We start from the raw sequence: 144,179 nt of genomic DNA, 5'->3' as shown, positions 1-144,179 counted from the left end.
CTTCCCTTTGCTTTCAAAAATGGCTCCATCAAGTTCTATTTCTATCACCAATTTAAAATCAGATCTGTTTATCATTCACGCAGGTCCGAAACAAGACAGCAATGGCATCTGTGTGTGTGTGTGTGTGTGTGTGTGTGTGTGTCAAAAAAGTCAAGATGTAATCCAAGCCCCACCCTTTTTGTACATGCAGGCAATGTACTGTGTGTATCACCATCTAATCTTCTTTGCCCTACTTCTTTGCATACTAATTGGCTACCCTCACCAATACTAATGCTAATATTAATACTAATGCTGATACTAAATTTGCAAGTAAGTGGATCCTTTAGCAATTTAATTTATTGGAGTAAGTCCTATTGAAGATATGAATGCTTATTTCTGAGTACACGTCCTTTATACCCTGTCATTAGATAGATCTCTAACAACACTGCCCAGATATCTGCTGCATTACAAATCGTACCTGTTTAGAGACAAAGGTGTGAAATTAATTTATTTTATGCTGCAAAATTAAAACAGCTCCTAAGAGAAGAAGATACTATATCTGAAAAGAAGGGATCTAATGTATTGTGAGCAAATGATTATATTATAAAATGTGTGACATTGCATTGTATTATTGTATAAATGTGACAGAATAAAAAATATTAACAATCAGGAAGAGGAAGATTACTAAATAATGAAGTCTTGCAAATGTACATCTGTACTGTTTGGCTGATAGGATAATGAGTTTTACTAATTTGCTACAATAATCAAATACATTAAACAAGTGATGTATCTGCTTATATCTATAATCCTGACATCAGATGAGAAGATCTTTTCTAAAGTTTGATTTGTCCTGTTCCATATGGAGTTAGTCTTAAGATGAACCCATTGACAATAGTGTGGATGCATGAAAGCTGATGTCAGACCCAGCCCAAGAACAACAGGGAAACAGTCCAACCAAGTTCAGTTCTTTTATTGCTTATACCATATAAACAAAACCTTGCCAGACTAAATCTGTACTATGCTAACCTAATAGATATATCGGGGCAAATTCTAAGGAGTGGCTCTCTTAAGCTTCTTCCCACGTTCCTGCTCTGGACTGTGTTGTCTCTTGTCCCACCCTCATTCCTGGGAACCTAGATCTCTACTGCATTCCATGAGCTTGGATGGTGGGGTATGTTTGGGGAACATTCTTAATCTCAGCTTTTTTTCTTTTATTGATAACAATTTCTAACTTGCTTTCATTAAAAGTAAATTGCAAAGCTAGGCACAATAAGCCAAATTAATAAAGCTGTGCAAAATTATAAAAATGCAAACTATAAAACAGGACCATGACAAGAGTGATAGAAAAATTCTAAATGACCCAATAGCATATGAACTCAGTCAATAGCCTGGACAATCAGGTCCTATGTTGATGCTGAATGATAACAGGAGTAGGCACTGGGCATAATTGTCAATGGATGGAATTCCATTGCTGATAACCTGTTCTGAGAACACTCTCGCTCAGGATCCTGCATATTGAAAATCTAGTGAATGAAGCACCTTCAAGAGGGTCTCTTCACTTGATCATAGTTGCTAGACATATTTAATGGCTTCACTGACTGTGGGAGATGAGCTTGAAGACCAGGAAAAATCTCTGCTAGATCTGCCTGAAAAATGACCAGAACTGCAAAATGGATGACCTGTTGAAAAATTTAGCTGGCACTGTAGTAGTTCTCCCAAGCACAGTGTTGCTTATACAACAATGATCTGCATGCAAACCTTTCCTCTGACCCCATCACAAAAATCATTATCTAAAATATGCAAACGAAAATCAGTGATAACCCTGAAATGCTTTGGAACAAAATGTTTTGGATTGATGAAATAAAAATTGAACTGTTTGACCATAACTACACATGCTCTTTTGGGGGTGAAAAACAATAAAGCATTTGAAGAACAGAAGTTCTTGCCAACCCCCCTCCCCCAGCATAGGGATAGCTCTATGATGCTTTGGGATTGTTGGCAGTCAGTAGCACAGGAAATATTGTGGGGATGGAAGAAAGAATGGATTCAACTAAGTATGAACACATCCTAGAAATTAATGTCCCAGGCAGGGAAGAAACTAAAGATGAAAAGAGGTTGAACGTTTTAGTTAGATGATAATCCTAAATATACTTCCAAATCAACCATGAAGTACTTACAGGGAAAAGTGAGGATGATTTTGGAATGACCTTCATAGATCCCAGATTTGAAATATTATTGAATGAGCCACCTGCAAGGGGACCTAAGCATATTTCTGATCTAGTATAGTTCTGCAAGGAAGAGTGGGAAAAAGATCCAAAGCAAGAATAGAAAGATTTTTTATCAGACAACAGGAAAAGTTTGAATTATGTTATTTCTGCCAAAGGAGGTGTTATGAAGATTGACTGAAAGGGTATCCAAACTTTTGCATTTGCCATATTCAGTTTTCTAACTGAATCTGTAAACAAGTAAATATAAACAGCAAGTATGCATTCATATTTGCAGAAATATGTCATATTTAACTTCACACCATATAGATTTTGTGTCTTTTCACTTAGAGATTCATTGAAACATCATTTGGACAGGACTGCCTCACTTGTGCATCTAACTGTAGCTAGTTTATGCTTAGCAAAGTCCATATGGACTTAAATGCTCTGAGTCATACAATCATCTGAGCAAAATTATGTTTTCTTCAGACATCCAAATTCAGTTTCAAGTTTTTCTTGGTTCAGGCTTTTCACTTTCCACGTTCCACTATGTGCCCTTATAAAGTGTGAAATTCATCTTTCAATATGGGCCGGACATGTTTGCAAGTTTTGTCTCACCACATTATTAGATCTATTCATTAGATTCTTCTCCAGTTACTACAGGAATGCTTCTGTCCTTGGGGGTAGGGTGGTGTCTCAGCAACTTGGATCCAACATTAAAGCCTTCTCCATACTGTGCAGAAAGTATCTCCATCATCATCTTCTGGATTTGCTTTTGGCATCCCTTCTTCCCTCACACCTATAGAGCCCCACTGCCCTCCCCTGACTGTAGATTGTCCTTAGCTTTAACCCTTTCCTTTCCCATTCTCCCAAGAGTGACCCTATCAAGAATCAAACTCCTGCCAGCATCACTCTCAAGGTCATGGGAGGCACTGATCCCTCCCTCCCTCCCTCCCTTGGGAGCACACAGGCAGCTCATAAAACTCCTTCGTAAGAGAATAATAATAATAATAATAATAATAATAATAATAATAATAATAATAATAGTTTGTGTTAAGTTACACCTTTCTCTAACCTAGCCACATTTTAGATTAGTTCCAACTTCTGCACAAACTCCAATGGCTGCCTTATCTAGAGACAGTGTAATAGGGGTCAGCAGTGCAGGAATCACTGGGACCTGGTTATTACTACCCTGAATGGCCATGTTGCAAATCAGCTCGAGTAAGGTAAAGGCATCCCTGGTAAAGAGGCTACTTGGAAACTCTGCTGATAATTCTAGATTTAGGAGTGTACTCAGACTATGTATCTAGTCCACAGGGGAGTGCAAGCTCTTCCTGAGCAGGCAGCTTTTCTATTTGCTATACAAGGGGATTGTGGGTCCACTTTATCCATTTTCAGTAGAAGAGAGTATCTGTAGCTCAGGGTTGAACTGTGGAGTCCTTGGTGCTCTGAGCTTGTTTGTTTGCTTGCAGACATTTCATTACCCAATTAGGTAATATCTTCAGTGCTAGTGAGTGTGGGGTTTATCTATTTTATTGGGATACAGCCTCAATTTACTGGCCCTCTTTACAGCCCACCTCTTACGACCCACTGGGTCATCTCTCAAGTAGGCATTCTTAAGGTGGGGAATACCTGTAGATTGCTCTTTGGAACCTGGAATGCAGGGGGAAAAAATTAAATGATTGAGAAAAACAAGCTGGGGGAGCGGAGGCAGGGAATAAATCTTCCCTACTACCAGCTCTTTCTTCTTCATGGGTCTACATGATAAAGCCAAATATCGCTTTATTAACTTAGTAACTGAAAATTAACTTACTGACTGAATTAATTTATAGATCAAATGGCATCAATTACATATGAGAGGTCCTTCAGTGTGTTTTGTTTTAGTTTCCCAATCTCCAACCTCCAGATACTGTTGAATTAGAAGACCTTCTTTCCCTTCTGTTTAGCTATGCTGGCTAATGATGTTGTAGGCCAAGAACACCTGGAAACCCAAGCCTGATTTGTTGGGTTGCTACAGCTGCCACTTGTGAAGAGGCATTCCTTAAGAAGGGCTCTTTTAGGTAAGACCAAAAGCCTATCTAAGCCAACAGTTGGTTCTTGCTGTGGTCAGCCAGGAAAGCACAGATGAGTAGTAGCATCTTCCTGCCCGTGTTTCTCACCTACCTATATTTAAAAGGGGAAATCTTTCCTAAGGTATCATCTATAGCTTTGTCATCAGTTGTTTCAAAAATAATTTAAAACAAAATCCTCTGTGAACATCTCTTGGATCAATTAAAATCAAATGCCTTAAAAAAAGTAGGCTTAGTGAGGTGGCAGCACCGAATTGATCTTGACTGATTGCAAAAAGCAGTAGTTAAGTTGATTTTTACTCATGTCAAAAAGCATTGGTTAGCACTTGGACGGGAGACCACCAGGGCTATAAACTAGACAGAGAAGTTAAAAAAAAAAAATCCAGAAGATAGCACCAACAAACCACCCTCATACTGCTGTTAAGAAAACAAAATAGGAATGGCCATGAAGTTGCTAACAATTGAGGTCAAATAATTTACCTAAGACAGTGTTGTCCAAACTTGGCCACTTTAAGATGAGTGGACTTCAACTCCCAGAATTTCCCAGCCAGCATGGCTGGCTGGGGAATTCTGGGAGTTGATGTCCACTCATCTTAAAGTGGCCAAGTTTGGACAACACTGACCTAAGAGAACCAGTGTGGGGAGTGACTAATATGTTGGACCAGAATCAGGTTCAAGTTCACCTCCAGCTACGAAAACTGAGAGGGTGAATTTAAGCCAATTGCTCTCTCAATTTATCTCACCAGACTGTTTTGGGGGAAAATTGGAGGAGGGATACTATGTAAATCACCTTGAGTTCCTGAATGGAATACAGGGTTGAAGTCTAACAAAACAGCAGATATGAGATGTTGCTCAGTATTCAGTCCTACTTTAGTAGCCATCTTCTCAACATCCCTGAATGTTAGCACAATAATTTAGTACACTTGCATTTCTGTCTACTCATCCATATCCTCCCTTGTAACATCCAATTTTCAAGCAGCGTGTTCACACAAACAGAACGTGAAATAAAAGAATCCTGCACCGTATTCTTCGTGTATCTCCACAATAGATGGAGGAGACATAGAGAATTTACATGTCATCAAGAAGATTTCTACTTTCAGCCTTTTTCCCTAGTATGCTAATTTTCTGTGTGGGGAGAATGTTTCATTCAGCAACGCTCCACCTTCAGTGTACTTTTGCTGAAGGAGCTTTAGTGGAACCCTGGAGTTGGCACAACTATCTTCTCTGCTAGTCTTATAGTCCTGAATAAGCTTCTGTGGGTCATCCATTTTTCCCAACCATCAGCTGAAACTAGAAGCTCCAACAGCTGTAACTCGATCACCGCAGGAACTCAAGCGACTTCTTTGTGTGATCAAAACTTCAGGCCTGAGAGCAGGTGTTGTGCTGACATCCCCTTAGTGGAATCTGATCACCAGTTTGGTTGCATTTTTTTTTCCAGGGTATTCGATAGGGTGCTTTGGGCAGATGGGGCCAATGGCATAATTTTAACTTCAGACAGCAATCAGGTGTCTTCATTTTCCAGCTAGAAACATTAACCCATTAAAAGAGTTTCTTGCAGAGGGAAAAATTGCTCTTGAGCATCTTTCACAAGAGCTTTCTCTCTGTGAATTTGATTCCTGCATATGCTTTGCAGCCTGTGCCTGAATAGCACATAAAGACCCAGCACGGGAGCCTTACAGTAGAAGGAGGAAAGGAAGAAGAAAGGACTATGAAAGAAGAAGAAATTAAGAAGACAGACAGCTATTTGGATTCACCAAGTTCTCACAAACAGGCTTTTGTTAGGGGAAAAGAGAGAGTCATGGCCAATAGAGCTGGGTTTGGCAGAGTTTTAAAATGTTCAGAGAATGAGGAATGGATTGCTTGGGATCTGCACAATGCCCTGAACGTTTGTGCTGAGCTGTTAATCCCAAGCAAAAACTACTTCTACTGGTTCATTTTGTTTTGGCGCTCAGGAAACCCTAGAAGTGAAATGTGAAATTCTTTTGGAATATAGTTCAGTTAGAAAAGAAAAGGAGTATGACTAATTCAGAGAGGACAGGCCAATTAGTGATGAGAAGATCCTCTGGCAAAAAATGAAGGTGTATTTTCTCATAACTTTGCACTTCCATATAATATTTAAACCAGCCATCCCTGCCCTCTTCCAGACTACTCCAACTTCCTTTTCCTTGCACAGCTTCAATTTTTTTCTCTCTCCGCCCCCCCCCCCCCGCCAGCACTTAATATTCTATGATAATTAAGCATGCTTAGTTGGGCTCTTTTCAATGGAGCTGTCCATTTAGCAGGGCTCTCCTTCTCCTTCTCTAAACTACAAGCAGATTGGTTCTTCCTCAGTGTTATTCTTTCAACACAATGTTTCGTCTCTAGGTCTATTAGCTCCAGTCTCCTGGCCACCACATAAAAGCTGGTGTCATCCCTCCTCAAAATGCACTGCGACTGTCATTGTAAAATCCCAAAGGTCCTTCCACCTGGGACTTCTGGAGATTATAGTTCTAGTATATCTCAAATGTGCCAGATTGAGGAAGAGCACTATATATCGTGGGTGGCTGCAGAGAGGCAAATGACAAAATATATGTTGTGATGCAAACTCCACCCTTTCTGTATTGTGTTGTAGTGCACCAATATATAGGAGGCAGAGTCTGCGTTGTGCACATAAAATCTTGGCTTGTGGATGCTCCTGTTGTGCAAAGAAATAGGAAGCCAGATGATGGAGTCAAAAGAAAAGATGGTTCTTCCTTTCATAACTAGTTGCAAATATAAACAGATTGGACTCTGACTCTTTCACCTTGGTGTGACCTAGCAAGGCCATTCTTTGCCTTGCATTCATCTTGCATTGGGCTCTGATTACCACTCAGCTAATATCATCCTTAGATGATGGTCTCCCTCTTCAATGCATAACAGTTCAGGCAAAGCTGATCTTTGCCTTCCATAACAGGCAGAGGCTGGCTGTTGAAGGGACCTGGCAAGAGACTGTAGAACTGCTTCTCTAACTTTGTTAAGGGCCCCTTTGTATTTCCAATCCAGTGCTGATTGAAGCAGAGCAACATGGAGAAACTCTGGTTCTGTTGGGACTTCTCAGCCGTTGTCCACCGAGTGCCTGAAAGGAAGGAACTACGGACCCCACACCTGGAAAAAGGATTTTGGAAGACAATTAGAGGGATCAGGAAAAAGCCAGGCCCAGCCACAGAAGCTGACTTGGAAAAGAAACCTCATTCTCTTGAAATGAGGAATGCAAACAGGAAGAAGCAAATAGTCCTTTGGAGTGTGCGCAGCTGCCCGGGAGCCTGGCAATAGTTATTCAGTCTGCACGTTACAATAGAGGAGAAACTCTTGCTTTGACACCACATGTGATCGCTGAGCAGAGGTCTTTTCATTCACTGGGAAAAAGGAAGGCAGCTGTGGCTGTCTTCATCTAAAGTTGCTATTCTCTATGCGATAGCATTCATTTTCCTTCTTCCCCCCCCCCCCCCAATACTGGAATGCAGGTGGCTCTTGGGTGTTAATCAGAAAAGCTTAATCCAACCCCAGATATCGAATGCAGCTCCCTATGAATGAATCTCTGGGTTTGACTGGGCAAGACTTTGCTTCTTTGTAGACAATTGTGGGCATATTGTTTGTGACTCTTACGATGGCTTCTTGAGAACAGGAGTTTCCTATGTGAACTGTCATTTTCTACTTCCTTATGTTTATTATTTTTTTAAATGCCTTGGGTTTGAATTTTAGAAGTGAGAAAGGAGGGAGGGAAGGAATGTAATAATATCTTATAATTTAGGTGTCAATCAGCCATTATTCCAAGTATCACATTATGTACACTTAAATTATGCAAATTGAGAAGATACTTCCTGCTAAATTACATTCTCAAACTGGCTAGCTATCTTTCTTAATTTGAATGCCTTTAATGACCTCCCTGAGTTTTCGCCAATTGTTCAGAGACTTACCTTGTGCGGCTTTGTTTCTTGGAACAGATTTTTTAAAAGGGTTACTCTTTTTCACTGAGCTTATTCAGTTTTCCATTTACTCAGACTGTATTAACACATTTTTGAAGCTGTTTGAGATTCTGCCTGAGATGAATAAATAAATCCATATTTTTTTGCTGCACCATCATGTCAACATTTGTTATCACATGGCCTGCAAAATCCAGGGTAATGACATTCAGCTTCCTTGACTAAAGACTGTGTAATTATGTGCATTTGTGTATTTCCTTCATAATGGTAAGGGAAAGAGCCAGGTTTCCATTAGTGTTCTGAAAAAAGCATCCTTATTTTCTCTTCCAGGTTTATTAATTCTGAATGAATGCCCAATGCTGGTTCTGTATTTGCAATCAATAAAGTGGATTGGAATTGTCATTCCAGATCTTACAGCACATTGTCAAGGTCATTTAGGTAGGAAGGACTAGCACAGTAGCCTATTTGGAAGTAAGCCCTATCAAACTCAATGCAACACTATTGATTTAATCATGGAATAGATAAGTCCTGTTAAGTGATGTGTGCATACACACACCCAAATACACCCACAAAAGGAACAATGGTAGAGCAAGGCAAATCAACTAAGTATACAATAGACGCTGGATATATGTGTAGGGAAAAACTGTATATTCAGATACACATTGATTCTCTTTTGTATGTATGAAATTATTGGAGTGCACATATGAACCTCCACAGGTACTGTACATTATGCAATTAAGTGTATACCAAGACCCGTGCACTCCATTCATTTAAGTGACCCACATTTCATAGGCATCCACTGGGGGGCAAAGGGGGAGGGTTGGGGCAAGTGATGAAACTCACATCACAACATCACAATGCAAACTTTGCCTCTGATGTACCTGTGTGAGATATTGCAATATATATAGGAAAGGGTATCATGATGTGACACCACACATTTTTTCCATTTTGGTCTCGTGATTAGGAAAAGATGCATATATTATGTTTTATGCCAGATCAGTAATATTAAATTCTGCCAACTGTTCATGAGAATTGTGCCCTGATGGAAAATGATTTGGGGACCTTTGTTGGAAAGCATTGCTTTAGTGTGAACAAGTGACACAAACTCAAATGGAACTAAGAAGACAGAAGCAAGCTTGATTCAAAATGGATAGGAGTCTCAGTTAAAGTCTCTGAAATATTTATTTTGAATTTCTCTCCTCTCCTAAAATATGTATTTTAATGTGTCATTTGCTCTTTTTAGATTGTGCCATTACATTCACAGAAGTATCAAATCTAGCAGATAGTTACATGCTGTTCAAACAGGTTTGGAACAAGTCAGATTGCAGAGGCATTATTCCTGCAGTCTCCGCTTTTCACAGCGGCCCTGTTCCCACAATACGCTCAACTGAACAGACTGGGGGGAAAGATGGCCAGTGTTTAGTAAAAACACCAAAAAGGAATCAGTTGGCTAGTTAATTAATCCCAGGGGTTTAGGTCTAGCCCTAAACTGACCTAGTAATGTCTACAGTTAAACTAACTCAACCCAGTTAGCCAAGTTAATGGAAGTAATGAAGATAAGATTAACAAGCCTTTTCTTCTTGGTTGACCAAGTCAACCAAGTATCTCATTGGCATCAAATGGTTGGAATTGTAAACTACAAAGTTTACAAAGCCCTAGAGAGTCTGTGAAAGTGACTGATTCTATGGCTACCTGGGCTTTTAATCCCTTGCATGTGGCCACAGGGGTGGTAAAAGCAAGCAGAAACAGGTGGGAGGTTGAAAAGACTCCCTTCTGAGCCTTCCATGATGATGCTAACCCAAACTGCACCACTGTTGGGCTTTGGAGCAAGAAATGACAGTCTCCCAGCTTCCTTTAGAGCATCTGTGTAAAAATGGCTCCTGCCATGCAAGATCTAGCTACAGATACCTCTGTGCACCAGCACCTACGCCCATGAGACAACAGAGTCTCCGAGCCATGTGCTCCTTTGTTGTTCCTTTACAAAGACTCTCAAATGACCCTCATCTACCCCATCCTGAAAAAATTTCCAGGCAGAGTGCACAACTTTTATCTGTTGCTCCTCCTGTCTGATAGGAACTCAAGTATATTCTTCCAAATTGCCCAGTTTTGTTTGATCTGCCTTACTTGTAGCTAAAGGTTTTGACTTTCATCTGCTGACTTGTATTTAATGCTATCTGACTTTACCATTATTGTGCTTTTTATCTTGTGCTTTTATATTTATATTTTTATGTTTTGCCATATATCTTATATTTATATTTACTTTTTGTAGACACATAAACGCACCCTCCCCCACACACATATATACTTTGTAGATTTTATATGGCTATTTTCTGGGTCTATGGCTATCATAAATGATTTGATTTCATCCAACCATTCTTGATCATGAGCTGCTAGCACATGATGAGGCCTCTACTGACCGAAAGAACAGATAACTGGTTCACGCTTGCCATGGGAACAGAGCCGACAGGAACTTCACAGTTGAGCACAAGGTGTCTCGAGGCCAAAAATATACAGCCGTGGACAAAGGACATCATCTGAGAATGCTTGAAGATATACACCCCTTTCAGCCACAGTGAAGCATACTTCAAGAGCGAGATGAATAGCTACGGCAGCAGTTCCCAAGGTTTTTGATGGGTCCGCCACTTGGAATGTTGAGGGTAGACTGTCAGTTCTTGCAAAGCCACTGCTGGGAAAAGGTTTCTCCAGTCACCAAATGACTATCATGGTGAGTTTGGCCACTTGCCCGTACTGATTTCCTGGAAGATGAGCTGTTGAAGCTGAAAGAAAAATAACTTGGCCTACCAAGCAGCAGTGGGGCTGAGGGTCAAATTCAAAACCATTTTCTGAATTCAAAATGGTTTAATCTCCATTTCACCAATGAGAAATCGCAGACACTCAGAGGCTTTCTTGGATAAAAAGAGGGTGTGGAGGTTGATGCTTTAGAGCAGTGTTTTTCAAACTTGGCAACTTTAAGATGTGTGGACATCAACTCCCAGAATTCCCCAGCCAGCATGCTGGCTGGGGAATTCTGGGAGTTGATGTCCACACATCCTAAAATTGCCAAGTTTGAAAAACACTGCTTTATGGCATTCAGCCTCTGAAGATTAGGAGATACTAAGGAGGTACTCTGAACTTCAAGGGTACTAAGGGAAATGTCTAGTTCATTGGTGCTCACGTGGAAAATATGGGGTCCCTGGAGAAGAGGGGACTCTAAGGGAATCTTATGAACAGGTGGTTGGGAAAATCTACTAATCTCTTTGCAAATTTAATAATGGAATTTGTTATCATGCCAGGCATTTTCTAGATCAGTTCGAATATTTAATACATAGAATTGATTCAGACCAATGAATGCATCTGAATTATTCAGATTGAATTGGATTTTTGGGTGCAATTGCACATGCCTTTTAGGGGTCTGAAATTGACTCCAATTTTATCTTATCTGGAGATTCAGTCTGAATTGGTTCAGAAGTCTAAATTCAACTGGATTGCCTTTTTTTATTCTATATGAACATTAACATTGAGTTGGATTTTTTTCTCCCTGATAAGTAAAATTTTAAGCAACAATCCAGCATAAAATGCATGGTCATATAATGTATGCTTTAGTTACATGAACAAAATACTATCAAATTTGCAATCAATTCTGGATTCCTGTGTTATACAGCATTTAGGATAAGGATGGTATATTTAAAAAGCAAACTTTCTGATGTCAATGTGAGTTGACATCATGTTTTGCACAGACAATGTTCTGGTCAGCAAAGAGATTATGGGTGTAAGACATTAATTTTGGCCACCCCATGCTTCAGAAAGGTGGTTGGCCTTTTTGTTTACATGTTCATCATTTCCTTTTTGTAGGGTGAGAATAATTTTTTAAAATGCAGTACACCTCAGAAAGTGAGGAGAGTGTTGAGTTTAACATAGGAATACTACTGGCTGGTGCCTCCTACAAAGCTAATTTTTCCTTGGTTTATACTGTTTTTACTGTGCTTCTAAACCCTTTCCATAACTTTGAAAATGTATTGATCTTCATTTATTGTGTATAATATTACAAGGACAATCAGCTCTGGAAAGTAGAGACAGATCAGAGTTTGAAGTTTTCCAGATATTATTCTGTTTCACGGTGGGATGGGGGCAGGACTGATTATTTTTTAAGCTAGAAAACCCAGATCCACATATTGACTGCATATGTTTTTAAAGTGGGGTTTTTCCTCATCTACATATTTCTGAACATGTGCTTGCTTAAATGCTAATTTCCCCTTGTATTCTTTTTACCCATAATTTCCCGGATTCATGCTTTTCAGCATCAACTTTCCCAAAGCGTATTTTCAAAAAGTAATGTAACTGCCCTTAATGTATGCAGTATTAAATGCAAATACCCTACACATGCTTTTTTTTACATTATTTTTCCAGATATATTTTCTTTTTCTAAACTCATCCTTTACAAGTAAATGCTTCTGCTATGAATGTGTAGCCAAAGAATGATTGTTAGGGTTTTTCTTAATATGGTACAGAACACTGACACAAAGACCGCATTTGGTTTTCCCACACAAAAACTGTTTTATTGTACAAAATTAAACTCCTATTCCTTATTTCTAAACTTAATGCTAATTCTATGCTTGTTTCTATTCTCCTACTGATCTTATTCTACTGTCACCTTTACAGGTTTACAACTATTTCTATTCTTATTTAATCAATACATTTCTATCTCTGTGTTCCTATTTCTATTTTGTAGCACTATGTTTTCTTATCTTAACTATTTCTTAGCTCTTTAAATCTTTCCTTTCCCCCCAGATTTTCAGCTCTTGTAGACAATCTCAGTCCCGCTTCATGTGAAAACCCTTTTCACTCCTTTATAAACTTGCAAATGGGCTTTTCTTTCCCCTCCAGCACTCACAGTCCTCTGTTTGTGGAGTCCTGGGTGCTCTCTGAGCTTAGTTGTTTGTTTACAGACATTTCATTACCCAACTAGGTAACATCTTCAGTGCTAGTGGGTGTGGGGTTTGCTTCCTGTTTATATACAGTAGCTTGCCCTGTCAATGTTGGTGGTTTTCTCCTTGGTAGTTCCTTGATTAGGGTATTGTTTTCTGCTTGATTGTTTATCTGGCTGTAGGCTGCTGAAGAGGATGTTTTCTGGTCTTTTTGTTTCCTTCTTAGCTTCTTTATTGCCTCTTTTGAATGGTGTGTAAATGTGGTTTATCTCTGTGTGTCTATTGCTGGCTGATTTGTGTGAATGCCAAGCTTTCAGGAATTCCCTAGCATTTGGGGATTTAGCTTGGTCTAGGATGCTCAGAGTTTCCCTGTGGAAGCTGTGGACGAGTCCATGTGTTGTGAGATTAAGGAGTTTTCATCATGTCTTCTGACTGCTAGTTGGTGTTCATGGATATGCTCCGCCAGCCTTCTGCCTCTCTGTCCTGCATAGTGGCTGTTACAGTCCTTACACTATATGTTGTAGATGACTCCTGTTTTTTCTTCTTGGGCTACTGAGTCTTTTGGTTTGCTTAAGATGTTTTGGAGGGCTTTAGTTGGTTTGTGTGCTACAGAGATGCCATGTGTAGGTAATAGTCTGGTTGTTTCTGAGATGTTTTTGATATAGGGTAGTGTTATCCTATTCCTCACCAACACTGGCAGGGCAAGCTACTGTATATAAACAAGAAGTAAACCCCACACTCACTAGCACTGCTGATGTTATCTAGTCAGGTAGTGAAACATCTGCAAGCAAACAACTTGGCTCAGAGACCACCAAGGACTCCACAGTTCAACCCTGAGCTATATACGGTATCTTCTCTTCTATGGAGTCCTCTGTTTCTGGAACTGGTTTGTATAGCTCTGCATGGTGGGCTTGGTTTGGTTTGCAGGCTTGTTTGGGTTTGCAAACTCTGGCCGGGGTCTTTTCCTCCCCCATCTCTCAGCTCTCCTTCTCAGCTGTCTTGAAGCTCCAAGAATGGAAGTTTTCTCTTGCTGTCGGAAGACTGCTCCTGAAGTGCTTGCCTTTGGGTTGGAGGTTCCTCTTTCCCACCTCTCTGCTGTCTTCCTGGCTTAACTCCTTTCTTGACACACCCAAGCACCTGCTTGCTTTCCGTTCTTTTTTAATAAAACAGATTCTCCAATTAAGGAGAGGGTGGGGCTGTTTTAACCCTCCTTTCCAGGTAGCGCCAAAACTCTGGATCCCAGGAGGAAAAAAAAAATGCCTATTTCACCTGGGTGGTGAGTTCACTCTTCCACTATGCTAAATGTTCCATTCACTGCTGCCTGCCTGTCCTGTGAAGCAATACTTTGGCACGTGATACCGGTTCACTCCTATATAAATCTATGGCAGATTGCATTTTCAGCCCTACCAGCAAGGACTGGATTGCCCCTACATTGCCCATTCCTAACATCTTTATGCAGATTTAAAATAATAATCCCGTGCCACACTGGGAATTGGAATCCACTACTTACATGCCATAGTGATTATAACTGTCTGTTATTTCCCTCATCTCATTTTTGTGGTTGATCTAGAAATACCTTGGTTTGCAGACAAAGAAGAAGTTCACAGAGGGAAGAAGGCAAATGAAGAGGTGTTCTAAAAGAGACAGTCTGGTAAAACTGGTTGATCAGACATTTAACAGCTGTGGGCTGGCATTGCCAGAAGCCTGCAGTATAAAAAGGTAAGCAGTAAATAGACAAATTAGGAAAAGTAGGGGTATCTGCGATGCACATAAAAAGGGGTGAAGCTCTGATTGTACAGTTGTGCCCACCATCTTGACATTTTGACCTCCGCCTGTAAACGCCCTTGTTTGCAAGCAATAGATGCAGAAATAATTAAGAGAAATTGGACATTGTCAAAGTTACTTGCCATCAAACAAAAGCCATCATCTTATAGTTTTCCCACCCTTTTTTCTTTTTTTTCCTCCAGGCCTCTAGGGTTGCTATGATCTGCTTGTTGTGACAAGGTGGAAATAAAGTCTTGCGCAACAAGTCACCGTTTCAGATATGCCTCCAGTCCAGCCTGTCACTCAAGAGAATTCTAGACTAATACCATCATCCACTGCTCTTTAAACAATCAGGGCTTTGAAAGGCAAGCCCAGAGGCCTGCTGCACAGATGTTGACTCTGCAGACCGTGTGCTTCAAAAATCAGATGCATTTTGAAGATGTTAGAGATGTTGGCCTTTGTAAAATGAACGTGCCCAAATTATGGATCACAGAAAGGAAGGAAGCTCCCTACAATTCATTTCTTTTGCAGTCAGTTTTCTTCTCCTAGGTTTTCACTGACCCTAGATCAGTGTTTCTCAACCTTTGCAACTTTAAGACATGTGGACTTCAACTCCCAGAATTCCCCAGCCAGACATGCTGGCTGGGGAATTCTGGGAGTTGAAGTCCACATGTCTTAAAGTTACAAAGGTTGAGAAACACTGCCCTAGATGCTGAGAACATTCCACTTTGGGCTTTATTTTCTGAATCAGAATATAGCCGTAAGGGATACAAAATGAAGCTTTTTTGAAGGTAAATCTATATGATTGTGCTGAATTATGAAGAAATGAATGATCGTTGGAAAGAATCTGTCAAACAGCTTTCATCGGTCACATTTCTTCCTCCAGGAAATACAGGTCTCTACTGGTATCCATAGCCCTTAAAAAAAAAAAAAAAAAAACTTCTTTGTGGGGCAGTCTTTTTAAAATTTTAAAGCAAAGGAGGTGAATGGAATCTTTAGGCTTTCACCACAGTACTACCACTTTGGGCCATTCTATTTTTATAATGTTTAAAAAATTAACAGGAAGTAGGATAAGATGACACCCATGTATTATCTATTATGCTTCACTGGCATCACAATTGCGTAATTTATTCGGATGGTGACCAGCTGTCTGTGATACTGAAAACATCTGTATCTCCCAGGAATGATACCACTTTTCTCATTTTCTCATTTTGCAGGAGCAAAGCTTGGTAGAGGACCATCCACAAAGAAAAAAGAAAAAGAAAGAACCTGGTCCTTTTAGGGGATTAAAACCCTATCCAGAAAAGGTTTTACACTTAACTCTCAATTAGTTTCTTAACTGATCAACAGTACTGAGGTGCTATCTGAATTAAGTTTTGGCTTGGAGTTTTAGCTTTGGTTAATGGTTGCATTCAAACATTTCTCAGGATTTTCTGGGGCCAAATGTTCCAGGGCAAGGGAGCTGGATGTCATATTGACATTGCACTCTAAATCCCTGGATTTTTTCCCTATGGTTTCATGTAGATGATAAATAATAGAAAGGAGCAGAAGATAAAACTCCACATGACCTGCCCATCAAGGTAGGATTAACATTACTGCAAAAGGAGTGGATGTTAATCTCCTTTAAATCAGAATGCACTGAGACAACCATATAGGTTTCAAACCAGGATCTAGATGGGAAAAATGGAAATAAACGGGATTATCCAGGAAAAACTGGAGTTTAGATGCCACTTTACACATTCAGACTTTACTGAAGAATGATAAATTTGATTCAAGTAATTAGCTAAAAAGCTTCCTAAAATATTTCAGAACAAACTTTACACTGCCCTTACCTTCCTTTAATACAGTTGGTATCACACTCTCTCATAGAAAAGCATTTCCGATTTCTGCTATCAACCAATCAGTCCCATTCTGGCTGCCTTAATTAGCTAGGAAGGCAAGGGCGGTGTTTCATACCTCCAAGCCTCCTAACCACAGTCTCAGGTTTAATAAATCAAATTGCATCCATTCAAATAGGACCAGCAGGTGTCAAAGGGGCATTCATGAGCCTCTTCTCAATAGAATCTTAATTTAGAACCCATTAGAATAACTGTATTAGTGAGTTGTCTAGTAGACCAATCACAGTTGGTCACTGATAGCTCTTCTTACCATTCAACCAAAGCAGCTCTATCAGATAACAGTCCAACAAATGCAGTGGTGGAAGAGAAAAAATTCTGCACTGCACTGCCATCACCATATGGGGAAATGGTTTTTCCTGATGATCCCCAGAGCTGCTGATTTAGTCCTGCATGTTTTGCTCATACCTACTGGTCTACTTGGTTCCATAAATCTTTTTTTTCCCCCAGAACCAGCTATGTAATCCATTTATTTGTTTACTTTCTGAATGTTATATGACAATCTTAATGTAGAAGGTATCCACCACATTTGTTATGAACATCACACATGGACATTTTTATTCATCCGCATAGATCAGGGTTCCTCAATCTTGGCAACTTTTAGAGGGGTGGACTTCAACTCCCAGAATTCCCCAGCCAGCCTTGCTGGCTCGGGAATTCTGGGAGTTGAAGTCCACCCCTCTTAAAGTTGCCAAGGTTGAGGAACCCTGGCATAGATGATAAAGTGGCTGATGTTAAGTGCCAATAAAAAGGAGATCAAACATCAACATGGATATAGCACTGAAAAACAGCACTGTGAACTCTAGAAGAAAACATTTTAAAATCTAGTCAACTCAAAGGTCGTTCCTAAATATTTGTTTCAACCTTCATAGAGCCTTGATCAGCCTTCCAAATATTGCCCCAGCTTTGAGGCTTCTTAAGATTACTGAAATTCCACATAGAGAGAGAAAAGCCTTAAAAGACCTCTGGGAGACAAAATAGAAAATATTCAAAGTAAGAACAAAGAATAAGAGCAGAATGAGACATATCTGAGAAGAAAAAGTCAACTTGGCATGTACAAAATTGGCAATGTTCTATTTTCTTACGAACATTTATTTAGTTTAAGCTCATTTGTTTTGATGATATCATTATTTAGTTGTGCCCTCCATACTTAGGTTGGCAAGTAGTCCTTTCCTATTATGGTATTCTTCATAGCACCATGAAAGGTTATACTTGGAGACAATCTGCATGCCTTAAATGAAGAATCAGAATGTTGAATACATATTTGGAATGCATAAAGATAAAATTGCTGCAATATTATTAACCATTTTACCCACCCACACTGCTTAAAGAAATTATTTAATGATTAAAATTCTCATAGGATGCGATAGGTTTCTAAATTTCATTTATATCATATAAATATCCTCAGCGAAGAATAATAAGACATGATATTTAAGAATGCCAAGTATATATTTCTAGAACACAGGACAATTGTTTCAGGGAACTGATCTTCTAATCCCTTGCAATGTTTCTTGCTCAGAAACAGAATTTATAATAAAACATTCTTGCATTGCCATCAGAGGGAACAACTTTATCTAATTGCAATAGATTGAACTATTACAGTTGTTCTGTTTCTACTACCAATTTGTCAGAATTATTTAGCATTTCTACTACTGAGCAATTTAAGTTGATACAAAATTGGTTTATGCTATTTCATAGTCACTATCATATATGTTACATTTGATTGCAATGTGTAAAAGTAATTCAGGAAATTAATTTCAAGAAAAATATTGAGAAAATCTGCTTTTATAAAACTGTTATTATAGTCATGTACCTAGCTTATCTTTCCACCCTTACGCACCACTGCTAAATAAACGATAGATAACTAAGGAGAAATGATTGGGAAGGCAACTATATGTGCATTATGATTCATCAATAATGTTCGAGCTTGCAGAAGAAAAAAAGTTGTTCCAATCTCGGGAAGCATTCTTAAATGTGTCATGGCATGTTAGTAGAAATGGGATGGGCACCGACCAATTCATACCAACAAAATGCAAGGGAGGGGAGAAAGATTTACAATTAAAGGTGAGCATTAATTCAAAGTACTAAAAGATCCCTTGGCCTGAATCTTCAGAAAGCTGGCCATAGTTGAATCCCATGGAAACAGAATGACAACTCAGAGTTATTTCTTTGATTTCAATGGAAACAAGATGCAACTAAATTTCACTGGAGCGGGCCCAATATGTTTTGAAGAAGTGCTGGAAAAGCATGAGACTAATTCCCATGTTACAATCTTTTTCAGTCAAGATGTGGCTTGCCTGCCTTAGACTTTGAAAATATGTTCGTTGCCTTTCTGCTTACCATGACTTTAGAGTCACACGGCAGCATGAATTGAAACAGGCTTACTTGAAGGTAGGTCGCAGTGGACCAGCTTGCCAGACGGTTGAATAATTGCTTTGTAACACCAGTTTTCATAATTTCTGCAAGGAAAATTGGCCGCCTCTCTTCTAAAACACACTACTCTTTTCCTGACGGATGAAAATAATCAGAATGGTGCATTAATAAATTAATTTATTAATACAACTATTAATAACATGAATAAATCACATCTATACTTTAATAAGAGCCTTCCTTTTCCTTCCTTTTTTCAATTATGTAACACCCTTTTCTCTGGTTTGCAGCCCATATTCTGTCTATTCTCCAGGTAACACACAGATGAAATCTGGAGATCTTGACAATTGAATTGCATACCACACAGGAGCAGCCACTTGGGTTATTTCTGCTCTAAGAAAGGCGCTGAAAGGGTGAAGGAACGTCCCTCACCCAGAAGTTAAGAAAAGCACAGCCTTTTGAGACACTCAACATACACCCCTGAACACCCACTTCCCCAGACTTTAATAAATTGCACTGCTGCCGCCCTCAACGTCAGCCCCATTTCCCACTCTATTTCCCTTCAGAAAACCCAAACACACCAAGAACCCGGATAACAAACCCTGGATTAGAATTACAGAATTATAGAGTTGCAAGGAACTAGAAGGATCATCTAAGCCAGGGTTCCTCAACCATGGCGACCTGAAGATGTGTGGATTTCAACTCCCAGAATTCCCCAGCCAGCATGGCTGGCTGGGGGATTCTGGGAGTTGAAGTCCACACATCTTCAAGTTGCCAAGGTTGAGGAACCCTGATCTAAGCCATCATTTTCTAATCCAAACCCTAACCAGTGCAACCATGCATGAAAGGTAGCGGTCAAGCCTTTTCTTAAAGTCATCCTGAGATGGAGATCTCACAGCCTCCATAGGTGGATCGTTCCCTTGTTATAGAGATTTTGCTGTCAGGAAGTTTTCCCTTATATTTAAATGAAATCTAGGTGATAGACGATTGTGGGGAATCGTCATATAGCAATTTGCCTTTGAGTGGCATGCCTGAGGCCCCACTCTAAGAAATAAGCAAAGCTAAGATCTTTTTTTTTTTTTCTAAAAAGGTTGGTACCAGGGCAATGATTATATTGGATTAATTTTATTTTCAATTTTAAATGGAGTTTAAATACCGTCATATAGTACTCCCCATGTATGTAATATTTCCCTCACTTTTATCATGCTGAAAATTCAAATTTGGCAGCAACTTTTGAAAGGGCTTTGGGGCCACACCCAAGCCTTGAAGGGGGCTACGTGGGGCCCGGGGACCTCAAATTGTGCAGCCTTGTTTAAAGGCTGCAGGGAGCCAATGATCAGAGCCTTTGTTAGATCTCAAATTCTCATGCTTTTTTTCATTTGATGATGTTGGCCAAAGGTTCCCACTGCGGGGAGTCATTTGGGAGTGATTTGATGACCTGTGATGGAATGGAATTATGAAGGCCAGGCTCAGGGAGATAAGCGTGTTCTTAGTTCACCAGAGGATCGTGGGAAAATCAAGAGGATGAGGCTGGCACCTCCCTGAGGATTTCAGGGTGTTGTGGCTGGCTGGCTTGGGAGCTAGGTTTCAGTCTGGGGAGATTTCTGTCTAGAGGTTATAGCTAATAAACACAGTTGAACTGGATTTGTATTGTCTCTTGGAGTTCTTTGGGCTAAACCTGACAGACCTTAGCAACTGCCTTCAAATGCCCCTCCCCCTGACCATCACACACACACACACACACACACACACACACACACACCCATTCACAAAGCATTTGAGTACAGCCAAAACAATGCTTGTGAGGCTGTTGAAAACCTGGAAAGAATGGGAATGAAATAAATACTACCCAGGAAAACTTTTGAAAACCTCCAGTGGCATGCTGATAGGCTCCCTGGAGAGAACACATCATCTACGACAGGGCAGGCATCACACATGCTGATACTATTAATAAAAGTGAATGGCTCAGATCACAGGAATTAATTAGTTTGCAACTCCAACTGCCAGGAAGGGCGCAGCACCACGGTAGCATTCTGGAGTGTGTTCGTATTAATGATTCTCCGACTGGCGCGCTGTTGACAGAATCTTGTCTGTTTCAACAAAACTCTGGAAGCAGCTTTTAAACTTCAGGGGCGACCCCCATCAAACAGCGGTCGTTCTCTCTGCCAAAGCTACTAAATCCTGCAAATCAGGGCTCAACAGCATCTCCTGCTGCCCTGCCAAAACCTACCTGCTGAAACTGCAAATGCCCTCCCAGCCCCTCTCTGGGTGAAACCAATAGCAGAAACCAGGTTGCTGGGAACGCTATCGTCTGAAAAGCTCAGGAAAAGGGCAGGCACATCTTGTTAAGAAAAGGGTGCAGAGAGGAAGCGGAAGTGGAAAGCCCATCTCTGGCTGGAGGATGTCCCAGGACCAAACTCTCGCAGCCAGGCAGGAGGGCAAACTAGCCACATGTTGAATCCATTGATCATCTGAGCCCTGTTGGATCAGGCCAACAACCCATTTACTCCTGGGTCCTGAAACACCCAATGGCCAAGCTATGAGGAAGGAAGGAAGGAAGGAAGGAAGGAAGGAAGGAAGGAAGGAAGGAAGGAAGGAAGGAAGGAAGGAAGGAAGGAAGGAAGGAAGGACGGACATCTACAGAGGATGTTCAGGTTATTCTTTTCCTGCAATTATATTTTCAACACATCCCCTTCTATGCGCAGATGGACAAGGGAAGTGTTGTGAGCTGTGAGGCTGACTGTATGCTGGTTGTTCCCAAGGCCATTCTCCCATACAATTTTCCTTGTAGACACCCTTTCCCTTCAATCCATTCACATCCACTCACCGCTTTTGCTCTATGAAAAAGGAGAAAATCCTTCGCATTTTTCTAAAAGTGTGGTCTTGCTACCCTGTATTTGATCTTCTTCTGAGGCCCCCAAATAACCAAGTCCCTCTGTCCATTAACTCATAATTTACAGCAGTGCTATGTGATATGCAGCAGAACGCATTCATCTGCTTGAGCCTTGGGCGGGGGGAGAGGGCAGGGGCTGTCTGCATTTTAGGATCTTGCCAGCTTTATCTCTGCCATCTGAAACTCATTTCTAGGATAGACAGGAATTCCTTATAATTACTGCCCTCTGGGTGTGTGTGTTTGTGTGTGTGTATGTATGTGTATGCATGCGTGTAGGAGACGGATGGAGGTGGGGAGATCTAGGGTACCCTATTTCAAGACCTTTTGACTTAGCAGAAGTTGAGTGGTGAAATGCAATATGGGTGAATGTTCTTTTGGAAAAGCCACTGACATTTTAATTAAAAAAAAAAAAAAGAATTATGGCAGCTTTTCCATGGGTAAATGACAATTCCGCAAAGCATCCCCAATTAAAGGGCTCTTTTCAGAGACAACATGCTTATTCCTCAGCTGGTCTAGAGGTGTCTTTTGGTTCTTCAAGAGAAAGCAAAGAAAAAGGAAACACTAGATTCATGTAGCTATAAAAAAGGAGGATAGTTGACTACATAAAAGTTGGACCATGTAATAAAACCTATGTACTGTATAATAAACTCATAGAATAAAATAAAACAATAAGCAACTGTAGAGTCATCCATAGAGGTATACAAAAACTTAATTATTAAGAGAGACAATTCCCTTGCCTGTCAGTTGCAATAATTATCTGGTTAGCCCATTATCTTTAGGGATGCTGACGCAAATGAAGTCCAAATACTTTTCACTCCCTTTAGCCTTCTAAATGGCTTTCATAAAGGTCCATGCTTGCATCCTCCATCACAGGACTACCAAGTCCTATTGCCCCGCTGTCTAATACAGTACAGTGTTTCTCAACCTTGGCAACTTTAAGATGTGTGGACTTCAACTCCCAGAATTCCCTAGCCAGCATCTTGAAGTTGTCAAGGTTGAGAAACACTGCTATAGAGGCTAGGTTTGGGCTGGCTCTATGGATACAGAAGGAGGGATATCATGACATTTCTCTTGCAGCATTTCCAAATACTTATTCCTTAATACTTGCCTCCTGCTATTTGACTGAGAAGTTCCTTCATTCCTCTGCTTGGCTCTGTAGTCCCCAGTCAAAGCTCCTGTGATCTCAGGTTTGATCATCAGGGTCACATGGAGTAGAAGGCATTCTTCACTGAATCCAGTCCTCCTTCTTCCACTCTTCCCCTCCCCATTGTGACATTTTAAAAGTGCCCCCTCCCCATTTTAAAAGTGTCAAAAACCATTTTGTTTTGTTGACAAAGGACCTTCAACACCATGATTCCCAGCACTTGTACATGACATGGGAACAGACCTGCTCCCAGTGAATTCAGTATATTATGAGCATGCATATGTTACGTGAATAATGTTAATGCGTTATTATCCTCTGTACAGTTTTTAATGCATTACATTTTTATTACTTTGATTTTTCATTTCCTATGAATTCTGTGGTTATGTTTCTCTATTTTGAAATAACTTTTTTCATTTTTTATTTTACCAGTATTGTGTAATACTGGATACATCAACTATATTTTAACCATTAGGGAACTAGAATATAACCCTAAAAACATTTGAAAGCACGTTTTATTAAAGATTCAGGTTCACATCTAAAGATTTGCCTGGTTGTCGCACAATGGCATATGGGTTATTTTACTTTGAAACATGATGGATCCCCTTCCTTTCTTTATTTCTCTCTTAATTTCTTCTTGCCAATGAATGACAACTTAGGAGGGACCCATCAATCAAACCCATTTTCTTTAATATTCTTATTTTTCCATCCTGATCTATGGTTTGTTCCATTTCCATTTCCATCCATTTATATTTTTTTTAAAAAATCAACATAAAATTGTTGATTTTAGTCCAATAGTTTAGTCCAATATTTTGCAAAAATTCACTCTAATATAATGCATTTTCAAATTAGTTTTAGTAACATACACATTGATGTCCACACTTTCCTCCACTATATGCATTTCTGTAGGTGGGTTTGTTCTTTAGGAAGTGGGGGGAAGAACTGCCCTGCAAAATTTGGAGGTGTGCAAAAATTGAAGTCTGATTTAACTTTGGTTCATTCTTTGTCGTTGTGTTCGAGCTGCATACTAAGCCAGCATCATACTCTTGTTAGATGACATAAATTGACATGTGTCCCTGTCATCGACTTTGATAGATTTTTACTATTGACTATCTGATAACATGTAGTTCAATGTTAGTAACAGCAATTTGGGGTGAAGCTTTCTTTTGAAACTAGGAACTAGGAAAAGAAGATACTTGTTTATTGGTTTGAGAGACATTAGGCATGAAAACCAGGCTGGTCCATCTGTCCAAACAGGCCACAAAGATAGTTCTGTGAAGGTAATGACATCATAGGGAAATGTTCTAGTTTTTCAGTCCCCAAAAAGCAACTCCATTGTCAAATGTATGAAAAATGCTTAATGCATCCACTCCTTAGATAGATAGATAGATAGATAGATAGATAGATAGATAGATAGACAGACAGACAGACAGACAGACAGACAGACAGACAGTCATACATACATGCCTGCGCTATGTTACAGCAAGGTAGATGGACTGGAATGTTTAGTATTTCTTTTCTTCTAATCTTGATTAATATCTGTTTGATTAGACAACAGTGTTATTCCTCAGGAGGGCAAAAGGGATAAATTATTATTTCTGGGTCTTCAAAATTTGACTCTTCCACGGTAGTTCTTCTATTAGTCAATTCAGTGATTTTAATTAAAAATGGAATGGTTTGAACATAAGGCATAATTAAATAGATGCCTGCTATAGCTTCTGTATCGGTATGGCTCATTTCACTATCTCAGCACATTCTTCCATTGAAATGATCAACACCACATAACAAATCTATTCCTTTGCATTTGGTGATTGCTTGTGACTATTTTTCAAAACTTTGCCTTTCTAGCTGCAGTAGTTTCATCAATTACAGCAGAGTTACAGTAATGGAAAAGGGAATTTATGTAAAGAAAATTTGCAGGCATGTCTTAACTGAAAAGGAAACCTGTTCGGGTTGCAGTTTGACGAAAAGTAGTTTTTTTATCCAGTAAGGGCTAATACATTTAGGATGGCATTTTTAGAGCACAGGGATGGGTAGCTCTGTTGGGGAACGATAGCTTTCAGCATCCAAACTAGTGTGCCCAGTGGGGATGGATGCTACAAGCAGCATCAGTAATGAGGAGGAGGAGGAGTAATTCAGTAGTGAGCACCATTATGGATAATGGTCTTACTCCTATTCTAGGATTCTGTTTCAGTGCCCTTAGTTTGTAACAAGCAGCACCTTCAGACTCTGGTGGTGGGGCTAATAGAGGTCCTTCCATGCTAGGACTCAGAACCAGTTCAAAAGCAACTCTGGACTCCTGGGATCCTAGGACATCAGTTGTACAGATTTATTTCCAGCTCAGCTGCACTGTAATCCAACCCACAAGAAAGCAGATTTTCTTTTTGCAACACTGAAGATCTAGAGAACTTGTAGGCAGTCCATTTCCCCTTGGGGGGAACTCTTGCTTCACCCCTCTTCCTGGCTCCTGAGCTCCAACTTTCCTAGCAAATCCTGTAAGGGAGATGCTGTCTTGACCTTTTATTTAAAAAAAAAAAAAAAGCAGGCCCTTTATAAAGAGTTAATTCATTAAAGTCAGTGCAACTCTTAAAGCAGCCACATTCTTCCCCCAGCCCCACCCCACCCCAGCCATGCATGGAAGCCTAAAAAAAGGCAGTCTCCTTTCATGAATAACAGAGAAATGTGGCACAAGGATGAAGTCTGAAGCATTTCTTCCAGAGGAATCCACAAGGGGGATCAACAGACTGGGCTGGTTTTTAAAAATATATATAATATATTTCTTCAAATATTTGAAGGAACAGAATAAATAGCTCCAAAAAAGAAGGAGAGTAGATAAAAAGAGACACAGTGGGTATAGAATAAAATATCAGTAAATAAACAGGGAGTTTACAAGAATGAAAAAATGGGTAATTAATTAATTAATTAAATGTATAGAACTCAGGTAATTTTGTCCTTTTTTCAAACAACTAGAAATCTCTATAAGACTCTAAACATGATAATAATACCCCCCCCCCCCCATTTATCGTTATGCCAAAGGCATGTAATCATGTAAAAGGAACAAAAGGGGGGAAAAAAGGAATTAAAAAATAAAAGAGAAAGAAAAAGCAATAAAAAGTACATTAGGAAACCATGTCATGTTAAATGCCCTCCCATTGTACCCCACTGATAATTATATCAACATGTTGATAAATATTGAAATTATTTCTAACGATAGTTCTCAAGTCAAGAACTGTACTCTAAGTGTCTGAATTTGCCTTGTTGTGTGACATATGATATATAGGGGAGCCATTCCTGCTTCCCTTTACCCAAGCTTCTGTCCTGAATGCATGACTACGATGATTGAAGCTCTGCCTCTTTTTAAGGGCATGCGAGGTGTGCAATATATGTTTAAAAAGGGTTCAATCATTTGGTTGCATCTTCCATTTTGACACTGATGACCCCCTTCTGATGCCCTCTTCTAAATCATTTTCAAAGCATGCCCAGCCGTATTCCTTTATAGAATACAAGGAGATTTTTCTTTGTTCTTTAATGAAACGATGCATTTTTGACCAAGTTTTTCTGTAAGATAGGTTTTCAAAAGAAAAACTAAGCAGAAGCTCGAATTTTGAAGGATAACTGGACCTGGGTTGATGAAACGGTTTGAAAATGTGAAATTAAATACTTTCAAATTCAAATGCAAACTCAAGGAACTTCTCTGTGTCCTTAATGACAATTGCTGAAGGCAAAGACAGACTCATAGAAACATAGAATTGGAAGGGATCTAAGAGCTCATCAAGTCCAACCCCCTGGACGTTGCAGGATTCACTACACCATCCCCAATAGATGACTTTTCAGCCACTGATTGAAAACCTCCAGTGAAGGGGAGGAAATCACTCCATGAGGTAAGCTGTTCCACTGATTGACAGCTCTTACTGACAAGAAGTTCTTCTAATCTCTAATCTGGATCTACATCCTTGAAGTTTCATCCCATTCATTCTAGTCTAACCCTCTGAAGCAAGTGAGAATAAGTCCAAACCCTTTACAATGTGACAGCCCTTCAGATATTTGAAGACACCTATCATGTCCCCTCTCAACATTCACCTCTGCAAACTAAACATACATAGGTTTTTTAATCATTCCTCATAGGATTTCTCCTGTCACCATCTTGGTGGTCCTTCTCTGGACTTGCTCCAGTTTATCAATGTCTTTTTAAAATTGGGATGTGCAAAACTGAACACAATACTCCAAGTGTGGCTGGATCAAGGCAGAGTAGTGAGATAATTACTTTCTGTGATCTGGATTCTGTGCTCCTCTTGATGTTCCTCAAGATGCAGGCCTTCTTTGCAGCTGTAATATACTATTGAGATGTTATATCTGACCATCAGATGATGCCTGAGTTGGCTCGAACACTTATCTCGATTTGCCTAGACCTTTTTCAGCTCAGTTGTTCCTTGATGACACCAATGTGATCATTCATATCCACGTATATTAAGGCTGATTAATTAAAGTAAGATGGCAATAATGGTGAGAAGATACAGCAGGTAAGGAGTTGGGTTTCTTTTCCTCAGAAGCATCTGCTCTGAGCTGGGAGAAGACCAGATAGGAATTTTAAAAATACCAGACCAAAACAAACCATCCATAATGAAGTCCAAAACAACAGGAACAGTTCCATACAACTGAGACGGTAAGGAACAGAATCTATACATACAAGAAGCTACTTATTCCAATGAGCTTTGGTACCAGTTGATTTGATCGTGGGTCTTTGTCTTCATTACTTTTTATTTATTTTGGTTATTTTTATTTGAATCTTTTGTTTATACATTTCTATTGATTTGATGTTATTGTTTATTTCTTATGCTGCTGTGTGCTGCCCAGGGACCCTTGGGTCTACAAATGCTATAATAATAATGTAATGTAATGTAATATAATGTAATATTATATTATATTATAATATATTATAATATAATATATTATGATTATATATTATATATTATATTATATAATAATATAATAAATATAATATGCCATGAAATAATGATAGTACTGAAGAAAGTTCTCCCCCCCACACACTTTCTGCCTTGGTTTCGGCAAATGGAGCTGCTACCTGTGCAAAAGGTCCTATTGTCACAGTAAGCAGCCACTAATATTTTTATCATCTAACCATTATTCCAATTCTGTTCTAATTTGGCAGCCAGCTTATGGATTCCATGCTTTGACTATGGATAGGTTTATTCACCATACTAAGCCTAATCATTGTTTCCAGACTGAACCACCTATGTTGAGCCAAAATAATCCAAGCTATGTTATGGATAGTGTAATATGTGAATTTAGCTTCGGGGTTCTCTTCTGAATCTCCCATTATTCAGCATCATTGGATGAATATGGGTTTCAGGGAGGGATAAAAATTCTTATTTATTTTTGTTACTCTATGCATAATTTTGATAAACCCGTCTACTATATTGCTTTTTATTCTCTTTTCTCTTCCTATTCTGAGGAGTTCCAAATATAATCTTTTACACATGGAATCCCACTTGAAGTACTCTCAACTCACATTTGGTCTCATCCTCAAAGTTTCTGTCAAAACGATGCAGAACTCTACTTCGTACATCTTCCATTATGAAATGCTATTTAACCAGTTCATGTCCTTGAGTTCATGGCTTCTCCTCCTATGCCATGATTGCTAGGTTTGCCCCAGAGTCTTTAAAGTAGGACTTCCTTAAAAGTAAATTATTAAGTACAAAATGCCAACCCCAAATCACCTTGTCAACAAGCTTGCTGACTCCTTCCAAGATCTTCGAAGTGCTAATGACATGACTTATTTTTGCAGAAACCATGTTATTATTTTATAACAAAGTCATTAGTAACATTGTCTTTCTCCAGAACAGAAGTCAAGATAATTAGCCTCTAATGTCTACATCTCCACTGGATCTTCTTTTGAAAACTGGTTGCAGATGGCATTTTCTAGTTCTCTAGTCCTCCTTCTTAGAGATAACTTACATTGTTTAGAAGTTACCAAGTTCACATCTGAGCATTCCTTAAAAAGAAAAAAAGAAAAAGAAAAGATGGGTAGATATAATTCAGATCCAGTTATTTAAAGTACTACTAGTGGGGGGACGGGGTTGCCAGAAAAAGTTTTTATATACATATACATATACATATACATATACATAAACCTAAAAATATACATATACATATACATATACATATACATATACATATACTCATATATATATATATATATATATATATATAGGTTTTTTTTAATGAAGTTTTCTACTGTTGCTTTTTTTAGGTGACCTTTTGAGAGGTTTGATCATGCCCCCCACTGAGTAGATGCTGCTATTATCATGTCATCTGCAATAACAGGGACACCTGCTATGTTTTGGAAAATCTCTGCAGTTTTTAATGTCAAAACACTTCACTACTTGATTTTATGCCAAAAAACCTAGGCACTGGCATTTAAATCTTGTTTAGAGACTGTTAAAGCAGCACAATGCTGATGATCCATTGTCTAATCTTATTGGGTATCTGTCTCTGTCATCTCAGGAAAAGAACAATCTCATTTCTAGCTACCTTATATTACACATTTGCTATTTTTGGTACAGCTCATTTGTTTATCTATCTGGATTTAAATTGATCTCTAGGATATGTGCAAGCTTATTTTTTCTTTCCATTTAACTTAGAAAAAAAAATCAGATGGTGGGGAAGGTTATTTTTGCTATGTTTCTGGGTCCAGAACTGCAGAGAGGAGCCAACGATCACACAAATGTGGGAGGGGAATTCTTCCTCCCAATGTGTCTCCTCCCCACCCTTTATTCTACTTTCATAGCACTTGGTTCTTGTTCCCATAATTGTGAAACTTTTGAAATTCCCCACCGTTCATACCTTAGGATTACAATGCCCAGAATTCCCAGCCATCTCAGTTTTGGCTGAGATGGCTAGAGTGGTCCGAACGTGGAATGCAACTGATTCAGAAAGACTGCTGTCCAGTATTTACAAAGTATTCCTAGATCCTCGGTCCAGCAGAAGGGGCATGTTGCAGACCCCACCGGTCAAGGAATTTTGACTGGTGGGTTCTAGGCAGAGGGCCTTTTCTGCTGTGGCCCCCGCCCTATGGAACAATCTGCCTCCCGCGGTCCGGTGTGCCCCTCCCTCATGGCTTCAGGAAAGGGGTGAAATCCTGGCTGTGCCAGAAGGCCTGGGGCCCAGATGGGGGCTCATACCAGTGGAGGTGGCTTGTGGGATGATTGACCTTGCCCCCCTGTCATCTTGAATGTTTTTAATATTTATGTACAGGGTTTGTTGTCTTTATTTGATTTTTAATGGATTAATTTATTTTAATTATTTATGGGGGATTTTTAATCGTTGATGGTTTTTCTGATTTTAACTGTGAGCCGCCCAGAGTCATCCATTGGGGGGAGATTGGCGGCATACAAATTTAATAATGAATGAATGAATGAATGAATGAATGAATGAATAAAGTGTTTACCCATAATTTAAGGCATCTTCACGCTACCAAAGTTTCCAACTTTGCTGATAAAGAAGTTCAAACCTACTGGCCAGTGGGGTCTGCAGGGAAGAAAGATAAATAAAGTCAAGATGCCAGCCATCCCTGCGTGAGACTTTGATTATGTGGTCATAGCCACCATATTGACTTCTCCCCCCTGCCCCTGAGGACATCTCTACTGCTGGCAAGTAATTATTATCAGCAAGTCTTTCTTAATGTTGGAATTCATTGGGCATTGTCACTTCTATTTGTTCTAGCACAAAGAAGGAACACTTACAGCCAATCAGTGCTGATCTTCTCTCCTTCCAGGCAATCAGTAGGAGCATGCTATCCAATCAGATGAGTTAGCCATGGAATAACAAAGTCCCCTTTCCTCCACTCCATAAGGAAAGGAATAAAATAGAGTAATGTTTCTCAGCTTTAACAACTTTAAGCTGTCTGGACTTCAAGTCCCAGAATTCCCCAGCTAGCATGCTGGCTGGAGAATTCTGGGAGTTGAAGTCCAGACAGCTTAAAGTTGCTAAGATTGAGAAATACTGAAATAGATTGTTAGCCCCCCTTCCTCTACTTCAGCATACCTGCTAGTGTATATTTTCTGATTTTTTTTTTTAAATAGAGGTTACTATGAAGCCAGGCCATGTGGAGGAAACAAATCCATTGAAAATTCTCCCCACTCCCTACTTACTCCTTGCCATGGTAAAAATCTGTTGTGCATGCCAGCAATATAACAACTTGGTGCTTCTCTCAGTAGCTGTTGGCCATGGCTGCAATGTCTATATGCCAGCTAGATTGGAGAAGTGGGGTGGGAGCAAAGGAAAATGAGTTCTAAACAATGTGTACAAGAAGAGACAAGTTCCAGGAATGGGATGCTGATCTGCTGGATAATGGATGTGGGTGTGTGGGTGTCTATGTGAGGAACAGCTGACTTGATCCTGGAAATTGGCACTAAGGGGAAGGCAAAAATTGCCACCAATAAGAAAACGGATCTTCTACAAACGCAACAAGCACTTCACAAAATCTGGAAACTCCCTAGTTCAAAGGAAAAGTCAGTTTGAAATGGAATTTGCTGCTATTTCCAGCAAACTAGGACAGGATAAATGATTGAGGTCATCAGCACAGACAGGATCCTGAGAACAGGTGAGTCTGGTGTGGATCCCAGAATGATTCCTATAATCTTCCTGGAAATTCTCTTAGGTAGCAATGGATGCTCTTCCCTCTTTCTTGCTTTGGTTCCACCACCCTATTCTTCTTCTTGCCTTGCTCTTCTAATAAAGACCACCAAACTTCTGACTGATGAATCAGATACTGTGTCCTATCAAATGCTCCATCTGCTTTTTTTCGGTCCCTGATCAGCAGCCAAAGTAGTTGTCTATCCCACTTTTCTGAGCTGTCAGACACAGCCAATGAGTTGACCCTGTTTTTGTGGATTAGACTTCGGTAGGTCTCTCTGAAGAGCTGCATCATTCTCTTCTTTCGGCTGCCTTTGGAGCTGTTTGGCAAATTGAAGTCCTGTTAAGACAGATTGTTTACTTGTGTAGTCTGGTCCATCCTGACAGTTTTGGAAAGTTTTCTTTGCTGAGGGAGAGCAATTGCCTCTTCTTTCATTCTGGGTCTGAAGCTGAAATTAGGTGAGGCACCACCAGCATAGGTCAAATGGTATTCTGATCATAAACATGATAGAATAGGGAGGGGAATAATGGTTTAAAAAGAGCTGGAACATGTCCACAGCTGTATTCACACACCAAATCTTAACTTGTGACTTCACCCTAATAATCCTAACCTAACACTAAACCTAACCCTCTTTCTTCAGTTTTCCTTCAACACTGAATGTGTGCCAAAAAGGCATTATCTCCTATGAAGAGCATCTTTGTTTCATATCGTATCTGAGTCTAAGTTTCTTTAGTATTTTAAAAACCATTTCACCAAAGATGGCAACAGGATTAGAAAAAAGGCTGTTTATCACAATATGGGCAACTTGGTGTCCTTTAGATGTTGTAGACTCCAAAGCCCATCAGCGTCAATGAAAGTAGCCAAGAAGAAAGGACTATGGGAGTTGTAATAAGGGCGTGAGCTTTCCTGCTATGATGTACAGCATAGGATGTAGTATTTCTACTACACCAGTGCTTAGGCTGAAACGCAATGCGCATCTGCCTGTTGAATACTGTGAAATCTATTCTGTATAAGCACGTTTAGAATGTATTTGTTAAAGAATTGTTGCTTATGTAAGTCAGAATTTCTCAGTCTCAGTTGATCATAGGTAGTATGGAAGCAAGACTCTTGGTATCCCTTGCAGATCTCTTTAATACAGCTCAAGGGAGAGCTGAGCTGAGGTCATGGAAACCCACTATAGGCCTATAAGAATGTTATTATTTCCCTACAGCATCCCATGTATGCTACTTTTAGGTGTTTCTACAAATGCGGCATCTCTTGCCTTTCCTTCCACTGAATAATGTATTTCAGATGGGAGAGAAGGGACAGGATAATCCACAGCACCATCCGTAAAATGATGTTCATACTGCATTTTTGTGTGACAGATCATGGGACTTCACTTGAAATTAGGATTTGATAATGCACGTCCCTCCAAAACCTCCTCAGGGCTGTTCATTCTGAAGGGATGGTTAAAATGAGGATTTTATACAATTTAATGGGATTACACAGGGGATGGATTTGGCCCGACAAGCTGTGTATATAATGATAATCAACTCCAGTTGGATGAATTTTGCTCTGTGAACTGGCTGGCAAACTTCGTCAGCTAGCTAAAGTGATGAGCATACAGGATCGGCTCTCCTGTTAATATGCAGCAAATGTTTCCATTAAATCTTCTGACACAGTCCTACAGGAGTTTAATTTAGTACTCTTAACAAATACAGAAACTCATTTGAGCGGTAACAGTATTTGATTTATTAAAACAGTCATAAGCATTTGTCAGTAGCCACAGCTTTGCAAGTAGTCAGAAGTTTAGCTCTGTGCTTGAACTGACAGCAAGACCCTTGGTGTGGGATTAGGACTACACCAGTTGGGTCACTCTCTGAATCACCTCTTAGGACCCTGTGATTATATTGCTCGGCAGACATGGAATACAGGACTCCCTTTAACATGAAGGACAGATCAGCCTTTCCTGACCTGGTACTCACCAGGTGTGGTATCCACTTCTATAATCCCAAAACAGCATGGGCATAAACCACCATCTGGAAGTATCTATGTTTCTCAAAAACCTTGGTCAAACTGTTGATGGGCTGCATTTCCCCAGACTATAGATGAAGGTCTCATATGATTAAAGATCCTCAAATATTATGCACAGGATCCTCTGATCTTTTAGATGTTGCTGAATTAAAGCTCCCTGCGTACATCATTATGGTCACACTGCTGGAGCTAGAGGGAGAGCCAGAGGTTCTCTGCTTCTGATCAACAGAGATTAGTTCCTTATGGAGAAAATTGTGGTTTACTTCTTGGCATCTCCAGACACCTAGGTTCACATATAAAAGGGTTATTTAAAAAAAGAGAGAGGTGGAGCAGTCTTCACATGATTTTTGCCCATCCGACATTTGAATTGGCTTTGAGCAAGGACAGTTTCATCACCTTATTTGCTAGTTCACTGAACTAGGCAAAAGAAAGTTTTGGATTCAGTGACGATACAAATGCAAAGGTCTGATTCAGGTTATCAGAAATCTGAAATATCCTGCCTCATGTGGGCCAAACTATCAATCTGTAACACTCCGCGTAAAGACCTAGGTGAAATAAAACTGAAAATTTTCTAATAATTTAATGAATAAATATGTTATTTAAATTATGTACCAAGCTACCTGGTATTATTGAGTTTAGGGCTAAAAAGTCAAAACCTATAAAAACAGGCTACCTGATTTTCATCAGGTTGAGGTTGAAATAGGTAATAAAGAGAGAAACAAACCTGAAACTGAATGATCAAAGAAAATGAAACTTGTAGATCTGCAGTACAATCCTAACTGAGGTGGAGAAACAAAATAGCAGCTTTTCCCCTACTTTCAGACATAACTTGTACATTTTTTTTCCTGATGCTCAGTGCAAATCTTGAAAATACCCCCGTCCAAACCAACAATGGAATTAATTATTGCATCCAAAAATGGGATCAAATGATTTTGAAATTCTAGCCTGCCCCCCATAATGTCCCACTTTTGAGTTGAATATTCATTATTGGAACTGGGAAGATCACCTGAAATACATTTATGGCTACAGTGTTTTCTGCAAGCACTCTTGGGTTTGAGAGGTGTGCATGATCATGGAGCTGTTCTTCACAATAGGAGAAGACTTCTGTTTCTTTCTAAAAATCTGCTGAATTAAAATAGTACATACATGTCTAAAAATTACAATATCATGGCATTTGCAGATTATTCTTTTATTATAAATGATGTAGAGCTCCCATACCAAGAACCTGTTTCTAGCATTCTATGTTTCTTGGCACACATTTTTGCTCAGTGCAAATCTTTGCTTTTGAAAATACCCCCTTCCAGACCAATAATGGAATTAACTATTACATCTAACAATGGGATTAAAGGATTTTGAAATTCTAGCCCCTCCCCCACCCCATAAATGTCCCACTTTTTTGAAAGGGAAAACAACATATATCCAAAGAATTATGGATAGGTTAATTGCCATCATAAGTTGTTAAGGCAAGTTGAAATGGTCATCAACAATTGAATTGACTTAATAGCACCTAACTTATTGCCATGCTAAACTGGCAATGATACTGAGGGAGCCATTCTGATCACCAGCTCTGTATTACTCCCTTGATCTTTGCTAAGTGTCCAAATCCACTTGGATTTGTCATCTAACTTTTAATTAAAAAAAAAACTTTTGTCATCTAACTGTCCAACTTCCTTTTAGGCCCTTGTGGTGTTCTAGACAGATTAATGGTGAGCAACATGTCCCTCAAATCTTTTTCTTTATTGCTTGTCCTTTCATCAACTTCTATTTGTTTTACTCAGATCTCTGCTCATTTTTGTTTTGTTGAAAATGTTAACAGTGCTATAGAAACACTCTGATAATGATGATGATGATGACAACGAAGTTTATCCTAAATGAGAAACAGTCAATAGGAGGAAAATGTCAAGCAGTTTTTTTTCATCTTAATACAGCATGGCTGGCTGGGGAGTTCTGGGAGCTGAAATCCACACATCTTCACATTGCCAAGGTTGAGAAACACTGTCTTAATCTGTGATCCCTCTGCATTCTATGTGGTTAACTAAACAAACACACAACCAAACAAATGGCTTTTGAAAACCCCCGATTTGCTCGATTTGAGCACATTTCTACTAAACGTGTGTTCAACCCTGCTATTAAAATCAATGCAATCGAAAGGAAACCTTGGCAGGCTAGAGGTCCAGATTCCAAGACCCCGGTCGGACATCACAGATTTTGTTTTTCCTAACCATGTATCTCCCCTGACAATAAGCTGGAGCCTTTCTATACGATGGATTTGCTGTTTCAACAAGAGATAATATAATATACAAGGAAGACTTACTCCCTACCCTCTCTTGGAGTAGAAAGAAGATCATTTCCCATTTGTGCAGGGCAGAGCAGGTGAGACTGTTCTGGATGCCAACATCAGCAAGGTTAGGATATTGGCATGTCCATGCCTGTAAAACACGGCAACAATTGTTTTCCTTTTCCTTCTCCAGCAGCTCTAGGGCATCCGGCCCAGTGCTAACAAGCAGCACATATTAGGGCCAAAATGCTTTCACATCCAGCAAGCTGGCATCTGTGCTGCCAGCTCTTCATTCAGTCAGGGAAAAATGCCCTCTCGTCTACCTTTTGCTATGCTTTATGGGATCTTTTTCACCTGCTAACTCAAGAGGTCTCTCTTTCTGTTTTCAGAGCAGCTTTAGAGAAATATGTGGGAGTCTCCCCACCACGTGCAGTATGTGGTGGTGGTGGGGGGGGGGGGAGATTTAGACTTCATTTTATTTTTTAAAGAAACTGTGAAAACATGCATACTGAACATCACAACCTCAGCAGTATGTCTTCCAATACATAGATAAATATGCCTTTTAAGCATTAAAACACACACAACTTGCTATGCAGTCTTCCTGGCTAACAGGAAGCCAGATGGACTTGTGCCATGTGCTTCAATGCTTCATGGCCCTTCTGTGCATACCACAAACATTTGGTAGGATCATCAGAACTTTACAAGAGGAGGAGGAGGAATAATGCTAAGGCCCATCCTTTCCATAGAAGCTCAGTTAAATATTCTCAAGTTGATGCTTCTTACTCCTGGCCTTGTAAGGTTGTATAGTGCTGAAAAGCGGAATATACAACTTATGGGAAGAATGGTACTTTGGCAATCTTAAGTCTTCCTTCCAATTATCCAGAATTGCTCCAATGCATAGGAATGTTCAACCACTTCAGAAACAATGCAAGATTTGGTTCTTTCATCTGATTTTTGACTATGGAATTTTCTTGGCTGCTGTTCTTTTAAGATTTGTTGCACTGCAGACATTTTCTTTTCCTCATCAGCTATTTTCAGGATGAGTGTTTAACAGAGATGGTTTTTAACCCTTCTTCTTCTACCTTAATTTTGTTGCAAAGTGTTCCATCTTTCATTTTTAAAGCTGTGAATCCCCAGTGCATGGAGAAGAGGGGTGTGTTGGTGGAGTCAAATTAACATTGCTTTAAAGGAATTATGTGGAGGTAGCCATTTGGACACATGTCCTGGAAGAGAGGAATTCCAAGCCAGAACAAACTAGAAAAAGAAGTTGACTTTAAAAAATGTCAAGCTTGTCTTCCCAAGGATGAAAATAGACCTGCAAAATGGTCCCCTTTGGATCTACTTTTCAAGGATTATATGAACATTCCTCATGTTCTAGTAGCATTGCAGTTAGTGTGGAATGTTTGGTAGATGATAAGTAAGATTCTATGGTAGGAGAAATGAATGGTGGAAAAAGTAAATCGATGGGAGTGTCTAAAAAAACAGATACTAAAAATGCAACTTCCATGAATTCCAATGAGGAGGAAAAGAATGGAAGATAGCCAAAGAAGCAGTTGTGGCTGCATAAAACATTTAGTGAAGATCGGAAAACAATAAAAGGTCACATATAGGAGTTGGAAAGAAGAACACATACATAGCTCAAACTGTAGGGAAGCTAAGGCCTAGCAAACATGCCAAAGTTGGCAAAGGATGCCTAGAACAACCAAAAGGGACTTCCTTATATTTGTTCAAAATAAAGCAAAAGAGGGGGGGAAAATCACTGTACTAGATCTCAGTGACAATGACAAAAAGTTAACAGGTAACAGGAGTCAAAAAGTCAGATTTGCTTATTCCTATTTTGGATCATTCTCCTCCAATAAGAGGTTATGTATTCCACTGAGCAATTGTGAAGAATAGAATGGAAAGACAGAACTGAAGCTTAAGATGGATAGAAATATTTACATTCATTTACTTTGAATGAGTTTAAATCTCTGAGGCTAGATGAATTGCACTGATGATCTGGTTGAATTTTTACATATACCTTCCTGAAATCCTGGAGAACAGCTGAAATGCCAGATGAATGGAGGAGAGCAAAGGTTGTTTCTGTATTCATGAAATGGGGAAAGGAGAATCCAGAGAACTGCAGACCAGTCAGTTTGACTTCAATGCCTTAAAAAATAATTATGCAGAAGTCAGCATGCAATTGTCAAGAGCATCTCATGCCCGGCTCAACTCATCTCATATTTTGATCAAGTAATTTCCTCATTGATTGTTTGAACATTGTAGACTTCCTATCAGAGATTACCTTGTAAATGCAACTCTTCTCAACTGGTCCAGTCACCTACAGAGAGCTTTCTGAAGGTTCTATCCCCAAAGGAAGTTCATGGGGATGAGTCAGAAGGCAGGCTTTTTTGTGGTTCCCTACCTTTGATATATGTGATGCCTCCAGAGATACGGGCCTTTACCTTCTGATGTCCATTGTCTAGGAAGACCTTGAAAGCCATTTTGTTTTGGCCTAGGATTAAAGTTTTGAGCCATTTTTTATGTGATGCTATGTTGGTTTGGGTGGCTTTTCTTACTTGTTCTTACTGCCCAGAGACTGTCTGATTGGAGTGACTATAATTATAACATAAATAAATATTGATGTACTTACTTATTTAATTTAGAGGCCACCCAACTCTAGAGCAACTCTGGGCAGCTTACCCTTTAAAAAGAGTAGAAAATAATAAAAGGGGGGGGGGGGGAAGACCAGACAGACAGATCATACTACACATACCACAAAAACATAACTGACAAAGGCTCCACAACCACCCTGCTCCAAGGTCTGGGAGAACAGCAAGGCTTTTAAAGACTTCTGGAACACCATCAGCCACCTAATCTTGGGGGGGGGGGAGGATGCTACTCCAAAGGGCAGGTGCTGCAAGAGAGAGAGGGACTTGAAGCAGGACAATAAGGTGGACACATAGTTGGCTTAAAGAATGTACTCAATGGATCTTCATCAGTGGTTCTTCATCAGACTAGGGGTAGGGGCTAAGATTGAATCCTGGGCCTGGTACTCTTAATGTTTGTGTTAATGAATTGAATGGTGAGGTGAAGGCAATGTTTTTCAAACTGGCAGATGATACAGAAGTAGATGGGATTGCTAGTACCATAAAATTCAAAAGGATCTTGATAAGTTAAAGAAATGGACTGGGGAAAAAAAAACAGAATGAAATTTAAGAAGACAAATTCAAAATTATGTTTTTTTAGAAAACAGAAACATTTTGGGATACCTGGCTTGATCATAGTACCTGTGAAAAAAGATATTGGAATTTTATTTTTATTTATTTATAAGATTTATACGGCTGCTTGTCTTATGTACCAAAACCCTGGATGGCTCCCAGAAACAACAATCAAAGCATGAGAGAAAATAAAACCAGGATCAAACATTTATAGCACCCCAAAAACAAAAATTTCTTCATACAGCAACATTTAGTTTACTGGGCTCCAGCCTCACCCTAACCCAATGCTTGGGGAAAGATCCAGCCCTTCAAGGCTTTCCAGAAGGCTAGGAAGATGGGGGCCTGCCAGATCTCAAGCTGGAGGGTGTTTTACAAGCAGGGGCCTCTACAGAGAAGGTGTGCTTTATAGGTTCCACCAGATGACAACATTTAAGGAAAGAGACCTGAAGCACACCCACCCCATTTGATCTGGTGGAATGGGCAGACACTGTGATGGAATGGACTTATGAAGGCCATGCTCAGGGAGATAAACATGTTCTTAGCCCCCAGCAGGAGTGTGGGAAGTTCAAGAAGATGAGGCTGGCACCTCCCTAAGGAATTCACAGTGTTGTGACTGGCTGGCTTGGGAACTTGGGTTCAGTCTGGCGAGATTCTGTCTTGAGGTGGAAGCTAATAAACGCAACAGAACTGTATTTGCATTGTCTCGTGGAGTTCTTTGGGCTGAACCTGACAGATACCCTCATGGAGAGGTGGCCCTGCATATAACCTGGAATAACAGTCAATTATAAATAAAATATAAATGAGTAGTATGATGGGACTGCAAAAAGGCTGCATCAGCAAATTCTGTAATTCCAAATTACAGAAAGTAATATCTCTACTTTATTCTGCATTGGATATACCCTACCTAGTAGAATGTGCCCAGTTCAGGGCACCACACCTTAGAAAGTTGATCAAGCTAAGCTCCTATGGAGGGACACTTGAAGAAGCTGAGAAAACTGAGAGGGAATATACTAGCATTCTTCAAATATCAAAGAGGAGGCCACACAGCATAAGTCAAGACTTGTTCTCCATCATTCCAGCGTGCAGAAAAATAGGTTTAAGTTACAGGAAGGTAGATCTAATTGAATGTTAGAAAAATATAGTAACTTTCATACTGTTAAGGTTAACTAATTTAGGGAGGTGATGAGTTTCCCTCCATTGGATGTGTTCAAGCAGATGCTAGATGGCCATCTTCCACGGATGCTTTAATTTGGATTCTTGCTCTGAGCAGGGAATGGGTCTTGTTGGCCTGTAGACTACAGATTATTAAAATGCAAACACAGGACCAAGACCCCAACTCTGCTGTATACATACTCATTTTGCAAATGGTAAGGTCTAGAATCATGACAAAGAATTGCGCGTTACAATTCATGTTTTCTACTGCTGTCCCACGTAAAAATGAACTGCACGTTGAATGGGGAACATTTAAACTATTCTGCAATTTCAGTGCTACCTTCTGTATAAATTTGCTCCGGGTATTAAGAGAAAATAGACAGATGAAAAGGGTTACCTGATGTATCTAGATCAAATTTGAACAATCTAAACCAGAGGGTGAAAGGCAGCTTTGTTGAATTTGAGCTAGAATTCTTCAACCAAGGAGAATCAAATTCCACAAATGGGATAAAATGTTGGGTGCATATTCTTCATGGCTCCTTCTTTATGATTTGATGCTACTTGTGATACAACTCTCTCTCACTTCCCTTCTTCGTCTGTGTTTTCTTAGCCCAGAAGCATACTTGGATACAGTCCTAGAGATGTATCTGATTTCCAGGAATTCATTTAAACCAAAGCTGCTATTTCTATAGAAAGGGGCTTTATAAGTAGCAGTGACAGCAAAGCAACACAATAGTTCCTTTTCTTCCCCCCCAATAAGTTCCTGGAGGAAGGGAAGGGAAGGGAAGGCCAAGTGGATGATCCTTCCAATGGGGGCCACATTAATGGAATAAGAAGAGAGCCTTTTTATTCTTTCTTTAATCTGTGATTAGAAAGAGTTCTACCTTCAGTTCACCGTGAGGCTGAGAGCATCACCTCTATGTTTATTTTCAGGATTTTCCTTTTTGTAAATTAAAAGCATCCTGCACAAAATCCAGGAGAGGAAAACAGATCTAAAGTCTCAGACACCCCATTTCAGGGCCATCTTCATACTAATCCTTCATACTAATGAGGACTCTGGAAACCCTACAAGTTCGCTTCAAATGCAGACAAGAAGAACAATGTGATACTTTTAAAAATGCAGTGCAATATATTAAAACATTTAAATAAGTAACAGAAAGAATATAAACATCCATTAGGTAAGAATAAGAATGTGAAGAGAGAAATAGATAAAAGCTACTATCTTGATGTAATGGACAAAAGTATATGAATTTGCCTTCAAGTTGAGCTCAACTTCTGATGACTTCACAGACACATCCATGGAGTTTTCTTGGCAACAAAATGGAAATGGTTTGCTACTGCATTCTTCCAGCCTGTCTTTTCAGCTATAGCCTTCGTATTTCCATCCAAGTATTAATCAGGCCTAACTCTGTTTAGTTCCCAGTCCAGCTGTTGAGCCAACATAATGAATATTTAAAATCAATCTTTGAAAAACGTCTGGGAGAACAGAAGCACCTCAGCCTAATTCTGAGCATCAGCTGCATCTTCCTGGGATGGGTATTCAACAGGCAGAGCCTTTTCTGTTCACTCACTTCCCACTGAATGATCAGATGCACAGACAGGTTCTCCTCTGATTCCTTCTTCTTCTGGAGTTGCATGTTTCCTTCCCAAATCATGTTTCTTCCCAGTCCCAGAATATTGTAATGGAATCCAGACAGTACCTTTCCATGCAAAGCAACTTTCAAAGCATACATTTGTCTCTTATTGATTGCATTCATTACAGTAATCCTTGAAGAAGAAAGATCACCATGCTTTTCCATGTGGACATCCTCTCTCCACCAGTCACAGATGCACAATGTGACTGTCACAAAAGAATGTGCAAAGTGTTGAGTTCCCCAGAACTCTTTCCTCAGGGCAGGTGGTTCAAAATGTAAGCAGATGGCATAAAAACAGCTCCAAAAGCCAACCAGGTATGGTTATAACAAAACCTGGAGTTCTGAGTCAGTCTTGAAATGGAGATTGCACAGATTGAATAAATTAGTCACCATTAGACCATGTGAGTATCAGATTACACCTTGCATTCTGGGACAAAGAAGCACAGGCTGACCTTCTCGGGCCTGAAAATGCAAAAACCAGCTGCATCTGTGAGTTTTTCCATGCAGTGAATAAAGCACCCAGTCACCTGGTCTGTAAGAGAGCAAAACTAAAGAAAAACATTCTGATTTTGCCAAGCTTTCTTCAAAACTGCACTAAGATTATGGGGATATCATGTTTCCCCAAACTGCAAATTCCAATTCATTGTACTCATTGGCAATCTGTACTAGAGTGCCCAAGAATGGTATTTCCTGGATGAGAATACCAAGAGTGTTATTTCCTCTATGACAATAGTGGTAACTAGCAACATAAGCCCCCTCCCTCACCATGCTTGCAATCTGAGACTTTTTTTAACATTCCAAACATTTTATTGTATTTAATCATTCTCTGAAGTCTGTACATCTCCAGCTGTACAACTCCAATATGAGAGCACTAATATAATACCACTTTTACAAAACAGGTGCCTCTTTAAGAATGATCTCAGATGGCTATCCCTCCATTTTGTGAACTCATTTTTGAGCTTCGTTGGTTTCAGTTATGTTCTTTGGAGGCTATGTGTTGCATCTCCTGTGCTGGAACACAGAACTAGACTGCCTGTTTCAAAGGATTTGGGGGAATCAGTTATCAGCGCAGCTATTTCCCTGCTGCAAGGCTGTCTCTTCTCATCTGCTCCATGCAGATGTGATCTTTTCATTAGCAAAGGGAATCACATGAGAGATGCATTCAGAGTTACCTCCTGGAAACTGACACACACCTCTGCCCCTAGACTATATTCCATTCTAAGTGCAGAGATGCACCCATGCTCTGTACCAATAGACTTGAAACCTCTGTTGCCTTGTGGGAAGCTTAACCTTAAAACTCCCACTTTGGTATTAAAGCTTTATCATAAATGTGGGGCAGTATTTTCCTGGATCATCAAAGGCTATGAATATAGCTGTCACTAGAATGAACAAAAAGCCCAAATTAGCTATGCATTGATCATATTTTTCACATGGCTTGATCATTTAGTGTGATGGCTGTAAGTTGAATGCTGTGACTGATGCCAGGGGAAGCCATCGCCTTCTAAGTTGATATGAAGTGATAGAAGACTTTGAACAAGGGACTTAATTTGTGGTGGGTCATTTGGATCACTTGATACTATAGCCTAGTATTCCAGTTCTCCTTTTATGTTGGACTTTAACTCCCATAGGTCCTCAATCAAGTAGCCATTGATTGCCAGGGAATTATGGGAGCTGAAGTGCAGCACATCTGGAAGACCCCAAGTTGGAGAATGCAAGTGCAGATCTCATTTGGAAAAGAGTTTGGAACTGAGAGTCATTTTCCACTCTTATTTTAAGTTAGTAGAACAAGTTGCTACTACTTGTTTTCAAGAGGTTGATTAACTGTTATCATGCTGAGTGGCTGAAACAGAATTATGTTGTTATAGAAGTGTATGCTATAGTTTGTATTGGCTTAGGTTACTACAGGTATCTGCTCATTCTTCATGGGTGGAGCGATTGCTAAAGTGACAGGTTTTATGCTATTCTAGTAACTTAGGTCCAGTTTAGCAGTCCCTGATGACTTGGAGTTACAGAGATCAGAAGGAGCTACAGGTCTCTTTCTGGTGCTCCCTGTGGGTTGGAGTACTTACTGATACGGACCCCGTTTGCTGCTGCTCATTACTGGCACAGGATATATTGCAATGTCCCCAAGTCTCTGTATCTCTTTAAGCCATTATTCATTAGTTGTTTACAGCATCACTAGAATGGCCTGGCAACCCCAATTTTACTTCCTGTCCCTAAGAAACAATCCTTGGCTTATCGTCAGACATTATTTTGGTACTGCAAAACACTAGCCAGCAACAAAACACAGAAGAGAATGAAGAGAATCAAAACAACACATCACATGCCAACCAATCTTTCTCTTGTCATGCCAAGGATTGGCTTCCATTGAGGATTACTAGTGAGGAAAGGCTCTATGACTTGTGCAATTGGTCTTTGACTATATCCTTGAAATATCCACAAATAATGTCAGAGGACTTAGATCTCTATTGAGACACCTAGATTTCAGGGGACAGTGGGAAATTTTAAATACAGAATGATCTTCAGGAGTTTGCCTATATCGCTCATCTCCTATTCGTGTGCTATTATTTACTAATTTAAATAAATATATTTGCTTGTCTGTAACTTGGATATGTGTAGGAGGCAGGGAGGATTGATACATAGATACCAAAACTGGGATCCCCAGGTTTTCTTCAGTGGGAATTAAAACCAGGAACGTTTATGAGACAGGTTACCCAGTCAAGCCTAGTTCAGTCTAGAAGCCTGTAGATCTGAAAATCACGTCTAATAAGAATTTGTGCGACAATTGTCAGGAAATCCAGATTGGATCCCTCTGCATTTTTACCTGAACATTCAAACTACAATTTAATGAATACAGTCTGCACATTCTGAATAAGCATATAAAGGATAGGGCTTTACATGAATTTTTGTGTACATCATCACGTACTACATTTAAAAAAGACAAAAAAACATGACCTTTATAAGAACAGCATTGCAGGCTGAATCTACACAAGTAATCACCAAACTCAGGATTAGGAAGAGTCCCCTAAGTAAATGTTTGTGCCTTTGTTAGCCATCCAATGCTCATTTTCCTGGAAGGAAGTTCAACTGAACTCAATAGGACGGCAATATACTCAAAAAAAAGAAAAATCTGACTTCAACTACAATTATAGCTGCAAGAACAAGGGATTCACAGTAGTACTAAAAGATGCATCCAGATAGTTTAGTGTGGCTGGGTGACTATTATGAGGCAGATCTGCATCTGTTTAAACTTGCTGCATAGAATTTATGTCATACTTATGATTCCCTCTTATCAAATTAGGAAGGATAGGAAGAAAAAGAATGGTGAGAAAACCTACACTGGCATCATAAAATCTCATGGGCTTATGAGGAATCACTGGGTCATTACTTTTAAGATCTCAGGTATCTACTTTGTTTTAATTAGGTACTTGAGATCTAATAATCAGAGCCTGATACAAAAGGCGTATCCACAAAACAGAAGAATACTGAGCCTGGGAATCTATTCTGAATAATAGAACGTGATGCAGTTCAGTCTTTCCATATACACAAAGATCCACTTTGGTTTCTCTGTTGTTGTTGTTCAGCTTTCTTTATTTCAACGTATAATTTAAAGCGTTATCTGGCAGTGGGTGGAGGCTGATCTGACCATTACACAACAGAATAATGAATTCTTACCATTCTCCTGGCAATGATACCAGATATCTACTATCAGTGCTAGATCTTCATTCTTCCATCTGTGCCATAAAATATCCTTTACTGAGAACTGCGCTAGGAAAAAGGGAAAGAAAGAAGGGATAGTTTAAAGGTCTTCAGATAAGAGCGCAGACCCAATATTTGTGAGATAAGCCCACTGTTGATCACAGGATATCATAAGAGCTTGCAAAACTACCAGCAATTTTGATGCATTCTTGTATCAATGGTATTGTATTCAAGGGTTGGGAAATGCACCAGTTGTCATCTTAGAAAGAGTTATATATTTCTGCCTTGAATTTGGAGAGGATTCTTGGCTCACCCAACCTCCCACCTCCTGGGATTCTGCTGTAACAGGATACCAGTATATTTTATGTGATTCATAGTGTGAAGATGATGGAGGTTTCCCATTATAGTGAGAACAGAAGCATGGGGAATATATTCTTCTTTTTGTAGGTGGAAGAAATACATGTTTAGGAGTGAACCTGAGTGATGGGACTGGGCATTTTGTTATTGGTTTGCACACAAACATTGAGTGGCTGATAGTCCTGTGTGTTTCCAATTGGCCATAAAGGACAATGCTGATTAGCTGGCAGTCTCTGACAGCTTCAAACTCATGATGTCCTAAGTAGATATTAAAGTAGTCCGAACTTGTTGGAGATCATCTCTTTGTACCTACAGTAGCTTATGAAGATTGAATTAAAAGAAATGCCTCTACCTCCTTAACTTTAGTTTAAATAGGATATTTTATAAATGAAATAGGAAAATAATCCTTGAAATGAGCTCTTTTATTACCTGCATTTACTTCTATAGATGTTCACCACTACTCACTACACACATCTGCTAATGATGAACAAGCGACTTAAAGTTGACATGAAAGATCTCTAAAATTTGTCTCTTCAACCAAGGCCTGGCAGTCTTTTCCACCTCTTCATTTGAGTCAAACTGATGCCCACAAAGGTATTCCTTCAAGTTTTGGAAAAATATGGAAGTTGGATGGTGCCAAGTCTGGACTGGAGGGCAGTTGGGGTAAAACACTGAGATCCAACTTTGCAATTGCCTCTTGGGTATGAGGCCTACTGTTGCCAAGTTGTAACAAAATGTCCCTCTTGTGCTTCCAATCTCTACTTATGGTTTTGAGTGTTTTGAGTGTTACAATGTAGCATTCTAAGTTCATAGTGGCACCAAGTTCAAGGAAATGTCAATAACATCATCAGAGTTCCCCCCAGATGTAACTATGAGTTTTTACTACCACAATCTGGGTTTTTAATTTAATAATGAAGCTTTGTGATGATATCCCATGGACTGATGCTTCATTTTTGGGTCATAATGATAAGCCTATATTTTGTCAGCTGTCATGATGCTGTGAAGAAATTCTTTACTTTCATTCTTGTGGAATGGCAACAATTGCTGGCAAACTCTTGAAGCTTTCATTTCTGCAGTCAACATGCAAGGAACTCATCATACACAAACCTTCTAATATGGAATAATATCAATAATGTGACCCACATGTTCCTGTGAAATACCAAGCCTGACAACAATTTCTTTTTGAGTGATCCGCCAATTGTCTTTAATCAGTGATTCAACCTTTCTCATGTGAAACCTGCTGGCTGCTGTCACAGGTCATCCATTTAATTCTTGATCACACAAATAATCTCTTCCCAGTTCACCATCTTTACATTTTTTTGGCCCAGTGATGCACAGTACTCATGTCAACACAGTCATTACCACAAACAACCTGCATTCAGCAGTGAATTTCAGTTTGAGGGACTCCTTTAGCAGTTAAAATTCAGTTATGGCAGGTTGCTTAAAGCACACTTAAAGTACTCGCTACAAGCTTCCATTTCACAAACAATAGCAACCCAACCTTTCCTCACAGCAACTTCTTGCCAACTGAAGTGAAAAAACAGATGCTGAAGAACACATCAGAACTTCTAATGCATCAGTACTGCCATTTGTTGGGGACGTATAACATTGGAGGCATTACTTTTCATTCAACCCTTACATTTTGCCTACTAAAGCAAGTGACAATGCTAAATAAAGGGAGGGGTCTTCACATGACGTCCCTGTGTCTTTTTCTCACCTGGGGTATTGTTAGTTAGATGACTTAGTTACAGTAGATGAACCTTCTCATTCTTCTCTCTTGTTCTTCCCTGTCTAAAAGATCTAGAAGTGAGGTTTTTCTATCTTCATGTATGTCTTAATAAACGTAGCTTTTACTTCAAAGACAGTAAATGTCTCTTAACATTCATTGGCTGCAGGGTTGATTATGAAGACTTTACTTTTTTTTTTTTAATCGGTTATGCTGTGACTTAGTTACCACATTCCTTCACTCTGCTTATGTTGAAGAACACATCCTCTAACAAAGGTACCTGCCACGTTACAGTCTTCAACCAAACAACCTGGATGAGTCTCAGGTGCATTTTAAAGTTGGGGGAGGGTTGGGAGATGGAAAGGTTTTATTTATTTATTTATTTATTTATTTATTTATTTATTTATTTATATATCAAATTTGTCACCACCCATCTTGTTAAAAAGTGACTAAAACGGTTCGTGATCTGAAAGTGGAGAGGGGTGACAGAATGCCTACAACCACTCTAATTTTGTTGCAGTTGAAAACAAGTCTATCTCTCTCCTCAAAGCATACAATTAAAAGACAAGCAACTATTTTGTTCTTTTAGTCCCATTGAGCAGTGTAGTGTTCTTGTATTACAGAGACAATGACAAGATGCACACTTGATTTATTTACAATGCTTCTAAACTGACCCAATCCTGAAGGAGTCTAAGCCGCGTAAAGCAATACACAAAATGAAAATACGTAATTACCGAACCAAAAAGTTAAATATAGAGAATAAACACCTCCATTCAGGACCACCAGGGCCTCAAGGCTCACTGAAACAATATAGCCTTGGCTTCCTTATGGAATATTAAGAAGGTAGGGATTTCATATACGTCTAGGGGGGAGTTCCATAAAGTGAGAGCTGCCATAGAGAAGACTTGTCATCTATCTCATACCTCATGAATCTCTCAAGGGAGGGGACTTTCAACAGGCCCTCTTTAGATGATTGGACTGGATGGGCAGATTTAATCCTGGTGATGTGTTGCCTGATATATCCTGGTGTCATGCCGTATAAGGTTTTACAGTAATTACCAGCACATTGAATTAGATCTGGAAATGTCAGCCTCACTAGGTAGTCCAGACCATGAAATCAACTCTCCAAGAAGGCTACAACTACTTTTATTAAGATTGGCTATAATAACAGAATCTTGCAAGTCTGATTGTGCTGAACCTCCTCCTCCTTCTTATAGTTTGGTGAATTAGGGAGGGGTCTGTCTGAGTTACTTCCAAATGTTATCTGGACATTCTGGACTTCAGAAATGCCCTTTTTGCCCAGGCAACAGCACCCACTTATGTCCATCAAGGTCCTCTTTCTTACTCTCTACATAGAATCTACTAGCAACCAAAGCAGTGACTTTAATATACGTATCCCTCTACATTGGCTGAGTTGCACTGCCAACGGTCTCACTGCCACATTCTGTACTAGCTATAGCTTCCAAGTTACCTCCAACCTCATGTAGAGGACATTGCAGTTGTGGTCAGCACATCCTGCTCCAGGTAGGTCAAAACCAGGTGAAGTTGGGTGAAGACCTCTCCGGTCATGGTTTCTACTTGCTGCTTCAACAGGAACGGAAACTCCAGAAGGACCCCTCAAGCCCTGAATCACCTCCTCCAGGGAGAATGTATATCAAATCCAATCTGATATTGGGAGATGGAAATATGTTCTTCACCAAGTCTATTCAATGGAAATGCTTATGTCTTCAGACAAATCCATTTCTCTCCCATCTGCCTTTTTTTTTTTTTTACCGAGGGGCTGGGGTGGTATGTGAATGGGCTGTTGATAAGAAGCAGCTTGGTGGGGAGAGGATTGTGTCCCTATGTTCTTGGTAGCAGAAGCAAGGAACAGTACATTTCAGACACGTGAGGCTTCCTTGTGCCCAGCCCTAGCCCTAAAGCAGTGTTGTCCAAACTTGGCCACTTTAAGATGAGTGGACTTCAACTCCCAGAATTCCCCAGCCTGCCTTGCTGGCTGGGGAATTCTGGGAGTTGAAGTCCACTCATCTTAAAGTGGCCAAGTTTGGACAACACTGCCCTAAAGTATTTCAACAGAAAAATTCAAGGCTGGTGGTTGTTTATGGCCTCTCCATATTCACCAGCTCCTCTCAAGGATATGCTGCTGACAGACAGAAAGGAGCTTCCACAGCAGCGAGTGCCTGCAAACTATTGTAAGTCAGGGTTTCATTAGTGTTTTGTACTGCATTCATATACTGAATGTCAATAGATGGTGCTGCTTTGGTCTCTCCTAGGTGTTATACATTGTGCGTGAGAAATGTCCTGGAATCTCGGAATACTAAGTAACAGATTTTTCTTTTCTAAGCGATGGGGGTGGAGGGTGAGATTCCACCAGGGAGGCTCATCTGGCCGTGGTGCTTTCTGACTGAATGAGAGAAAAGTGCCCTAGAAGCTATTCATTAGGAATTCACTGGAAGCTCTCAAACAAGCCTGGCAGAAACTGAAATTGAAGTGGTCTCTGACCTAATTTTCTTCTGCATGAAACATCTGCATCAAGGCACTCTTTGATGTATTCCACTTGGCTCTGTCTACAGCCTCACATCACATGACTCCAGCTTTAAAAGACATTTCCAGCCTGTAGAAGGTAATGTGATGTTACTGTTACCCAAACTAATCACTCAATGTGTTCCTGAAATAGAAACAATAGAGGTTCGGCCACGTTATGCATCTGCTCTGCTCTGCTGCAGCTTCAGCTCACCGTTTCAGACCCAGATCTCTGAGATGCCTCTCCTGTAATTCATCAAGGCAAAAAAGCAGGGGGGTGGCAGTCATGCTGAGGAAAATATGCCAGAAGAAACCATCTTTTTGCATAAGGATATCTTAGCACGTTTCCTCCCCGGTCCCCAAATCCATATTGCAATCAGAACTAGGTTTAATATGTTAAATAAATAGAAACAGGCCAGTGTCGGAAGAGATGTAACCAGACTTCAAAGGGAGGTGTGTCTGGGCTGGATTTTGTTGGATGTTCTGTACTGATTGTCAACCTAATAATAATAACAATAACAATGATCATAATAATATTGTTGCTTCTGTGCCTGTATTTTTTATTGTTTTAAAAAGAAGATAAAAAAACTAACAAAAACGAATAGAAAGTAAAGAAGAAAGAGAGAGGAAAGAGAGAGAGAGGAAAAAGACAAAGGGGCAAAAAGAAAAGATAAAAAGAAATAGAAAGAAGCTTCCAATTTTCTTTGCAGCAAATACAAGCATGGGGACAAAGTTCTCTCTTACTCTATGGTTACGAAAAGAAAAGCTCTCTTTTTTCTATTATCTAGTATTTTTTTCTAATCAACAAAACCACACATCATAAGTTGATTTTTTTCTGTTTCATGCAATGAAATGCTTCTTGTGCCGAGAGCCACAAAGGTGTTTTTGGGCACAACCTAGTTTTGTATTTATTCCATATTCTCAGAACAGCATGTCTGATATAATGATTTTTAAAATCTACATTAACCTTAGTTTTGTCTACCACCAATATCCATACCACCCAAATCTCAGATTATGTCCTTCTAACTCCAATAGCTTTCTATTTCTCGGCAACACCCATTCTTTTCCCCAAACTAAACAACAAGCAGTGAAGTATAATTTCAAATCAGGTAAACCCAGTCCTCCTCTTTCCTTTGCATCTTGTAATACCTTAATATTTAACTCATAGTTTTCCCCCCTGCCATACAAATTTAGATATATCCTTCTGCCATTGTTTAAATGGTGCGTCAGTTGTCAAAACAGGTATTGTCTGAAACAAAAATAACATTCTAGGTAAAACATTCATCTTTATCACAGAAATTCTCCCCAACAATGACAATTGTATTTTCTCCCATCTTAACATATCTTTTAAAACTTCATTCCATGTCTTAACATAATTATTTTGAAATAAGATACAATTCATATTTGTCATAGTGATACCCAAGTATTTTACCTTCTTCTCAATCTTAAAACCCATTTTATTCATCAATTCTGTTTGATCTTGCATTTTCATATTTTTGTGAACATCTTCCTCTTCTGTTTATTAATCTGAAAACCTGCTAATGCACCAAATTCTGTTACTTTGCCCATCAATGTTTCAATTCCTTTTAAAGGATCTTTGAGAACCAACACCAAGTCATCTGCAAAAGCTCTTAACTTATAAGTCTCCTTTTTAATCTTTCCTCCCACAATCCTCTTGTCCTTTCTTATATCTCTGTTCAGTATTTCAAGAACCAAAATAAACAGGAGAGAGGACAATGGGCAACCTTGTCTTGTTCTTTTTTGTATCTCACGTGGTTTTGTTGGAGCAGAGCAGGATTTCTGAATGCTGTATAGTTTTGTAGACATTTAAAACCCAGTATCTGCCTCAAGCTTTGTTGGAAATGAATCAAAGCCAGGTTTGTCATTCTCTTCACTGGGATGGATTCTTGTTGCCCACAGAAATGTTTAAGTATTGGTATGATTAGAAGTTTCCCATCCCTGCATGAATGTGCTCATTTTTATATCTTGTCTAGTACAGCTTCTGTTACCAAACTTATCTTGAAATGTGTCCAGCTGCTGGAACACGTTTGGTGCACTCCCAGTTCACACAGAGTAATGGTAGATCCAAGGCTGACTTGCTTCTTATATGACTGAAGTATGATTGAGAACCTTAGATACAGAAACAAGCAGCCCCATAACACTATTGTGTGTGATGTGTTCCTTAAGAGTGGCTGAAAGTTTAAAAAGTGTCGTCTCTGATCAGGGGTGTCCTCAAGGAGGTTAAACAAGCATGGCAGCCACAACATGTGACTGAAGCTGTAAAAAAGGGTGGGGCTTTGACTGCAAGGTTGTGGCCACCATCTCTTTTTGACCCCTCTGTGGACACTCCTGTCTTGACATTCAGGATCTGCCAACAGAACCCCACCCTCAACTGATAAACTCGCATCCTTTGCAATAGGATCCTGGCATTTCCATTAATTCACTGTAACACTGAGAAATTCAATCCTTCATTAAGGACTAAGTCCTCCAAAGGACTAAGAATCCACATAGTTGATTCGGCCTTATGCAAATCTGAATGACTACTTCAGCTTACAGATGTCTATTTTCCTGAACTTCCAAAGTTCTGTTCTGTTCTGTTCTATTCTATTCTATTCTATTCTATTCTATTCTATTCTATTCTATTCTATTCTATTCTATTCTATTCTATTCTATTCTATTCCACTGTCACTTCCTGAAAACCCTATGAATTGTACTTTTATGAGAAGAGCTAGGGATTGTGATCACAGGAGTCTCAGCAAACCAGAATTTTACCAGCCTGCAGTTTCTAGGTTTGCATGACAGTTAACTTGTGATAAAATCAATATGGGGTTATAATGTGGACAGAATATAGCCTAAGGCTGTCATACTAAAGACACTTACTTGATTAGTATCGAACTGCAAGCTTCTTTAAGAAAAATCTCACCCAGAAGATCATGGGGAAAAATAAGGAAGAAATATTAAGTATTATTTTTTCCAATGCTTTCTGTAAACACATATACTAAATTACTTAAGTAGAATGGAAGCAATTTAGGCTTGGTGAAAAACCCTATTCAGGTTTGGCGAAGCAATTTAGGTTTGGTGAAAAACCCTATTTAGATTTGCAAACCTTTTGTTTTTCAGTTTGTGGTTGAACTACCCCCCACCATGTTTTGGTAAGAAATCCCCCTACGCTCTCCTATTCAATATCAGCCCCCTGTAACTTTCCTGCTAGGTTCTGAAATTTGAATGGTGTAGAGATTTAGATTAGGAGGACCTTCATCTAGCAAGGCAACTGATATGTCCTTCCTATTCAGCACAGGCTCGAGATTCTGGGGGATAAGCTGTCCTGAACAGCATCTTCTCTGAATCTTCACCATGTCCAGAAGGAAGGGGAAAGTCTTCTTGGCTTTTGAGTATTTGACTACTGGATTGGGTTTAGGATACTTGGTGGTGCTTATGGTTGATTATATGCCATCATGTCAGTATTGACTCTTAGTGACTCCATAAATAGATATTCTACAGGAGATCTGTTCCCAACCCAGTCCTTCAGGTGGTGCAGTAGAGTTGACGTACTACCAGTGTTTAGGCAGGTCCATTTTAAAGGGGAAGTGATTGGGACAATTTTCCTGGGCCCCTCTACCTGGAGGAGACCCCATTTATAGTATAATTCACTGCCTGAAGTGAAATGATTGGATAGATCTGTATTTCGATACTTCAGGTTTGGATGGATCTGTATTTCAATACTTCTGGTTTCTCTACACACTCATTGGGCTTTTGATCTCTAATGGACAAGAAACAGTTTGAAAAAAATGCACTGTGTAGCAAAAAAGTAAGTACGGAGAAGAGGAGAGAGGCTCAAATGAACATTTTGTTCCTGTGCTTCTCAGAGTATTAAAAGGTCTTGTATTTAGGTATGGACAGTTATAATTTAAGCTATTTGTTAAGTGCCAAATGTATGACCATAAAAAGAATTGTAGCTGAAAGAGTAGGTTAGATGCTGTTCTTCATATTTTGGGTTGCTTTGACCCACCTTTCTCTCTCTTTATTTTTGCTTCCTACCCCGCCATTCACTGAAACCTTTATTTCGGTTCTCTGCCTCATGATTAAAGCTACCTTAGATACATCCTTCTTCCTCCTCTCCTCCATTACTGTTCCATTAATTTGGTTCATAGCACTTCATCATCCACACAGACAGAATATGCGAGAGTCTAAATAATGCTGAGTATATTGCAGAAAGAAGCTGTCCTAGAGAGCAATTTCAACAACAGCAGGCTTGGGCTGTGTAATATTTTTCATCAGCTCAACGAAAGCTGAGAAAGATAACAAAAAAGAACATCTGCGTAATATGAGAAAGGGGAGGAGGGAAGAACCCTGGATATGGTTCAAGAATTCAAGAATCAGCGCCCTAGATCACAGAGTTCTTGGCAGCAGAAGGTAATAAACCAACAGCTTTTGTACTAAACATGTCTTTTGACTGAGTCCTGTGGAATATTAGTTTGTTCTTCTAGAATATATTAATTTGACCGCCTAGCTAATGTTCCACTGGAGTTCATTCAATTAAGCGCTTCCTTCAGACACTGTCAGCAATAGGTTTTTTTCCTTTTATAACCTGACATATCTCATGCTTCATAGGTTGAGAACAGGGAGATGTTCAAGAGATATAAGTCTACAGATGTGGGGATGCAGTGGTATGGAAAGCTGCATTTTAAAAAAAATTTCCATTTGCAATGCATCTGTTAGAAGACAAAGAGCCTCAGTGTTCTGGTTGGGGGCTTTTCATAGCCATCTGGCTGGTAATTGTGGGGAACAGGATGTTGAAGGAGATAGGCTTTCTTACGTTCATACCCAGAAATGAATTGCAAAAATTATTAGAATAAAAATGGTTTCAAAGCGGGCTTAGAAATGCATGATGGATATGCTTAATGGCTTTCCCCAAGGAGGGTGTTCCAGAGATTTGAAATCACCACCAAAAAGGCCCAGGTCTGTTTCAAAGGAAAATCAGAGAACAGAGCTCAAGAAATTACCTTAAAAGCTGGATGGATTTTAATTCTGACAAGGGCAGGATGGGGAGCAAAATGATTATTTCTAGAGCACACTCTTGGAGATACCAACAAATCAGGCCTTTTGTTCATCTGGCTTAATATTGTCACAAAGAATGTGAGCAGTTCTCCAGACTCCCTCAGAAATGTCAGAGATTGACTCTAGGAACATTTGTTTGCTGAAGCTAAGACCCTTCTTCTGTATGTTAAAGTTGGAAAAGTTGTGATTACTTTTTGTCCTAGAAAAGATAAGAAAGGGAAGGATGAGTTCATATTTGCATTCAGCCACAAAACTCATTGTCTGTCCTCAGGCTAGTCACCATTTCTCATCTTAACGTACCTCACAAGGCTGATAAAAGGATAAAGTGGCAGCTGTCAGAACAGTGACAAGAGACAGTCAATCAGATTGGATTATGTTGATCTTATACCAGCCACACTGGCTACCCATTTTCTTTGAGGCTCAGGTCAGGTAACTAGGTTTATCTCTAAAATCTTAAATCACCTTCCACAGTCTGGGGCATTACAGAGGTGTTGGGCTTCAGGTCCCCCAAATTTTCAGTTGAGTGGACCTTAAACATCTTACCTGACCATATCAGCCTGACTTAAATGTTCCACTTCTACCACCTTTAACCTGCTTCATCTTTAGCCTTCTGAACCATGATGGACTGGTACCCAGTACAAGGTTCTTACTGTTTTCACCTAAGTGTTCAACGTTTTGTACATATACATTTATATCTTGCCTTATTTCCAAGGAACTTCAAGGCAGGCTTCCTTCAAGTTAGTGTAAATGCAGTCCATTGGGTTGATTATTATTTCTTGATAAGTCTATTCATTTAAATATAATTGTATTGTTTTAATGATCCAAACTGCTGCAGTTTATTATTCTTTTTTGTTTTAGATTCCTAGTTGTTTCTGTAGCTGGTTTAGGACCATTTCATAGGAAGATTGTAATCTGTTCATTATTTTATAACTGTGTTTTTATTTTTCTGGTATTCCATGTTTTTTCATGTTTCACACTACCTGTACATCTGCCTTTTTATATTGATTGCACTTTTATTCTTATTTTAGATTTTTTTTTTTCATTGTGATTTAAAAACTGTTGAAAACCCTCTTGGGCAAACTCAAGGTTTTGAACAATGGCATAGATGTGCTAAAAACTGGACAAAAATAAAATCTGTAGAGAGAAAAACTGGATGTAAAACCAAGAAACAGAAATGTGGGAGAAATAACCCCACACGATGCCAAATGCAGGAAAGAAACAATTGTTCCATATTCCCTGAATGGACTCTGATGAAGTAGGAAAAAGAAAGAAAGCTATAGATTTGAGATTCATACATTATTCCTGAGATTCATACATTATACAGCTTATTATTATTTTAAATTTATTGACTGGCCAGTAGACTCTAAGCAGTGTACAAAACTAGAAAAAATATAAAAACAGCCAGAAACATTAAATCAGACAAAGAGGCCAGACTAAAATGTTCTAATAAAGTACAAAATCAACAAAACAAAACAAAACAGGGGCCTTAAACAAATAATAAACATCAACCCCAGGCCTTACAAGCTTATTAGGTGCAGGGTGCTGTCAACCCTGCAAGGTAGGCCAGATCAGGAAATGGAGTCTATCTGAATAACTAGAGCTCTACCTCATCATTGTAGGATATAATAACAGAACCTTGAAACCCTGACAGACTTTCCTTTTCTCCCCTCTTTTATTAAAGAGAATCAAGGCAGGGCAATCTCAGGTTTTTGTTCACCTCTTCCAGTCTAACTAAGATGATGATGATAATGATGATTCCCCCGTAGGGGGGAGATGGGCGGGGGAGAAATGTAATAAATACATAAAATAAATTAAAATAAAATAAATGATGATGATGATTTAAATTTAATATTGCCACCCATTCCAATGGATTCTGGGCAGCCTACAAAATATAACACTAGATTAAAACAATTAAAAACTTAAACCAAATGAAGCAAGACAGCCTGGGCTAAAAAGAACTATTAAAACCCAGCAGCACAGCCCTCCCTGCCCCAACACAAGAACCAAAGTCAGGACTTTTTGGAACCCCAGGAGAATGGGCCCCATTTGTATCTCTGGGTGGGTGCTGTTCCAGAGGGCAAGGGCCGTGACAGAGAAGGCACGCTCCCTTGGTCCCACAAGATGATGTTTGAGGGGACCTGGAGCGCACCCACTCTGCCCACATGTACCAGGTGAGCAGAAACAATTGGAGAAAGGTGGCCCTCAGGTAGATGTTTACTTACCCATCATTGAGTTCCTTCTTCAAGAGCATCTCCGTACTCCTCTACAGGTGCCATCTAATCCACCAGGGCTCCACTTTGAATGGTTTCTGAACGATAGCTCTCCCCCCACACCCCTAGCGCAAACATGTGTGAGCTGGATACAAATGTCTGGAAAGCCAGCTTCTAAAATAGTAGTTTGCAGACTTACCGTTCACCGTGGCCTGGTCCGTGGTGCCCCAAGGCAAATAGTGGAACCAAATTCATGCCCTTTGACTGCTTGCATTTAAGCCACCGTTTGCCTGCCTTGAGGAAGATAATTTGTCAGACACCAGCTGCTCTTTCCCCACAGGCACACTTGTTATTATGTTACAGCGCGTGTGAAGAATGTTTAATGCCAGCAGAGTGAAGGGGAGAAAAAAAAAATTATTTCATGACTGCATTTGCACAAATAATCGACTACAGCTCGCCGAGGCAGGACCACCATCAATGTGTTGATGGAGAAGCTCAAATTTGAAAGGAGAGCAAAAGGGAAGGACAGGAAGATGGGGTGGGAGGGGGCTGGTGACAATTAGGATTATAGAGTGATTAGTGGAAAGAGGCTTCTGCATCCTGGTTTGGCTGCTGCCCCTGGAAGAAAGCATCGTATCGGGAGATTTCCGTGAAGTCGCTTTCTAGAGCAGCCCCGTCGGATGACAGACAAGATAGACTGACAAGCTGTAGGCCTCAATCTCTCGCTTTCTCCACTTCAGGAGGACTTGGTGGGCGGGTGGGGAGGGCGATGTGGTGCCTTCCGCATAAGAAATGAACAGGCTGACCTTTTCAGAGCTGCTGAAAGAGAAAACCAGATGTATTCCTCAAGAGTCACTATGACTGAAGGGTGATAAAGACTTCCATTGTGTACTTGAATAAAAGGAAAGCTAACCAGAAAACAGCAGCTGATAATAGTCAGTCTGGGCTGGGCTATTGTGCAACTCACCAATGTTCCGCTTTGGCCTAGACCACCACGGCTGGTCGGGTGCGGCACTAACTCGATTGTAAAGAAATCGGCTCCCTTCCTCCTCACCCCTGCCCTCTCCTAGAGAGGTTTTCAGGACATGCTAGCAATTATGCCACTATAGAGCTCAGTCTTGGCCCCATTCAGGGCTCTCCCTTTGGTTGCTTCATGTCTGCAAAATCTAAAATTTACCTAAAGCTCACCTCTAAACCGAGCAGTCACCAGTCCTCCAGTTCAGCTCCTATGCTAAGACAATTATTCGATGATAATCTCCTGGGACTCCCTGTTGGTTGTGCTCCGCCCTCCTGTAGTATCTCGTGAGTTTCAGACTGGAGACCTCTCGGCTTCAAGCACTCCTCCTCCTCTTCTCTCAAGGGCTCCTAGTTGGGGAAGGTTGGTAACGAGAGAAAAAAATGATCGATCGGTGAAAGATGAAACGGAGTCTCCAGGGGTGAGGCTGTACAGTATAAAAGAAAGCTGCACTTGAAAAGAGGGAGCAGTTTATAGACAGGACCACCCAACTCTTTAAAAAGGAGTGCTTCTTAGAAGTCAGTGACAAGGCAGTGGTGTGACGGGGTCAGAAGATGGTAGGTGAGGCTGTTACAGTAAGTTCAGTGAGGGACAACGGCCATTTGCCTCTAGTGGCTCTGTCTTCTGTGAGGGCCAAGCTCATCTCATCTCCAGAGGGAGGGAAGCATCTCAAGCGGGTGCAGCCAAAACAGTTACTGACTCATTCTATTTGCATTTTTTTAAAAATGCAAATAGCAGCCCAGGAAGAATTTATTTATTCACTTAGATTTATAAGGCTGCCCAACTCACAGCAACTCTGAGCACTGTGTGGATTGAAAACAAAACCCTCATCCATTGAATCAAGTAAAAAAAGAGAGAAGTGCCCTAGCCGGGGGAACAGACATGTTAAACATAATCCAAGCCAGGTAGACACAGATCTTGACCTAAACAGAGCCAAGGGAAAAAGCCAGGTCTTCAAGCTATTTAAGGATAGCAGGTCAGGACTGCTTGAATCCCTGGGGGGATGCTATTCCAGAGGCCAGGGAGAGGATGCCTCCAAGGTCCCATCATATGGCATTGCTTAATAAATGGGGCTAGGAGCATGGCCACCCTGTTGGATCTTATGGTACGTGGAGCAACAATGGGGGAGAGCCAGTCCCTCAGATAGCTTGAATAATTGCAATGGGAGCTTGCATGGAATCTAATTCTTATAGAAGTGAATATGTGTCGCTCAGGGTTGAACTGTGGAGTCCTTGGGGTTCTCTGTGCTTGGTTGTTTTCTTGCAAACGTTTCACTACCTGGCTAGGTAACATCTTCAGTGCTCTGAAGATGTTACCTAGCCGGGTAATGAGACGTTTGGAAGAAAACAACCAAGCGCAGAGAACCCCAAGGACTCCACAATCTAATTCTTCTTTCTTCTTCGTAGTGTTGAAGAAACCTCTCCCTAGAACCTGCTCTTTGCATTTGGCATCAATCCTTGACACTGATCCTGATCATTCTCAACACCCCTCCCCCAAGAATGCTATTTTTGTTTTTTTAGAATTCATGCATTTCCAAGTTATAAGGAATCAATACTGTGGCAATGCTTCCAATCTGAGACTGGGATTGGTAGCTTGTTCCACCCTCCTCCCTTCCTTTTTCTGCATTTCAGGAGATGAGTTAGTAAGGAAGCAACATTTTTTTCCTCAATTTACCATGAGCTGGGAGGAGATGGGCTTAGGGAATGTTGGAAGTCTTTCCTTCTATCTGAATGGAGGAATGTGGAGGTCCTCTCCAGAATGGAAAAAAAGAAAAGGAAAAAGATGAAACTGGAGAGGAGCTGTTTTTCTTATTTTTAAATCAACTATCAAGACTGCAAAAGTTAGCATCTGAAAGAACAAAATGAAGAAGTGTTAAAATATTGCAAGCACCCACCTTTTTGGATAGCGTTGGGCAAAAATGCAGATAAATTAATGAAGTCTTTGACATGACAGAACTTCTGAAGAGGACTGTGTCAAACCCTGTATCTCCATTTTAGACTCCCATCTACTGGACTTGGTTATTTTTAGAATTGGCAAGATAAGTGTCTTTCCATCCATCTCTGTGCAGAAGCCTATTCTGGCTTTGTGTTCATAGCAACATGGAAAACTCTGCATATTTTAAAGGCATGTAATTAAAAGGATAGAAATATGGAATACAGTGGCAAAGGCTATTGTGAAAAGATCTGATTATACAATCTTCTGAGTTTACACATGTTCAGTAGGAACCTGTGCTGGAGGTTCCCCTTCCCACCACTTTATAAGCCGCCTTTTTGTAACTGCTCACAAGTTGCAAATATCCTCTGTACGTAATAAAACAGTTCATCAGGGAAAATGTTAGGCTGAACTGTACCCCTGATAAGCCAATTTTTTATGTGTGGGAAACATCTATGCCTTGCAGATGACTTGTGGACATATTCTTAGTTCCATATGTAGTTGTGATCTAGGGAGTCCTCCCATCATCTCATGAGGACCAGCTCTGAGGTGTGCACTTTGCAGGGAAAATAAGATGAATTTCAGGAAAATAAAAATAATTAAACTTTTATGAACTTCCATAGAACCACTGATTTCCTAGAAACAAAGAGTCCAAGTCACTGGAAATTATCATCATGTCTTTTTTTCTTCCATTTCAGATAAACACTATCACAGAAATCATATGGGGGGGGGGGAGGTTCATTTACAGCTTTCTACCTTTTTCAACAGAAAATGGGGCAATTGCATGTTTGACCCATGGACAACCAGGATGGATAGAAATCTTTGGCCTTGGCCTTCTCACTCATGTGCTAGTTTTCCCCATGCAAGAGATATCTGCAAAGGAAGAACTTCAACAACCAATTGGCCCTTATCTGAATAGTTATAAACAAAGGGGGACCCTTTGAAAAATTGTTCTTTTTCTTTAAAATTAACAAGAGGTTCACTTCCAGTGATGATTAACCCTTTCTTCTTATACTTTCATCCTTTGGAGTCTGCCTGACACCCCAAAACTGCCATTCCTCCAGCAGCAGCCCTCAGTCATGCCAGTTTTTTCTGGGTTACCATATGGTGAAAATAGGATGCCTGCCATCATATTCCCAGAAAATAGGACACATGATGGTGTAAGTTACAGTGAATGTATCTACGTTGATTTATATGTATACTGTAGATGGTTTTACAAACTAGACCTACATCTCATTGTAAAAATACAGCTCATAGATGATCTCTGGGTCTGCCTAATTTATTAATGAGATGCTCAACACTGATAGGCACCATTTCTTCATCTATGAATATTGCTCTTCTGATATAGAATAGGCTCTGTAAATGAAGGCATATGGCTGGCTACCTTAGAAGAATGTGTGACAATACGTGCAAATTCTATCTTGCATATTTACATAAAAGAGTAAAGTCTCCCTCAAGTTGATCTTAACTCCATTTCCTGGAAATGCTAGTGTTTGCCATTGCATTCTTCCAGAATGCTTTTTTAATTTCCCTGTTTAGCCCATAACCTTGGAATTTCCTAGTGTTTTCCCATCCCTATAGTCACATGGTTTGATTTTCTTTACCTTTCCAACGGAGTTACATTTAACTATAGCACAATATTTAATGGCATTCCTTTTGTTATGCCAGTGGGGATTTTATCCAGCTTCCGCACTAACACTATATAAAGAAAGCACCATTTGAAATATTTAGCAGAAAAAGTAGAACAGTTCTACTAAAAACACTATTAGAGAACTGTCATCTTAAGACTATAGTAATGATAGTAACGTTAATATCCCATCTCTTCCTTCAGTGGCATTTTTTCTTTATTTGTTTCAGAAGGTAAGTTTAGCCAATCAAACATAGGAAAGTTACCATCACAGGAATTAACAGAAGTTGAGGGAGGAAGCAATATTTGATCTGTGTGGCAACAAAAATAATCAATAATTTCATTATCAAGTGGCAAAAGCCTGACAAAATTTGAGAAGACAGCCTTGAATTCCTCTACCTTTTTCTTAAAGCAGTGTATAAAATAGCAGAAGGTAAGAATAGAAATGAAAATATGTAAATCAGTTAATGGTTTTAATGGAAGTATTCTCCAAAACAAAAGCATAGAGCCCAGAAATTTAATCGAAGAAGCACAACAGTATTCATTCAAGCTTGTCCCCATAGTGTTGTTTCTTTATCACATGCATATAATACTTCTTTTTCTGAAGAACTGAGGAATTCAGCAGAATTGGTACAAATCCTATTTAATCTTCATGACAACTTTGTGGGAGTCAATCCAGTTCTGAAACTCACCTAAGAAACCCTCACCAAATGGTTGCCTTGGCATATGATTCTGCTCCTCCATCTTTCTGCACATATTGATGTGTTTGGCACGCTAGATAGTTCCTCCTTTGCTACATTATCACTCAGATTGCCCACAGAGTATCCAGAAAATCCATCCTTGTTGTCTTGTTCCTACCATCATTTTCCTCCATTTCATTCCATCTCTAACTAGATGCTGTGAAGATGGTTTTCCTTTTCTCTGGAGCTATGGGGCAGGCGATGTCCCATCAGTGTGAACTTCTATTTGTCCTGCCTCCTGGGCTTTCCCCCTTCTTGCCCAAATTCATGGTGCCATAGCACTTTGTCATCACTCCGCCCATTTTTCAGAGGGGTGTCATTTTGCTCTTCGCACAATTCCTGTTTATTGTTGCTTTTGTTGCTCTTGCAGATGCAAAGGCAGTGAGAAAACACCAAGGAGAGAAGAGTTGGGAGCTGCTTAGTATGCCAATATTTCCAGTCCCTTCTTTGTCAGCAGGATAGTCTAGTTTTCTGCATCAGCACTAGGCCCAAACAGCAGCTGGGAAGTCAAAGTGGTATAAAACTGTTGTACAGAAGAGGAAGGCAAGGCAGCTTTGTGGAAGTGCCCTCAGTTAGCTTCACGTGAAACACTTGAAAAATCTGTCCTCATCTAAGCTAATCCTTCATATACTTCAGTCACCATAGTGTGGTCTTTTTTTTTAGTCCACCAGCAGAATGCCACAAGTCTTGGCAGGCTTTACAGCCCAGAAGCCACCCTGTATCTATCCCAAGCAAAGAAAACAATTTTCCTTTGTTTCCACAGTATTTCTAACATTGTTATCATATTGGGAACCTCAGCCACACTTCTGTATCCCATGGGGGCAGTCTATTATCCATGGGGAGGAATATCTCTTAACACTCATCACCTCCTAGCACCTGTGATCAGCTTCAGCATCATTTCCATCTGAAACCAGGACAGATACTTTTCTTTTCTCCCCTGCCTGTATTGATAGGGAGTATTTTGTTCATGGAGCTTCCAATGTTCTGGTGTTTTAGTGTGCAGTATTTAAAACTAATTGCCCATCACTCCCCTTCCAAAAGGCTTCTGTAAAAGGGTTAGCTGGCAGTCACTCAGAAGGTTTTCTGAATGTAGGTTTACTACTTCATCCTGGAGCATTATCCTATTCAGCGAATTGACAAATAATGATTGACAACTGCCCTCAAGTTGGTGTCGGCTCTTACTGACTACATAGATAGATGGTCTCCATGATGATCTGTCCCTAACCTGGTCCTTCAGGTCTTCCAATGGTGCATCTATCATCATTGTAAGTGAGTTTATCCACCTTGCTGCTAGTCATCCTCTTTTCTTTCCTTCCACCTTTCCCAGCATTAGAGCCTTTTTCAGAGAGCTGGGTAAGCTTTGGACACTCTCTGTGTCCAAAATAGGATAATTTGAGCCTCGTCATTTGTACCTCAAATGAGAACTCTGGGTTGATTTGTTGATGATGTTTTCTTGGCTGTCCATGGTATTCTCAGGAATCTTCTCCAATACCAAAGTTCAAAAGCATCAATAGTCTTCCTGTCTGATTCTTCAAAGTCCAACTTTTGCTTCCATAGAGTGTCCCAGAGAATACCATGGTTTGCACTATTCTGATGTTTGTAGGTACAGACACATCATGGCACCCGATTATCTTTTCCAAGGCTTTCACAGCTACTCTACCAGGGGCTAGCCTGCAATGTATTTCTTGACTGCTTGTTTCTTTTCTGTAGATCGTTGATCCTAAAAGGTGGAAGCTATCTACCAGTTTGAAAACTTCATTATCAGTTCTAAGACAAGCAAGGAACAATGTAAGAAATCAGGCAAATAAAGGATAATCACAGCCAAAAGAAAGCACCAGAAATCCAATCCAGAGTCAGAAATATTGCAGTTGCCCATAACAATCATTGCATCTTTATAGCATGTAATCCTTTGTTGGCAGAAGCAAAAACAAAAAACAAAAAAACCCCTTATAATATGCCTAATGACAAAATAATCCATAACAATGCATGGCTGACAGAACCCAGATATCTTTTTTGGTTTAAAACTGTCCTTCTGTGCAGTACAGGACTAGCAGTCTTTTAGAAGAATGTCAAATTTATATCTAAAAACAGTCAAGTACTCTTTCAAAAGAGCCCTAAACTCATGTTCATAAGGATCCATGTTTATAAGGGGCCTGCATAAGACCTGTCAAGAACAATGGTATGCGCTGGTCAGGCATTACGTGGGCATCTGCAGAAGGGAGTGGACATGACCAAAGTCCACTAAGTGGCCAATAGCAACTGGATCCCAATCCCTGATTGCATTAGCAACCAAATGGTCACTGAAGTATGCCAGATCGTATACACAGCAAAAATTGTGTGGGCTGTGAGGGAACTGGAATGGCTAGATGTTTTTAGCTTCCTTGGGTATGGGCTGGACATAAAATGAAAGCAACTTCATGAAGGCATGGTAGAAAAGAACATTTACAGGAGCATATTAACCCTGGTAATGGGTAAATGAGGAAGAACCATGAGTCACCTAGTCATTGTCCACTACTCAGATTCTTGCAATCTTCACAGTTGTGGGGTATCTTCAGGAATCACCGTTGGAAAGAGTGTGGATTCCAAAGAGCTAGCAGGTGTTGACTCTGTTCCCGAGTCTCATTTGCACCTCTGCCCATTCATTTATATTCAACAGTGTACATTATCATTTTCAGCCAGCATAAGACAACCCTCTCTTTCACAGGCAGTTACTGGGGAAAAAATACTTACCATCCTTTTGGCTGCAGGTGGTAATTTATTCCCCTCCCATTTTCTTTGTGTAAATTTCTGAGATCCCAGGCTGATTCTGAGATGTCAGGAGAAGACTCTCCTCTGTTCCTGAAGTTCTTCTAGTTGTTTTTCTCTCTCGTCTTTTGATTCATCCAAAAAGAACATGACATCACCTCTCTGAGAGTAGCTTCTCATAATGTTTTTTTTCTCTTCTTCTTCAAATCACTATTCAAATGTAGACAGATATATGGATTGTACATAAAGGTGATGCTTTATGTACAATCCATATATTTATGAAGTTATTTTCATAAACGACTGAAGGATCACTACTTGTGCAACCTCAGTGTACTCTTGAAGAGGTAAGACAAAGGACACAGGGCAGCTTGGACATAGCAAGGGAAACTGATCGGTTGAGATTCTCTGCAAATTTTACACTCACTAAATATAGATTTGCCCATGATTATAGGGCTCTAAGGAAAGACAATTCAAATATATTTCTTTCAGTTATACAAACCTAAGCAATGAATGGGCTTATGGTCTGTAAATCCACAACGTCTTTTCACAGGTACAAGTTGGCTTTCTCTGATTCTCTAGAATCAGAAGAACATTCTCAGAAATATTCCAGCACAAAGTACGGTAGCTACATAGAAGTCCCTGCTGGCATAAGCTGATTGTAAGCCTCCCAAAAGTTATCACATTGGGGTTTTTAATGTGATAGAAGGACCAAATTGTTAAAGAATATGCATGTATGTAGGTATAGATTAATATATACATGCTACTTCCCATGCAGTTGTACCTTTAAGCCATTTATAATAAAATTGTTAAAATTAAAACAAAGTAAAAAAAATGCATTAAAAGAGGAAGTAAAAGGAACACAAATCGTTCATACAACATTTCATATTGACATCTTCTGTCTTTCAAGAGTCAATCTCAGGTTATTCATTCATCCACAAATAGCCTTTCCTGATTCACCCTCTGAGCCAGTTCAGTCAGGGAAGCTATTGGATACAGAGTGGGCATTATGCCAGCAGGCATTATACTTATGGCTTTGATGACAGGTTAGAGGTCTGCTCCAAATGAGAGACATTTTTTGAAGAGCAATATTTTTTTGGATTACACCAACTCTCTCCCAACTTCACATGTGTGAGATGGGTGGTCCACAAACATGACCCCGAGCAATATTTTTCTTCTCCCAACCCCTTGCCCTCCCTGACTGGTGGTCACTTAGACTGGGAGACCTCCATTCTCATCCCTGAGTATGTTGGCATTTTTCAGGCAATATAGACTTCTGAGACATCTGAGCTCAAAGCTTTGTGCTATCATTTTTACTTGTGGTAGACTGCTAAGAGAAGGTGCAGGTTGCTTCCATACAGAGGAAAACAAGCCATGGAATTTTCTTCATCCATTGTGAAATTGACTGTAAAAGGTTAAAACACTGAATGGAGATCAGGCAAATTGCCATGGGGAGGACAAAATGATCTCTACTTCCCCCAAATAATGGTTCGGCAGGCATCCTATAACAAACATGCAGGAATAGAAGAATTGTGAGTAGAAACACCACTCATTCATAGGTTATGGACTAAATACCTAGTTTTAGCACTAAAACTAACTCAGTAGCAACTTCAGCTTACAACTGCTATGCTGTTGCTTGTCAAAAACACTTGGCCTTTCAATCATTACCTACTTCTCCTTCAGATGTGTTCTTTATAGGGCTACCATAACTGGGCTGCAACAATCTGAACAACCAGTAGATGGTAGCAAAGATACACAGAAATCTGTAGCTCTTGAAAGCCATCTTGTGGTCATCCAGATGTTTGCAAGCCAAATAGGGTAACCCTAGTTCTTTGTACCTACATGGCATTTTATTGCACTCTTTGTCTTCTTCCTACTAAGCCCCAATGTCATTCTAAAGAGTCATGAATAAAGAACTTCAGTGAAGACCCTGCCCTGGAAGATGTTTTTGAATAGCAAACCCGAGTGGACCTCAGCACTGTTCCACTGCACCAGAGTCCACGTCTGCTTAATCACCTCCACCAATTTTCTTCCTTTCAAAGATATAATTTATGGTGGCAGGAATGTCATTTTGTTGGAGCTGTTGTTAAAATAATTTGGAGTCAGACAATCCGGCTGATCTTACTACAAATCATTCAGGGATCTTCCAACATATTCAAATCTACTTTCTCCTGCTCTATCGTTAATTCTACTGAACCACTCACTGTTTTCCTCAGATGGAAGTATTACAATTGCCAAGCTACCTTTCAGCATATTTCATTTCTATTTCCTTCCTGTTTACAGCTCCTTGAAAACACTTACATTAAAATACCTTATTTGCCTCTCTGTGTTTTTTCTTCTCCTGTCTCTCATGTGTGATTGTGACTTTTCTAAGGAGTCTGATCAGTTAATATTCTGGGTTTTTCTTTCTTTAAGAAATAAAAAGGGTGATTGAAGAATATGTCCTTCTTTTAAGTAAAAATTGCATGCCTTTTACATTTCGTGAATATGCCCCCTGAATCAAATATAGCCTTCAGTAAACTGATTGGCAGGGAAAAGAAGAAGAAAACATAGCACAAAGAGTGCATTTTGATCATCCATAATTCCTTAAATGTGCAAAGCCATCTCCTACGTTTAGGAATGCAATTTGTGCCTCTAACGTTATTGAAGATGCACGTATGCACTTAAAATAAATCACCACGGCTGGCTTCATGCTTACTGTTTTGCCTCAGCCTCATTTACCATTTTTTTAAGGGTTTTGTTCTTTGTGCAACACACTTACGCCTGTTTGGCATCTGAACACGAAGCTTCGTGGTGAAATAATGGCAGCCACCGACTGAAGAAAACAAAAAGTCCCGGCCGCTCCTTCTGCCAGCCTCAGAAAGCTGATTTACTGGCATAGTCCTTTTATTATAAGTGCACAATAGGGCATCGCACTTCTGTCCCATATTTCATAGGCAAAGTGAATAGATTATTTTTAAAAAATTAAACAAAGGGTGCATCAACAAAACATCATCCATTTTCAAAAGCAGAATCTAGAATAGAAAACAAAATTACACAGAAAGGACGCTGACAACAAAACCCGCGGCGTAATTTGTGAGTACAGAAAAGCGGACTCTTTAAGGAGACATTCCGCATTTTAAACATCCAGATTCACGTATTGAGCGACGGGTTGTTTTCTGAGCCTAACGTAAGGACTCACTTTGGAGTTCAAAGCCTTGAAGGGCTTAGGTCTGAATTGCCTTGGATGAGTTTCTTCTTCTAAGATGGCTTCTTCTTATAGACCACCTTGCACTTTTAGGCCTAAGCAGGGCATCTTTTGTCCACACGCACAGAGATAACATCTCTAACATCAATAGTAAATTCTGCTTTTGTCTCTCAAGGTGAAACATTTGTTGTGGTATAAGCTGCAGGTGGATTTGAGGCAAGCTTCCTCCTTTTTGCTAGGTAGGACAATGCTTAAAATTGTGAGATTTGGTTCTCACACAGTCAGTAAAAAACAACCTGATGGCAGATCTGACCATTGAAAAAACAAGGGACAAATAAAAACCAGCTCTCCTATTCAAAAGGGGAAGCTGAGTAATTTGTTATGCAGGCTGGGAACGAGAAAGTGCTACAGAAGGGTTGGAGTATTATTTCTATATCTGGACTTGCTCTTGAAAAGCAACAGTTGCTAGAATTGTTTCATTATGGCCTCCTAACATTTCTTCAATAAAGGCTTACCTATCAGGAGTTCTTGGATTCTTATGAGCGTGCCTAATTGGCTACAGCTCTGCCTGTTGGGTAAAGTTTGACAAAAACATTTTTATTAATTCAGGCCTTTAGTATTTTATTTAGGTGTTGATTTATATGCTGGCTCCTCCTAAAATGCTAGGCATCTCACAGTGAAATAGAAGCATGTATTTTAAGCAGTTACGTATGCTTTGAATATTATTGTTTTTATTATTTGTTCGTAAGTTTTCCAGAGCCACTAAGGGAACTATAAAATTATAAGTAATTATTTTGAATGAATGAATGAATGAATGAAAGAAAGAAAGAAAGAAAGAAAGAAAGAAAGAAAGAAAGAAAGAAAGAAAGAAAAATTACAGGTTAATGACTGCCCTATTTACTGATCTTTCAAAGTTATGAGGGCACTGAAAAAGTAACTTTACAATCACTCCTTGAACTTACGACTGGTCACGTGATCACAATTCGGGCACTTCGCACCCGGTGCACATTTACAACTGTCATAGCATCCCACGGTCATGTGATTGCCATTTGTAAGCTTCATTGTTGGTTTCCAACAAGCAAAGTCAATGGAGAAGCTGGTTGCAGTCATGTGATGTCTCACTTAATGACCGCAGGTGATTTGCTTAATGGCCGCAGCAGAACAGAAATTGTAAGTCAGACGCAGTCACATGATGTTTCATCTGACAACCATGCCACTTAGTGACAGAGTTGCCAGCCCCAATTAGGGTTGTTAAGTGAGGACTACCTGTCATATTTTCTGCCCAAAATGACAGTTGTAAACACAAGGGTAGTCTCTTTGGAATGATTTAGCAATGTAAATTAGAAATGAATACAACAATTCAAGGAAATCTGTGTTTTAGTTTTCCAATGTTTTCATACAGAAAAATGGCAGCCAGAAATTTTTTAAAAATGTATTCATTTCCTATATTATAGCACTGTATAAATCTTGAGGAAAAATGAATAAATCCACATTAGAATTAATTACTAAAGGTAGTTGCATAATTTTAGTAATTTCCTCAAAAAAATCTTTACTGAAATGAGGACCTAAATGGGCATTGCTTCCAGAAATGGTAGTAGGTACCAATCTGATTACAATTCTACAGACAGAAAACTTTTATAAAGTGCCATTTTAAGGGGTCTAATACCATCAATGTAGTACTTTTACAGTAACTCTTGCTGGAATTGATTTGAATTTTATTCCATAAAGAATTCCAAATAGATTCTTGTTCAGATCTGAAGTGGCCTTCCCATCCTTTTTTTGATACTCTGTTTGATAAGAGTATATTAAATTTGCCAGAGTATTGACAAGATTCAATAGGATGTGCATATATACTCTTTTAAAGATGCTTAATGTTCTTGATGGGTAAGATCACATGAGCTTAAAATAACATTGCACTTGTCACATCTGAAACGACAGTGGACCTTGAGACCTATTATTCTACAAGATAGCTTCACCAGATTTCCCATCAATAAGCAATTCTCTAATTCTACAAAGTACATGGAGCAAGTCTATCTACGTGGTCACTAAGAGTTAAGAGTGACTTGATGGCACATAATCAACCAATCAATTCTACAAAGTATTGCTTGAACTGATAGTATATATGAACTTAAACCTGGGTAATCAAAGAATAGGAAAGAAGGAAAGATCAAAGCCACAAATGGTCCCATCACTAGGTGATGGCATTCTTTGATATTCCTTTTCACTATTCCATTTCATTCATTCCATCTCACCAAGTTCAAATGGAAAGGCCAACACTTTCTAGGACTGGTTCATGCTGCTGCAGGTTTATTCCTTGTTGAGTGAAATATTTAGTTATGACTAACGAGTATGAATGAGGTCTTCCAGATATGTGCAAAAATAGGAACAAAAGATGGATTGCATTGGAAGTTTTTTTTAAAAAAAAGTATGAAAGAAAAGCGCAAGACGGCACTCTTTGCAATATGTTAAAATTATAAATGTTTCAATTAAAACAAGTATCTAGAGAATTAAGAGTTTAACCGGGAGAAGTTGTTCTATAATAATAATAATATTTGAGGCGTTACCTTTGCCAATCTGAATTTTTTTAGTTGAAGATCATTATACTGTCAATAATAATAATAACAATAACAACAATAATTTATTAAACTTGTATGTTGCCCAACTCTCAGTGAGCAGGCACTGCTATAGAGAAGGTATGCTCCTGGGGTCCTGATGGATAACGTTGTTTAATCAAAGGAACCTGGAGCATGTCGACCTTGCAGGACTGAATCATCCAAGCAGATGTAATGGGAAACAGGCAGTCCCTCAAGTAACCAGGCCCTATGCCATATAGGGCTTTATAGGTAGCAACCAGCACCTTGAATTGCACCTGGAGCTAAACTGGCCACCAGTGCAGCTTTCAAAGCTGGGCTTCGAAACATGGGCATACGGAGCCATACCCATTACTGCTCAAGCTGCCACAGTTGAAGCTTCTGGGTGGTCTTCAAGGGCAGCCCCATGTAGAAAAAGCAAGTCAAATCCCTGGCATAGTCACAGGAAGCGTTTGTGTGTGTGTGTGCAGGTATGTGCGTGAAAGAGAAAAACTAGGAAAGAATGAGAGCAAATTGTAAGTCTGATACTGTCAGGTTCAGTCCAAAGAACTCCAAGAGATAATGCAAATACAGTTCTGTTGCATTTATTAGCTTCCACCTCAAGACAGAATCTCACCAGACTGAACCCAAGTTCCCAAGCCATCCAGCCACACCACCATGAATTCCTTAGGGAGGTGCCAGCCTCTTCTTGAACTTCCCACACTCCTGTTGGGGGCTAAGAACACACTTATCTCCCTGAGCCTGGCCTTCACAAGTCCATTCCATCACTTATTGATGGGCTTGTTCATTGCTTCATCAAAATTTGAGGCCTTCAGCTATCACAGTTGGATTTTTTGAGCAGGTAAATTGATTACCACGTGATGTATCTTTGTTTGGCAACTTAGAAGAATCAAGGTTTAATATAGTCATCCAAAAGTCTTCCTTCCCCCACTAGGAACACTCCAGGCTGGGCATTCTGGGAGTTGTAATCCCAGCATAAGTCAGTAGTTTGAGGAAAGCTGCTATGAGAGGTTAATGCCTCTTCCTGGACAAATGAGTTCGCTTTATTTTAGAATTATATTAGAGGGTAAGAATACAGGCATGCTGTCTTGGGAAAGGGAGTACAGAATTATGTGTGTGTGTATGTATGTATACAGTACTGTGCAAAAGTTTTAGGCAGGTGTGAAAAAATGCTGTAAAGTAAGAATGCTTTCAAAAATATATATTGTAATTGTTTATGTTTATCAATTTACAAAATGCAAAGTGAGCAAACATAAGAAAAACCCAGATCAAATCAATATTTTGTGTGACTACCCTTTGCCTTCAAAACAGCATCAATTCTTCTAGGTACACTTGCACAGAGTTTTTGAAAGAACTCGGCAGATAGGTTTATCTTGGAGAACCAACCACAGATCTCCTGTGGATGTAGGCTGCCTCAAATCCTTCTGTCTCTTCATGTAATCCCAGACAGACATGATGATGTTGAGATCAGGGCTCTGTGGGGGCCAAACCATCACTTCCAGGACTCCTTGTTCTTCTTTACGCTGAAGATAGTTCTTAATGCCATTGGCTGTATGTTTGAGGTTATTGTCCTGCTGCAGAATAAATTTGGGGCCAATCATACGTCTCCCTGATGGTATGGCATGATGGATAAGTATTTGCCTGTATTTCTCAGCATTGAGGACATCATCGATCTTGACCAAATCTCCAACTCCCTTTGCAGAAATGCAGCCCCAAACCTGCAAGGAACCTCCACCATGCTTCACTGTTGCCTGTAGACACTCATTATTGTACCACTCTCCAGCCCTTCAGCAAACAAACTGCCTCCTGCTACAGCCAAATATTTCAAATTTTGACTCATCAGTCCAGAGCACCTGCTGCCATTTTTCTGCACCCCAGTTCCTATGTTTTCGTGCATAGTTGAGTTGCTTAGCCTTGTTTCCATGTCAGAGGTATGGCTTTATGGCCACAATTCTTCCATGAAAACCACTTCTGGCCAGACATCTCCAGACAATAGCTGGGTATACCTGGATCCCACCAGTTCTGTACTGATGGCACTGCAGGACATCTTCCAATGTCAAAGGGAAGTAAGCATGATGTGTCTTCCATCTGCTACATTAAGTTTCCTTGGCCAACCACTGCATCTACAGTCCTCAACATTGCCCATTTCTTTGTGTTTCTTCAAAAGAGCTTGAACAGCACATCTTGAAACCCCAGTCTGCTTTGAAAGTTTTCCCTGGGAGAGACCTTGCTGATGCAGAATAACTACTCTGTGTCTTGTTGCTGTGCTCAGTCTTGCCATGATGTATATGACCTGTGACATGAAACTCTCTTCCACAACCTCACCTTAGGAGCAGAGTTCAGCTGTTCTTCACCCACTTTTAAGCCTCCTACACAGCTGTTTCTGTTTCAGCTAATGACTGTGTTTCAACCTACATATGAAATTGATGATCATTAGCACCTGCTTGGTATAATTGGTTAATCATACACCTGACTCTAATCCTACAAGATCCCTGACTTTGTGCAAGTGTACAAAGTGTGCAAGTGTAAGAACTGATGCTGTTTTGAAGGCAAAGGGTAGTCACACCAAATATTGATTTGGGTTTTTCTTCTGTTCCCTCCCTTTGCATTTTGTAAATGGATAAATATAAACAATTACAATATATATTTTTGAAAGCATTCTTACCTGACAGCATTTTTCACACCTGCCTAAAACTTTTGCACAGTACTGTATACACACACACAGACATATATTCAGTTTACTGTATTTGCAAAACAATCCACATGTAATTGACTGCAGCAGCCATCTCACCAGCCTGAGGTTTTGATGATGCGTGCTTTGCAGACCCAGAGGTCCACTGCCTCATTAGTACCCGCATCAAATGGAAATGTTCTAGCATCCCCATCAAAGAAAACCTTGCCAAAAGAGTTCAGCATTTCACAAACTGAATGTTGGACAAGGATGAGATCTCACTACCAGCTCTGAGAGCTGGGAAAGTTTATGAAGCAGAAAGTATGGAATGAGGAAAAGATTGGACCAGTGATAGTTTCCTGGCCTGCAATTCTTTTTAAGAGGTGCTGATGGTATGGACTGCTCCAGCAAAAGGAGGACCAGACTCATTTGAGGCAGGAGCATGAAATTGGCTGCAATAAAATTATGCATTAAATGTGCATTATGCTTCATAATACCATGTTGCACTTCTTGTGTTTACTCGGTGCCTATTGAAGCTCATCCAATTTTTTAAAGTCCTCCAATTGGGCCCCTATCAAGTTCTAGCCAGAGGTCGCATTTCATTTGCTGTTAGTGGATGTCTTCATTATTTTGTTAAGGCATTTCTGCTTTATAGTCATGATGACTACATCTTTTTGTAAATGCTCTTGCTTATTCAACCTCTTGTAAGGTCACTCTTCCAAAAACATAAAAATAAAACAAAGCCCCTCATAGATGGCACATTTGACACACAAACTACCAGTAATAGCTGGCAACTCAAGAGTTGTTTAAAAACACACGCACACACAAGAAACAGAGGATCTATTTCAGAAAACACAGTGGAGGTAATTTTATGTTGCTCGCCGAAGGTGTTTAAATGATCTTTGGGAAATAATGGGTTTGGGTTCTGAAAGTAGGAGACTAAGTGAAGAGGGAGAAATATATGTTTAGTACAGTATGTGGTCAAGACTGTACCAAACTGAGAGTTGGATTGTTTTAATCAGAAACAATGATAGGTGTTTTCAAGCTGGAAAAATACATATTACTGCCCATCTGTCCTCCAGTGCTGAGTTCCATGTGGGTATAATATGAGTACAGAACCATGTTTATGTTAAAAACTTTCTCTCTCGCTCTCTCTCGCTCTCTGTCTGCCTGTTCCTTGGAACAACAACAACAAAAAAAACAGCTCTACTTTTGCGTTTCTCTTACGTGAATCTTAGGAGAAAGTTTTATACACTTCTGCTAATATGTATTCAGCATTCCCGAACAGATTGGTTCTTCAAGAGGATCTAGACAGTTTTCCATTGCTGGAGGGAAAGTAACCCTAGCAATAAGATTAAAGATAGAGTTAGGGTTAGATTGTTGCAAAGGCAAATGTGGTGACTGTTCCCAAACCTTCTCAACCAGGTTAAAAAAGGGCTGCAAACAAACGGCTCTATGACCTGGGCTCATCCAGAAGGCCAGTCTTTCTATCTCCCAATTCTGCTGAATCCAGTTTAAAATGGACTCATAATTGATCTTGGATGTTTGGACACTTTTTAGATCTATTCAGACATCAAGGTGGTAAGTGTGCTTGTACCTTTAGAGTTTATAAAGGACCACCATCTAGTCTCTTCTGGCCAGTAGATGAACCCAATAGCTGAGTGCCTTGTCCCAGCCCATTCTCCCTGGTCAGTACTTTAAAAAGTATCCCATCATCCTATTCACAAAAATAAAAGATGATAAATTGCTAGTATTTCCCCATGTTTGGAGGATGCTTCCATTGCCCTCCAAACTCCTACCCTTGGTGTGTTGGCAATGCTGCCTTCGGGCTCTTCTGCCTACCACCAGCATGCCATAATAACGGGAGGCAGCAACCCAGAACCAAACACCCCACAAGCTTTCACCATTTCTGAAGCAGGACTTGTTGTCTTGAAATAGCTCTCTCCACTGAAAGAAAGACACTGGCCAAGTTGTAACATCACGTGGCCAGTAGGGAGCTCAACTGGGTTCCCTACTACCAAGGCTGTTTTTACTAGAAAGGTGCTTTCTCAACAGAGTTTGAGAGTGGTATTTCTGGTTTGGGGTGGAAGCTCTTTGGAACCAAAACTTGGGGTTATGTCCCATGATTTACATGCTGGAGGTCCCATTTCAATGCCCAACATCTCCAGTGAAAAGGATCAAATAAACAAGCAGGTGATAGTAAAGATCAGGTTTATTGTAGGCTGCCAAGAGACTTTGGTTGCTGGCACTGTAACAAGGTTATATTGACAACACATGTACATACGTAATTGTATGCATAAATACATACATATCTCTTGAAAACTGCTAGAATAAAAAAAAGATAGTAATGGACAATAGACAAATAAATGTCCTTGGCTAGTAGTTCCCTGGATCTCTACCATATTATATGGAACTACATGATACCATACAATATTGTTTTAACTCTATTCAGATGATGACAATTCTCATATCTGGAATTTAATATAGACAGTATTTATTTCCCGCTGTATCCAAAATTGATGATTAGCTTGAAGGAAGAGGGAACATTTGAATTACGTGTTCTATATGAAGATGTCTAAGCTCCCCACAAACTCTAACAGTTGTCCTGAATATTTCACTAATGCATCAAGCCTGGCTCAGTCACTCACACCTTAGTTACTTCCTGTGTTTGGATTATTGCAACAATTCTACATGGTGCTGCCCTTGAAGACCATCCGGAAATTGCAGCTGATCCAGAATGCCATCACTCAGGCAGTTTTGGCACCACATGGTTTGCTCATATTATACCCTTGCTATGCAAGGGCATCTGCCTGTCCCACCAGATCTGATAGGATAGGTGTGCCCCAGTTCCCCTCCTTTAAATTTTGTCACTTGGCAGGACATAGGAGGCTCCTCCGAAGATCCAGCTGGCCCCCATCATTTTGAACATCCAGAAGGCCATGAAGGGCTGGTTCTTTCCCCAAGTGTTGGGTTCAGGTAAAACCAGAACCCAATATGGGGGAGTGTTTTTTGGGGGACACCATGAGATGTAGTTTTATAGATGTGTCATTAGTATTATTGCTTGTTTTTATGTTTTATTGTTATGCTGTGAGCTACCCAGGGTTATTATATATAAGATGGGTGGTCATATAAATCACATACATACATACATACATACCCAACCAGGGCTATGTCATAACCTTGACCTGGAGAATATCTTAACCTGCTAGGATATAGCTATAGTGTTTTCTTGTCCAGATAATGACAGAAGACTGGGTTAATAGTTTGTAGGTAAGAAAATGTGAGTACTTTTTCTGTAGTGAAAAGTGTTCTGAAATCCTTGCTGCCTTTTACCAAACATTGGCAAGCAGTGGTATTGGAAGCAGGAGTTGCTTCAGTAGGCAAGCACTAGGATTGCTGATAGGCTACCTGTCACTGATGTCACAGGTGAAGAGCTCATATTGGTGAGATCAGCTAGCCAATCAGCATTAATTCAGATGCATGTGCTCCACCCACCCTCCATCTCTATTGTTGCTACTGTAGTTTTTTGTAATTATCCCAGTTACTTTCCCTCTTGAATCAGTCAGAAGTGATTAAAAATTAATCAAATTTTAGAAGATACAGCAATCAGTTGTTCCTACCCATAAGTGCTTCATGTTCCTGAATTAGAAGAATTTGCTCTTCAATACAGAACACAAATGAATAAAAGCAGGAGAGAGGTATTATCCTCATGTTCCCAAACCATCTGGATGGTCACCATGAGAAATGGGATGCTGGACTAGACAGGCTTTTGATTCAAGATGAAGGCTGTTATGCCACTAGTTCCTACTAGAGAACTATATCCCCACCAATCAAACAGCATCAGGCAGTTAATCCCTGTATCCAATCCAGGGTGTGCTGAGACACCCAGGTTTCTATAGTTTTATGAATGTCCAACAGGGTTGGCCACATGGACTTCGGGGGGAAACATTATTCCACAAGGCAGACACAGCTGCACAGAAGGTGTGCCTCCTAGGTTCCACAATGACAACACTTTACAACAGGGACCTGGAGATCTTACTGGCTGGGCAGAAAGAACAGGAGAAAGATGGTCCTATAGATAAGTTACTTGTTACAAATTTGTTTGCCTAATATGTATACTTTCTCTTGTCATGCATTGTTAGTCTCTGTGATCTTAAAACTGAGTGAATTTGAGAGCTTCAATTCATTGAAATTAGATAATTGGGGGGGGGGGACACTTATTGGCTCAATGATATAAGCATAAGATTTTGGATATTTCAAAACGAACAGTTGGTGACTGATGGCTGCATGCCAAAAGCTTGTTGGATAATGAAGGAGTTAAGGAAGTAATTAATAAAGATTTAGAATTATCTGCCAGCTAACGTAAGGAAAAAGTGCTAATTAATTCAGATCCAATATGGATGCCTTTTTCCCATCCATACGTTGCATGAAGCATACTTGCTAATTCAATCATAATGCTGATATCTGGAGATGGGGCAAATCCAAGGAACCCAAAAATATTAAAGATTTACTATTATCTTAAACATTGTGATGGGCACATAGTTGATGCACCTATTTCTCTAGCCAGGTACTTGTTTTTATGTTATCATGTTAACTGGATTTTTTAAAAAGCCATAAAATAAATATGTCTTCCCCAGATCATATTTACAATTTTGAACACAACATACTAGGTGATACCCTCAAATGGTAAGTATCATGCCACTGTTGCAAATGATGTGATGTGAAGGGGAAAAACACCCACTGAAATGGTGTTACATCACAAGGACCAGTGGTGAAAAGTCTCCAAGACTTTTGAAATATCAAGTTTTCCTACTAGATTTCAAAATCAATTTTATTGCAGGATGATTATGATGGTGATGATGATGATGAAGAAGAAGAATTAAATGTATATGCCACCCAACTGCCAGTTACTCTGGGTGACATATGATGATGATTTTGTTCTATTATTAAAGTTGTTGTTAGGGTCTCAAAGACTTTGAAATACCAAGTTTTCCTCCTAGATTTCAAAACAAATAGTGTTGCATTATTGTTGTTGGTGTTGTTGTTATGATCTTATTGTCATTGTTGTTCTTTTACTAAAGTCATTGTTATGGTGAAAAGAGACCCTGTGATGAAGCGTTTCCAAGAATTTTGAAGTTCATCTACTAGATTGCAAAAAGGGAAGGGAAGGGAAGGGAAGGGAAGGGAAGGGAAGGAAGGAAGGAAGGAAGGAAGGAAGGAAGGAAGGAAGGAAGGAAGGAAGGAAGGAAGGAAGGAAGGAAGGAAGGAAGGAAGGAAGGAAGGAAGGAAGGAAGGGAGTTGCCTAATTTATTGATTTGATCTATACCCTGCCTTTCTCCTCTGGTAAACACCTAGGGCAGCTAATAGAATTTAAACTAAAGCAGGATATAAAGCTATAACCACAAATTAAAATTAACAATAAAACAGGTAGAAAAATAATTATTTACAGCAATTAAAATCCTGGTAAAGAGTTGCTACACACCGTGACTGATTTTCTAAATGCTGAGAGACCGGGGAATTACTGCAACTCCCAGGAAGGCTATAGAACTGCAGGAGATGGCCTTTTCCCATGTGCCAGAAAGACAAGCTTTTCACAGTATGGGGGTATCTTCAAAAGAGCTCTCCTATAGATTTTAGCAACTAGGCAGATTTTTAAGTGGAGAGATGGTTTTGTAGATAGTCAGGCCCTAATTCATTTAGTGGGGTATTGTGGTTAAAGCACCAGGCTAGAAACTGAGAGAAGTTGAGTTCTAGTCCCACCATAAGCATGAAAGTGGCTCGGTGACCTTGGGCCACTCATTTACTCTCAGCCCTAGGAAGAAGGTATCAGCCCCACCAGGCAGACCAGACCAGGAAATCAATTCCACAGGAAGGCTAAAACTACATTTATTTAGAGTGGCTATAATAACAGAATCTGACAAATCTGTTGTGCTGTACCTCCTCCTCTCCTTACCCTCATGCGAATCAGGAAGGTGTCTGTCTAAGCCTCTTCCACAAATTTTGTTTGTTGTGGACTTAAGACATGTGTTTCCTCTTGTTGCTTTGGGTAACAGATCTTGCCTATTTCTGTCAAGATCATCTTCCTTACTCTCTGCATCAGGCAGTGGTAACTCACTTCTGAAAGTCTTGCCAAGAATACTGCAGGAACTTGTCCAGGCAGTCACCAGGAGAACACTGACTCATCAAAGGCATGCATGCACACACAGACACACAGACACACACACACCATTTGGGGCTTTAAAGATCAATACCAACATCTTAGATGGTGTCCAGGAAGCAAACAACAACCACTGTAGCTCTTTCAGTATTAACATCACCCAATTCCTGCACCTTGCATGGGTCAGAAGCCTACCCATCCCCATTTTGCACCCACTGTAAAACAAATGTTATGGAACAGGTGTAGTTTAGTGATGGAATTTCATCCATTCATTATTTATTTATATTTCAAATTTGTCACCGCCCATCTCGTTAAAAAATACCTGCATCACCTGCAGGAAGTCCCAGGCTGAATTCCTGACAGTTCCAGATAATACTGACCAAGATGCAGATCTGAAATCTTGGATTAACAGCAGTGTCACCCAAACAGCCAAAGATGGTAAAAGCGCCCTTAGCTTCAGATGCTGCTTGTACAGTGTACATTGAAGGACATATAGCAGAGCATCTCCCAGACTTCGTTGAGGGAATGCAACACTCGCTTAAACAATTAGATATGTGTATACAGTAGACTGTGCAGAGTTTGTGGGAATGAATCTGTCAGTAGTGAAGCAGTATATCGGAAGCCAAGAGCTAAGAGGGGCCTCTAAACATGAACATTTTAATAGCATTTTTTTGTCAAGGGTTATGGTCAGTAATTCACTTTTTGTGTGAGATACTTAAATCTTCCCTAGTTAAGTCTCCATTCTTGTTTGTAAATATGAATGGACATGGGTTGTTACAATAAAATCTATTGTGCCAAAACTCAGTAATCTATACTGAATCACTAAGACAAAATAAAAAGAAGTATTTTACTAGGCTGTGGAGTGTAAACCAGGTAATTTGGGCTTTCTTTTTTCTGGCTGGGATCGATTAAGTGCTTAAGTTTAGGCAGCATTACTTAAAAGTTACTTAGACTTACAAAAAAGTAAGAGGGTTGCTTTGTTTTGATTAAACCCTTCTTCCTACTTGTTTTCCTGTTCACTTTTTTTTTCATGTTAAATGCTTGTCAATTCAAAATTAACAGAACTCAGAAAAACATAACAACAAGCAAAATATGTCTAAATTTCCTACTACTACATTAAAGCAGTGTCAGTCTACTAAGAATAGTCTCCAGAAACTGTAGGAACATAGTCCAAATAGCTAAAGCTCAGAATGAGTTGAGGGTTGAGAGAGAGGAGGAGGAGGAGGAGGAGGAGGAGGAGGAGGAGGAGGAGGAGGAGGAGGAGGAGGAGGAGGAGGAGGAGAAAAGGGGGGGGGGATATGTTAAGAATAAAATGAAAGCCAAAGAGAGTGTAGATCCATTGTGAGGAGAAAGTGCAGTGATAGTGGGTGATGGTAGGAAGGCAGAACTTAAATCCTAAGAAGGACTTGTACCTGTCTTCTCTCAGGAGGGAAATGAAGCTCTAACTCAGTGTTTCTCAACCTTGGGAGCTTTAAGATGCGTGGACTTCAACAACCAGAATTCCCCAGCCAGCATGGCTGCATTCCCCATGCTGGCTGGGGAATTCTGATTGTTGAAGTCCACACATCTTAAAGTTCCCAAGGTTGAGAAACACTGCTCTAACTGATCATCATTTCTCAACCTTGGGAACTTTAAGATGTGTGGACTTCAACATCATTATGACACCAAGGGAAAAAAGGAACTGTAGCTTCAGACAGACAAGGAGAAAGAAAGAAAAAACTTAGCTAATTAAAATGAATTCAAGTCTCCAGGATCCGATGGGTTACACTTCAGGGTACTGAAGGAACCAGCAGAGGAGATCGCAAAACAAACTTGGTAATCTTGGAGAACTTCTGGAGGACTGTCCCAAAAATCTCAAACAGGGGAAGGGGGGGGGACTACAGATTTGTCAGCTTGATATCAATACTAGAAAAGGTCCTCCAGCAGATTATCAAGCAGCATGTTTGTGAGTAGTTGGATAGGCATGCTACAATTAATAGGAGACTGTATCCTTCTTTGACAGAGCTATTAGCTTACTAGATCAAGGAATGCTCCAAACATAATCTACCTGGATCTCAGCAAATCCTTCAACAGAGTGCCTCATAGTATTCTCCTTAATAAAATGGCAAAATGCAAGTGGTACCTCGGGTTACGAATGCCTCTGCTTACAAACTTTTCGGGTTGCGACCAGCTCCGGCTGCAAAAATTTACCTCGGTTTGCGAACTCCGCCTCGGGGTATGAACCGGATCCCTGGCCATTTTCCGCCATGACATGTAGTCCGCGGCCATTTTCCGCCCATGCCATGTGGTACGCGGCCATTTTCCGCCCGTGCCACATGGTCCGCGGCCATTTTTCTGCCCATGCCACGTGGTCCGCGGCCGTTTTTCCGCCCTGCCGCGCGGTCCGCGGCCGTTTTTCTGCCCTGCTGTGCGGTCCGCGGCCATTTTTCCGCCCGTGCCATGCGGTCCGCAGCCATTTTTCTGCCCTGCTGCGCGGTCCGCGGCCGTTTTTCCGCCCTGCCGCGTGGTCCGTGGCCGTTTTTCCACCCTTGATGCATGGTCCGTGGACGCCAGAACGGATTAACGGTAATTACATTGAACCTTATGGGAAAATTTGCTTCGGGTTGCAAACAAATCGGGTTGTGACCAGAGTCACGGAACGGATTAAATTCGTAACCCAAGGTACCACTGTATGGCCACACAATACTACTGTTATTTGGATTCATGGTACTAAAGTGTACTCCACTTTACACAGGAGGGAAGTATTGAGTAGAGTGTCACAGGACTTAGTTCTGGGCCCTGTGCTGTTCAACGTTTTTATCAATGACTTGGATGAGGATATTGAGGGAACGCTTATAAAGTTTGCAAATGACACAAAATGGTAAAGGTTGGCTGATACATTAGATGAAAGAGAAGATTCAAAAAGTTCTAGAGATGCATAAGCAGTTGGCTGAAATGAATAGGATGGAATTTGATAGGGAGAAATGTAAAGTTCTGCATTGGGGTAGGGAACATGTAAGATGAAACTTGCCAGTAGTACACATGAAGGGGTTGTGGGGTTCCCTGTCAACTACTAAGTTGAATGTGAGCCAGCAGTGTGATGTAGCATAATGGGCTGTGAGAATAACCTTGAGGAACAGGAAGAAGAGCCGCAACCAAGACAAAGGTCAGATAAGAGAAATCTGAGTCCAAAGCAGGAATGTAATTTGAGAAAGCGTCTCAGACTTGACCCTCCCCAGTTCTCTTGAATGTAAAGGCAGGGAGGGGGGAAACCCCCTCAGACTTGCAAGATTCTGTTACTGTAACCTTGTAATAAAAGTAGTATTAGCATTCATAATTTGGTTTCCTGATCTGAACTACCTGGAAGGGCTGACATATAGCTGCTAAAAAGGCAAATGCTATCTTGGTTAGCATTAACAGGAGAATAGAGTCCAGATCATAGGAAGTAATTGCTTCAATCTACTCTGTCCTGGTCAGACCCTATTACAGTACTGTGTCTAGTTCTGAGCACCACAGTTCAAAAGGGAGAGTGCCAAATTGGAGCAAATTAAGGAGGGTTAGCAAGATGGTGAAGGATCTAGAGATCACCCTATGAAGAAAGATTAAAAGATCTAGGTCTGTTTAACCTACAAAAAGGATGAATAAGGAGAGAGATGATAACAGTCTTCAAGTGCCTGATGGATTGTCACACAGAAGAGACATAAACTTACACTCTATTGCTCCAGCAGGCAGGACCAGAATAATAGTTTAAAGCTACAAGACTAGACATCAGGAGGAATTGCCTGACCATATGAGCTGTCAGCCATGGAATAGGCTGTCACATGATGTGGCAAATTCTCCTTTTCTAGAGGTCTTCAGACAGAGGCTGGATGGCAGTTTTTCAGAGATGCTGCAGTGGATCCTGCATAGAGCTGGGATTTGGACTGTATGATCTCTATCATACCTTCCAATTTTGTGATTTGAAGTGACATTACTTAGGGGGCTACCAGATCTGGGCTGCAAAAACCTGGATGACTACTAGATGGCTACAAAGAGATGCATAAAATTCCAAGTCTTTGCTGCCATCTGGTGGTGAATCTGGAGTTCTGGAGCTCAAGTCTGATAGCCCTTAGAATGCCATTAGCAATAAGAGCTGTATTTTGCATATTGCTGGATGGACTAAACCTGATCTGCAAAACCGGTGACTCCCCGCCCATCTCCAAGCTGAAACAAGAGCTCTCCAATTGCTGATGTTGCTGAGCTCACTGTGAGCTTAGCAAAGCTGTTTTTATCACTTGTCTGGGCTTCTAATAAAGGAGGCCCTCTCTGAAACATACACCCAGTACACTGACTCCAGTTAAGCAAAACCACCGGTAACAAAAGCTGGCAGTTGACAGAACTTGTATCTGAAGCATAATGCAAATCAATCTAAGCAATATAGTTTAAAGTTCCAACCACTTCCTCTTTGGTTTGATCAGCCTTAATAAGTCAAATAGCTTCTAGCTATCAACCAACTTGTTTCTTTTCTTTATTTCACTCTGATAAACTGAATATACAATTATGGATTATCTATGAAACATACAGTATCCAGACACTCACTGTCGTCATCCATGCTATGTAGGTATGTGCCATGTCCAAGGCTAAAACTCTCTGCTCAATTAGAAAACTTTAAAGGCAGAATCAACATACAGCAAACCATAGATAGTTTAGGGAAGTTGGGAGGTATCATCAGCAGAGCGAGTAAAATTCAGAGTTAAAGGCAACATCACAGAGAGAAATGGGTGAAAGAAGTGAATTCAGATAACAGGGCAAACACTAATTCAGATTTGAAGTTCAAAACCACAGTCCAAAGAGCCGTCCAAATCACCAAGGATCAGAATTCACACAATGTTTATTTCTAGCACGCCAATCAACTTTTCTTTTTTAATATAATCAGAGTTTTTTCAGTCATTCCTTTGTTCCAGCTGGTTCTCAGATAAGTAACTATATTCAGGAAAACTAATTATATTTGCCTCTCTGTGGAAGGCAAAGTCCACACTCCACTCCAACCATTTGTAGTCCTTGTTCTGACCAGGATTCAAATTCCTAATTTCTTCCTCCAGCATTGAGATTAGGCTTTTTTCCTTCTAATTAGCTATTCTTAGGCCAGTAAGAGACACCTCCTGATCCTCTTCTTCTACCTCTGAAGAGGGGTTAACAAACTAATCCACAGCAGTATAGCAATTTGTCAAAAATTGCTTACAAAGCAACTGGATGAGACTGGAGCTATTTCTTCTTGTAAGGAGGAACGTCTAAGCTTTTGGATCAGGAGAATGCTTCCTTTCTACTAGTTGTAATAAACCGTGAAAGTCAAGGGTTAAAGAAACAGGTGGTCTTCTGAACTCTACCAAGTACCTTGTCTACATGTACATGTTTTTAAACTTGAAAGTCATCCAAAAGATCTGAAAGTCCTACAAATGGAACTGTCAAATCAACAGAGTCTCAGTCATGATAAATACAATCAATATGTGTCCTTAAAGTGTCCAGCTAATATGTGACAGGGGACTGCCAATTCTTCTACATGATCTCTTGCTGGGCCAAAAGTCAGGAAGCCCCAAGCCATTTGAAAAAATGCACGACACTGAGAGATCAGGATGTGTGTGAGAGAGAGAAAAAGAGAGAGAAAAGAGATGTGTGGTTACCAAAGAATCTTCCCTCAGTCCCAAATGCCCATCAGAAGAGACAAGCGCTGGAGATTGACACTTGAATGGACAGGAAGTCTGGAGAGAGAGAGAATTCTTTTAGATTGCTGCAACTTCCTCTCTCCAACCCTTTGATCTGTTCTGTGCTACACTGAACTGAGACACTCCAGTCCCAAAGCCAAATCTTGGTTATATATACCAGGTCAGTCTTCTCATCCATCATGGCTGGGAGACAACTTATTATTCACCAGCCTAACCTTTTAACAACAGTACTTGCAGCTTGTTTGGAGGACAGAAGCAAAAATATCTAACTTCTCTTCCTTTTACCTGGTATGCAAATGTCTCAGTGCCATACTTCCTTCTATCTGTAATTGCTGTAACTGAAGTTCCCACGGCCCCTCCCCATATTATCAGCAGAATCTCCCAGGCACATGAATTAAAAAGCAGAACTGGAAAGACAGAAATCAGGTGTCCTCACCTCACCCATGAATGGGGTCTCTCAAAAGGTCCCTTGCTTTAATGTTATCTTTCCAAAGGTCAGCCCTGGGGGAATAGCCCACTACCCCTAAAGAGGCCTTTAAGACCATTGGATGGAATGTTCAGATGGAGCTCTCCTCATTCAGATCAAGGAAAGTATACACTACCCTTTTGCCAGCTTCCTGTAGCAAGACTAGGAGAGCCCAGGCAGATGAAGACAAGTCTTACCAAACTTCTTGACCCAGACACCTCCACTGTTGTCATCTGATTGAGCTTGCAGGCCTGCTCCTGCTCTTGGGGTAGCTGCTTTCTAGGCCCTGCTACTTAGGTAGCCAATAATTTGTGGGATATATATATATATTTCAGATGGAAATTCTTTTGCTAGCCAAGGCATGCATGTCCTCTGCCACCAATGCAAGTGGTGCATCCAGTGGTTTAATATCTCCACATCTCCCATAAGGGAATAGACATTTCTCATTTCTGTCCTACTTCAAGGTCTCCAGAAGTAGCTTTCTGTTCCTAATCCTCTAAATCAAACTGCTGTAGATCTTCCTCCAAAGAAGAGTCCCCTAGGGCAGGAGACATGAAATTCAGCAGAACATTATTGTTGACTCATTCCAGGCAATACACAAAAGAATCAATTAGATGTATAGGAAGCACCTGCTTAAGCTTGATTTCAGGCTTCCTCTTGTTGATTTGCACTGAGGCTAAATGTGGAAACATCATGATTCTTTGACCTCAAGTGCTATTTCCTTCCCAGCTTTCACTGCTTAGAACACTTTGCCTGCCTGTAAAATCTCTGCCATGGTGACAGTTCCTTGTATACTTCTGACAGTCTTTGAATAGTTCTCTGGCAAAATGTTGTCTTGGTCTTGTAAAACAAATACAGTAGGTAGCCTTAATCTTCCAAGGAACACAGCACCTTGTTCTATGGTTTAATTCAGTACTGCTAGAACATGCAGGAGCAATAGAATCGCTTAGCTGTCCTCAAACTGGTTCACAGTGTCCATTTGGTCTCATCGAAACGTCAGTTGATATATGTAGATAATGAGGTTCTACATCTCTGGAAGACACTTATGCTGATTTTGGTAGCTCATTTATTTGCTTTTCAAATATTTCTTTTCATGTGCCAATTTCCAAACATTGGTTTCTCAGACTGGACCAGGACAGATGGACTAAACTGCCAATGTCTCCTTCCCTGCCAGCCTCTTGGTAACATCTAGTAATGCAAAACATGACATTGTTAAGTTGCATGTTTCTCTCTTCTGCAAATAGAAACTTGTGGTGCAATAAAATGTTTTATTATTAGATGTGTTGAGGAAGAGAGAAGTGATCCTTCTATTTTTAGAGGCAGCTGTACATGAATGATAACATCAAGTTCAGGGCTTCGTGCATTTTCCCCAGCTTAGAGCTTTCTGTGTGTTAAGACTACATTTCTGGAGTTCCCAATCAGCTCGTGACCATAGCCAGGGTATTTTTATAGCACTGTACCACATCAGTGGAAATGATGGGCTCCTGTAGGTTGTCAAGTTTCTTGCTCTATGAAGTCCTCTCAGAAGTCTCTCTTGGTGTCAGAGAGGAACATCCTGCAATTGCCCCAGCCTTATTAGCTGCATACAAATCTGGATTCTCTCCCTTCCACCCCTGCACCAATTCCATAAAGAAGAAAATGGGTGCCTTAAAGAATTTCCTGCTCTTTTTGGGGAGGGGGAGATGGTGGGAGGAACACGCAAAGACACTTTTAAAATGTTTATCGATGTCAGTAGGACATGCAGCCGCTATACTTTAAAGAAAGCAACTCTGGATTGACAGCACTGAAAGATTGGGTGCTAAATTTATCTGAAGAATTTACTGTGAAACCCTTCAGGGCAAAATGTAAATAAAGCAAGGTATATAAATCCTGGGCTTAAATCAACAGTACATGCAAATAGGGAGTTCAGGTTAATAATCTAAGGAGCGTGACATGCCCGAAACCAGACTCAGCCCACCACCTATGTATTGTGTCCAGACAGGTCCTTGAGAATTATTCCCTGATCAATTTTTTGATAATGGCCCATTAGGAACTCATGGTGGCCACTTGAAAGAAAGCCCAAATGGCGCCACCCCCAAAATATATATATTAACTAATGCTGTATGGTGCACTGGAGAGATATAAATTTCTATTTTAATTGATTCCACCCTGCATATATTTAGTGACATAGGACACTAGCTATGGGAACACCACTTCAATGCAAATCGGCCTCTTAATCCTTGAGGCCACCATCATCTTGCATGATAACATTGGGTATTCGGTGTATCTCCCATTTTTGCTGACCATGGATCCCAAGCACCTGACAGACTACAATGTACAGCTGGGAGGTTTTATGAACAGAGTGACTATTTGTGGATCACTGTTAAAATAAAACCAGGAAGTAACACCAAAAGATGATGTAGATTTGCATAATATTAGTATACATTAATTATATTTCGTTTGGAAATAGTAAAAGTTTTCTAAAAAATACATTGCCTCCAGACATTTTCTGGCCAGATGACTTGGGTGTCTGCTCAGTCTGCTGTATGCATGTTACTGTTGATGGGCCATGCAATGGTATTGCTTTCATTTCTGCAGTTATTTTTAAACCAGCTTGAGCCATATGGAAGCCTTCAAACAGAGGATGCCTTGAAAGAGAGTACTATTCTTTGACAATTTATCAAGTAGGACACATGACTACCCTATTTCAATGTTCCACAGTGGAAAATGCAGGCCTCTTACTGAAAAATGTAGCGATCGCATTGAGGCATACTTGGTTGATCTTGAAAAAGCTAATTAGTATTGGACCTAATTAGCACTCAGGTGGAGGGCAGCCATGAAATTCCATGGCTACAGACCATCCTGGGAAGTTATTGTGTTTGTTTATTCGTTGCAAATGCTTCTATATTGCTCACCAGAGTCATCTTCACACAGGTTCATCTTGCCTTAGATCCCAAACTCACATTTACTAAGCCATGTTTTTAAAAGCTTCTTGAAAGCTAAGACTGAGATTGCAGTTCTTGTTGTGAGAGCATCCTACAGGACAGGGACCTCTGCAGAGAATGCTCACCTCTGAGTCCCTTCTTGTTGCACCTCAAAGAGGTGGGAACTCTTAGCAAGCACCCATCCAAAGGGACACCTTGGGTGGGCAGATTCTATCTGGAGTGAGCGGTGTTGAAGATAGCTTGGTCCCTTGCAAAGATGATCACTGGTATCTCGAATTGCTCCCAGAAACAAAGCAGTGATCAGCGCAGCTCCAGTGATATTGGGAGATTACATGACAGTACCAGGCTGTCCCAGTGAATATGTGGGCCTTTGATACTCTTGATAAGAAAACAACATGGATTTGTCATATAGTCTCCAGGATTCAAGGTCAGCTTGAGAGCATCTTCATGAAATCAAGATGCATTAAAGAGAGTGGCTTATATGGCAATTCTGTTTCCACATTTGTATTATATCAGAAACATACTAAAATAGTGTCTGTCTATTAAGCAACTTGTCAGAGGCTAGTTATTCAGCCTGCCACTGTCACTGAATCAAATTTTCTCAAGAAAGTGAACTATTAGACAAGGAATTAATTGTAAGTCCCAGTTGTAAATTGGAAGTTTGTGTGGGAGGGAAAGTTGCAAAATTTTAATTTTTCAGCATTCTTTTAAAAACTCCTTAAAGTTGTTTTTCAAGAAATATGCTCCAGTATCACACAGGTGGTTGGTGTGGAGAAAGAAAGTGAAAAGAAAAACATATTTTCTGAAGACTGTAATTATAAGCACTAAGAACTGAAAGGGAAGTTGGAGAATTTAGCGTGGGGGTGATGGCAGTAAAACATTCCATGAAAGTCATATTGTTAAAAAAACAAAGGAAAGTGGAGTTTGTGTGGAAGAGCTGCAAAGGAAAAAGCTGGTCAAGGTAGATATTCTGAGGCTGGAGAAGGCTCCTTGTGGTGCTGTAGTTATGTATGAAGGGGATGTCATCAACAGGAAGAATGGCTGGATAACCAGCAGAGGGTGGCTGGCAGCAAGAGGTGAGGGAGGAGAAAGAGGGAATATAGAAAACTACCCCTGCAAAGGGCCACTGGGAAAGGCCTCCTTGCTTCTGCTTCCTTCTTGTCCAAACTCAAAGAGTTACAGAGAAAAAGAAACCTGAAACCCCTGGAATGTCCCTGCAGCTAAATCAGTGTAAGAGATGTATTAGGCAAATCCTACTTTCTGAACTTCCAGGAAGGCAGGGTGCACTCAAAGGTTTACTGAAGCCCTTGGAGGGACACCATACACAGCTGGCATTTGGCCTGTGAGGTCAGGTATTGTAGAACAACATTGTTTTCAAACTTTGGCAGTTAGTGTGAAGTTGTTGGCACTGCGTCAGCCCTCTGTTTGCTCAAATAGTCCTGGCTGAAGGAAGTCAACAAGGGCAGTGGAAATGTCATCATAAAGCAGAGTCCTGGAGAACCAGTTCTTTCATTCTCTGTTTCTCCTTTTCTTTCCCTTATTTCCAGCACAGGTAGAGAGATCAAGCAGGTAAGTAGCATGATCTCAACTGTACCAGGTTTATTTAAACTTAGGTCATCCTTCTGTTTTCAATACACCTTGGGCTCTGTCAGTCTGTCCAATCAGCTATCCTTTGCAAAGAGAGAAGGTAACAATTGTACACCTCCCTACTTTCTATCCCCACTCAGAGTCCTCCCTCACTCTGGCTCACTCTCTCTGTTTTGTTCTCCTTCCCCTTTCCTTACCAAGCAGACACATTTTCTCTTTCTCTTCTTTCTTCAGCATTTAAGAGTGTAGGTGTTCTGCTGAGCACAGCTATGGTTACACACCCAACGCCTTTGATTCTCAAGAGGATCTCTAGGGAAGAGGAGAAAGAGAAGATAGGACTACCATTTTCATTTCATTTCGTTTATTAAAGACTGGTGATAAATATGGGAGGTCTTTAGGCTGGGCCTATGTCCAGTGGTCTGTCCATAGTAGCCCCCCTTTTCTAGTCCAGTCCACACTCCACATTTCTGTGTAAATGAGTCTCCAGCTTTATTCAGAATAAAATTTCACCCTCAAATTAACATGGTGAAGAGAGGAATTGCTTAACTTGTAATTGGAGGATTTATTTATTTATTTATCGTATTTATATAGCCACCCATCTCACATAAAAGGGACTCTGGGTGATTGGGAAGCTAGAGCAGGTATTGGTGAGGCAAAAAATAGGGCACCATCTCCAGACTGTAATTATCTGGATACCCACTAGTTGGCAGCCAAGAGGTTTTTGTATCTTTTGACTGCCAACTAGGAGTTTTGCAACCCAAATATGATAGCCTAAATTAAAAGACAATCCATGCTGTAACTGAGGAACGTAAGAAATCTGTCCTGAAAGACATTTCACTTCTACTGAGGGAGAGAGAGCATAAATTTATGGAATATTCTTCCCCCGAAGTGAGGCTGGCTTCATCCCTTTTACCTTTCCAGAAGTCCCTCAAGACCTGGTTGTGAAATATTGAGATGGCTCCTGTATAATTAACACTTAATATTTTCTATTTTTTAGTTGTGCACCTTTTATAATTTTAAAGTTTTAAATAATAATATTAATACTTGTTTGTATATATTGTTTTTAGCTTTGTTGTATGCTGCCCAGAGTCACTTTTTTGTGAGATGGACAGCCAAAGAAATATGACACATAAATAAATAAATTAATTTTTTTTCCTGGGAACAATCAGTGACAGCAGAGAGATTTGGGGAAGCAGGCATATGACAAAAAAACATAACATCCAGCTGAGCAGAACAAGTATATTTTACTAGTGAGCTTAGGAGATGACAGGCAATGAAGGACTGTGTTAATGCTTTTGTTTTATTTTTTAAATACAATTTCATTTATACCTTTCTCACCCAAAGGCATGAAGTCACCCAATTAACATTGGGGGCGGGGGGGGGGGGGAATGCAAGAATCTGAACCTTAGTCTTTCCAGTCCCAGTCTACAATTGTTCTCCAGCCTTTCCCTTACCTGAGACCCTCCAAATATTGTGGACTTCAGTTCCCTTCATCTGAAGATGATTCAGTTTTGAGAAAGCTACTCTTTGAGTGCTGGACACTCCTATTTTAATATTCTTTTCATCCATTACTTACTGGTCTGTACAAATATTCCTGGCTGGGGACAAGATGTGGTCAAAGGATCAGATATAGCACCATCACCATTTTTAATGTTATGTGAACGTGAACTAAACTTATTCTAATAGCTCTGGATGACAGCTCAACAAGGACTTAGTAAACCTCCTATTTTTGTTGAATGCCCAGTACTGTCAAGTATCTGGTAGGAGGCCATAGTACATGACTAGTAGACTTACTTTGGCTTAGTAAGTCACCGTCTGCACAGGTATGCTCCATCTAAAGAGCAGAGTCTATGTAAGAGAGCCATGGTGCTTCCATTTTGCGTTACTTCATTGGGGTTCATTTCGCTTAGCATAGTGCTAATATTAGTGTGCTGAAATAAGGACAGCATGAAGTTACTGGCCTACTCCTATGCTTTTTCAATATTTCTGCAACTTACAAGAACATGCTCTTTGCAGCTTGTGGTAATTTGATTCCATTTCCTTAACTTTCCCTGCCTTCCTCAGCGTTTGAAGCATTTGACCTTTCTCTAGGAAGTTATTAATTCTCCTCCTCAGATACAAAATTATGATTTTATTATTATTTATTATTATTGTTGAACCTATTATAATCAATTCTGGAAACTCTCAGATGATGTAGATAAAGCTACTACTTGTGACTTGAATAGCTATTATGTGCTTAGATATATTGTGGAATATACTGAACTATTACTGTAGAACTGAACACGATCAGAAACACGTAGGCCTACTGTACCATGATATCAATGAGGAAATTGTGATTTTATTTTATTTTTAACACAATAGGAAACAGTAGTCTTATCCCTAAGTGAAAAAGACATAACAGCACATAATCACCAAAACATATAGCATGTAACACAAAAAATATTTTAGAAAGTTAACAAGCAGAAAGTTAATAACACTTTCCACTAGTTAGGACCTCAACATTATTTAGCCATTCCTGGCTCTTAATAGAAGAATATCTTATTAATAATAATATTAATATTCTGATATTGGGCTTCTTTTTCTACCATCGAGGCTACGTACATCTTATATGATGCAGTCAATCCAACATTTGTGCCCCACTTAAGGCAGGGTACATCATAATGCCAGCTGAGGCAGTCAAGCTCAGCTTGATACAGCCAGGGCTGGACCTCAGCTGAGGACCAGTCAAGGAATCCCTCAATGACAGGTTATGGGACCTCCTTTGCTCCTTCCTCCAACACAGTGAAAAAAGCAAGAGGCTGCTCTACCCAAGTATCTCCTGCCTGAGGTTGCCTCACTCTTCGTAATAGATCTTAGCTACAAAAATCCAGACAACCATTAGATGACAGAAAACAGCCCTGGGTTTCTGTATCACTTGTGGCTATCTCATTGGTCATCTGAGTTTCACAGTCCAGATATGGTTACCCTATTCAGTGCAGGCATACCCCTCATTATCCTGGAATCCTCCACATGTTTAAGGATCTGACCAATACCCAATCTCATGACACTTCCTGATTTGTGCCAGTTTTCCAGTGAGAGCTGACATTGCTGCTGATGCATCCCAGAGTCTATTTTAATAGCTTGCTAACAAAATCCTAAGATCTGAGGGGCTGAGGGCCAAACCCTGACAGCTGGCCTGCCTAACTTAGACTCCCTGACTGATTTGTCTTTGTTCCCAAGCCTCCTGGGCATTCATCTGAAGCAAATCCATATCAAGAAACTCTCTGGCCTCTCTTAGAATTAATCACATCCAAATCCACCTTTAAACAATGACAGGGTGGCAGCTCCAGCTGATAAAATCCACCTCCAGGCTGACAGTCCCTCTCCAGCACAACGTGCCAGAATTCCCCCTTCATTCTTTCTCTCGTGGCTCTAAAACAAAGCATCTGCCTTTTGAACATCCCCATCACTACTGTCATACTCTTGTGCAATTAAACAAAAATTTGATAGCTTAATACTTACTGGAGCTTCTGCATTTGTCTCTCATCTCTCTCTAAGTTCTAACTGACAGTTTTGCAGGGCGGGATCTGGACTCTGCTGGATTGCTTCCAAACAAGGAAATCAAGTCAATCTTTACTGCCCATTGTTCTTTTTTGAAAACACTGTCTTTAGACGTTCTACTTATGCCAGCTCTCTGTATTCCAATGCTTGGCATTTCTTTTCACTTCCAGATAGAAAACACTCAGAAACATTGAAATAGGAATTGGGGTTTTATCTTCACATGGGCAAGCTCTGATGAACCTTTGCACAAAAAGACTGCAAGTGAACTAGAAGCTATAGCAACAGCAAAACATAAAAAAAAAAAAAAAGAAGATGATTATGGAATCTATCCTGGAATGGAAGATGTGATTCCTGGAAAGGCAGCCAGTGGTGTCAATGGGGTGGGAGAGTAAGAACATTTGCCTTGGATGCAGCCTGGATAGAGAGAGAAAACTGTATCAAGGATTTACTTACACTTTTAAATATATGAATGTCTACTGATATTCTCAACCTTTGTAAAAATCCAAGGGTGGGTAACAGTGCTCTTAAAACAAAGAAAGCATCACATGAGGGAAGTTTCTTTCAATTTTGAGATTGACTCCTGGTGACTGCACGCATATGTCCATATAGTATTCTTGGCCACAAGATAGAAGTGGTTTGCATTGTGTTGTTCTGGAGCGGTTTTTTTATATCCCACTCTAGCCTAAAGCCTTGGCATTTCCTGATGGAATCCCATCCAAGTAATAACCTGGTGTGAACTCCACTTGAGTTTTCAAAATCAGCTAAGGTTGGCTATAAAAATAATACACATTGATAAAACTAATGCACATAAATTAAACTAATATAAGTAGAGAGGGAAAAAATATCCACTGGTCCAAAAACTTAGAAGACATCATTGCTTGTTTGCAAATGCTTAGATCAGGGTTCAGCAACCTTCTTCCGCGTAAGGGCCAGACATCACGTCTGTGAGTGGATGGTGGGCCACTCTCTCCCTGATGTGAATACACTGGCACTTGGGAGGACTCTTTGGGGTATCTGACATAGAGACATATTTCTTTCTTAGGGGAAAATAAGAGTGTGCTCTGCAAAATCTCAGGGCACCTCTTGTATTTGGGGAAAGACATCCTTATGGAGAGAGAAGGAAAAGATCTCAGTAACTGAAGGTACAGTAGATAGATAGACAGACAGACAATTACAAACTTGAATTCTTTTTTAGGACCACCACAGGCCTAAACTATTTAGGATCAGCTATGGAAAAGCAGAAGCTATCTACCACTTCAATGTCTTCATCATCATTTCTAAGATTGGCTGCTCTGTTGTCATCAGTTTGGTTTTTATATTTTTAGCCACATTTTTTTCACTGTGCTCCTTGACCTTTATTACTAGAACTTGCTGATCCTTTGCATTTTTGGCTATCAGACTAGAGTCATCAGCATAGCACAGGTTATTGATGCTTCTTCCTCCAATGTTAAAACCGCGCTCATCTTCTTCCAATCCTGCTTCTCTTAATATATATTCAGCGTAAAAGTGGAATAAATAAAGAAGAGTATACAATCTTGTCTCACTACTTTGTCAACCTGGAGCCAGTCTGTTTTGCCATGTTCTGTCTGTACTGTGGCTTCCTGACCTGGACAATGAGATGTTCTGGGATTTCCATTTTTCTAAGTACATTATACAGCTTGGCACGATCAACATAATCAAAGGGCCTGCTATAATCAATGAAGCACGTACTGATTTCTTTTTGTTATTCTTTGGTGTTCTTAATTATCCATAATGTCTCATGTTCCTCAGCCTTTTCTAAACCCAGCTTGAACATCTGGCATCTCTTTTTCCATGTAGGGCTCTAATTTGCATTGGATGATCCTAAGCATTATTTTCCTTTAATATTGTGAAGATAGGCCTCTCCTATCACATTGCAACATAAACTCCATTCCTTTTATACTTGTGTCACAATGTTGCATGCAAGGAGGTACAGGGTGGAGCTCGCATCATGCTGTCACAACATGTTTCATCATTTTGATGAAATCTCAGCTTGCTAGAGATCCTAAGATCTAAATATACAGGTAGGCTGATATAGGAAAAAAGTTAAATTATATCACTATTTCTTTTCTGTATAGAATAATTAAACACATTTTCGTAGTGCTACTGAAAAGTCAGATAACAGAATGGTTAGAGGTTGCGGCAAAATGCCATCCTTCCCTTTCATATTGCCCCGGAGCTTTCAGTCTAAAAAATGCAGCATATTCAACTACCAGATTGAACCTTCGGAAGGAACCAGGAAAATCTCAGACTTGGAATTCTGATACTATTAGATGGAGTATTCTTCAGATCCATACTTTTAAAGTGCGCTGGTCACAGGGCATCAAACTTCACGCATATTTATGTGGCAATAAATATTGTTTAAAAACTCAATCCCACATTCAGAAACATCAGAAGCTTCACAGACTTGACAGATCTGGATAAGGTGCTATATTGCAGATAAGAAAGAAGTCAGATTGTATATATGCAGAAGGTTTGCCTGCTACAGAATACAAGAATACTAGAATCTAGACAGATAGATGAGAGAAAAAGAGAAAGAGAGACAGAGAGAGATGTCAGCCCCAGAGTTTAAATCCTAGATCTCTTTATCCCATCCTTTTCAGTCAATGGCCTTTTGGCTATTCTTCTCCTGGCCTTGAGAATCCAAAATATCTGTTCCATGTTTACATAACAGTTCTTTCTGGCCTTAGAATAATTGGTTCCTACTTCTCTAACATCAGCCTTGCAATGGGTGTGTATAAAGAGGGAGGAATGTAGAATTGGGTTTGTTTCTTAAGGGGCCATGCTAACATTTATTAATGGAGAAAAAAGTGACATCTCATTTTCCTGATAATCATTGGGGTGAAAAGGAAAACAATTGTAAATAGTGTTGGCCAAATTTTCAATTCTTCTGAACATCAAATAAAAGATGTGAAACTAGCTTACTAATCTTTTTTAGCTGCTTTAATATATCTAACTGGGAGCTGTACCATCTGGAGACAAAATCATAGAATCAGAGAGATTGGGTTGTTCTTCAGTACATGGGGTATTTCATTATCCTGATACTTTTGTTATTCATGTTTTAATCCTATTATTATATTCAGGTCTGTAAGCCACTCATGGTTGTGACTGAAGTGGCCAAAAAGCCTAGTGAGTAAGTAAGCATACAAGTAAATAACAAACAAACTTACTACCATTTCCTTCTCAACTCTGAATGAGAGTAACCATAAACTGCCACTTCCTCAAAATTTGAATCTGGACCAGTTGAAAGGTGAGATAATGATCAGTTAGGGGACTTTCACTGGTGCTGTCCTGTCAAAGATATATTCTATTTACAGATACATTCATCTGGCACTGGTGTTGCTACATTAACATTCTTAAATGTTTAATAAACTCTTTAAGTTATTACTCTTGTTTCTCTGTTTTATTTGCTATGTTATTTTCTCATTTGATTTTATATATATATATAATTTTTATTGAAGTCATTTTTAAAAGAATAAAAAATTTGAAAGAGAAAAGTAAGGAAAGTAAAGAAAGGTAATAAGTGAAAAAAAAGTACAAAGAAAGAGAGAACAGAAGAAAGGAAGGAAAAGAAGAAAGAAAAGAAAAAGTTATAAAGAAGTGGCTTCCAGTCTTCTTAACAGCAGTTACAAGTAGATTTATATTTTACCCGCTCTATCTAAAGTTACAACATAAATTCCTTCTTTCCATAGTGTACCCTTTCTAATAATCAAACCCATAAATCACAAGTTCATTTTTTTTCCAGCGAAAAGTCCATAAGGGGTTTCCAGTCACTAATAAATGTAGTTATTGTCTTTCTCTAATCAAACAAGTCAATTTTGCCATCTCTGCTAATTCTGTCACCTTCACCATCCTTTCCTCCTTTGTGGGTATTTCAGAGTCTTTCCATTTTTGTGCATATAAAGATCCCAGAGCAGTTATCATATATAAAAACAATCTTCCATAATTCTTTTCTAATTTTCTATCCATTAGTCCTAACAAGAAATGGTTTGGTTTCAACTGAATTCAGTTAATCTTTAAACTTCTTTGTATCACTGTATGTATTTGAACCCAACATTTTCTGGCTTTTCTGCAAGTGTACCAGGCAGGAAAAAGTGAGCCTTCATATATTTCCAACATAAATTTGAACTACCTTTATACACTCTAGATAATTTTTCTGGAGTCATATACCAACGGTACATCATTTTATAAAAGTTGTTTTTGAAATGATAACATAATATAAATTTCAGTCCTTTCAGCCACATATTTTCCCATTGTTTCATCAGTATATTATGTTCAAAGTTCTTGCCCCATTTTATCATACACTCTTTCATTTGTTCTTCCTTTGTTTCAAATTTCATTAAATTAAAACATTAATTTTAATTTAATGTTAGTTCCTGGATTTTAAATGTCTGTTGGGTGCATCTGCTGATAGAAAACTTTCTGAAATACAGGTAGGTCTCAATTAGTATGGTTAATGAATCCCATGAAATTGTCATGTGATTGAAATTTGCACTTTTCAAAGTGATATTTCTATGGAAAATATGGTAATTGGTTCCAGCTCGTTGGAAATAGGCAATGAAATTTTTTAAACAAATTTTTATATGCATATTAATAAAATATTAAAGAATAAAAAGAATACAGACATAATTTAAATTTATGGTTAACAAAGTCACAGAGTAGTTATAAAAAGCAAAATAAAAACAAAAAAATTCTACTGTAGATTCAGGCGTTCCAACATCTCACCCTATTTTAGCACTGCTATGACCACATTCATGTCATTCAATTACAACAAATTTTGCTCTAATATAATAACAAGCCTCTTCTTTTTTAAACTTGTATTGTTTTCCTCTGACAGAATCTTCCTTTCCTCCATTTTGTAAACACAAAGATGAGCAGTGTCTAAAACCCCAACTGCAACTGCCCACGCACACAGTAATCTTGCATTAACTGAATTTTGGGTTGCATTAAATGGGACCTGGTATCAATTTACATTAAGCACTAAATTGAATATTGCATTATTCAAACTTGCACTAATCACAACCTATGTCAGCCTTGTGAGGTAGTCCAGACTAGGAGCACACCCAGAAGAACTAGCTCTACTTTATTGTAAGATTACATTAACAGAATCGTGCAAGTCTGAAAGTACATTTCTCCCCCATCACCTGTACAGCTTAAAAGACTAGGGAGAGTCCCTTCTGAGACATTTGCCACGCCCACATTCCTGCTGTGGGCTAAGCTGCCTCTTATCCAACTGTTGCCCTAGCTGCAGCTTTTCCCCCTGTCTCTCAAGATCATTCCCACATACCATTACAACCTACCTGTATGAAAAGGCCTAGCTGAAGGCTATTTTATACTATCAGCATGACTCATTTTGCCTTGGCATTATGAGACAGGCTCAAGGGTGATGCAAGAGATGGAGGGGGGGTCAAAAAGTGTCAAGATCATGGCCTCAACTACACGATCAAAAGCCCTGACCCTTTTTTACATATGTTCCATGTAAAAATGGGGCGGGGCTTTATTAACCAACTTGACTTTTTGACACTGCCCCCTGGCATACTTCCCTGTGTAGGCTAGCTTGGGGACCTTAGGGAGCATTGCAGAAGAGGGTCAACTATCCTTTTTCCATGGCTCTCACCAAGCCTGATATCTGCTACTTGCGCCATCTGCCTCCATTGCCTAATGATAGGGCCTGCCTACTCATGAGACAGGACAAAAAAGAAAAAGACTCCTCTGCCTATTCTCCATACACCATTCATGATTTTATGAAGTCCTACCATATCCCTCCTCTCTCCAGTAATCTTTTTTCTTATACTAGAGCTCTGCGTTCTTACTGCATCACACTACGTTGGTGAATCAACAGCATGGGAAATTACTATGTCTGGACAAGTTCTGAGTCTCTAAACAAAAGAGAAAAAAAGAGTTGATTACATACATCAATTAGCTGGGTAGACACAGAGCTATAAGAGAGTTTTTAACTAGCTATAAAAATGCCCTGCTTGTGCTGGGCACCTCCTTCTCTTGTATATTTGATGTCCTCAAGCCATGAACTGTGCAGCTATGAATAGCAATAATCAAAGCTAGTAATCCTTTTATGGTTCCTAATTAAACAGCTCTTTGCCATATAACAAGCTAATATTATTAGTGTTATTTGTGTCTGGGTCACATTCAAAGGCCTCCTGTTATGATTAGGGTCTCACTGCCATTGTATGAAACCTTCTCTGCAGAATGCAAAAATCAACCTAACAGGGCAGTTTGGCCAAGAGTGTTGTAAAGATAACAACCCGAATAGGGACTTGTGAGAGTCTACCACAGCTTCACATCTCTGGCAATTCAAACGATGGGAATCCAAGACAAAGAAGATAATAAACAAAAACTGGTTTACAAAGCCAGGCCAACTTGGAATGATTGAAGGGAGAGTCTAAAATGAAGCAAGGGCCACGCTATCTGAGTTGGAAAGGAGAAAGAAAACAATTGTTTACCTTATGTATTACTCTAGCACTAGGTTTTAATTACAGGAAGAGAGCAGGAACCTTAGGAATAAACCTTAGGAATAATCGAACCTATTTCTGAAAAAGTTTTAAAGGTAAATCTACATACATCTAGGAAGATAGACAAGAAATCAAGATCCCCTAGCTTGCATTACACTACATTCCCATGACATCTCCTCATATTTTCTAACTATAACAGTTTGTCCTTCATGCTATGATTTACCTTGTATTTCCTGTCCACATCAGATATATTCCCCACCAGCATCATAATCGAAGATAACTGCAACTGTATCTTATGGGGGAAGAATATGACACATGATTTCTGGCTTCGGTCATATCCCTATGTCACATCCTTTATTGTATGGTGGTTTTGAGCAGAAGTTTAGTATTATATGTAATGCTAAGGCTATATGGGTCCTTGAGCAACCACATTAAGATATAGCTCCGTAAGGCCAGAGCTCCGTGGTACAAGGCATGTTCAAAATGGAGAAGATTTATAGAAATGTAGAAGGCCAGGATTCCATATGGAGACAGCCTTGGTCATTCTTATTGAAGGCGATAGTAGAGCTGGAATGGAGGTGATGCATCCTTCCTCATGCTGCTTGAACTCTCAGCGGCTTTTGTTAATGTTGAGCATGGTATCCTTATGGACTGGCTGCAGAGGTGGGGAATTAAGGACACCATTTTGCAGTGGTCCTTTTCCTTTCTCTGGGGCCGGTTCCAGTTGGTGTTAGTGGGGAGGGGAGGAGGTCACTCCATCGGCTCCGTCTTTATGGGGTGCTACAGATGCAATGTTCTCTCTCCTCCTGTTTTACATCTACATGAAACTGCTGCGTGAGGTTATCCAGCGGTTTGGGGTTAACCCGGGCCAGCAAAGGAAGCTGTCAAAGTCCTTTTCCAGTGCTGGATGCCATGTGGGCCTGGATGGGAAGGAACTGGTTTTGACTTAATCCTATCAAGACTACTGTGAATATTAGGGCAAGCTATATCTGGGGATTCTCCATCTCTAATCTTGGATGGGGTAGCACTTTCCCATTCAAGAGTGGTACTCAGTCTGGGGATCCTCTTGGACTCATTTGTTGTTGTTTAGTCGTTAAGTCGTGTCCGACTCTTCGTGACCCCATGAACCATATCGCGCCAGGCCTTCCTGTCCTTCACTGCCTCCCTGAGTTTGCTCAGTTTCATGCTCATTGCTTCAGTGATGCTATCTAACCATCTCATCCTCTGCCGTCCTCTTCTCCTCAAAGAGCAGGTAGCAGCTGTGTCCAAGAAGCCTTTTGCACAGCTCCACCTGGTGCACCAGTTGTATCCTTTCCTGGATCATAAGGCCCTTCAAACGGTCACTCATTCCCTAATCACCTCACGGCTCAAGTTTTGCAACGAGCTCCACACAGAGCTGCCTTTGAAGATCACTCAGAAACTTTAGCTGGTCTAGAATGCAGTGACACAGGCAGTGATGGGCGTGCCTCATTGTGCCCACGTGACATCTTTGCTTCACAAGCTGCACTGGTTAGCAGTTTGCTTCTGGATGTGATTCATGGTGCTGGTTATTACCTACAAATCCCTATATGGCATGGGGCCAGATTATTTGAAGGATTGCCTGTCTCTCATGATTTCTGCCCAGCCAGCATGTGTCAACATTGCTGTGTGATCTGGGTCCCTTCAATTAAACAGCGCCATATTATGGGACCCAGAAAGCATGCCTTCTTGGTCACAGTGCCTGCCCTCCAGAATGGGATCCTCCCTAAGGCCTTCAGAACCCTAGTGGTGTTCTGAAGGCCTTAAAGGCCTGGTTGTTCTCCTAGGCATGTGGGGTGTGTTTTGTACATGTTTTTTTATTGAGTGGCTGAATTTTCATCTCATTTATTTATCTTGTGTTGTGTATTTGTTTATATTCTTTTGTTATGTTGTGAGCTGCCCAGAGTGGTTTGGGTGTCAGGTGGTGCCTAAATCAAATAAATAAATAAATAATAAATACATAAATTCATCGTCGTCGTCGTCGTCATCATCATCTTCATCTTCAATATAATAGACTGAGTAGTCACACTGCTTTCTTATCAAAAGAATGGCCATCTGAAGTGATTTAGAAAGACAGACCTTGCTGCAGTAGCCACCAGGAAAACTCGGCCCTAGGAACCGTAACAGAGAGATAAAGTTTTTCACTGGATTAGAAATGTAAGTTTGACTCAGTTTTTCCTCTCAATAGCAGTTCTAAACTATAAAAAGGCAGGAGGGATAACACAGCATCAGCCCAAGATGAGGTAGTGGAGCAGTCCAGATGTTGCGGAATGACAACTTTAGCATCCCTCACATCCCCCAATTTACATTTCTTTAATTAAAATTAAATTATTTATTCATTTATTACAAATTTTTCTAGGCTGCCTCAGTCATACAACCTGCTTATTACCCTTGTTCTTACTGTGCTCCCTTTCTAGGGTATTCAAATTATCATCCAGAAGCAATTTTTGGAATCACTCTGGGGATAACACCCAAGCTTTAGGAGATGTGCAAGTATTTACTCCTTCTTGAGAAACTGCATACATGAGAAAGCGCAGTAGAAGCTTTTATTTCCTGTTACATTATGTAACATTAACTCTTTCCATCCTCATCATCACCACCATCACTACCGCTATGACCACGTACCCCCAACCTTGGGTAACTTTTCATTTTACAGCCTGCCTATAGTCCCAACATGACTAACCAGCTGGAATGATTGGTGGCCTTTAAGATTATACAGGCTTGTAGTTAAGTAGCGAGATTAATGAAAAAAGTGCAAGGACTTTACAGTTTTTTGCTTGTTTGTTTATATATTTAATTGATTTATATAGCTGCCCACTTAGTGCCTGACTCAGGGTGGCATATAACATTAATGAACAACAGTAAACTCAATAAAAGCCATATAAAAAAATAAAACATAAAAAGCAGTGCAGAACAGAAACATATAAACACATAAGTGCTGGGGAAAACGCAGCTAATAGGTCACCCTGCTCTCAGATTGCCAGGCAGTTCTTTAAAGGCTTTTCAAAGGCAGGCAGAATTGGGGCCAGATTATCATCATCCTCAGCCCTCAGTAACTGGGTTCACACATCACACTAACCATGGTTTGTTTATAAAATTGATTTTCAAAATGTATAGGCCCCTTCCATCAAAAAACAAAACAAAACCCTAAGGGGCGTATATAAGCACAATGATGTAGTCCTCTTTTATTCAATAAACCACAATTGACTGGTTTGTTGAATAAAAACAAAAATAAATTGTACAACATTTTAAGTGAACGCCAAGGAAGACCCATGAAGGTTTCTGGTCCTGGATGAATCCAATCACACAACACCAGCAAACAAAGTCTTGGTAGACAATAATGACCCAAATAATTAAATCATTAAAAACCAACCAACCAGTATTCCAGTCTCTATATTGCATGTCCCTTCCACTCCCTTTCAATATTTTGAATAAAGAGGCTTGCTAACTTCCTGCTCCTAATTTCAAATTCCTGATATGTTGCACCTGCTGGAGTCTAATTAACTCTACCTGTGCCTCTGTAAGCACTCTAGCGCTACAAACATTAATTTGGTTATGTCGGATATATACACATCCACGCTGCAGTATAAACACACATTTCTTATTTATTGCATTTCTTCAGAGTAATTAACATCTCAGTAAACAAAACGAGGAGGATATTTGCAGACCAGCTTTTGAGAGGGCAGAGGAAATTGGTTGGTTGGTTGGATTTAAAGCCTGATAGAGACCAGTGAAGGGTGGGAAAATCGTGGTTGATAGCAGCTGGGGAGAAATTTTATAAGCTGGGGATGGCAGGAGGGAAAGAACAGGGGGCTAAGGGGGTTACAGTATAGACCAGTGTTTCTCAACCTTGGCAATTTTATGATGTGTGGACTTCAACTCCCAGAATTCCCCAGCCAGCATGGCTATCTGGGGAATTCTGGGAATTGTAGTCCACACATTATAAAGTTGCCAAGATTGAGAAACACTCGTATAGACTAAGGCCATGTTTCTCAACCTTGACAACTTTAAGAGATGTGGACTTCAACTCCCAGAATTCCCCAGCCAGCATGGCTGTCTGGGGAATTCTGGGAATTGAAGTCCACATCTCTTAAAGTTGCCAAGGCTGAGAAACACTGGACTAAGGACTTTTCTTCATGGCTGAGTTAAAGGGCTGTCCACAAGTTCTTGAGCCAGCAGAAAACTATACCTGCATAAAATTTGCTGCCCCACTAGCTATCCCTATTTGCTATCCCTATTCAGCCATAGGATATATATCAGCAAGGGATGCTATCTTTATTTATAGGGCATTCTAAGGGGAACAACTGGTGGATTGCTCCAGATTTGTTTTCATCCTCTCTCAGCAAAGATCTTCTGAGAGGAAAAAACAAACACACCTACCGATCAACCTGGGATGACTCTGAAGATGGAGAGGATGCTAATGTTGATAGATAGCTACCCTAGCGAGGGTAGCCATCTGTCAAAACTTGCTCTATTTGGGGACAAGTGTTTGAGGGCCTCTATCAGCTGATAGCTGGACTCCTTTTGGACATGGGTTTAGCACTATTCCATAAGAGCCCTAAATTTATGCTCAGAAGAAGCTGAATATGGCTTTAGTGCTATTCTAGGAAACCATGTGGAAAAGGAACCCAGAAGGGAGAGGGATGCCTATATCAGCCTAAATGGCCAATTGGTGCTAGGCTATTCCATCCCCTAAGGGTCACCCAGCTGAACTGCTGATAGAATGGTTGAAATATGTCAATATGTATTCGTGGCAGAACTCTGTGACAGGGTAAAGGGAAAACCACTATTTTTACGCTGGTATAGCTATACAGTGGTACCTCAGGTCACGAACTTAATTCGTTCCACAACTCTGGTCATGACCCGAATCAAATTTTCCCATAAGGTTCAATGTAAATACGGTTAATCCATTCTGAACCATATGTATTTTTTTTTTAAACCACAAAAATATGACACAAAGTACAGTACAGTACAGTATAAAGAGAGAGAACGCTAACCTTGCTTGAGGCGACTTCTGGCGTGGAGGACAGGAAGGCGGGTGGGGAGACGGTTATTGTTTGGAGGGAGAGTCCCCCTCCCTACAGGAAGCCACGACCACGTGTCACAGCAGGGAAAAAGGCCACGGATCCTGTTCGTCACCTGATGCAGAGTTCGTGAATGGAAGCAAAATTTTGCGAACGGTGCTGTTCGGGAACCAAATTGTTCGTGAACAGAAGCGTTCGTGACCCGTGGTACCACTGTATATAAATTAAGACTGCCTCAGATATGGGTTAAAGTTCAGATGAAGGCAAAGCCATAAGGACACAGAACAAAAAAGAGATTGATAGGGCATATATTGGCCACAGTGAGATGCAGTCAAAAAAGGCTGTATGGACCATTTCCAACTGTTGAGTAGTTGAACTGCTATCCACCCATCCTTGAGCTGGCAAAAAACTGTACTGACATGAAATTTGCCATCTCCAGTGCTGACTCCTGTCCTGCTTCTATTGTCTCTGTTTCAAGTCACAACAGTTACTTGGCTTCCACCCAAAGTAACAGCTGACAGAGACCAACAGATTTGAGGTTGCTTTTGGATGACATCACAGTTAAGGCAGAAATATTATTTTAACATTGGTATCCAGCTAAGAACAACTTAAACTTGTCTCACTCACGGGCTGAGTGAACGCAACAACATGAACTAAGATGAAGGCAACATCTGGGGACACAACAGAAAAAAGATGTATACCAGAGCATATTGGTGCTGTGATAAGATGCAAATGGGGAAAAGCCCTAAAAGGTGAAGAAAGCGATCTGAGGAAAGAGAGAAAGGAGAGGGGCAAATAATATAAGGGACTTTAAAGATAACCTGCTGTCTTATTTAAGCGAAAATCAGAAATGGGGAAAGTACCTGAAATAGATATTCCTCACCCTGGAGCAGGGTTTTCTTTTATGTTAATCATGATTGATAGGCTCTTTCATCAAAAATTAACATTATGAGAGCAGGATGTAGCTTGAAATATTTGTTAAACTTCTTAGAACTTTAGTACAGAAAGAGTTGTTATAAAATACATGTGATACAGGTACTTGATGGAAAAGAGAAATGTGTGAGAAGCAGATGGGGCTATGCAATAATTATTAAAGAATGAAACAGGTGTTACCAATGCATCCCGTATATATTTCTATCAGCGCTCAAAGTGGCTTATAATAATAAAAAAGAATACATAAAAATAAATCAAATCTATTGTTATATTGTAGACCAACATAAAACAGCTATGATTCTGAAACTGGGAGAGAGAAAGAAAGAAGATCAATGCCTGAAGATTTTAGAATGGAAAATCTTACTGAACATTCTATGTTTTTCCAAATAAAAGTGCTAGCTTGGAAAAACTTAGTTACCACCAATCTTTGTTCTTTGGCCACATGCTCATGTTAGTTAATTAGGCATCCTAGAATAAGGTTTTATTTCTGCCAGCTGTGTGGAAAACATTTGCCATTTTGATCTGTGCCCAGCAATAATCTGTAGCTCTTCCAAGGACATTCCCACAATCTGTTGATACCCTCCATCCACCTTAGGCATGGTTTTCTACTTCTACCTCTCTCAGCCTTGCCAAGCATAACTCATTTTTCCTAGTCCATTCTAAAGCATCATATGCCCAAAGCATATGAGTTTCTGTTTATTGTTTACTGATCATCACCTTAAGGGCCTAGTCTGCCTTGATTCACTGATTTATCAGTTCTTCCAGCAACCCATGATACACTTAGCATGTACAGATCCATAATCTGAAGGTGTCTATCTTCTTGCTCTCATATTCTCTCAGTGTCCAGATTCACAGCCGTACATTACCATTGCTTTAACTATTCTTGTCTTGGTTGCCAGATGATGATTATTCTTCATCATCTCCTCTACGTTTGTCAATGTACTGCTCCTTAGGATGAATGCTATCTCCATTTCTCCAGCACACTGTCTATCTATAACTATTGTTGAGCTCAATATATGTAATAACCTCACATTTTTACTATCATCCATAATTTCATTAACATTCAGGTTGATAGTAATGTGATCATTAGCTCAGAATCTTTACTTTCCATTTCTACTTTGGTAGTGCCTTAAATCTGCTTTAAATTTGGCTAAGCAAATGATGTCTGCATTGCTCAAATTCTTTCTGTTTTGACCTCCAGTTTTGATTCTAGTTGCCATCTATAGCAACCCTGCCATTCTTACAATATATTCTCTGTGGATGTTAAACAATATAGGAGTAATATGGTTCCTAGTTTCACTCCCTTCCCTGTTCTGAGCCAGTATGTTTCTTCAACTTATTTAATATTCTTCCTTTCCTCCTTTCACCTCATTTGTCCCCCTTCATTCTCTTCAGTGATTATCCAGAATAATTTGTACTTTAGTTTTAAATGTTCCTGTGATTTATTTGATTTTCTTATAAAACCTCACTCGTTTTTCTTTTCTTGCTTAGGCCCCTTTATTTGTTGAGGTTCTTGTTCTTTCTTGCTTGATGTTAAAAGTCTGAGTTCTGTCCTTGTATGTCTTTCTCAATGCTCGAGGCTTTCATCCTCCATTTGCTCTAGCTACAATAAGAGATTGTTCTGAGAGCCACTTAAATCTTTTTTCCTCTTTGAAATTTTGGGATTCTTTTTTTCCAGTTTTCACAAAGCCTCTTATAACTTCCTGTAGCTCTTCAGGTTCTGTTTTGCATGAGTTTTTCCTTACAATGATTTTATATTCTGACTATATGTCCTTCGTACACCTACTATCTTTAATTTTTTAAGTTTAAAGTGTATGTTTGACACTAATAATTCATGGACCGTTTCACATTTTGCATCTGGAAATGTCCTGGCTCCCTGGATTGCACTTTCTGTTTCCTATTATAGCCTATTTGATTCTGATGTTGTCCAGTTGATGCTGTCCATGTGTATGTCTGTGTTCATATTTGGCCATAAACAAAGTTCTCTTTGTAAAACTCTCTCCAAGGATATCCTACATGGTGTTTATCCAACCCAATCCTTCCGTGATTTCAGGTTCCTCTGTTTCTCCAATGTTTGCATTCCAATCTTGATGATGCATCTAGTATCTCTTCAGTTTGCTGTTAATTTCTTCAATGTCTTCCTCCATTGAACATGGATATAATTCCTGGATATCCACTCCTTTTAATAGGATCGTATATGCCATTGATTAGATAAGAACTACGCACATACCTACTTTTTGAGCATCACTGCTACTCCATTTCTTTATATGGCCTGAATAAGCATATCGATTCTCTGATTTAAAAAGGGCTATTCAAGTACACTTACTCCTAATGCATCCAATTTGGTATGCATCACTTCTGTTTTGACGCTTTCAAGTTTTCCTTGGTTCATACTTCTCACATTCTGTATTTTGATTGTATGTGTCCTTATAAGGCAAATCATCTCTTCTTTCAAAACCGGCTGATGTTGTCAATGAGCAGACTTCTTTGGGGCTTTTCTCCGGCCACACCGTTGCCTCCAGATCCATGTACAGAACTTTAATATTCCTTTCTTTGGGATTTTCAGCATCTGACACCCAAACACATCTCAATATTACAGCCATGATCATGATTCATACCACCATGCAACAGTACAGAAGTGGCTTACGATTGTCTTCTTCTGGACTTAGAGTTCCATCTCTTACCTAGCTTCCCTCATACCTTCAGAACTCCATCCAACCTTACCCTCTGTTAATGGATTACTCATAGTTTCAGGTCTGAACTTTTTACCTGATGAGCAAGGATGACCCTACCAGGAGCTCAAAGTCTTGTCAGTGTCCTTTGGATGTTGGTGTTACTGAGCAACTGTGTCAAGATGGTAAGTTTCTCTAGTTCACTGAAGGTGTAAGCCCCCCAAAGAAACAATGCTTGTACACTGAATCAGTGCCCTGCTTCATACATCATACTAAGCCCTATTTTTTAATTATATCTTATTGAATCATATTGAATCATGAATCATGAATCTGGGTTCATGGAAGGCAAACTAAATTCTGGCTTACAGTGCTACATATATTCACTCCATACATTTCTCATAAATTCCTACAGAAAATAAGCTATTGAATGAGCTTACATATTACACTAAGCTAAAATGTGGTTTGTTTGGTTTTAATTTTATTTTGTTAAGGCATTGCTCACCTCCAGAGGTTTTGGGACCTTTTGGCTTAGCATTCTACATAAATGATTAATTGTGATTTTAATATCAAAATTTATGTATTCACTGTAACTTAGTGAACAAACTATAGTTAAAAGAAATAAAGGTTTAGCATGATGCAGGAATGTAGTGGCTGTCTGTACATCCTTTTTTCCTATCAGTCTCTCCAGTTTTTATTTCTACAGTGAATAAATTGGTATACTGTTATTTGTTTAGCAGAGGTAAAGAGGAGCACACTTTTTATTTGCATGATTGTGCATGCAAATGCGGACAGTTTCCACCAACAAGTGAAATTTTATTTGCCCATTCAGGCATTTCCTTGACTATCAATACTGCTATCTGCCTATAACTATAGTAGCAGGCACATATTATTGCTTCAGTTTTTCAATTGTATTGGGCTATGTTGCAGTTTTATTTTAGGGCTTCAATGAAAAAGAAAAATAGCTTTTTGTTAATGAAAACATAGCAAGAGTGGAGCCAAGGTTAGGTGATGTTGATATGAAGCTAATTGGCCCAATTCTGGTCATATTATGATTTACTGTATGACTATTGCTTCTGAATCAAACTCAAGAATTCTTACTTTTCTTGGGAGAATTAAAATAAGGAAAAGAATGTTGTAATGAAGTTAACAGATAAAAACATCCTTAGGCAGACATCCTTGGTCATGATTAATGCGCATTGTTCCTTCCTAGAAAGCTATTCAAAGATTAATTTTTTTCCACCCTCTCAACAAAGCAGGAATAGAGTCTCAGGAATAGAATAGAGTTAAGTTGTACTCAGCTCCCAGTGACTTAATGAATCCATGTACTTTTCTTGGCTAAGTGTGAAAGTCAGTTGTCACTGCCTTCTATGATTTTTTTTTTTTTAAACATATTTCCCAGGCTAGTCTACAACACTGGTATTTCCCATACTAAGGGTACTGAGCAGCATTTGTCTGGGATGGGAGAGTTTGAGTTTCGGAAGCTTATAGAGATACTAACATTTGGTTTTCTGGTTCATCTCATCTTCTGGAGGAACTGAATCAAGTTGCCCTGTGTTCAAAGGTGCTTTCATATATATTCATAGCAGAGCAGCCATAATTATATCCAGTTTGGTGGTGTGAAGCACAATTAACAGAAGCTATTATAAGCTATAGTTCTATTCCCCCCAGCATTACAGTTACAGAAACTGCATTTCAGTCAATGTTGTCAGGCATGGACAATCTAGTTTAATGCAGTATGCTTTTGTTCCCCAAACTATGATCCTAGATAATCCATTAAATATTCCCAAGTAAATTATGAAAGACCTTCCTATCCAATCTGCCTTCTGTTCTGCTAGTATGTGGTGATTGTTTTAACAGTGAAGTTACCTGCTATAGAGGATGCCTGTTACATTAAGTCTTCTTAATGCAATAGTCTTCTTCTAGCAATATACAAAGAATAAATAGCTAAGCATAGATGAATCATTTGAATTACTGGTTTCTTTGTTGTGACATCTTGTCAGCCCAAAAAGGTAGACCAGACTAACCGAACAATGCCATATAGGTCAGGGCTCTTTAATTGTAACAGCTATAGTAACAGACTCTTGCTAGTCTGAATGTGCTTCTCCTGCCCTCCCTTTATCTTTGTGTGAAATAGGAAGGGGCTTATCTGAGATGTTTACTCATGCTACACTCTTGGCCTGGGCTCAAGCCCTGTTTATCTGACCATTGCCTTGGTAGCGACTCTTCCTCCTGTCCTTCAATGCCATTCTCTATGTTCTCTACACTTCTAATAATATAATGTTGCTGGATTTTATGGCGTCAAACTTCAGAATTAAATGAAAATGAGATAAATACTCAGCATATTCTGAGTTTTTTGGGGGGAAAAAATTGCATGGTAGTTAAATGTCAGCCATAAGCAGATGGCTCTGAAACATTGAAAACTTCTTCCCAACTCTCCTGAGTTTGCTGTCATTCAGTTGGCCTTTTTGCTGCAACCTGGTATGACGAAATGAATATGGTGTATGCCCCATAAATACGCAGCTCATGATCTCATGGAAGTTAACTATGGCAGTTTTTAAAATATTAGACCTTTTGGAAAATGGGAGCAGAGAGTCAAGGGTATTGTATTTTTTTAGAACAGATGGCAACTGGCGATTGTCTAGACAAAGTTTCCATGTGTTCAATAAATGGGAGCTATAAATATCATTTAAATCTAAACATAGACCAACAAGTTCTATGAGAGCTGATTCACGGGTTAGTGAATAGATTAGTTTATTTAAAGCCTCTCACTGAAGCAGGTACAGAGATGCTACCAACCACCATTAATGTTGCTGACATGAAATCTTAAATCATGTGCTTTTCTCAATAATCAATATACCACTGCCTTTCGCAGAAGAGCTGAGTAACAAGACGCCTGTGAACTGCTGTATCTCTCATGATATATATGTTTTGCCAGGCTTCTGTTCCAAATCTTTTGACTTCGCCCTTTGATCAATAATATTTTATGGAGAAGCCAGCAAAAACAAACACATTCCAGCCTTGGCATTTGCTGCCAATGGAACAGTATCTTCCACAGATTGCCAGCTCTGTCCCTTGTGTTTCTGTGGGTGTCTGTATTGCTTGAAGTAATCAACCACATGGGAAAGGAGAAGGACCATATTATTTATTACCTACTCACAGAGTCTGTCTACAAGATGTTTCCTTCACTGCCAGGCAGTGTGTTTTCATTCCAATCTAGCCTGGATGCTTTTCTGAAATGTACAGCTCCTATCTGAATTACTAAGACATTTAAGATACTTGAAAGACTGGAGCTCATGTATTTTTCAGCCCTCTCTATATAGTGCCATCTGATGAATGGATCACATTTAAAGATCTGTTAGAAGTCATCTGGGAGTCTGATTTGCGATGCTGGATTATTTGTGATGGCCTTTAACGACTGCCGATCACCACTTAATGCAGTATTAGCCAGCGATGCTCACAGGAAGTGAATTGGGCCTGAGAAAAACAGGGAAAAAAGACCTTCTAAGGATAGATTTTTTTTTAATGCAGCAGTTGGATATTGCTCAGTCCAGGCTGTGTTTTATAGCTGAACAGGCAGCCTCAACCTCCAAAATGATCACACACATTGCAATGAAAGTGGCACCCATGTCTTCAGAATGTAACAAGAAACTGAAACTTCAGTGCAACTTCTGTATTCCATGTTCTGAAGGCACTGCAAAAGCATGGGGATTAGGAGGAAATGTACAACAGAAGAAGGCAAAAGTTACTGTTTCTTTAAGAAAAGTATGTTTCAAATGTTAAGACTGTCAACTTTAGATGCAGAAAGTATAAGGGAAAAGCATGTGAGAAGAAGAATTGTGCACAGTTTTTCAGTACAGGTAGTCCTCATTCAGCGACCACAGTTGGCACCAGCAGCTCGGTTGTTAAGCAAAGCAGCCGCTAAGTGAAACTGACTGTGCTTATCATCTTACTTCAGCTCTCCTTTGCTTTACAGAACTGCAATAGTCATAAATGTGAGGATTGGTTGCAAAGTTACTTTTTCATTACCGTTGTAACTGCAAATGGTCACTAAATGAGGACTACCTGTACCACAGAAACCTAGAGATGGAAGGGGCCAGTTAGGCAATCAGGTCCAACCCTATGCTCAGTACAGGAATCCAAATTAAAGCATCCCAAAAAGAGGGTTATCTAACCTCTTCATGAACACATCCAATAAAGGAGATCATGCCATACTTCTAGGCTGGTTGGGGAATTCTGGGAGTTGAAGTCCACTCATCTTAAAGTTGCCAAGGTTGAGAAACACTGTTCTAGGTAATTGTCAAACTGCTCTTACTCTTAGGAAGGGTTTCCCCCCTAGTATTCAGATGGAATCTATCTACTTGTCATTTAACTCCATGTCCTTATTGTAACTTTTCCCCTTTCCCACACTCTGGAATAAGACAGTGCAGGACTTCTCTGTGACAACCTTTCTGATTGTTGAAGAGTGCTATGATATGGCTAAACATATGCAGCTTCTTCAGTCTCTAATCCCTGGACTCAGTTTCCAGTCCCCTCATCCTCCTCGTTGCCTTTTTCTGAACCTGTTCCATTTTGCTTGAATACATGGGCATTCATTGCAAATACCGTAAGTAAATAAATAGATTTTTTTTTCTGGGACTCACAAAAATAAATTTTGGAAAATGGATTAAAAAAAATCAGTGATAGGCCAACTTGAACTTCTTGTATAAATATGTAAGATTATAAGTATATAAAATATATTTAAACATGTTTTTAAACACAATTGCCAGTTGATTAAAAGGGAAATCATTTGTGAAAGACAAAGATCAATACAGACATAAAACAAATATATAAGGTCAGCAATGGAATCAGACTGCAGGTGAACATGATAACAAATATCAGCATTCTTCAATCTTGGGTAACTTCTGGGCTATCTGAGGTGTCTATGTTCCTCAAATCATGACCACAGGTCATCTTCTCTTCCAGCACTTGAGAGAACAATAAAGAGGACAGGATAGGATTCTTCTGTGAGAGATGATGCTCTGATATTTCAGGATTTCATGTACACAGCATGGAGAAATATATATATATATATATTTCCTACCCATCACACTGAAACCTCTCTATGCATTTGGAAAAAGTACATAAGGCAGTAAGATGGGTTAGAGCCTTCACTCTTACAGTACATGTTTGTTTTATGTCTGGAAGGTTGTTCTGGATTTGCTTATTTGGTTTTTAATTCAAAGGGGATTTGAAAATTTGTTCCTTGCCGGCTGAAATGATACAATCTAGAATACAATGCATCTTGGGAGGCCGTTGTGTTGTACAGCTTAGGTAAAACTAAGAAAACAAGTTGCAGGGTTGTTTCCCTACAGAGCTGAATCTTGATGGGACACAAGTATTATGATCCGTTTGGTGTTATTTACTCAGGGGTACAGATATATAATATTGCATATATCTAAATAATGGAGGAAAAAAGAAAAGTCCCTGCTTTCTGATTCATGGAAGACCAGCTTTCCATCTCTCAACATTCATTGACAATTAGATGTTTTTGGGGTTGTAGGGTTTGGGTTTCCTTTTTAATTTCCAGGGACAATTTGCATGTTTCTGAATGACACACAGAGATGAATTCAGAAGCCCTGTTACTTTGTAGTTTAAATTGTGTCAGAGATGCCTAAAATTTCTTCTACCACCTCCAGCAAGCTGCGTAAATATGACATACAGATTAAGCTAGAAAAAGGGCTAGTACTCTAAGTGGAAACATAAGAGCGACACATCCACAATGGCTGGAAATTATAAATGGATCATAATTATTACTTACATGGTATTGCCAGCACAAATCTGTGATGCAGAGTAGTAAGGAGTCTAGAGAGATGATGTATGGATGGGGCTGTCTCTGGAAGAAAAAGCAAGTTAGCTGACTATAGATCTGAGATCTCAGTCAAAGGATATTGAAAGGCCCAAGTTAAACAGCTGTGCTCAGCTTGCAATTGCATTTCAAATTTCTTGTCATTTTAAATGAAACAAGGTGCAGTTTAGAAGGTGGTTTAATGGGAAAACCTTTCAAGACTCTTTAAGTGACATGTCAGCCCAAACCTGTCTGAAAAGCCAGAGAATGTAATCTTATGTAGTGTGTAGTGCAGTGCACACTTAAGGTAGTGTGTCAGCTGCAATGTCTGCATCAGCCTTTCCCAACACATTTCCAGACAGGTTGAACTGCGACTCCCCTATTGGCAGTAATGATGGGACCTGTAGGCTAGCATTCCTAGAGGGCATTCAATTGATCAGAGCTGATGTATTTAGACCGTGCATTTAGGAGCTGGGTTCAGAAGCCATACCAACCAACTAGGATTGGCTTAATGGACGGTGTGAATTCCGTGGCATCAGCAGGCAAGTTGTTGGGTGCAGCATTGCAATGCAACCCCCATCCTTCTTGAATGTGCACGCAACACTGACATGCTGAAAAGGGGCAGGACTTGTATCACAATGCTCCAGCCCTCTTCTTGTGTCAATTTTGATCCCCTGACTGTGTGAACCCCAAGCCATTGTGGTTTGTAGATCATATTCAGCGCCTTAATATGTTGTGTGAATGGAACCAATTACGGCCTGGTCAACAACTCAAGGATATAAAGCTTGGAGCAATATCAGGGGACTTAGAAATTCACTACCCATGTTTTATGTAACGAATTTCTAAAGAGATTCTGTTTTCCTTATTGGTAATTTGGATGGGGTATGAAACGGAAACTTTTCCCAAGGAAAGAAATTATAGTGTGACAAAATGATATAAAGCACCGTTTCAGACTAGTATAGTTATCTGCCTTCTATCCCACTGAAGAACTAGTGAGTTGTACTGGAGTACAGATTCTTTCTGAAGCTCAGAAAGATGCCCTTTCTCTATGGCCTTTTTGATAGCCTCAAGAGAGCTTTTTGTGAAAGATTCACAAAGCAAACCTGGAGTAATTCTTCAGATCTAGCATAATGCTATGACACACGGTAGTGTATGATGGAACACATTTAGCATTAACCCAGTCCATTGTAAATAATGTCAACAAACTCAAAATCTTTGCCAATGGGAATTATTAATGAAGCATTGTTTGTAGCCTGATGAACAATGCGCGAGAAAGTCCCAGATCATGCATAATGTAAAAAATAAACAAACAGACAAGAAAGCCTCAAAAGAGATAATTTGAACACGATCTAATCTTTGAAGCAGTTTATGATGAGATATGACTTGACACAAGCATTTTTGAGCTGGGTTCTTTCTCCTGAAATCTAGTGGATAGGGAAGAGGACTTTATCTAAAGAAAGAAGAGAAGGTGGCACAGTGGTATAGAGAAATATCCAATTTGGAAGTTTCTTTTTTTTAAAATGCACTTCAATAGATCATCTTAAAAGAACTTTCACAGCCTCTGAAGACTCTGGTTTCTTTTTCCAGAAAAAAAACACCAGCAGATGAAAGAAAACTAGACTGAAGTAAAAATAATTTCATTTCTTCTTCTTCTTTTTCTCCTTCTTCTTCCTTTTTTTCCTGGGGAGGAGGGGATGGGGGTTGGAAATCAGCTTTGAAGCCTAACCTGCACATAAGCACAGCCATGTCATCTGCAAACATCTGAAGGGTTCTAATTTAATTTTGTACCAAATGAAAGTGCTTCTGTTGTTTACCCTTTAGGTACAATGAGGTCAGGTATTTGTGCACAAGGAGAAAGGAACAGAGCTGAGCTGACGCTCTCCAAAGCAGCTCCCAAGAGACAAAAACCTGGCTGAGATCCAGGGTTGTGTCCCATCACACAATAGCAGCAGAAATGTCATTTAAGCTTCAGGGGCAGACGCTGCTGGGCAATAGTCAAAGTGAATAGAACTCCATAAGGCTTAGTGTGTGGATGCTAGAGATTATTACCTAGCAACCATACATTAAGCTACCACTAAACTTTAATGGACGCTTCGGCATGTGTTCTCCAGCTGGCAGATGTAGCAGTGTAAGCATAACTGGACTGACTAGATAGAGAAAAAGAGAATGGTGTGTTCTGTAGTTTAATCTGAGGACTAGCAAGGCTCAAGAGATGGATGTTGGACTTGGGGATTAGAGATCTTGGTTAAAATCGCTGTGCTCTGTGGTTCAGAGTCTATCTCCCAGCCACAATGGCCCATCTTTAAGATGGGTGCTGGCTGTGTTTGCTCAGAACTCAAAAGAAACATGAATAACAAATTGCCACCATGGTCTTTAGAAATATAGTTTGATGTACAAACTCAACTAATAAAATACAACATAAAATAATCCAAATACATCTAGTCCACCCTCAGCCATCGACACTCTCTTTGGGCCAATCACTCTCTCTCTCAGTCCAACCTACCTCACAAGGTCCTTGATCTGAGGAAAAATAGGAGAAGGGAGTCCTACGTTATCTGCCTTGAGCTCCTGTACCAAAAGTGGAACATAAATAAAATAAATCAATATTGTATTCTGCATCCTTCTAAATACGTTATCCATATTTAATATTTTTAAACATATAAGGACAATCTTCAGCTTCCAGATGTTGTTGAGGATGCCTCTTTTCTGGAAGAATTGCCTATACCTGTTTTTAAAGCTCCTGTAAAGTGTGTTTACTTGTCCTGGACCTTGAGGCATCTTGCTGCCAAAGTATAAATTGGTGGCACCACACTCATCACAAAATTGTCATGGCAGTGATTTGACAAATTTGTACAGTCAATGAAAGTAGGACAGAAGCAAAAGGAAGATGATTAAATCTCCAACTTTCTTTCTTTCAGTCAATTCTGTATATTAATGTTCAGCCAACACATGCCAACTTTCACATCTCTGTGCAGACAAATGTTATGGAAGAGTGACATCATAATATGAGCTCTTTCAGTGACTTCTTCTGGACAGGCAGCCCTGCAATAGAGTGGGGTGTACAGGTTCCTCTGTTGCACAGCTTAGCAGGTATCTTCTATTGTCTACCTTGTATAGTTCGTTCCTTCCTCCCCTGAATAATACTTACATCTTTTCTTGAAAGTTCATGGTGCATCACTATATCTCAAGTTGGACTCTTGAATTACCATGATTTCCCCAAGAGATGTTCTGCTTCTTCTGGCCCTTCTTCTTTTGTTAGAATGTTAATCATAGATAATTGACTGTATTGTTTTGAACAATACAATTGTGTTTTGGGGCATACACCTCTGGACATAATACAATATGGTGTCTGAAATAAGACATTATAATTTGGATGCCCAGATAAACTGACTTTTGGATAGATATGCAAAACAACACTCTTAAAAAGGTGAGATACCAAAGATTAGCGTGCCTTTGGTAAGGTATGCTTAAGGAACATTTTACCAATCAACATGGGAAAGTAAACTACTTGTGGCATATGTCCAAGAAGAGGTCCTCAACAAGTTTGTATCATATTGTCCAAAGTGTATAAAGAGATCAGTATTTGTTAGTGCCTTCTAGAATGTTTTGTCCAACATCCCAGTCTAATATGTTAGTTGTTCCAAATAGTTTTTGAACAAGCTATAATAGTCTGGTTCCATTATGCTAAGCTATAACCCATGGTTTAGAAGCCTGGGTGGGTTTATGCATAACAATCAAGACCAAACACATTGAATGATGACTTAATATTATTTGTGAACTTGATAATATTGACCATTAATGCAGCATTAGCCACATGAAAATTTGATGTAAATCTCCAGAAACAGATAAATTGCATCTTAGAATAATTAAGGAATTTGCTAATGATCTGGCCAAACCTTTGAGAAACCTGGGAGAATAGGTGAAACCTGGGAGAATAGGTGAAATGCCAAATAAAAGAGGAGGATAAATGTGGTAACTGTTTTCTTAAAGAAAGGAAAGAAAATTGTCAGCCCTTTAAGGTAATCCAGGCAGGAAACCAAAACCATGAACACTAATACTACCTTTATTGTAAGGTTACAGTAACAGAATCTTGCAAATCTGAAAGCCTTTACCCCCTCCCCCTGCCTTTACTTTCCAGAGAACTAGGAGGTCCTTTCTGAGTCACTTTCTCCACCCCAACCCTCCCTTGGACTCACATTTTGTTTATCAGACCATTGTCTAGGCTGCGGCACTTCCTCTTGTCTCCCAAGGTTATTCTCACAGCCCATTACAGAAATAAAGGGAATTGCAGATCAGTCAGTTATCTATTTATATCTTGAAAGATTCTATAGCAGATCACAAACTGATGGATCTGTAAGCACTTTGAAATCAATTCATTAACCACCAGAAGTCTGAACAGATTGGTCAAAAATAAATCTTGCCAGGCTTATCTCATTTTGTGATTGGGTAACTTTCTTAGTAGATTATGGGAATAATGTAGATGTAATATATATTGATTGCAGTAAAGCATTTGACAAAGTAGCCATTTCTACTTTCATTAACAAGTTAGTTAAGTGAAGGCGGAATGGCATGAAAATTAAGTGTGTATATACTGTGGCCTCAAACATTTTACTCAAGAAGAGCCCAGGAATGATCTCATCCAACTGGAGTGGGATATCAAATGGGGTGCTACAAAGTTCAGTAGTGGGCTCTAAACTCTTCAACATTTTCATTAATGACTTAGATAAAGAAATGGTGGGGATAGTTAATAACTTGAAAGACAAAATTAAAATTGAAAACAATATTAATAGGTTACAAAAATGAGCCAGGAATACCAGAATGGATTTTAACAAGGTTGAACACATAATTTTTCATTTTAGGAAATAGAAATCAGCTGCACAAGTATAGAATGGAAGCTATCTGATTTGGCATCCTAGAATTTTAATTACAAACCAAACAAATTATCAGTGTGATGTGGCCACAAAAACAAAAAGGCAAATGAAATTTTACTCCTCATCAGTGAAAGCATAATTTCTAAACTGCAGGAAGTAATTTTTATATTGTGTTGGTTAAACCCCATCTCAAATAGCATGTCCAGCTTTGTGTATCACATTTTAAGAAACATTCAGACAAACTGGAAAGGATCAGGATTAGAAAAAGGCAACAAGGATGATCGTAGGGCTAGAAACTACAATGATTTCTTCAGTAGTATTTTCCAACCTCATCCAATCATCATTGTGTCACTATAACAGTAAAGGCAGCAAGCTGTATATCACCTCAACAATGACTGGATGATGATATGAGACACTATAAATTATAAGTGAGGAAACGGCCTGTGTCTTATGAAAGGATATTGAAGGAAATAGGGATCTTAGCCTTGCAAAGAGAAGACTGTGAGGCTATGCCAGAACAAAGTCAAGACTAGTTCTTCATCACTCTAGAATGCGGGACACAGAATAATGGATTTCAGTTGCAGGAAGGCAGGTTGTGGATGAACCCTAAGAAAAATTTAAGTGTATTCAAGTAGCGACTAGATAGGGAATGTTTTAATTTGGAATCCTGCACTGAAAAGGCAGTTGGAGTCAATGGACTAAATGACCCTTCCAACTTTATGATTGTTTAGCAACTGATTTAGTTGGCCTGATTCCTCTGACCATTTTAGAAATTGTATATTCATTAGGTTAATTAATTTGGCATATGATCAAAACTTCAGAACACAGGAACCACTTCTCCTCCTCCTCTTCCTCCTCCTCCTCCTCCTCAAGACAGTGTAGCAACTCTAAAGTAACAATTTTAGCCACCACTGATTTTTGTTGTTTTTTTAAGGAGAGACCATCTTTCATGTTTCTGTGTGTGTTACAATAATACATCAAAGCCAAATCAGCTTAATAATATGCACTTAACGTTAATGAGAACTGGCACCGGAGCTGTGGTTGACCTTCTACTGATTAAGCTTGCTTCAATAGCAGCTAGGGCTTTGAAAAGGTTTAAAAGAGTGCTTTGATTCAAGGAAGTGTCTATCGAATCACCCCACTGAAGGAGATTTGGGAATCAAAGTGGAGATTGGTTTGGATACAATGAACTGAATCATGCAACTGCAAGGGGCTTTGCAGATTCACTGGTTTTTCCCTTGCTTCTGAAATTAGACAATACTGAATGTTGCAACCTTGCGTCCATATAAGGATAATCCTGAGGAGAAGAGCTGAATAGCAGTCTTTCTGCAGGAGAAAGCTTGCCACAAGTTATGCAACCCCTCCTAGTATCCCACAAAACCCAGTGATTAGAGGCAGCAAAACAGCCCCCTCCCCAGGGCATTCAGTGATTTTTATTCAGGGACTTGTCAAACCTGGGACCCCAGAAAAGGAAGTTGAAAAATAAGAGCTTACTTTTAAATCATCTTTAAATATTTTTATTGTTAAGCTGGAGGAGGACTTTTTTCTGGATTGTTTCAATCAGCACTGGTTCAATCTGCAAAACTGACTGGTCTGCTGGACAACCCTAATCAAGCCATTCTGGTGGTTTCTAGACATTAATCCTCTGAACCAGTTGTGTTTCTCCTCTGGACCATGTCAGTTTGGCCATTCCAAGTAGGGTCTGGTGGTTTTTCAGAAGATCATCCTTTGAACCGGCTTAGATTAGCGAGTTGAAAACTGCTAGATCACTCCTGGAATGGCTGGAGTGACATAGTCTGGAGGAGTAATGGAACATTCTGCTGTCGTTTCATGTCTGAAACGTATATCCCTAAATATACGTTTATATGTATATCCATAAATATATGTTTATATATCCCTAAATCAGCACAATTTAGGATCTTTGCAGAATACCTGGGATGCTATTGTTCTCATCCATGCTATCCAACTTTTAAAAAATGGGCATAGGAAAGATTTCAAAACTCTTAGTACTGAACCCCTTGAAGAAATCCAATCCTTGCTATTTCTATCTCTTTTGTCAAAAATATAAAGCAGCTACAGAAGTTTTGGTGCTTTCCCATTATAGTCCACGGATGAATCCATTGCTTTTAAATCTGAACTTGAAGTGGCTCATATTGAAAAAGTTTGCCTTCCAAGTTTGAATCATGCCTTCTTCAAATTTCAAACCTCTAATTCAAGGTGAATCAGCGTTGATTCTCCTAGGTCCAATAACAGTTATAATAAAATGAGAAGCATTTCTTTACAGGACCCTAGATTGATCCATTTGCCCTTAGATTTGACTGGTACCTGATGTATCAAGCTGAAGATTGCTTGGGTGGAAAATTACCCCTTTTAAAAATACACAATCAACACTTTTCTTTGTAGGAAATCAATGGCTTCTGGTGGGAAATGCTAACTCCTTTGTTACAGCAAATAGAGGGTGTGTACACACTTACATAATCTGAGCTGGGAGCCACTCTGGAAGTATGTTCTCCAGATTTTTGGGGTTGAGAAATCTTCCTGATTAAGCTCAGGGAAAAGTGGTTTTCTGTCTCCACTGCAAAAACCAGCAATATACAACACTGCCTGGTTGGAAATGGGGTCCTCACCAACCCTCCAATCCAAGCAGCTTTTCAATGACTTTGAATGATTGGTGGGTAGAGTGATCTAATCACGTCAATATGCAAAGAATATTAGGTTATTTAAATTTTGGAGTGGGAGCCAACTTGATGCAGGAAGGGAAAGCCAGGGCTTAACCAGTATTTGATTCAAAGAACTATATTCTGTAAAATGTTGTCTTTTTTGCTGTCAGTTCCTGGCCCTTTGGGTTCATCCTGTTTTTCATTACATGTATAAGCAAAGCAGGTGAATCGTTTTACAAATAAATAAATACATATGTGTTGTAAAGGCATTCCCAAGCTTCCAGAAGTGGAGACATGCACAGTAACTACAGCACCTCCCTATTTCCACGTAGACCGGAGAACTCCCGATTCCACTGCTTGTTAGCAAGCAAATAAAACCCTGTTCTGGTTTTGTTCTAACATGATTCTCTTTTGGGCAACCATGGAGGGAAAGAGGTTTGCCTTGGAGAAAAGCACCCTAAGCGGAAACTGTACCAAGCCAAAATAATGTTTATATAGCTGCCCTTCTCACACTTTGAGATGGGTGACTATATATATATAATCTTACCTAAATCTTACCCAGAGGTGAAGGGTGTTGCAACAATACTGGAAGTTTGGGGAAGGAGGGGAAGAAGTTAGTATTTGTATCACCATACCAACTATACAGGCTGATGTGAACAAAAAATGGCTACAGAGAGTTCACAATCCAAGGGCATTTCAGACTGGGATCCTTGATCTGTAGCACTAAATTCTGCTATATTTTACCTGTCTACGTGAGATAAGAGCCCCTGAAGTGAGAAACGAAGAGAATGAGAGAGAGAATAGTATAATTTTGATTTAAGGGGTGAGTATTCATTTTCTTCCCATACTCTTCCTTTGAGTAAGCCCAGACAATAAGAAATCTAAGCCTGAAAACATTATTTTGCCTCAGTACGGTTTCTGCTTAGGGTGCTTTCCTCCAAGGCAAACCCTTTTCCTCCCTGGTTGCCCAAAAGAGAATCATGTTAGAACAAAACCAGAATAGGGGAAAAGAGTTCTTCATGCCTTCTGGCCACTTTTCAGCTAACAGAATTTGGTTTATCTGCTTCCAAAGCTGCTAGTTTTAGATGATTTGGGGATTAGAGAATGTTCATACATGGGTGAACCACAACTTGAGCAGGGAACAATGACTTGCCCATAAGGGGCTCCAGTTTTGTCCTTCTCCCGCTGGCTGTCATGCCCATCGCTGCTTAATTCCCAGAGATTGCAGGTCAAGCGGACAACAGCTCTTTGCCCCAGATGTCACTGAGAAGGTATAATAGCGCAGTGCCTTCTGCACTGCGTCCCGTATCTCCTCTGCAGCTTGAGGCCTCCTCATCTCTAGGGTTAGTTTAATTGTTCTAAATGGGCGATCATTAGCACAAGACATTAATTGCTTTTCTCTTTGCTGGTGCTGGAGCTGGAACTGAAACAACCCCGAGGACCAATTTTAATAAGCCCATTTTCCATCACCATGGGCTGTTCGAATGAAGCGCTCATCTTTTAAATACGTCTTCTTCCAGTCTGAATTATTATAGCTACTCTTTTGCAATGTAAGGCAACCTCATTTTTTTCCCCCAAAAAAAGTATTTACTGTTTTATTGCCTGTCCCTATCTGGGCTAAATATACACAAGCGTCAACCCGTTGCAACAGTCGGCCATGCCCTTGTACCACAGGCTGAAAAATTATTTGGCAAGTAGGAACTGACACACATAATCATCTTCTCCCACTTGTAATCCTAAGTTGTTTGTTTATTTATTTGCAGAGGTAGTTTCCTTCAAGTACCTCCTAAATTGCACACGTGGAAGCAACTGTTCCTTTCCTTTGCGGTTTCCTGTTCAAACAGATCTGGCTGGCTGGTTTTCTCCCGTTCTGGCGGGAAGCTGTTTTTAGTTTCTAGAATTTTGAAGTATGTATATAGGAAGTTGCCTTATACAGGTAGGTCTTGATTAGTGAGATGGGTGGCCATATACATCTGATGAATAAATAAATAAATAGTCCTGATAATGAATCCCACAAAATGGTCTCATTATTCAAATTCACACTATTTGAAGTGATATTTCTATGGAAAATGGGATAATGGGTTCCAGCTCAACAGAAATTAAAAATGAAAATTTTTAAACCTAATTTTTCATGTTTCTTAATGAAATATACTGTCACGGTAAAAGATGAAAAGAATATACTGGCAACTTAAATTTATTTTTAACAAAGTCACAGAGTAGTTATAGAAAGCAAAATAAAAACAGAAAAATTCTAAATACCATTCCTATCCATCGTCTAGATAGATAGATCTCATAAATATTTAAAATAAGTAAATCAAGTGAGCAAAAGGCAAGCTGGAGGATAAACTGATATCCAAAGCGTACCTGCTATCTACTGTATTCTGCTGCAGTTCTTCAAAATGAGCCTCTATTTTCTTGAGCTTTCCTTGAACGAAACCTTCCTCTTCTCCATTTTGCACAAATGACAGTTAGTGTCTAAAACCCCAACAGTGACTGCACATGTGCTATCCTCAACTGTGCACATGCTAGCATTAACTGAATTTTGGCTCACATTAAACATGACCTGGTATCAATTTATAATTCGCAATAAATTGAATACCACATTATTCAAACTCACACTAATCATGACCTACCTGTATTGGGTAGGTCATTGAGATATATATATATATATATATGTAGCAGTGCCAAGTGACAGCAACATCAGGAAGAAGGAGCATGAGAAGCTGGAGAAGTACCAGGGCCTGAAGGAGGAAATAGAGAGGATGTGGAAAGTAAAGGCCAAAGTGGTCCCAGTGGTGGTAGAAGCACTCAGGGCCGTGACTCCTAAGCTGGGAGAGGGGCTCTAACAGATCCCAGGAACAACATCAGAGCTCTCTGTCCAGAAGAGTGCAGTGCTAGGAACAGCTAAGATACTGCGCAGAACCCTCAAACTCCCAGGCCTCTGGTAGAGGACCCGGGATTGAGGAAGACACGTACCACCCGTAGGGGTGAGAGGGGAATTTTTACATACACACACACACACACACACATACACATGCACATACTCTCTCACACACATGTGCACACACACACATACACACACATACACACACACACATACATACACACACATACACACACACATACATAGACACACATACACACACATACACACACACATACATAGACACACATACACACACATACACACACACATACATAGACACACATACACACACATACACACACACATACATACACACACATACACACATACATACACATACATACATACACATACATAGACACATATATGTATATACACACACACATACACACACACAACCCCCCCCACACACAATTGGAATAAAAACATTAAACATCAAACAAGATGGCAAATCTGGCCCACAACTTACTCACGTGTCACACACCCAACAGCACCTGCAAAGCCAGTGTTCTGCCTCTGACTTACAGACTCTACCATGAGCTTCAGTGCTTCCCTTGAACTATTGCCTAATTTGTCTGTGATTGGGATATTATATATTTTATTATAAAAAAATAAGCCTGATTTACAGGTTTGGGTAGCAATTTTTAAAAAGCTGAGCATACATTTTGTCTGTCAAATGAAAAGCAGCAACTCCCACATGTTCATAGACATCAGTCCAAGTGTTTTTCAAACTTGGCACCTTTAAGATGTGTGACTTCAACTCCCAGAATTCCCCAGCCAGCCACTGATTTAAATGAAAGCAATGAGGGAGTCAGGTGGGCCTCTCTGGGGATAGTATCCCCAAACCACAAAAGGATATTAGAAACACACAGACACATTTTTTTTTTAGTAACTTTATTAAATTTTTAAAAACAGAAAGGTGAAAATTAACAAGAACTAATAATCAAGAAAGGGAATAGAAATACAGAAAGAATAAGGAGAAAGAAAGAAAGAAAAAGTGCAGAAAAAGAAAGAAAAAGAAAAGCAGAAATACAAAAAAAAAGAAAGAAAAGAAAGAATGACTTCCGACTTCTTTTACAGCAAATATAAGTAAAACATCCATTAAACTGTTATTCTAAGATTTCAACTTAACATCCATTTTTTCTATAATCTATTAATTTTGCTAATCATCAAATCCATATATCATAACTTCATTTTTTTCTGTTTCCCACAAACAGTCCATACGCACACACCGTTTTCAATAGCATCCCCCTTGACAAACTCATCACACTTCAGAAAGCAAGAATACCTGGAGCAAAGTCTCAGATTACTTTTGCAATATAGGTAGAAGGCAGTCCAGCAGGTATTCTCAATCTAAATCAAATAGGCTTTAAAGGTTAAGAGGTGGAAATGTGCTAGTCCCTGTTAGACATCTAGCCTCTATATTTTGAACTAGTTAGGTCTACTTAACATCTATAACAATAATACAATATAAAATTTACCAGAGGAATGATAATTAAGGCCAGACAATCTTCTTCCCAGAGGAGCTGCAGTTGGCTCAACCTCATTTGATAGAAATCATTTCATTCTATCCATGCTTCTTGAACCTCACATAATAATGGTGAATCATCTAAAGAAAGTGCGGTCCTCTTCAAATATATTTGAAGGCTAACTCCTTAGGTAATCAAACTAGCCGCCAAAGCATCTCTCTCTTGACAAGCTTGAATGTCATTTATCCAGCCAGGTTTTTTTTCTGCATCATCTGGAAAAAACAGATGGAAGGGTTATCCCATTATTGATCAACACATAAATTCAAACCCTTTGATCTCATTCAATGGCTTCATGTAAATGTTGAATGGTCCAGTCACTCCAAATGAATCTTTGAGGGAGACCATAAATGTCATGGAACTGAAATAAAGTCACCAAATACCAACTTCTGAAATCAGAACTCTCGATAAAACAGATCCAAGAGAATGTTCTGCCTCTACCCCTCAATCTGAAGTATCTATCCAAAAGAATTTCATAGCCAACATGACAATAGCAATCATAACATTAATAGCACAATTTTTCAGAGAAAGATTAGGAAAATATTCCGGTGCTAATAAACTTTCAACTTAAGTTTATAGGCCCACAGTGATCGAATGCGCACATAAAGCTACCAGTTTTAATCCTGTCATAATGGGAAAACTGCTTAAAACTCTGGAGTACTGGCGAATGCTAATAGTAACAGGGCCTGATGAACCAAAGGTATGACTGTGAGCACTGCCAGCTTCTTATATTCCCAGTATGTAGGAACACATCCTTTCCTTGAGAGACACTTACAGGCTCTGATAGGATCCTCAAGGCCACTATGCAGATAAAAGAGAAGAATCCTGAAGAAAGAATGCAAATGAGAACAGTCTGGATTTTCAGCAGTCCAAACAAATGGTGTGAAAGTTGAAAAGGAACCAGCCACCTGTCTGCATAGTTCACTTCTCATTCATTTTTAGCTTTTAGTTAAATTGCTGTTTGGAAGCCAAAAATCTCTGGAAAGTCGGGGGACACAAAGAACAGAAAACCTACAGCCTGTTCAACCAACCTCTGTGGTCTAGAACAGGGTCCCTCAACCTCAGCGACTTTAAGATGGGTGGACTTCAACTGGCTGAGGAATTCTGGGAGTTGAAGTTCACCCATCTTAAAGTTGCTAAGGTTGAGGAACCCTGGTCTAGAACATCCTTGATGTTTTCTCCAACTTGGATACTTCTGTCCAATTGTACTCCATGCTTTGTGAGATTAAAAATTACTTACATAAAGAAAAATGCTTACAACCCCAGCAAATTCAAAATAGTAAAGACTATTCCTTTCTTCAAACAAAAGTGATTCTGTCCCACCACTGCAGGGTAACAATTTTTCCTCCCTACGCTTTGTTAGGAAGAGTTGTTTGTAGAAGTCGTTGGAGATCAGTGTAATGTGATACGTAGAAACCTTATGCTCCCATTAGTAAATGTCTTACCAATATATGTGTCTACAATACATTGCTATACTGTATAACTAAATATAACTAAATGCTAAGGATTACTAAAGGCTTCACTAACAGGACCAGTCCCTGTTTAGTGGCATGAAACCTACGTGAACTATATTTTTTCTTCATCTTGAAATTCAAGCTGGATATTAACCAATGGTGAAGACTAGCCAGGGGATAGCAAGGGTCTCTGAATGAGGAAATAACATTTGAGCTGGATACTTTATGAGCCAATGCAACTCTTGTTGCAGAAATGCTAGTCTTCCCACTAGCTTGTATTGGATTTCACAAAGCAAAAACTGCTACAGAAGCTTGGTCAGCTAATTGTTTTTCAGTCAAAACTCTCAGATGGCCTTTCCCACTTGGACCAAACAACAGCACAAACATGTTCTGGCCTCCTCCTCCTCCTCCTCCTCCTCCTCCTCCTCCTCCTCTTCCTCCTCCTCATGGCCATGATGTTGTTTTCCTTTTATCCCCAGTGCATGAGTAAGATACACTTAAGTCATCCTTAGCCATACCTTTGATAAAGTAGTACCTTCCCTCTTATTCCAACACCAAAAGCAGCCACAAATGGTATTAGCTCTGCTAGGTTTTCACACCCAAGTTCTTGGAGGATGTCAGATGATTGCACTGACAGATTGCAAGAGAGGCAGGATAGGGATCAGCCAGGGGACAGTCATTTTTCATGCTGGTAGTTTTCTGTCAAGTCATGGAGGGTTGCACTTCAACTCAGTGGTGAGGAAAGACCTAGAGTGGCTCACTAGTAGAAACAGAAAAGTACCTACAATATTCATCATCAACAAAAATGCATGATGGCAGGTCCTAAAAACTCCATATGAAGTGAACAAAACACTAAAAGCCCTGACCATATGAATGATTGTCAATTAACACCACAAGCAAATAAAGAAATCACTAGGATAACCTCTCTGGGTAGAGAATTCCTCAAAAAACAAAACAAAACAAAAAACCATCACTGAAGGTCATATAGCTATCTTGATTAGTAGCCATTATTGGCTTTATTTTCCATGAATTGGTCTCATCAACTTTGAAACAATCCAAGGTGGCAACAAACTCTACATTTTGTGGTAGCAAATTCCACAACTTAATTATGTATTGGAGAGTGTTACTGAAGTCACATTGTCCTTGTAGGCATCCAATAAACATGTAGCAGGCTGGTGTTTACTTGACCTAGCACTAAGTTTAGTTTATCTATCACAATCAAAGAGAAAAACCATTATGTGGTACAAATAAATATAACATAAATACTATTACACAAAGAGAGCCCATTTGGTGTAGTAGTTAAGGCACCAGGCTAGAAACTGGGAGACCGTGAGGTCTAGTCCTGCTGTAGGCACAAAGCCAGCTAGGTGGCCCTGGGCCAGGCACTCTCTCTCAGCCCCAGGAAGGAGGTAATGGCAAGCCACTTCTGAAATCTTGCCAAGAAAACTGCAAGTCACCCAGGAGTCAACTTGACTTGTAGGGACAAAAAAACCCAACAACTATTACATAAATAATAAGCTACTTAATAACATATGTAACAATCCCTATAAATACAATTCATTTGAATAATAATTAGATCCAAGTCTTCCTTACAGCAATTACTACTCAGCAAAATTTAGCCATCTTCTTCCATATTTCAGGAGAATGGTCCACTCACAGGAAATAAGCATTTTCTTCATCCAGCTGATCCAGCTGGCCAGCTCACAGAGGTGTATTAGTGAAGAGCAGCAAGATGGATACCTGGAGCAATACAACAAGACATGTGGAACTGACTCTATTGATCCTTCCAAACAGGAACACAGATGATCTTGCAGAAGGATGTTATTATACCTGCCCTCAGAATCATAGATGGCACAGCCTTAAATCTAGCCTGTGGAAAAGCTATTCTATGCAGAACAAACAAAATATGAATAAAATCATTGGCTAGCAGATAGGGCCTTCTGCGCAAATGACTTATTATAGTGGGGGGTTATACTTGGATCTCTCTGTAGATCAGAATCAGGCACACTGTTTTATTTCCAGTAACACTTTGTCGTATTCCTGTTGGAGCAAAAATTGAATGAACAACCAAGACAGTTTGAATCTATATGTATGTACTTTTTTTCCAAGAGGAGATAAAATGTGTCCATAAGAATTAGGAGTGTGAGAGTGTCTTCTATATAGTTTATTACATGTCAGTATCTTAATCGACAAGTTCTTACACCTGTCTCTATAGAAAGGTGTTTCCAAACTCAGGAGAAATTTCGGGACACTGCAAAGATTGAGAAGGTTGCTCTTATACATTTAAGCCAGACTACCTCTAATGCTCTTAAGCCCTTATACAGACAAAATGGTTAGCACAACGTAGAATCACCTTACAGAACTGATGGAAGATGTGGTGATAGCCACTAACTGAGGTGGCTTTTTAAAAAGAACATTAGATAAACTTGGGGCTACAACTTTCCAGCCAGAGGATGACAGGCTGGAAAAAGCTGGAAAAAAACTTAATTTATGGGATTAATATGGACAATCTCTTTCCTTTGATGTGGGCAGTAGATGGTCAGAATGGATGGTTCCATCATGCTTTCTCTTTCTTGCACGACTTTTTTTTTCTTTCTCTTTTTTACACTCTCTCTCCTTCTTTCTTTTTGCTCACACAGCATGTTGCTAGGCAAGGGACACATTATCTGAATTAATTATTTGCAAGAGGGACTTGAATTAGATGAGAGTCTCTTGCAATTAGGCCAAAGGCGGTATGCAATTCCAGGGCTGCAAATCGCCCATCCTTCTATTAACGGCTATAACCTGATAGCTAAATCCAGCTTCTTTTACTGGCACTGGGCAAAATCAACAAAAGAAAGTTAATGTCTTCTTGTCTTGTTACGGTATGGGGCAGCTGGTCTAAATGAAACTGGTCCAGCAACACAATCCTTAAATTCTATGCTTCAAGTCAAGAAGGCAGATTGGTCATGGGGATTCTTCCCTAGCAGATTTTATACGCTGATAAAAGTCCGGCTTAATGAAAACTACATAGTACATAAAGTCCTATCGCTTAATTCTTCTCTATTTTAAGGGTTAGTGATCCATCAATGGGGGAAGGTCTAGATTACCATTGCTGATAGCAGCTTTTAGAATGCTGCCTGTAATGTTGAAAAGTTAGATAAAAAACAGGATTAAAGGAACCTATTTAGCAGGTGTGTTAAGAATCTGGCAGAAAGGTTTGGTTTGAGTCCAGTGCCACCGAGCTAGTCCGAAAGTCTTCTGTGTTGCTTTGCAGATGGCTATAGTTACAGAGAGTGACAGGGGAAGGGTAGAGAAAATCAGGATCAAGAGCAGGAAGTATTGGGTCACAAGGACATTCTTTCAACATTCAGCACTCTGATAAAACTGGCATCTGTGAACATCTGATCAATCAATGAATATCTGTTTTGGTAAATTAATCCAACATCTGTATTGGACTAATTGTTAGTGAAAAAGAATTAAACATTTGATCTGTTAGAAACATTTTTTCTAATTAGGAACTAATGCCTGCCTGCCTGCCTGCCTGCCTGCCTGCCTGCCTGCCTGCCTGCCTTCCTTCCTTCCTTCCTTCCTTCCTTCCTTCCTTCCTTCCTTCCTTCCTTCCTTCCTTCCTTCCTTCCTTCCTTCCTTCCTTCCTTCCTTCCATTCCTCCAAAGATCTTATGGCAAAGAAAGTATGTGTAATTACTTTCACCTTTTCATCTCTTTAACTAGTCTAAGATTCATGACTGAGCTGATATTTGAACTCAGGTCTCCTGTACAACCTGTCATCTGTAACTAATTAACATGGGGCTATACAGGGCTACTTAGACCCTCTAGACTGTCACGTTACTCTGGTATTATGATTTATCTTCTTTCTAACCAGTTCTAGGATCTTCCTTGTCTTTGAATTAGATCAGACTTTCTTTCCCTCTCCCTTTTTGAAGAATGGGATGATCTTTGCAGATTGCCACTCCTATGATTCTCAAGGATTTCTCAGTAATGCCAAGGGCTCTACAAATGCATCTGCAAGTTCATTTAGTTCTATGTAAGCCCTAACCTTAATCCTGAAGGCTTAGACTCACTTAATGTATTGTTTTAACAATCTTTTTTTTTTTTTTACACTGTATGCCTTTGGGTTGATCCACACTCTGCTTGCCCCAGTGTGAAGTCAGGTCATCTACTCTTTGGGGAGGGCAGGAAGTGATGGCATCATCCTCAGCCCATTCCTGGTAGAGGCAGCCTCCCCCAACTTTTCTTGTTCCACATCAAATATAGTATTGTCCCTCCACCACCCCCTTCAGTGGTGTAAGCAGGGTAATCCAGTCCCTCTGCTGGGCTTCCATTACACTAAAGCCTCTGTTCTAGTGGGCCAGGCTGTGCTATGCCTTCCATTGCCATTTTCTCCTAGACTGCTGGGCAACCTGCCATGAAAGGATGGACCTGTGTTGTTTACAGATTCAGTAATGGAATAGTGAAATGCTGGCCATTTCTTTTTCATTGCTGTTTTAAAAGGCTTAGCAGAAGAATAGTGAAATGCTCCCTTCCCTTCCCCTCTCCTTCCCTCCTTCCCTCCCTCCCTCCCTTCCTTCCTGAACTTGTGAACTTAAAGAGTTCTGCCACATTTTCCCTTCTACCTCAAATAACAGGCAGAACAGTAAACCTGTTGTAATTTCCCCCCACAAATCCTCAAAAACCGTACACCAAGCAGGAAACAATTGGTATGGATTGGAGGGGGAGAATCCCTCAATTGGGGGCTGTATTAACAGCAGTCTAGTCATCACTGGAGCAAGAGTTGAGGAAGAGCTTGAAATCTGGAAAAGGATTCCTTAAGCTGGCTTCATTTCCAGCTAAGACAATTTCTTTGAAATTTTAAGCATTGTTTCCATTTCAGTTTTCATGATGCCTCTGATCTATTCCCATGACTCTTTAAATTCACTTTCATGTGTGTTAAGTTGACTGGATCTCTTCCTTCCTTTGATTTTATAGACTGACTGTATGCCCTTTAGTCAAATCTTGCTGATATACCTAGCCTCTTTTAATTTTCTTAAGTTTAACCTGTATAGTTGCCACCAATAATTCATGGTCTGATCCACAGTTTGCCTGGAAATGTCCTGGCTAATTGGATTGCACTTCTCCAGCTTTTATTTTCTGGTATGTAGTCAATGTTATGTTAATGTTGTACATGAAGTGCTGTGCATGTGTTAAGTCTGTGTTTATGTTGCTCAAAGAAGATGTCGGCAGTGACAAAACTCTATTCATTATCTCCTGCATAATTGCATTTACCTACCCCAAATTTCCTGTAATTCCAGGTTCCTCCATTTCTCAGCATTCCAGTAAACCATAACTCTTCTTGTAAATTGCCGCAAAATTCTTTAGTCTCTACCACCATTGCATCTGTATTAGGTGCATGTACTCGTATAAATCAATATTCATTGGATATTAATTTTAACAGATATACTCCTTCTGCAGTTACAGTCTATCACATACATAGTGCTTTTTCAGTATTATTGCCACCCCATCCCTTCCTGTGGTTTCATGCCTGAATGATATGTCTTATAATAATCTAATTTAAGGTGGATTATCAATTCTTGTCCACCTATGTCCAGTTATTCCTAAAATATCCAATTAATACACTTCATTTCTGTTTCTATAATTTCAAGTTTTCTTTGGTTCTCACATGGTGGGACAGCTCAGTGGCTTCAGTAACCTTGAGAATGATGCCAGTGGGAGTGACCATTCCTTGAAGGATAAATCATGCTGGTAAGGTAAAATAGGAAGTGATATTACTAATCCATAAAGTGGGGAGATGAGGTGAGGGCAGATGGAACTTTGTAGATAGGAGAGAAACTAACCCACCTAGGAAATGGAACTCCAAAAATCAAATCAGAAGAAGGCAATGGCAGTTCACTCCTGTATAATTTTGAAGAATTGAAATATTCTTGAAATATTTAGACAGGATTGAGTTCCAGATGATGAGACGCCATGTGGAAGGCTCTTCTCTAGCTACTAAGGAATAGCAATGAAACTTCATGAGTATATCTGGTGGTGATACTGTGGCCAGATCCCAGCTGCAAGAACATCTGGTCACAGATAATGCCAGTATTGGAAGAAGAGTTCCTTATTTTACAAGGAGCCCTTAAATAATTTTTCCACCTATGCTATTTCCTTTTCCATACTGAGAATTAAAACTGAAGGCTACTCTTCATCTTTTGATTTACTTAGATTCCCAATATGTTGTAAATCCATTTTTCAAATGCACTAGGTTATTATCTGAGATGGGGATAGTTTGTCACAAAGGTCTTCAGCAGCAATATCTAGTGGGCCATCAGTCAACCAATATTTTAATGTTCTGATAAGAAAAATAATGAATTCACCATAGTCATTTTCAGTCCTAGCTCATCCGTGATTTACCAGATTTTTACCTACTTCTGGTCTAATTCACCATCGTGTTTGGCTTTGATCTCATATAATTCTGCTTTCATCTGGCCACGACTTCCTGTAATTCCATCTCTAAGGAAATGAAGGTGCTTCCAAGAAATGTTTCTCAAAATTTTGTGGAACGTCTAGATAATATAGATTTGCTTTTGTAACTTAAGCCAGTTTTTCTCACTTTCCCCCACTATCTTCTAACTTTCCCCAAGATACAAAGGCTAATTACATTTTGACCTGCAGTACTAGAAGCTGCTCACCCATTACAAAACTAAGGTGTTTTTTTTTCCTTTAAAAAATCAAGTTCCTGGAACATGCCACAAACTCTTCCTGGCCACTATGTCCTATAACAAAACCAAGTTGCTTTGTTTCCGTGGCCTTCCAAAATGACCTCCCAAAGTTAAACTTCACCTCTCTCATTATAGATTATTATATCCTGGGTTCAGTTTCCTAGCTATGAATAAACTTTGTGGATAAATCTAAAGGGACATTTAATTTGAATGGTTTTAAACTATAAGAACATTATTGTTATTTTATATTCCACTAATGGGCCACAACAAAACCTGTGATTGGATGAAAGTGGAAAGACAAATGAATGTCAAATACTCATCAGTGGATAAGACTATAGAAGGTCTGAGAGAGGGGGTCCAGGTGACCTTACTCAGAAATAGTGTAGGCAGAAGAATATTTGTAATTTAACTTTAAACTGGGCAGCTAATGGTTATGGGGCAATATGCATGCATTAAAGTGCTTAAACCAGGTAGCTTTATCTTATAATTGCTGTATAGAACTAATTAAGTAGCTTCACTTTATTCCTATATTCTCGATATCTTCTACACACTTCAGGGTCCTGTTGACCTTGAGATGTCTAGAAGATATTTCAAATAATAATTTTTTTAAGCTTAATGCTATAGAATTTATTACATTTGGGGGGAAAAAAAAACAGATGAGGAAATTGTTATGTGTTTCCAAAGAGAAAGCTGAGGTCACCATCCACCATAAGTGACTTAAATACTTTCAAACATATTGATTTAAATGAGAGACAGCTAAGTCCATGTGTCACCTTCCCACTATGAATAGTGAGACATATATGTGTTTGACTTCGAAGTACACTGTGCTCTGCCCCCCCCTCTAAATAGGGCAGCAATATAAACAGCATGTTTTAAAAAAATAGAACCAAGTATTTTGTTTTTGCTGACAACTGTGTCTTTAAAAAAGATTTAAGTTTAGGAGTTGGCAATCTACAGTTCAGTCATAGGTTTGCACAATGCCCAACTATTTTCTGAGTTGAACTCTGATTTTTTTCCACTCCTGTTATCTAAAGCAGCCTTCCCTAACCTAATGCCCTCCAGATGTGTTGGGAACAGTCTCTCCTTGCTCAACATTTAGTAGGCTTCTCAACACTGGGGCTGGGGGGTGGGGGTGGGGGTTCTCTTTGTTTTTCTATCAAGGGGCTCCTGACATCTTCATAGAGGCCCCTCCCATTTTCATTTTCAGAATCTCTTTTTACAGGAAAGCATACACATAGCTTAGGCTATAGCTAAGCATGTAATGTAGCCATAAACAAGCTTGCACAGTAGCATAATATGGACACATTTTCTAGTTATGCTTGGCAACACCTCAAAAATTAAACTAAACAAGGCCAGTATGATAGCTAGCCACATACTCAGGAAAAAACGCTAGCGGACAGCAGGATGTGGATTCCATGCTGAACCATCTGCCTGATTTAGCTGATCAGGCGGACAGTCCTATTATGCTCGATGGATCTTAGTCCCAGTAAACAAATACATGACTGCAACTGTAATAATGCAAACTATTGCCCTTGCCCTCAGACAGGTTAACATACCTTGATCTGATCACTGGAAGTTTCCTTTCTTTGAAATCATGTCTTCTTCCTTCCTGTTCCTTAGTACTGGAAGAAAAAAGAAAAAATGTTGATTAAAAACATTGCTTATCTCCATACCAATACCCCAACTCAAGATCCTTGAGTTCTTACTGCCCAGTCACAGTGGAAGCTCAGCAATCTGACATACTCAGATGTAACAATTAACCATAGTTGTGAGTAATAAACCATGATACAATATATCTGTGTAAGTTTTTTTTCCTGCTCTTCTTGATTTGTAATGTGCAATAATGGTCTGCTTTTGTAGGGCTCTGGTACTAGTTGCTGAAATCATGCAACCTGGAGATGCTATATAAATGCTACTGATTCCTTTTATCCAGGTACCTTTCTGATCTCTGACTAGTTTCTATGATTTCAGGATGCTTGCTGTAAATAAGGGTGCTCCCTTGCTGTAATTAGGGTGATAAAATCACACTAACCGGAGAAGAAAAGGAACAAAAATGCAGGTTGCAGAGGGAAATCAATTTACCTTTCAGGTAAACGATAATCCTTACTTTGCAATCAGATTGGGGAACCTGAACTTAAACAATAACTTGCTTTTCACAACTTGGCTCTTGTGACTTGGCAGTTAATTACCCAAGGATTAGACAGCCATTTAGATTATGCTAAATTGCCAAATACATCATCTCAACCTTAGCTGGAGGTTTCATTATTTGACATGTGGCTTACTAAGCAGATCAGGAAGGCTATGTATTCATTGGGTTGAGGAGATCTTTCTCTGGGCTGCTTTTCAGATCAGGAGTGGAGGAAACATCCATTTTTCCCCCTGTCGGCTTGAAACAGGATTAATTGAGAGGTCTCCCATGACCCTGGATGAGAAAACAACTTTATTACCATTTTTCAGTAAAGTATCAGTTTTAGACTCTAGACCTACTGCGTAACAGCAGGCTTCCAGATCTTGACTGTGCTAACTTGTGCTTCTGGAAAACAAAGGAAATGACTGACTCCTAAAAGGAAAAACAATGGTTTGAATGATCATAAACAGACAGACTTTTTGGCTGACGCGAAATCCATACATCCAGGGCAAGGAAATATCTTGCTGGATTGGTTAGACCAGTGGTTCTCCTGGGGGCGGAGGGGGGGGGGGAGAGGCATGCCATATTTCTAGGGTGGCACAATATGTTTCTGAGGCAGCCACCCAAACTTAACTGCCAGACCCATGATCAATTTGTCACAATCCTCACATCTCATTCTGTGTGCTGATTTCAGCAGCATAAATACTCGGTCTTTACATGGTAGAGTTTAGATTAATAAACAATGCAGATGGTAAAATACATTTTTTCAGCTAATAGTGACTATGAGGAGGGTCACAGAAGTGAATGATGCTCAGAAGGGGCCATGAATGGTTGATAACCCCTGGATCAGATGACATATGGTGGCACCAAAGATTTGTCTGGGGCACTACTCAGGCAAAGCTAGCAAAGATGGTCCTCTCTTTATATTCTAATGACTCATAAGAATATGTGAGAATAATACCTTTGTAGGATCAAGCCAAGGCCTCTCTAGGTTAGGCTGATGGACATCTCATGATGGACTAGAATTCTCAAAGTTCTGCCCCTACAAATGCTTTAGAATTCTTTCAAGAATCAATCAGACATGCTGAAGAAATGTAAGGATATTTTGTGCTATTGGGTTCTTCTGCACATTATTCTCCAGCATAAATGGTTCAGCCTCTAGAAATTTTGTGGGAGAGAGGGGTATTTTTTCACACAAGGAATTTATACTAAAGTTCAAAATCCTTCCATATACTATTATCATCTGCAAATAAAAGGTTCAGTGTTCAATACTAAGTTTAGCATCCACTGAAAATGAAAGCCAAGTGAATCAGTTGATAAAGTAAGTGCAGAACACTTAAGATTTTAAAGAACAGCTGCAAAAGTTTAATTTCTGGCAAAATATCCCAGCCTTAGTAAACAATTTCAGAACAAAGAGAAAACCTGGGCTGTAGATGCCAACAGAAAGACTTTAACATGCCTTGAGATAAAATTCCAAAGAAAATTGAAACTAAAAGTTCTTAAGGAGAATATTTGATGTGAGCAAAAGTGTAATTAGAAAGAAAACACAATTCAGAGTCAGATACATATTTTGAACTCAATCAAAAGCTTAATTCTGAGCCCCAGTAATATGTATATAGAATAGAAAGTGCTTTTAAACATGTATAGATTGCCCTTCCCTCACTGAGTGAGCATGGGATTATAGGAGAAAGGGGGGAAGAGGAAGAAGAAGCAGAGGGGAGGAGGGGGAGGAGGGGGAGGAGGAGGAGCTCTGCTGCTGAGAAAGTTGTTCTTGACTTGTCTTCTGAAAAGGCAATGTGAAATATTCTGTGCTTGCTCCTAAATAAATACTTTGCAAATGTTTCTATTCAAAAGTAGAGGTGCTCCTTGCACATGTCAGCTCTAGAAACTGTACTTTGTCTTTCCCCACTTCCAGGTAAAAACTGGCACTTCCAGACTGCAACTCTGATTGCTCCCAATGGTCACCTATCTAGAAATGGTGAAAGTTGCCCAATATAGCTCAAGATTGCCAAGTTGAGCAATGGCTCTGTATGAGGAAATTCCAATTTATTTCTAACAAAATACTAGTTGTCTGATATAGGGAGATGGTGGATGTCTAGCTTCTGCTTATGTAACAGGACTTTCCCCTCCTCGACTCCCAGCTTATTCATATCCCAAATCAACTCCAAACAATCCTCTAGTCCAATACAGCATGTTGAAAATGTTGAAAATGTTCAAGATGGTACTTGAGCGCTAAGATGCACTAAGCCACAGATAGAAGAAATCAAGGAGAAAGAGAGTGGTACTAGGTTCATCCCACTGGGCCATAGGCTAAGGAAATTAGGGAAGAACTTCAATGAAAGAAAGAGATGGAGAACTGTTGAAGTAATCCTGGAACTGACAGAAAATTATCAGTTGGACAGCACAAGGAATTAAGGGGAAATGTGATATTGTCAGGTTCAGCCAAGAAACTCCATGAGACAGTACTGGAACAGCTCAGTTACTTTATTAGCTTCCACCTACAAGACAGAGTCTTGCCAGACTAACTCCCAAAGTCTGCAACTAAACACTACGAATTCCTTTGGGTAGTGCCAGTCTCATCCTCTTCGCTTTCTCATGCTCAGGCTGTGGGCTGAGGAAATGTTTCTCCCTGTGACCCTGAACCTCTTCATCCAAGACCTCCATCACAGATATACTTGTATAGCAATCAATGAAGGATGACATTATCAGGAGCATTTTGAAACAACTGGACATGTTGGTGTGGGCTAATTAAACCACCAAGCTGTCATATGTTCCTTTAACAACTGAAGCTAGTCTTTCCTAGACTATCCATCTACTCTCAAAAGAAGAACTTGGATCTTTTCTTGGCATATAGCTATCATATATTCCAAGCATGGACTTTTCATCACAGCTGATTGAAAGAGACTGCACTGAAACAGTCCAAGTAGTATCTCGATGGACAAAATAATTAACAACAGAAGAGGATTAATAGTCATTACTATTCTGTTTTTATGAAGCTCAGGTGAAAGATGAAAGGAAATCGAACTATCAAAATGTGAGAATAGAAATAAAAGTATTCTAGAAGAGAACATTGGTAGATATATTTGTTTTAAATAATTCAAAAATAACAGTAAATGCCTTGTGTTGATAGATGTGTGTCAGATAATTAAAGATCAACATTTACGACACATTTTTACAGTTGATATGTTGTAAAATTCTCCATATCTCTTGGTAAGATGATAGAAAGACTTCCCATTTTATTGCATATTTTATTATGTTGGACCAGATATATTCTATACTTCTATTTAACCACATCAGTAATTTCAAAGTAGCAAGCTTCTGGTGAGGATTCATGATGAACTAGACATTCCTGAAGGAGTGGGGATGGAATTGTGGTGGTGATCAATGGCCAGATGGTGAATTCTGGCCAGTGCAGTCTCTCTGGACAAGGAGAGATCATGAGATCGCCCACTTGCACTCCAGACAGCTGCGCCTTGTGAAGTTTTTGTGGTCAGCTTATGAGTTGAGGCTGGGAGTTGAGGGATTTCAGTCAAGCTCATAGCCATAATGCAGCCTATATGGACATAAGGTTTGCACAAGCCTAATTTCTTAACCACTTTTGGATGTAATTTACAGCTAAAGAGAGACTTTCCGAGCAGCAAGATAAAAATTCCACTTGGTGAGTGATCATTCTTTCTGGATTATAAAGGAATTAAAAAAAAAGTTTTTAAAGGTTTGAAAAGTTTTGGCAAAAAGCTTAACAAGGAGTGGATATTAAAAAGTTTAAAAGGGATAAAAGGGATAGTAATTTTGAAAGAGTATTTTTTGGTGAAAGTGCTTTGAATAAATTGGAATTAAAATAGACAAATGAACTGGACCTTTGTGGGAATGTTTTTTGTTTACTATTAAAGAGTGCAGACAATTGGTGGATTTTACAAGACAAAAGATAAAGGTAATATGAGCCAGACTGTGATTCTGACTATAATTATGGTGATGTTGACTGTGAGCGGAGGAGAGGATCAACCTGCAGACAGAGAAATTACACCAGCTTTACCTCAGAAAATGTTTGAGCAACTGGCCAGTAAGTTAACTGAATCACTTGGTATTAAACTGACAGCTTTTGAAAAAAGAATGGATGAAAGACTTGTAAAGATGAAAGAGGAGATGAAAGAAGAAATTAAGAAGATGGAAAGCTCTGTAAAACAAGTGTCTGGAGATGTAAAACAAATTAACGACAAAGTGGAAATTTTGGAGAGTAAAACAGAAGTTATAGACACAGAGTTGGAAAGAGAACTACATAATCTGACTTTATTGGAATTGACAGAGAAGGAATTTTGTTGGTTCACCAGCGGATTCTGGTGAAGATATTAAAGAAAAGATTATTACAGCTTTAGCAAATTTTTTGGATTGGGATGAGGAGGATACAGAGGTAGAAATTGATAAAGTATATAGAATAAATACAAGATTTGCAAGAATAAGAAATGTTCCAAGGGATATTTTGGTGCACTTTGTCAGGAAGAAGACAAGGGATCAAGTTTTGCAGCAGCATTTTAATACAAGACTGAAGATTGATAATACAGATGTAATTGTTCTTAAAGAAATTCCTATTAGAATTTTGCATAAGAGAATAGAATATTATTTTTTGACTGAGAGATTAAAGCAGAAAAAGATTTCATTTCTATGGGACAAATTAGAAGGTGTGATTTTTAGTTTTAAACAGCAGAGATTTTTCTTGAATTCTGTCTAGAAGGCGAGGGAATTGCAGGAGATTCAAATTGAGGTGTCAGAGGAGACTATACAAAAACTCCAACAGGTGCAACAGGAAACTGAAAGGGATGATGCTGAACTAGGCACTACAGGTATAGATTTTTCTAAATTTTTGGCTTGGTTATGGATTACAAATGTTTAACATGGAATATAAATGGAGCTAATGCTTCTCAAAAGGGGGGAAAAAACATTATTTGAAAAAAATTAAAACAATTTGCCCGCAAGAGATTTTTACTTTTAAACAGCAGAGGTTTTTCTTGAATTCTATCTAGAAGGTGAGGGAATTTCTAGAAAAATTCAAAGAGGAATTGCAGGAGATTCATTAGAAAAAAGGACATGAAATATTTGATTTATAAAAATTTGGGTGAATAATTTATTTCAGCAGGAACAAAAAAAGAAAAGGAAAGGAAAGGAAAGGAAAGGAAAGGAAAGGAAAGGAAAGGAAAGGAAGGAAGGAAGGAAGGAAGGAAGGAAGGAAGGAAGGAAGGAAGGAAGGAAGGAAGGAAGGAAGGAAGGAAGTTCTTTTGTATATAAATCCCCAACTAAAACTAGAACTTGTACTGACTGATGAGCATGGTAGATTTATTGGGGTGGAAGTTAATTTGCATGGGACTAAGACTTTGATATTGACAATTTATACCCCAAATGAGGAAAAAGTATTCTTTTATAAAGGATTTATGGAGAGATTAAGAGGTTTTTCTTATGAAAATTGGTGTTTGATGGGGGATTGGAATGGAATGTTCTCCCCACAACTGGATAGAACTTCTGAGAAAAATATTAAAATCACTCAAGGCAAATTACCAAAACGTTTCTTTGATCTGATGGACAATTTAGGGCTGGTTGATATATGGAGACAGAAAAATGGCAATTCAAGAGAGTACACTTACTTTTTTCAAAGACATAGATCCTTTTCAAAAATAGATATGATTTGGATTTCAAAGAACTTGGCTATTATGGTTTCTAAAGTAGAGGTATTACCAAAGACTTTTTCAGATCATAATCCTGTGTGTTTGGTTTATAAAAGAAAATCTAGTTCTTTTAAATGGAGACTAAGCAAAATGTTGCTACAGAAAGAAGCAATAGTAGAGGATTATAAAAAGAAATTTAAAATTTTTTCGGAAAATAATTTGTTTTCAACAATTTATTGAATTTATTGAATAATTTATTGATTTTCTTAGATACAGAGAAGGCCTTTGACTATCTGAACTGGATTTTCTTGTTCAAGCTTTTGGAAGATATGAATTTTGGAGAGAACTTTATAAAATGGGTAAGATTGATTTATACTTCATAGAAAGCACTAATAATTGTTAATGGAGATCTAACAAAACCCTGTGAAATACAAAAAGGAACAAGACAGAGATGCCTACTGTCCCCTCTGTTGTTTATTTGAAATACTGAATAGAGATATGAGACAAGAGGAGAGGATTGTGGGAGTAAAGATTAGAAAAGAAACTTATAGGGCTTTTGCAGATGACTTGGTGTTGGTTCTGGGAGATCCTTTAAAGGGAATTGAAACATTAATGGACAAAGTAAAAGAATTTGGTGCATTAGCAGGTTTCAAGATTAATAAACAGAAGACGATGTTAACAAAAAAAATACGAAAATAGAAGATCACACACAATTGATGAATAAAATGGGTTTTAAGATTGAGAAGAAGGTAAA

General features: G+C 39.6%; 2 long non-coding RNA genes across 7 annotated transcripts; one reads left to right on the top strand and one right to left on the bottom strand.

Annotated features, from left to right (window-relative positions):
- Window positions 1-38,853: 38,853 nt before the first annotated feature.
- LOC112540185 (uncharacterized) lies at window positions 38,854-95,225 on the bottom strand. Of its 6 annotated transcripts, XR_015793718.1 has the most exons (11): window positions 94,509-95,225; window positions 91,205-91,316; window positions 86,694-87,684; window positions 85,989-86,066; window positions 60,377-60,453; window positions 58,876-59,052; window positions 57,887-57,981; window positions 50,399-55,676; window positions 49,368-49,561; window positions 45,790-45,882; window positions 38,854-42,646 (listed from the first exon to the last, which is right to left on the bottom strand). It is a non-coding gene; the product is annotated as an uncharacterized LOC112540185 (long non-coding RNA). The 6 variants fall into 6 exon arrangements; XR_015793719.1 differs by lacking the exons at window positions 85,989-86,066; window positions 86,694-87,684; window positions 91,205-91,316; window positions 94,509-95,225 and adding an exon at window positions 60,597-60,704 and having other exon boundaries at window positions 60,377-60,428; XR_015793715.1 differs by lacking the exons at window positions 60,377-60,453; window positions 85,989-86,066; window positions 86,694-87,684; window positions 91,205-91,316; window positions 94,509-95,225 and adding an exon at window positions 60,597-60,706.
- On the top strand, window positions 90,824-143,784 carry LOC148213856 (uncharacterized). The gene is made up of 4 exons (XR_015793720.1): window positions 90,824-90,989; window positions 134,585-134,684; window positions 142,498-142,609; window positions 143,696-143,784. It is a non-coding gene; the product is annotated as an uncharacterized LOC148213856 (long non-coding RNA).
- The last annotated feature ends 395 nt before the right edge of the window (window positions 143,785-144,179 follow it).

Source organism: Python bivittatus, unplaced genomic scaffold, assembly GCF_059951505.1.
Source record: "Python bivittatus isolate LINGU-HERP-01145 unplaced genomic scaffold, Pbiv_v1 ctg000850_np1212, whole genome shotgun sequence".
Taxonomy (NCBI): domain Eukaryota; kingdom Metazoa; phylum Chordata; class Lepidosauria; order Squamata; family Pythonidae; genus Python; species Python bivittatus.
This window is presented reverse-complemented; position numbering and strand designations above follow the sequence as displayed.